The 144,179-nt window shown below is 44.8% G+C and overlaps 2 protein-coding genes, 1 non-coding gene and 1 pseudogene across 3 annotated transcripts; 2 read left to right on the forward strand and 2 right to left on the reverse strand.

Annotated features, from left to right (window-relative positions):
- Positions 1 to 1,629: 1,629 nt before the first annotated feature.
- Positions 1,630 to 83,699, forward strand: TTC23 (tetratricopeptide repeat domain 23). Its single transcript, XM_047086525.1, has 10 exons — positions 1,630 to 1,809; positions 8,251 to 8,374; positions 11,006 to 11,156; positions 11,348 to 11,473; positions 31,876 to 32,053; positions 49,506 to 49,611; positions 61,952 to 62,079; positions 66,550 to 66,699; positions 82,663 to 82,745; positions 83,600 to 83,699. Exons 1-10 carry the CDS (start codon positions 1,630 to 1,632, stop codon positions 83,697 to 83,699), a joined length of 1,326 nt encoding a protein of 441 aa, XP_046942481.1.
- Positions 83,700 to 89,162: 5,463 nt separating this feature from the next.
- SYNM (synemin) lies at positions 89,163 to 114,710 on the reverse strand. The gene is made up of 5 exons (XM_047086558.1): positions 113,901 to 114,710; positions 106,578 to 106,702; positions 96,268 to 96,338; positions 90,418 to 92,870; positions 89,163 to 89,501 (listed from the first exon to the last, which is right to left on the reverse strand). The coding sequence occupies exons 1-5, from the start codon at positions 114,708 to 114,710 to the stop codon at positions 89,163 to 89,165; spliced, it is 3,798 nt and encodes a 1,265-aa protein (XP_046942514.1).
- An 8,818-nt stretch (positions 114,711 to 123,528) lies between these two features.
- Positions 123,529 to 123,635, reverse strand: LOC124517498 (U6 spliceosomal RNA). The gene has a single exon (XR_006963497.1). It is a non-coding gene; the product is annotated as a U6 spliceosomal RNA (small nuclear RNA).
- Positions 123,636 to 131,775: 8,140 nt separating this feature from the next.
- Positions 131,776 to 136,848, forward strand: LOC124517432 (keratin, type I cytoskeletal 19-like; annotated as a pseudogene).
- Positions 136,849 to 144,179: the final 7,331 nt, after the last annotated feature.

The following is a 144,179-nucleotide window of genomic DNA, read 5'->3' on the forward strand; positions in this document are numbered from 1 at the left end:
TTCCCTGTCTCTACTTAACTGTTTAAACATGTAAAATACAATTAATTATAAAAACTGTTCTTCTCTACTACTTTAACATCTGTGTCAGTTCTGGGTTTTGATTGATTATTCTTCTCATTATGGCCAATGTTTTCCTGACCCTTCACATACCTAGTAATCTTTAATTGGGTGTCAGACTTTGTGAATTTTACCTTGTTGCATGCTACCTGTTTTTGTATTCCTATACATCCTTTAGTTTTGTCTTCTGGTACAATTAAGTTACTCAGAAACAGATTGATCCTTTTAGATCTTATTTTTATGCTTTATTAGGTGGGTCTAAGCAGTGCTCAGTCTAGGGGTTTTACTGAAGCAAAACTCTTCTGAGTGCTTTACCCAATGCATCATGAATTATGAGTTTTCCAGGTTGGTTGGTGGGAGCAGGCACTGCCAGCCCCGTGTGAATGCCAGACCCTGTTCCTTTCAATATTTCTACAGGATTCTTTCTCCAGATTCAAGTATTTTTCTTATACACATGCTGATCATTATTCTCTCCCCATATTTGTAAGGATCCCTCTGTTAATCTCCAGGATCCTCTCTCTGTGCATCTCTATCCTCTCCGGTAATCTCTCCTTTGAACTCTAGCTCCCTCGTTCTCCCCAGATCCTCAGCTCTATTTCCTCAACTGAGAGTCCACCAGGTTACTTCTGGGTTTCCGCTCCCTGCATGTCCTGGAAACTTTCTCAAAGCAATAAGCTGGGGCAATCATGGGCCTCACTTTGTTTCTTTTTCCCATTGATCAGATCTGATATCCTGTCTCTTGGAAATGATTATTCCATAGCTTTTTTTTTGGTCTGTGTGGGTTTTTTTGTTTGTTTTTTGTTTTTGTGTGTTTGTTGGTTGGCTGGTTATTTCAGGCAAGAGAATAAATCTGATCCCTATAACTCCATTTTGGCCAGAAGTGAAAGTTTAATAAATCATTTTTTTCCTCCTTCAAGGTCAGCTGGTGTTCAGGTGATCTAATCTGCGTTCTGAGTTGTTTGGGCTTGGCTGATTTCCTTTGTCTATACTTATATATATAATATATATGTTGTGTTTATATTCATTCAGTTAAAGCTACTTTCAAATTTCTTTTTTGATTTCTTCTTTGAACCACAGTTGGGTTCAATATATATACATACGTGCATGTGTATATATATATACACATGCACGTATGTATATATATGTGCACATATGTATATACATGCGTGTATGTATATACACGCACGTATGTATAGATACATACATGTATGTATATGTGTGTGTATCTATACATACGTGCATGTATGATACATATGTATGTATCTATACATATACATATATGTATGTATCTATATCATTTATATACATATATATAAATGAATGAGGAATGTTTGGTTTAGCTTAAAGTGTGGAAATCAGCCTGAAAGTTTTACAGAGAAGTTAGTAGTAGCTATTGAGATCATTTTGGATGAAATGCTACTAATTTCAAAGAAGTCATGGGTAAAGTGTTGAAATTTTCTTAGACCTAGCATCAATTTCTGGGGAAAATGTGTATTTATAAAGGTAACTATAATTATCATTTAACACCTTTGTTTTCTTATTTAAAAATTAGAGGACAATGTATATAAAAATATGCAAGAATCAAAGGAAACCCACATATCCAATCACCTGGATGAAATTGTTGCTGCTGTCAGCATTACACCTAGAAAGAAGATCCAAAACAAGCTGCCTCAGACAGCACTATTCCAGCCTCCTCGACAGAAACTCCACCTCTGTGAAGAGAAAGCGAAGTCTTATTCTAGCAGTCACGAAGTAAGGATCCTTCATTTTCTACACCTGTGCTCTGATAATGACTGAGCGTCTAGGCTCTATTTCTACCCTCTTTGGTACAAGAGAGTATATAGGGGATGAGTGGGTGTAGCCCCTCGGGGCTCCAAGCACATCACTTGGTACAGTCAACATTGTATTTGCTGAATGAATGCACAAATGAACAAACAAGTCTGTCCTGACCTCTGGCAAGTGTGTACTAGACCACTGGGTTGTAGGTTTGATCTACTGCCATCTTTTTCCATCAATGAATAAACATTTATTGAGCTCCCCCTAGTGCCAGGTCTAGGCACGGGAATATAACAAAGCAGACAAAGCTTCTCCTCTTGATCTTGTTTTCTGAAAGTTTTACTCATTCACTTGCTTATTCCATATGCATTTTTCTGCCACCACTTAGGTGTTGGGCCCTGTTTGTCCATCCATTTATTTCACAGATATCTATTGTATACCTAATATATGCCAGGTGCTGTGCAGGTGCTGGGGGCACGGATGGGAAAGCTAGCCTTTGCCTTAGAGGGACTCGTGGTTTGATTGGGATGATAGGCAGGGGGACAGACAATGGTAGTCAGTGTGATAAGTTCTGTGATGGACTCAAGTTTGGGTGAAATAGATGCAAAACGTAGAGGAAGGGGGAGGCAGTGGGCACGGAGGTGGTGAAAGGAGATCAGTTAAGGCATGCTTCTTGGGATGGGAGTGACTTGGCCTGCACTGATAACAGTGCTTAGGAGTTGGCCAGGTAAGAGCGAAGACAATAGTGTTCTGGGCAGGGGTAGCAGATATAGAATAGTATTATTCTGTATAGTATAGTATTATTAGCTATAGTCATAATGTTGTATGTTATATCCCCAGGACTTATTTATTTTATAACTAAAAGTTCGTACTTTTTGACTGCCTTCACCCTTTTTACACACCCCCCAACCCCGTAACAACCACCTGTCTGTTCTCTATATCTATGAAGCTTTTCGTTGTTGTTTTTTAAGATTCCACATATAAGTAAGATCATACAGTGTTTGTTTTTCTCTGATTTATTTCCTTAGCATAATGCCTCGAGTCTATCCATGTTGTCACAAATGGCAGAACTCCCTTACTTTTTACAGTTGAATAATATTCCATTATATATATGTATCATATTTTCTTTATTTATTCACCCATCCATGGACACTTAAGTTGCTTCCATAGGATTCAGGCTTTAGTGACATAGCGCAGGAAATGAGGTTGGATTATGGAAGGAGCTGGGGCCCAGAGGGTGTTCAATGCCCAGAGAAGGAGTTTAGATTTCCTCCTAAAGGTATTAGAAACTCTCCTAGGATGATACGTAGGAGTGTCACAAGCAGATTTGAGCGTCTGGAATGATCACTCACATAGCTGAGTGGAGGAAGGGTGAGAAGGGAGCAAAATTGGAGGAGGAGGCCCAGTTCAGAAGATATTTGTAATTATACCAGCAAGGAATTAGAAGAGCCTGAACTACATGTTGCAGGGTCAGTAAAGATGCTAAGATCTTCTGGCAGGAATTTGGAAATGTGACTCAGGAAGACCTGGTGACTGAGGGGATGTAGGGGTTGTAGAGGCAAGAGTGAATCAGAGTGGATGTATACAATTCATGACTTAGGTCTCAGCCAACTTGGGTGACTAGAGGCTTGCCAGACCCTTTGCCATTAAATGAATACAGGCGGAAGAGCAGGATTATGGAGAGGAGGCATGGATTTGGTCTTGAATGTGTACTTATTCATTATGCAACAGATCAGTATGCACTGTGTGCCAGGCAGTGTGCTAGGTAGGCACTGGGCTGGCAGCCTTTCTCAACCAGAGTCCTGCAAGAGAATGAAGCCTTAATGCCCTAAGGCATTCAATGTGTGTAAAGAATTAGCTTCTCTTCTGTGGGTCTAGGATGGCACTAAATTATTTTCTGTGTTCTGCAGTTCAGTTGAGGCACCCCTGGATACCGTGGCGAACAACGCAGGCAGGTTGCATGGCCTCATGGAGCTGAGGGGCAGTCCGCATTGCAAATACTCTAGCAAGCCAGAGGCTATGTCAAGTGCTATTGAAGAAAGAGTGCTGTCTATGAACAGGTGACATAAGAGCTGAGACCTTAGGAAGTGAAGGAGCCAGCTTGGAGGAGTTAAGGGAAAAGAGTTCTAAGGAGAGGAAACAGCACATGTAAAATCTATGAGGTGGGCACAAGCGAGACATGTTTGAAGTGAGAAAGGAAGCTACAGACTGACGTGAAATGCAGTTGGAGAGGCAGGCAGTTCACTTAGGACCTTGCAGGTCTCCAGCTAAGTGCCGTGCGAGCCCTTAAAAGTGTTTTCTGGAAAGTATTAACATGATGTAATTTGCTTTTTAAAATAACCTTTTGTTGGCATTTTTTTACTTTAAAATACTTTCAGACTTACAGAAAAGTTACAAGACTCACCAGTTGCTAACATTTGCTTTATTTCTGTGTGTGTGTGTCATTATTTTTCTCAATTATCTCAGAGTAAATTACAGATATTATAGATTTACCCCTAACTATCTTAGAGGATACTCCTACATACCCACAGGATCATGATTAAAATCAAGAAACTGGAGGAGCACTGGGTGTTGAATAGAAACCAATTTGACAATAAATTTCATATTAAAAAAATAAAATAAAATTAAGAAACTAATATTGGTATAATATTATTATCTAATCTGCTAACCTTACCCATATTTCTTGAATTATCTCAATAGCGTCTTTGGCAGAAAAAAAAATCAGACAGATCCGTGCTCTGCTCTATTAATTCACATAGAATATTGTTGTGAAGTCTCTTTAGCCTTCTTTAATCTACTAGAATGATTCCTTGGCCTGCCTTTGTCTTTCATGATCTTGATATTTTTGAAAAACTTACTGTGTTAGTCTGCTCTGGCTGCCACAATACAACACCACAGACTTGGTGACTGAAGGAAGTTTAAGAGCAAGGTTCCAGCAGGGTCTGTGTCTGGTGAGAGCTCTCCCCTTGGGCTGTAGATGGCTGCCTTCTTGCTGTGTGCTCACATGACCTCTTTGTGTTGGGGGGCAATGGTAAAGAAGGGGGAGAGAAAGGTGACGCTTCTTATAAGGACAGTAATCCTGTTGGATCAGGGCCCCACCTTTATGACCTCATTTAACTTCAATTACTTCCTTAGAGGCCTGTCTCTAAATGCCACATTGGGGGTTAGAGCCTCAACATATGAATTTGGAGGGACACAAATATTCAGTCCTTCACAAGTACACTCCAATTATTTTGTACAGTATCTCTCAATTTGCTTTTTTCATGTGTGTCCTCATGATTAGATACAGGTTGTCCATTCTGGGCCAGAATTCCACATCAAGACCTAGGGGTCTTTTTTAGTGTATCACAGCAGGACGCATATGGTGTCCTCTTGTCTCCTTACCGTGATGCTAACTTTGATCACTTGGTCCAGGTGCTGTCTGGCAGGCTTCTTCTCTATGGAATTACTATTCTTCCCTTTGTAATTAATAAGTATCTTGTGGGAAGATTCAGCAAAACTGTGTGTGTGTCCTTTTCCTCATTAAAATGTCACCCCCTAGTTTTAGCGTCCATTAATGATTCTCACTTGAATCAGTTATTACTACGATGTTTGCCAAATGGCAAATTCTCTGACCTCAGCATTCTTTCAATATTTATTTGGCATTTCTATAAGGAAGAGTGTTCCTTCTTTACACTCTATTATTCACTCATTTATATAAGTTATGGGCTCAGGAAATTGCTTTTGAAATGTATTACCATCTATTATAATCGTCAAAACATGAATTGTTTCATATTTGCCGGTATTTGCCCCTTCACACTGGCTCCAACCTCCTCGATACATCCCCATTGATCTTTACTCATTTCAGACACAGCAAGATTTTTCAGAGTCATCTTATACTTTCCCTGCTCCAGCTGTGGATTCTTAGCAAAGAATAGTGTTTAGACACCAAGATTTGGGTATTAAAAACTCATTTTTATTTTTTTATTTAAAAAAAATCGTTTTTGAACATTTATTTATTTTTGAGAGAAAGAGACAAAGTGTGAGCAGAAGAGGGACAGAGAGAATGGGAGACACAGAATGAGAAGCAGGCTCCAGGCTCTGAGCTGTCAGCACAGAGCCTGACGCGGGGCTCGAACTCACGAGTGGTGAGACCATGACCTGAGCTGAAGTCGGATGCTTAACTGACTAAGCCACTCAGGCACCCCAAAAACTCATTATTAAATATATATATGGCCAGACCTACTGATCATCAGAGCTGCATATTTTAATGTTAAGGAGTTAAAGAAATTTCAGGTGGCCCAAGAATGGTTTTGTGAAAAGAGCTCTGGACTTGGCCTCAGGGAGCTGAATTCTAAGTCTCGACTCTACCATTTGGTGATAAATCCTTTCATCTCTCCAGATTTACATTTCTTCTTTAAATTAAAGGGATCAGATTATATTATTTCCAAGGCACATCCCAGTTATGAAATTGTCTGCCTACTTATACTTCTCTTCTGTCTGCCTCCTCCTCATGCCTGTTGGATGAAGCCACTGGAACTGGCAGAATAAAGATCAGAAAGCCAAAGGGATATTTGGAGTGTGCATTCTAGCAAGTAAAAAGGTTGAGGGAGGGCAGGCTGCTCTTCTGTACCCCAGTTGCAGGTAGTGAGGACCCAGGCTACGATTGAGGGGTCTGACTTTCAGTCTACATAGCCCTCTTCTTAGAAATCTGTGGTTGGGATAGATTCATTGTCAGATCAGGTCCTCTCTCTTTCTGCTAGACTGTCTGTCTAGACTCCCAAGTGTTTTCATCATTTCTTTCTTTTTTCTTCACTGTATTCACTTGCTATGTCTCCAAGGAAGCCATTCCCTAAACTCCCAGCTTTAGCTGGACTCTATCTACAAAGAGACAATCCACTGCCAAGATGGCTCCCTCCTCTGATTGACTAATTGGTGTCAGCTATTGGTACCTTTCTACAAGGGCCTCTCTTTAGGCTTCCTCATAGCATGGTGGTTAGGTTATCAGTTTCCTAGGGCTGCCGTAGCAGAATACCTCAGACGAGGTGGCTTAAACATCAGAAGTTTATTTTCTCCAAGTTCTGGAGGCTGCAAGTCCAAGATCAAAATGTTGGCAGGGTTGATGTCATTTGGAGGCTTAGCTTGAATATGGTGCCCTCTCCTCACGTCCTCACAATTTTTTTCTTTCTGCGTGCCCATCCCTGGTATTTCTTCCTCTTCTTATAAGGACATCAGTCATGTTGGGTTAGGGCTCTACCCTAACGGCCTCATTTTAACTTACCTCTTTAAAGACCTTCTTTCCATATACTGTCACATTTTAAAGTACTTGGGCCTCCAAAATTTGAGTTTAAGGTGCAGTGGGGACACAACTCAGCCCACAATTGTGTTCTGTTTCTAAGAAGAAACAGAAAACGGAAGCGGCCAGTTCCTTAAGACCTGGGCCCCCAAACTGGCACTGCATCATCCCATCCATATTCTATCAGCCAGTTATAAAGCCCAGATTCAAAGGGAAGGAGACAGAGATCCCCTATCTCTGGATGGAAAGAGTCAAAGGATTTTGGAGCTATATTTTAAAACTACCAGCCTTGGGGCGCCTGGGTGGCGCAGTCGGTTAAGCGTCCGACTTCAGCCAGGTCACGATCTCGCGGTCCGTGAGTTCGAGCCCCGCATCGGGCTCTGGGCTGATGGCTCGGAGCCTGGAGCCTGTTTCCGATTCTGTGTCTCCCTCTCTCTCTGCCCCTCCCCCGTTCATGCTCTGTCTCTCTCTGTCCCAAAAATAAATAAACGTTGACAAAAAAAAAATTAAAAAAAATAAATAAATAAAACTACCATCCTTGCTTTTGAGTGTATTGCTGCTCCGAGCTGACCTGAGCTGGACATACCAGCTCCCTGTTCTCTTGGTCCAGACACTGAACATAAATGGACTTCTCACTGCTTCAATGAAATCTGTTTGTCAGTTGCCAACCTCATTTGCTATGCTGATACCCTAGGCTGCTAAGAACGGTATTTGAATGGAGAACCAGAGAGCCTTATTTGAAAACTGGTACCACTTGCCCCCTGGTGCTTGAATGTGTAGTAGCTGTTCATAGATGGGCAGCGAAAGCCTAGGGAATGGTTAGATGTCTGCTCTACTTTTTCTATTTCTTCTTTATTTGTTATCTTTCTCATAAGGTACTAAAAGTTTAAATGTTTTATCCATTTAAATATACTATAAAGTTTATTCATTTCTGTCAGGTATTGTCTATTTCACCCTAATAGATGAACCGCCCACGGCCCAAAACAGATCTTTGTCTATTTTCTTCTCTGATGTATCCCTGGCACCTAGTAGGTACTCAGGAAATATACACTGAATGGACAAAAATGCTAGTTGACTTTGTGCTTTGTGACTCTGTGTTTTCAAGTCATCTAGCTCGTAAGCCCATTTTCTGTCCGTCACAGTATGAACAGGCTGTCCGCGAGCTTGTACGCTGCATGGCGCTGACAAGAATTTGCTATGGTGACTCACACTGGAAACTAGCAGAGGCACATGTTAATCTGGCCCAAGGCTACCTCCAGCTGAAAGGTGAGTTCATCTCCAATGATGGCGGGAGGGGGAGAGGTAACAATCCATGGGTTTCTGCTCTTTCGTACAAATGTGACTCACACATAACTAGAAGGATTCAGTTTTCTTGAATATTCTCCTCTCCACCCATTGAGTAGCCATCTCATTTCAGAAAGAGTGAATGAGATTTTTTTATATAATATATAAAAAAGAGAAGGAAGATTTTAGCCCTTTGGAGGGCTTTGGAGAGCCCTTTATTTATGATCTTAAAAGTAGGGTTCTTGGGAGAGAATTGTTAGCTTTGAAGGTATTGCAGAAGGGGCCCAAGGCATGGAGCATGGGCCTACAATGGGATCCATTCACATTTGTTTTGATGGAGAATTTCTTGCCTGTAAGCAACACCCCTCCCCCCCAAAAAAACATAAATAAGAGATGAAATCAAGCCAGCAGTAAACAAAAGTTCATGTATTGGCTCATACAACTTGAAAACGCATGGGTAAAACTTGCTGTAGACAACCAGGTGTCTACACAGGTTAAACCAGGTGTTCAACCAATGTCATCAGATTTGTGTTTCTCTCTTAATCTACCCCTTGGCTCTGTTTTTCTCTGCATGGACTTTGTTTTTACCCAGGCTTTGCCCATCTGGCAGCAGCAAGGCTTGCAGAAGTTTTATTTAGACTTCCTTCATCAGCATTCCCAGGGAGAAAAAAAAAAAAAGAATGTCTTTTCACCAAAATGTCAGGAGTTGGGGGTTCTATTGGGGCTGACTTGGATGGTAGGTCAAAGGCAAGGAATAGTCAGATGATAGATCTGCCTTTTGGCTCCACTAGATCCTGGAGGACAGGCTGACCTTGGCTAAATCACATGGATTGGGTGTACAGGGGCTGGGCATTCTCAGAAGAAAACGAAGGAAGGAGGAATGGATGCAGGGAAGGCAAAAAACAACAGGATATCATGTCTTCTCCTTCTCCTTCACCCAGGACGAGGTGTACAAGAGTACATCTCTGTACTCCTTTCTTCAAAGTGATGATAATGATGGTGGTACTAACTTCCCAGGATGGATCCAGTGAATAAATAAAATAACAAGAAGTGGAAAACACCACAGTGCTAAGCACAGAATTGCCACCCAATGAATTTGGTCAAATCTGATTATTAACTGGTCCCACTTGTTAGATCAAAGATTTTTAGAGCCAGAGGGGACCCTGGAGATCATCTAGTTCAAACCCCAGAACCCCCTCCTATATTTTTAGATCCAGAGGAGACAAATGAGATGAAACAACTTATCCAACTTATAATGTTAGTAGGGTTTTGGATGCCAGCACCAGTGACCTGGCATCTGGGATTTCAAATAATGCTTTTCTTCCATAGGCTGCTACCTTTTTGCATGATAGTCTTTCTTTCTCAAGTTAAAGTGAGAGCGGGTACCTGGGTGACTCAATTAAGTGTCTGACTCTTGATTTTGGCTCAGGTCGTGATCTCAAGGTCAGGAGAGCCAGCCCCTCATAGGACTCTGTGCTGAGCATGGAGAGTACTTAGGATTCTCTCTCTCCCTCTCTCTCTGCCTTTCTCCTGCTCATGTACTCTCTCTCAAAATAAATAAATAAAATTTTTAAGAAATACAATACACCACTAACTTTTGTAATATTGCATGTGTAATTGGCACTAAAAAATCACTGGTAGGTTGATTAAATATGTACTTTAAAAAAATTAGACAATCTATAAGAGTTCCCACATGAAGGACATACCTTGGAATTTCTCCATCAGAAAGTATATTCTTCCATTTTATAGACATCAGAACAGCATTAATTTTGTATTTTGGCAGCTTCTTAGAGATTCTGAGATACACTTTCATAAAAAAAAAAAAAAAAAAAAAAGTCCAGGGGTGTATAGATGTGGATAGAATGAAGGACGTCAATGTGGGGGAAAATGGTTGGGAGTATGGAGAAGTGAAAAGCCCTGAAACCTAACTGGCAACCCCCCTTGCCACCCTTACTACATATTAATAAGCCCATGGAAGAACACTGGAACGCAGTGGGGAATTCGTTCTTGGTAGAGATTATTTTCCTTGATGTTGTCCCATGTTGTCATATTAGCCAACAAATATATAGGAATAAGATTGTAGCACATTAGCCCATTCTGTCATTGGAATTGTATCTGTAAAGTGTTTTTAGATATCATTGTATTTTTATTATGTTAAAATAACCCTCTAAAGTTATGATTATAGATGGATAAGCAGAAGATTCAGAATTTTTAGTATTAAGATTGCTGTCACACAGCCAGAATGAAAATTCATGAATATCTTATTTCCTGCCCAGAATGCTATAGTCCTTGCATTCCGTTTGTTTTCTTATAATTATTTAGAATATATTTCATATCTGATATTGGTGAGGTTTCAAAGTTGTTCAATTCCCGCTCATGCTGTTTAATTTCTAGAAAGACCATTTGGGGGAGATTTATCTTGAGTACTAGGTGTAAGCCACTGCTTTGTTTTTTACAGTCAGGACAATATTTCATGCTGCCCTGATATATCTCTATGTGTCACTTGACAGTCTGTGGAGGAGACCTAATTTTATTTCCTGGCCATAGATCATTATGGTCATGTGCCCTGCTGACATGAAAGAGAAACTGAGACCTCTTTTCCTTTGTCCACAGGACTGTCCCTGCAAGCAAAACAACATGCAGAAAAAGCCAAAGAAATCCTCACCAACTCCATCGTGCCTCCCTATAACGACAATACAGAGGTTTTCAAGTGTTCGATTGAGCTATTCCATACCATGGGGAGAGCCTTACTCTCCCTTCAAAAGTATCCTTTTGCTTCTAATATTTACACGTAGAAATGCCATTCATAATGCCTATGTTTAATTTTTCAAGGCCAAATCAAAAGCTGACAGATGACTCGGAAAGGGTGATGGGAAGTTTAAGAGCCAAGGATGTCCCAAGAACTGGGGTCCCAGAATCTAGAACTATGTGTGACGTTTCCTGAACACAACTCAGGTTTAAAGAAGCTTCCGAGAATTTGACAAAGGCAGAGACACTTGCAAAGGAGCTGCTGCAATGTGGAAGGATTGTAAAGGAGGAATGGATAGAAATTCAAGCACGGATCAAATTGTCATTTGCACAGTAAGTTTCCGGTTTAGGGTGTTTTGAATACATGATGGCAGGAGGTTCTGGCAGAGAACCTGCCTGCTTTCAGGCAGAAGGAGCTTCTCCCATGATGCTGTGTCCATGGCTTCTCCATGGCCACTGTCCAGAAGCAAAAGAGGACCATGGTCATATCAGAGCATCCACAACCAAGGCACATACATCGTTGATGCAATTATATATATATATATATACATATACACACATGTAGATAGGTAGATAGATAGATAGATAGATAGATAGGTAGATAGTGCAATTACATACATGTGATGAAATTATACACTCACTCTTGGGTCCTAGAGTTCTGATGTCACTCCTTTGACTTTCTATTTCTTGCCTGCTCTCCTGAACCCCCTCCTCTGTATTTAAATCACCATATATTTCATACCACAGAGAGGAAGAAGATATTTGTCATACACATAACTGGCAAAGGCTTATATCTAGAATCTGTAAAAAAAAACTCCTATATATCAATAAAACAAAGACAGACAACAGAATAGAAAAGCAGGCAAGAGACTTCACACACACACACACACACACACACACACACACACACACACATACACATACACACACATGCCCGCATAGCTAATAAACATCCTAAATGTTCCATTTCATCAGTCATCAGGGAAATTAAAATTAAAATCAGAAGATACTACTACATCTCCACTAGAATGGCTAACTTTTTAAAAGGACTGATAATATCAAGTGTTGGTAAGGATGTCATGCTCTTATATGGTTTCTCATATGTTGTAGTTTAGAATGTATTTGGTATGACTACTTTAGAAAATGCTTTGGCTTCATCTTCTAAATTTGAATATTTGCCTACTCTGTGACACAGCAGTATCACTCCTAAATATAACACAAATGCACACATATGTTCATCAAAAGAAATGGCCAAGAATGTCCAAAGCTACATTATTTATAATAGCCAAGAATTGGAAACAACCCAACTGTTCATCAAAACTACTATAGATAAATGGGTGATGGGCATTGAGGAAGGCACTTGTTGGGATGAGCACTGGGTGTTGTATGTAAGCCAATTTGACAATAAATTATATATTTTTTAGAAAAGTACAATAGATAGGGGCGCCTGGGTGGCTCAGTTGGTTAAGTGTCCAACGTCAGCTCAGGTCACGATTTCACAGTTTGTGAGTTCGAGCCCCATGTCAGGCTCTATGCTGACAGCTCGAGCCTGGAGCCTGCTTCAGATTCTGGGTCTCCCTCTCTCTCCCCCTCTCCCACTCACACTCTGTCTCTCCTTCTCTTTCTCAAAAATAAATAAACATTAAAACAAAATTTTAAAAAAGTACAATAGATAAAATTGTGATCTGTTCATTCATACAAAGAAAATGATCAAACTGCTCCTTTGCCTAACATCACGGATGACTCTCACAAACATAATGCTTAATGAAAGAAACCAGACCCAAAAGAATTCATACTGTAGGATTCCATTTATGTAATGAGAAGAGGAAGGAAGTAATGACTGGGAGTGCCTGGTAGTCCAGAATTTCTTCCTGTCTAGAAGTAGATATTCTGTCTTGTATTGTAAGACAGGAAATAAGCAAGTCAAGGGTCGAATATCGGGCATTTATTGCATCTAATGTTACTAGAACTTAATGTCGAGTGGTGTTGCTACAAAAGAGGGTAAATTATCCTCCGCCAGAATCCGGTACCTCCTCTAAAAATTCTTTCCAAATCAGCAGTACTAAATCTTGCCGGCAGATGGCGCGCCTTGTACACATCTGTGCTGAATATCCAACAAGAATTAGAGTCCATGTTTCCAGCTGGCCTACAAAGTTACTTTGTGTTTAGCTGAGTTGTCTTAAACTTGCCACTTCTTTACGTCCAGGTTCTCCACAGTGACATAGTCACTGGAACTTGCATGTTTGAACTGTGTGGTTTTCATTGGATCACTGTGCTTTGTTTCCTCACTGGATCATGAATGCTTTGCCCAAACGGGTCTGCCCCAGAAATTTGCGTGGCTTTGCTTTCGTACATTTCCGTAGTTACATTCACAACCACAGAGGCCTTTTCTTTTACAAGGTCTTAGTGGTCGAAGGCCAGGATAATTTCTCAGACAGCTCTCGTGGGATTTATGTGCCTCTTAAAAGGGCATCTTTCATGTATCCTCTTCCTCCTTCTGCCTTGCCTTTTATGGTGCCCATCAGGCCAAGCCAGTTCTTTTCTCCTCGGGCTGACAGATAAATGCTGCCTGGTGACTCATGCTCTCTGCCTTCTCTCCCTCACTGTGGGCTGAAGCTTTCCCTTCTACCTGCCCTCCTCTGTGCCAGAACTACTCCATTCACTAACTTTTCATTAACTTTGGAGAGTGAATCCAAATCATGCTCCTCTGTGCAGATTTGTTTTTCTAAACGTGATACAGAAACCCAGTGGTGAACATGGGCGAACTCTTCCCCTGTGTTAAGAATTATTTTCTATTGCCGGTTACTGCTGCTCCAGAACGTGTGACCTGTCCAGGCTTTCCCTTGGACTGTGCGACATGCCATCTTTGGAGTCTTCTTTGGAGCACTTGGTCTGGCATTGCTGTGTTGAACTGGCTCTCAGGTGCACTGTGAAAACTAGAGTATCGACAGGACATTTCCTCTATCTCTAAGGAAGGTGACATGGTGTAGTCAACAGTTTGGGCTTTATTTTTTTAAGTTTTTTAAGTTTTTATCTATTTATTTTGAGAGAGACAGACAGCATGAGGTGGGGGGGGGAGGGGTCAGAGAGAGAGAGAGGGAAAGAGAGAATCCCAAGCAGGCTCCACTTTGTACTTTGGTGATAGCCCTTCCTTTCTTGCTTTTAGATCCTCCAGTGCTCAACTCAGTAATCTACAAATCTGTTGCTTTCAGAACTTAGCTTTTTTTTTTTTTCATTAATACATGACCTGGAGGTCCTTGGTGTCTAAGCTGTATGTCTTTAGATGTGTTTCTTTAAAGAAGTCCCTTCTCGGGGCACCTGGGTGACTCAGTGGGTTAAGCGTCCAACTTCAGCTCAGGTCATGATCTTAAGGCTCATGATTTTGAGCCCCGCGTTGGGCTCTGTGCTGACAGCTCTGAGCCCGGAGCCTGCTTCAGATTCTGTCTCCCTCTCTTTCTCTGCCCCTCCCCACTCTTTCTCTCTCTCTCTCTCTCTAGAAAATAAAATAATTGTTAAAAAAAATTTAAAAAAAGAATCACCTTCTGTACATTTATTTTCTGGATATAAAAGCTCTGACAAATGCTCGTGTATTCAGAGCCCTGCCTCTTCCTTTCCTCCTCCGGGAAATGCCCTGCTCTTCTCCAGAGGAGAGGTTTCTCCTGGCAGCTCCTTCCATGGGACACTATTTGCCTGGCATGCCTTATGCTTGTTTAACAAGAAAGAAATCATTTACTTTTTTTCTGATGCTCTTCTCCATCCTATGTTCCTTTGATTAAAGAAATGCTCTGAATTTACACAACATCTGATTTTTGAAAAGTCGGGGTTTCTTTTAATGCAGAGAAGCAGAAAACCACACAGAACACATTACTACCTTCATATACTTGATCTGCTTTCTGTTTCTTGAATCCCCTACAGCTTTACATTTCAGAGTACCATATTTTTGTCTTTCCATTTCTAACACTATATGCCTGTAATACACATTTCCTTAAACAACTACAAATAATACTGAGGATTTTAAACAACCACACCAGCTACTAACACTTGACCACCTTCCGTGCCAGGCTCTGGCAAAGTGCCGAAGTCCTGTGTGCTGGGCATGCTCGGTAGTCCCATTCTCAAATGAACCACATGGGGCTGAGAGAGGGGAGGTCATTTCCCAGGGTCACACAGCTGGGACTGGCAGAGGAGAGCCAGGTCTACCAAACTCTGGCGTCTGGGCTCCTCCCCGTGGCACAGATCACGTTCCCTAGTGCAAAAAGGAGACCTGAGAGTACACTCTGCAGAGCAAAACCTTTGTTGTGTGTGCCAGAGGGTAGAGAGGGAGAGTCTCATGAAAGCCTTTTCTCCCTGTGACTCTAGAAAATCCCACTTGGCCTCTTGCAAGATTGATTTGTCCTCAGATTTCGCTTATCAGCAATATTCCCACTGAGACTTACTGTTCACTGTTGCTCTGTATTCTTGCTAAATTTCAGAGATTTTTTTTTAAATGTTTATTTTGAGAAAGAGAGAGAGAGAGAGAACGCACTCGAGCAGGGGTGAGGCAGAGAGAGAATCCCAAGGAGGCTCTGTGCAATCAGCGCAGAACCCCATGCAGGGCTTGATCTCATAAACAGTGAATTATGACCACAGCCAAAATCAAGAGTCGGACTCTTAACCAACTGAGCCACCCAGGCGCCCCAAATTCCAGAGCTTTTAAAAGGAAACTCTCCATTGTCTTAGTAATACCAAAGAGATTGCATTTGTTTATTGCCTGCTACAACAAGTCTCCAACCCTAGGAGATCTTCTGAGGCTCATCTGAAACTCCTTACGTGCTCTGTAGAATTCCTGTGGATGTATTTTCATTCAATAAAATATGTTGTGGTTGGAGTTGTGGCCCTGCCAGATTAACATACTGCCACATTCTGTTGTTCAAAACTCTCTATCTTTTCATCTGTCTGGTGTTTCCTAAAGCTGCCTAAACATATTATGGGCACGCTAGACAATAAATCCTCAAAGCATTCCCTGCAGGCAGATAGAAACGGAAAAGAGAAAATGTTGCCATCCCAAACATTACACTTGAGCAAATGCAGACAGACAAGATTACTTGAAATTGATGCTTTCAGTGATTTGGCGATGGAGTTAAGGCTATCGTTTAGGTATTTCCTGGTATAGTACCCCTCCCTCCGCCCCTTTTTTGTTAAATATATTGTGAAGCCAAAGTAATTGTATTTTCTGGAGCTCAGTGAGCTCCAGAAGGCTCATCATCGTAGGGACATTAGCTTGATAAGCCTCCATTTGTGGTGGTTGTACGAACTCCAGGACCCCGAGTGCTGGCAGCAAAACTCCAAGGGGCGAGGCCTGGACCCTGCTCCATTCTTTGCAAGCACTAAACAAAAGCGGGTTGCATCTGTTCATCTTTTTAACAGGATAAAAGTATAGATATTGCTATGCAAATGCTTACATACACACTAACCAAGCTTAAAATAGGATGTTTCAGATACATGGAGTTCTTCTGTGTTCTTCCTAATCCTGTTTTCTTCCCCCCGCACTACAGGCAATTGTTGTGCTTGATTTAGTGTTTTTCATTCTGAAAGCATGTATAACCAGGAAAATATACAGTATGATTTCTCATTTTTATTTTTTAGTTTATTTTTTAAAATGTTTGTTTATTTACGGGGCGCCTGCGTGGCGCAGTCGGTTGAGCATCCGACTTCAGCCAGGTCACGATCTCGCGGTCCGTGAGTTCGAGCCCCGCGTCAGGCTCTGGGCTGATGGCTCGGAGCCTGGAGCCTGTTTCCGATTCTGTGTCTCCCTCTCTCTCTGCCCCTCCCCCGTTCATGCTCTGTCTCTCTCTGTCCCAAAAAAATAAATAAACGTTGAAAAAAAAATTAAAAAAAAAAATAAATAAAAAAAAATAAAATAAAATGTTTGTTTATTTTGAGAGAGAGAGACAGACAGAGAGAGAATGAGCAGAGAAAGGGGCAGAGAGAGGGAAAGAGAGACAATCCTAAGTAGTCTCTGCACTGTCATCGTGGAGCCTGATGGGGGGCGGATGGGAGGGGGGCTCAAATTCACAAACCGTGAGATCATGACCTGAGCTGAAACCAAGAGTCAGATGCTTAACCAACTGAGCCACCCAGGGGCCCCTCATTTTTAAAATTTTGTATGTATATTTCCTTCTGTAGCTTGCTTTTCCCCCATTACATTTGTACTTTTGTATTTTTGAGATGTACCCATGTCAGCTGATAGGTGTTTCTCTAGTCTCTTCATTTTAAACCCACGTATTGTGTTTTATCCGTCTGACTTTCCCCTAACTCAATCATCAGTGCTCGTGAGGGTGAACATGTAAATCGGTGGGATGAAATTCCAATTTTTCCACTGTGTAAATATGATTTGCCTCATCACTCATACATGTCTCTCTGGGCACACGTTCACGATTATCTCTGAGGTCTACGCCCAGGAGTGGAATTGCTTACTTGACAAATACCCATGTCCTCAACTTTACCAGGTTTGCCAAATGCCAACTTATTTTTTTTAAGTTTATTTATTTATTTTGAGAGAGAGAGAGCTAATGCACAAAGAGGAGGGGCAGAGAGAGAAAGAGAGAGGGGGAATCTCAAACAGGCTCTGAGCTGTCAGCCCCAACATGGGGCTTGACCTCATGAACCATGAAATCATGACCTGAGCCGAAATCAAGAGTCAGAGTCGGACGCTTAATCAACTGAGCCACCCAGGCACACACACCCCCCCCCCCGCCCCCCGCAAATGCCAACCTATATTCTCACCAGTAGGACATGGAAATTCCCATTACTCCACATCCTTGCCAACACTTGATACAAACTTTTTATATGTGTCAATCATATGGTTTCTTTAATTGCATTTCCTTAATAGTGAGGTTGACCATCTTTTCACATGTATACTAGACATTTGGAATTCCTATTCTGTGAATTGTCTATTCATGTCTTTTGCTCATTTTTAAATTGGGCTGTTTGGGTTTTTTTAATTAATTTTTAGACATTCTTCATATTTCTGACAACCAATTATTTGCTACTTACGTATATTGTGTGTTCTCCCAGTGTGTATTTCAGGCTTTTCACTTTCTTTAATGTTGACTTTTGATACGCAGGAGTTTTTATTTGTAAGATGACTAAATTTACCCATGTTTTCTGTTCTAATTTATATTTGTTGTCTTGTTTAAAAAAATCCCTCCTTACAGGGGCACCTGGATGGCTCAGTCAGTTGAGCGTCCGGCTCTTGGTTTCAGCTCAGGTCTTGATCTATGGGTCATGAGTTCAAGCCCCACATTGGACTCCACACTGGGTGTGAAGCTTAGTTTAAAAAAAAAATCCTTCCCTACCCAAAATCGTGGAATTACTTTTTCTTATATATTTTTTAAACATATCAAAGTTTTGCTTTTTGAATTTAGGCCTTAATCCACCTAGAACTTTTGTGTTCATTGTATGAGGGATCTAATTTTTCCCCCTGTGGATGACCTAAGTGAGGAGGTAAGTCATTTTAGCTACAAGAGAAAGAAGGACTCAGGGTCTAAAGAATTCAGTAGTTTGAAATTTGAAGCCAATAATAGGCTGACAAAAATCTTTTCAATTTAGAGCGTTCAGAAATGGCAACAGGTCGCCTTCAAGAATGGATCCTCATGTGTGACTGTGGCCCTTCAGGGCGGGCACCCTGCTAAGTGCAGCTTGCTGGTTGTCATGGGATTCGTGGGCTGTGCTTTCATTTGGACGTTCTTGTATCAAAGGCAAAACCATGGCCAGTGAAAGTCATGTGTTTGTTCCTGCTGAATTTGCCTGCTTCCGGGTCTCCTTCTCAGCAGATACTCAAATTTCCAGGCAGGGAGGTAATAGACAGTCAGATTTGGGCACAGTGTGATTAAAAAAAAAAAAAAAATGGTGCTCCCATATCTAAGTAGCCACTCTGGGTAAGTATACGTATACCCAGTGTTCTTGTATTAGGGGTCTAAGGGAAGGAAAACCTCCAGGCCTAGAGTTGGCCAGTAAGGGTTCCATATTGGTTTGCAAGGGCTACCATAACAAAGTACCACCCACTAGGTGACGTGAACCACAGTAAGCTCTTCTCTCACAGTGCTGGAGGCTGGAAGTCTGAGATAAAAGTATTGGCCGTGCAGGTTCCTTCTGGGGGCTGTGAGGGAGAATCTGGTCTGGGCCTCTCTCCCAGCTTCTGGTGGGTTCCTGGCAATCTCTGGTGTTCCTTGGCTTATAGATGCATCACCCCAATCTTGCCTTCATCTTCACATGGACTGCCCCCTCTATGTGTCTTTGTGTTCAAATTCCTCCTTTTTGTAAGGATACGAGTCACATTGGATTAGGGGGTCTACCTACTCTAGTATGACATCTTTTTTAAAAAAATTTTTTTAATGTTCATTTTTGAGAAAGAGAGAGTGTGAGTGGGGGAGGGGCAGAGAGAGAGGGAGACACAGAATCCAAAGCAGGCTCCAGGCTCCCAGCTGTCAGCACAGAGCCTGATGGGGGGCTTGAACTCACTCACGAGCCATGAAATCATGACTCGAGCTGAAATTGGACGCTTAACTGACTGAGCCACCCAGGCGCCCCTAGAATGACATCTTAATTTAACTAATTACATCTGCAACAACCTTAGTCCCAAGTAAAGTCACTGGAGGTGAGGACTCGGATGTAGGAATCTGGGTGGGAGGAAACAGTTCAGGCCCTAATAGGTTTTTACAAGGTTCCTTTTATTCCACCTTTTATAAAATTTCAACAACTTGCTCCACCCTTAATTAGATCAATAGTGTACAATATTTTGGCTACCAAGTCAATATGAAAACATGTTCTCTTTTTGAAGATTTTTTTCACTAAAATTTATTCTGGAAGCCATGAAAATTAAGGTATGAACTATAGCCTCAGAGTCTTCTAAGCTAATGGATTTGTATTTGTAGGTTGTTCTTCCCTCCCTCCCTCCCTCTGCAGCTTATCCTTCCGCCTTCTATCAGGCAGCACTTTATGTTTGCTCTCCCATGGAAGCCCCGCCCAGCCTGCCACCATCTTGGTCACCTCACACTACTAAGGCAAACCTTCCCCTCAGAATGACCTTGGACTTCCTGGGGATCATATGGCTACTGTCAGACACTGTGCAAGGTGCTGGGATGCCAAGATGAATGAGGCGGGCTTGGACCCTGCCTTCACAGATCCCAGCGGCTGAGTTGCCAGGCAGTTATAATAGAACCTGAGAGATGTTTCCCCAGCAGGGAAGGTTCACAGTTCCGTGGGAGCACAGTCAGGTATTCACTGAGGCACCCAACCCAGCCTGGGGTGTCAGGGAACAGAGCAGGGCTTAAGATGAGAAAGCCAGGTGCCCAAGCCACACCATTTAAGGAGGCACTCACTCTTGGGTGCCCACCCTGCACTTGCCTGCCCCAATAGAGTGAGTGTCACCTTAAATGGTGTGTCAGGGAAGGCTTCCTAAAGGAGGAGACTGTTAAGCTAAAACTAAAAGAGGAATAGTAGTTAGAAAGATGAATGGAAGTTTGCCAGGCAGAGATGGAAGAAAGAAGAGAACATTCCAGATAGAATGGCCCAGCGAACACCCAGAGTTGAAAGGTACACTTGACACAAAGGAGGATGGCATCAGGGAAGCTAGGTGGGAAGGTTTAGATGATGCTCAAGGGTAATCTGAACTCATCAAGTCCTGAGAAACTCAGGTCCCAGGAGAGCCACCGTCACCTCTGTGCCACCTTTGTGCAGTTAGGTGAGTGGACAGAGCCTTTGTGAGAATTGGGAAAGGTGCCCTTTCTTCCAGGCAAACATAGCTCTGTGTCCAAGCACAACAGCTCATCCAGCAGAGCGTGGGCTGGACTGAAACTCCCAATGGCCACCTCGAGCAGGTGTCTATCAGAACGTGGGCGCAGAGAGAAGGAGCAGGAGTCTGTGGGTGCAGAGCCAGGCCCTGCTGGCAGCAGTTTGGGCTCCTTTGTGTGGGACCAGGGCCCAAACCCATGCCCCGGACGGCTGGCCCCAGACGGCTGGGCGGGCGGGGGGGGGGGGGGGGAGGCAGCACTCAGCTAGGGGATTGGCCTTTCTATTCTCACCCATCTTTGACACACTCTGAATTCTGCACATCCGGGTAACTTAGGGAGCTGTATAGAACTTATCCTGCTTCTAGAACTCACCAGCACTCAAGCTAATTTCCTCGACCACAGCTTATTGGCTTGAAACAATCAGCCAAAGGAAAAAGATTTTGGGTTTATCACCAATTTCTTGATTCTTCCATGTCTGCATACTTGCAGACATCATAACAGGAAATACATTAACATATTTAAACTTACAAAGTGAGGTGCCTGGGTGGCTGAGTCGGTTAACCGTCCAACTTTGGCCCAGGTCATGATCTCGCGGTTCGTGAGTTTGAGCCCCACATTGGGCTCTCTGCTGTCAGCACAGAGCCTACTTCGGATCCTCTGTCTCCTGCTCTCTCTCTCTCTCTCTCTCTCTCTCTCTCTCTCTCTCAAAATAAATAAACTTAAAAAAAAATAAACTTACAGAGTAATTGATTTACCAGAATATCCCATTAAGAATAATTTTATGTGGCTTTTCTCTCCATGAATTTCCTGCTTCCTCATTAGGATTATAATTTTCATAGACCAAGGCATTCCCCCAGAAGACCCAGGCATTAGAGCTCATCAGGAAACAAGCTTACAGCTCTGAAAGAATAGAGAGTGAGGCCAATAGCTCAGTGTCCCAAGTCCAATTTATGGCCTCCCCTGGGGGACGCCCATTGCTGAGGGATCAGGTGCAGGAGGACCCACAACATTCTCTGCTCTCCTAATCCTTCAGCCCTAAAAACAGTTGGGTAGGATCGCCTAATCACGCGGGACCAATTTAAAGCCAAAGCACACATCCTTTTCTGACCTGGTTTGTGCTGGTTCAAAATGGCTCAAAGACAATATTAAGAGAAAAGTATTTTGGTTTTTGTTTAACATTATTACAATTATTTTAAATGAAAATTACTAATTTTATGGGTACCACTAAACCTTATCTGTATTTAGTTTTGCTTTGAAATGTTCACAAACTTTTAAATTTTTTTTTTAAGTTTATTTATTTATTTTGAGAGAGACAGAGATGGTGTGAGCAGGGGAGGGGCAGAGAGAGAGGAAGAGAGAATCCCATGCAGGCTCTGTGTGGCCTGCACAGAGCCAGACTCGGGGCTCCACTCATGAAACTGAGATTATGACCTGAGCTGAAACCTAGGGTCAGACGCTTAACCAACTGAGCCACTCAGGTGCCCCACACAAACTTTTTTAAATAACAGATTTAGTGAGCCATAACTAACATACCATAAAACTCACCCAACTGAAATACACAGTTCAGTGGTTTTTAGTATATTAACAAACCATAATGGTTTTGACTTTTTCATCCCATTAGCAGTCTCTATTACCATGTTCCCCCAGCCCCTGAAAACTACTAATCTACTTTCTCTCTGTGGATTTGCCTGTTTGGGACATTTCATATACATGGGATCATACAATGTGTGGCCTTTTGTGACATGCTTTTTTTTCCCCTTTTTTTTTCTTTGCCTTTTTAAAAAGTGTTTTATTAGTTTCAGGTGTACAATATAGTGATTCAATACTTCCATATGTCACCTGGTGCTCATCATAATAAGTGCACTTCTAAATCCCCATCACCTATTTCACCCATCACCCACCACCTCCCCTCTGGTAAGCATTGGTTTGTTCTAATTAAAAGTCTTTTTTTTTTAATTGAAAAAATGTTTTTAAGGCTTTTTAAAGTAATCTCTACACCCACCTTGGGGTTCGAACTTACAACCTCGAAACCAAGAATCACGTGTTCTACTTACTGAACCAGACAGGCACCCCAAGAGTCTGTTTCCTGATTTTTCTCTCCCTCTCTCTCTTTTTCCCCTTTGCTCATTTGTTTTGTTTCTTAAATTTTACATATGAGTTAAGTCCTATTTTGATATTTGTCTTTGACTTAGTTTGCTTAGCATTTTCATTATATTCTCTAGCTCCATCCATGTCATTGCAAATGGCCAGATTTCATTCTTTTTTATAGTTGAATAATATTCCATTGTACATATATACCACATTCATCAATCAGTGCACACGGGTTGCTTCCATAATTTGGCTATTGTAATTAATGCTACCATAAACATAGGGGTGCATGTATCTCTTTGAATTAGTGTTTTGTATTCTTTGGGTAAATACAGTAGTGTGATTGCTGGATAGTAGGGTACTTCTATTTTTAACTTTTTGAGGAACCTCCATACTGTTTTCCAGAGTGGCTGCACCAGTTTGCATTCCCACCAACAGTGCACGAGGGTTTCTTTTTCTTCACATTCTCACCAAACACCTGTTGTTCCTTGTGTTGTTGAGTGTAGCCATTCTGACAGGTGTGAAGTCATAGCTCATTGTAGTTTTGATGTGTATTTCCCTGATGGTGAGTGATGATGAACATCTTTTTACATGTCTGTTGTCTATCTGTGTGTTTTCTTTGGAGAAATGTCTGTTTATATCTTCTGCCCATTTTGTAACTGGCGGGGTGTTGACTTTTATAAGTTCTTTATATATTTTGGATACTAACCCTTTATTGGATATGTCATTTGCAAATATCTTCTCTCATTCTGTAAGTTGCCCTTTAGTTTTGTTGATTATTTTCTTCACTATGCAGAAGCTTTTTATTTTAATGCAGTCCCAATAGTTTATTTTTGCTTTTGTTTCCCTTGCCTCAGGAGACATCTCTAGAAAGAAGTTGCTTTGACTAATATCAAAGTAGTTACTGCCTATGTTATCCTCTAGGATTTTTATGGTTTCAGATCTCACATACAGATCTTTAAACCATTTTTGAATTTATTTTTATGTATGGTGTAAGAAAGTGGTCCAGTTTCATTCTTTTGCATGTTGTGGTCCAGTTTCCCAACAACATTGGCTGAAGGGATGATCTTGTTTTCCATTGGATATTCTTTCTCATTTTGTTGAAGATTATTTGACCATGTAGTTGTGGGTTTATTTCTGGGTTTTCTATTCTGCTCCACTGATCTATGGTGTCTATTTTTGTGCCATTACCATACTGTTTTGGTTACTACAGCTTTGTAATGTACATTTAAGTCTGGAATTGTGATGCCTCCAGCTTTGCTTTGCTTTTTCAAGATTGCTTTGGCTATTTGGGGTCTTTTGTGGTTTTAAACAAATTTTAGGATAGTTTGTTCTAGTTCTGTGAAACATGCTCTTGGTATTTTGATGGGGACTGCATTAAATACATAGATTGCTTTGGGTAGTATAGACATTTTAGCAATATTTGTTCTTCCAATCCATGAACATGGGATGTCTTTCCATTTCTTTGTGTTGTCTTCAATTTCTTTCATCAGTATTTTATAGTTTTCAGAGCACAAGTCTTTCACCTCTTTGGTGAGGTTTATTCCTAGTATCTTATTCTCTTTGGTGCAGTCATGAATGGGACTGTTTTCTTAATTTCTCTTTCTGCTGCTTCATTATTGGTGTATAGAAATACAACAGATTTCTGGACATTGATTTTGTATCCTGCGACTTTACTGAATTCACTTGGCAGTTCTAATGGGTTTTTTTTTTGGTGGAGTCTTTTGGTTTTCTGTATATTGTATCATGTCACCTGCAGATAGTGAAAGTGTTACTTCTTCCTTACTGATTTGGATCCCTTTTATTTCTTTTTGTTGTCTGATTACTGTGGCTAGGACTTCCAGTGCTGTGTTGAGTAAAAAAGTGGTGATAGTGGACATCCTTGTCTTTTTCCTGACCTTAGCAAGAAAACTCTCAGTTTTTCTCCATTAAGGATAATGTTAGCTGTGGGGTTTTCATATATGGCCTTTATTATGTTGAGATATGCTCCCTCTAAACCTATTTTGTTGATGGTTTTTATTAGGAGTAGATGTTGTACTTTGTCAAATGCATTTTTGGCATCTATTGAAATGTTCATATGGTTCTTATCCTTCCTCCTATTGATAGGTTGTACAGTGTTGATTGATTTGCAAATATTGAACCACCTTGCAGCCCAGGAATAAATCCCACTTCATCATGGTAAATGATTTTTTAAATGTATTGTTGGATTTGGTTTGCTAGTATTTTGTTGAGGATTTTTGCATCTATGTTAGTCGGGAATATTGGCGTGATTCTCTTTTTTAATAGTGTCTTTATCTGGTTTTGGTATCGGGGTAATACTAGCCTCATAGAATAAATTTGGAAGTTTTCCTTCCTTTTCTGTTTTTGGGAATAGTTTGAGAAGAATACGTATTAACTCTTTTTAATTTTTTTTTATTTTTTATTTTTTTTAATTAAAAAAATCTTTATTTATTTTTGAGAGAGAGAGAGAGACAGAGTGCTAGTGGAGGAGGAACAGAGAGAGGGAGACAAAGAATCCGAAGCAGGCTGCACAGAGCCTGATGTGGGGCTTGAACTCACAAACTGTGAGATCATGACCTGAGCCAAAGTCAGATGCTTAAACTACTGAAACACCCAGGCGCCCCTTAACTCTTTTTTCAACGTTTGGTAGACTGGGGCGCCTAGGTAGCTCAGTCAATTAAACATCTGACTCTTGGTTTCAGCTTAGCTCACAATCTCACGCACAATTCCTGAGTTCCAGTCCCACATCCAGCTCTGTGCTGACAGCACAGATCCTGCTTGGGATTCTGTCTCTCCCTCTTTTTCTGCCTCTACCCTGCTCATACACATTCATTCTCTCTCTCTCTCTCTCTCTCTCTCTCTCTCTCTCAACAAATAAAACTTTAAAAAATGAATAAGTGTTGGGTAGAATTCACCTGTGAAGCCATCTGATCCTTGGACTTTTGTTTTTGGGAGTTTTTTGATTACTAATTAAACTTATTTGCTGGTTATTGGTCTGTTCAAATGTTCTATTTCTTCCTGTTTCAGTTTTGGTAGTTTATATGTATCTAGGAATTTATCCATTTCTTCCAGGTTGTCCAGTTTGTGGGCATATAGTTTTGCATAATATTCTCTTAGAATTGTTAGTATTTCTGTGGCATTGGTGATTATTTCTCCTTTCTCAATTGTGATTTTATTTATTTGAGTCCTTTCTCTTTTTTTCTTGGTAAGTCTGACTAGAGGTTTATCAATTTTATTGATTTTTCTCAAAGAACAAGTTCTTAGTTTCATCGATTAGTTCTGTTGTGTTTTTTTAGTTTCTATATCATTTATTTCTGTTCTAATCTTTATTATGTCCTGCCTTCTGCTGGTTTTAAGTTTTGCTTGTGGTTCTTTTTCTAGCTCCTTTAGGCATAAGGTTAGGTTATTTCTAGCTGCCCTTTTTCACTTGATGATTGGAACCCTTACATACTGCTGATGGGAATATAAAATGGTTTCTGGAAAATAAAAAATGGTTTCTGGAATATAAAAATGGTTTCTGGAAAATTTTTACAAATCATATTTCTGGTGAGGGACCTGCATCCAGAATAAATAAACAACTCCTACAACAATAATAACAAGACAACCCAATTTAAAGACAAGCAAAGTTTCCAAATAGCCATTTCTCCAAGGAAGATATACAAATGGTCAATAAGCACATAAAGAGATGTTCATCGTCATTAATCATCAAGGAAATGCATATCAAAACTACAGTGAGATACCACTTCACACTCACTAGGATAGAGGCTATAATAATAATAAAGATAGTAACAAGTGCTAGCAAGGATGTGGAAAAATTGGAACCCCTACATACTGCTGGTGGAAATATAAAATGGTGCAGCTACTTTGGAAAATAGCGTCAGTTTCTCAAAAGTTTCCATATAGAATTACAATATGATGCAATAATTTCAATCCTAGGTAAATACCCAAAGGAAATGAAAATACACATCCACATAAAAACTTGTACACAATGTTCATAACAGTCAAAAGGCATAAACCACCCAAATGTCCTCCAAGGAATGTCTGTGCTGAGCAATGAGTAAATAAAGTGGCCAGTGAACTGTATGACACCACTCTACCATCAGAATGAGGCTAGAACATTCATTGCCACATTTTGATATGTGATTAAGTGAAAGAAACAGGTTATAAAACATTATGATTCTTTTAAAAAATATGTGTGGAAAATATCCGGAAAGGTGTGTATCAAGGTGTACAGTACTCATCTTTGGATGTCGTGATTGTATAGTTTTTATTTTTATTTTTCTATCTCTTTTTTTTAAATGACGGATACGTATTATTCTTATAATAAAATATCCTCAACATTTTTAAAAGCTTAGCTGGATAAGAAAATGCCTTCCACACTGGCACATGAGTTTGACTGATTATCCTTATTATTTGGACTTTCCAAAATCTTCTGCGGGTGGGAGTGAGACCACAGTTGAGCCTGTTTCAACAGGAGAACAGCCCGAGGCCGTGGCACTCAGTTCCGTATAGACTACCGGTGGGGAGGGGAAGGAGTGAAAGGTATGACGATGTATAGGCATTTAATGCCAATCTATACAACTTGCTTCAGTTTGCAGAGCATTTTAGACATCTTCTTGGGTTCTCACAACAACCCTATTGGACACCAGTGTTGAGATGAGGAAACCAAGGTTCAGAGATGTTTTGTTCTTGCCCAGGGTTGTGTGGCCTCATCACCAAGAATGCTCAAACTATGGTTGGGGTTTTCTACTCCTGCTGCAGCACTTGTAACTGACTGTCCTGCCTCTCATCTTGAGTCCCTCTTTTTTTTTTTAATATTTTTAATGTTTATTTATTTTTGAGAGAGAGAGAGAGAGTGTGTGTGTGTGTGTGTGTGTGTGAGCAGGAGAGGGGCAGAGAGAGAGGGAGACACAGAGTCTGAAGCAAGCTCCAGGCTCCATGCTGTCAGCACAGAGCCCAATGTGGGGCTTGAACCCCCAAACCGTGAGATCATGACCTGAGCCAAAGTGAGACACTTAACTGACTGAGCCACCTAGGCAGTCCCTGTGTCCCTCTTTTTATAAAATTTTCTCCAAGAGTCTGGTATTTGAAAGATCACTTTCTGATACCTGAAAAAGTGATGTGGTGTTAACCTGGGGTGATAGGCTGTGCTTTTGGCTAAGAGAGTAGTAGGTTAATGGTAAAAAGGAAGAGCAAATTGTCCCTGTTCTCCACCATTACAAACTCTCAAATACTTTTCTTTAGTGTTCTATCTTGGGAAAGGAAAAATTGTTATTGTATGAATTCACTTATGCCTTGTTATTGTTTACTTTTCTATATATTTTTTTGCATTTGTAAGCTTGATTACTAAGCTTTGAATTTTGCTTTCCTTTAAAACTTTTGCTCAAACGAAATCATCTTGTATTACAAACATTTTGTATTTGCTTCATTACCCTTCCATGATTTTTACAGCAGCCTTGGAAACAAAAAATCCATTCTTTATTTCCTTGGCACATGTTTCATCACCTATGAACATGAGAAAGGAAGAAGGTGATTTTTTTCCCCCTTTGCTCAAATATCTGTGGCATTGTTGGAGTTCTCAAGGTTAAATTAGATGGAAAAAATTTGAAGTCATTTTGGAAGTATGTAGCTTTCTCTGGATTCTAGACCTGACTTTGGCAAACTTCTTCTGTAAAGGCCCACACAGTAAATATTTCAGGCTTTTTGGTATCCACTGCATTGCAGCTACTCAGCTCCACCATTATAGTGCTACAGCAGCCATGGGCAATGTGTAAACAAGTGGGTGTGGCTGTGTGCCAATAAAACTTTATTTACAAAAAAAGACAGTGAGCAGATTTGGTGCACAGGCCACAGTTTGCTGCCTCCTGTTTTCAGTTGTCTACCAGGAATCTCATTTTTGGGCTAAGTGATTTGTTATCAGCCATATGTTTCAAAGCCTTGTTCTGTCACCAAAGATGCAAGTGGGCTTTCTCTTCAAAAACAAAATATGATACTTACAATGCTAATTATTGCTCACTACATCCAAAGTTCAGTAAGAGTCAGAAGACAAGCCCAGTATTACTAGGTCGCCTACTAATCTCTTCCTTTCTAAGATTAAGAGTTGCTGCAAGCTGGAACCTGGACCCGACTTGGTCCAGGAACATATCCCTGACCATCTCCTGTGTTTCAACTTCTTCCCATTTGTAGAACACATCCAAGTTCATAAGCTATTCCATCAGCATTTTATTTCACTGTTGCCATCGGAAGCGTAGATCTGAGCAGCATCTTCTATCAATCAATTTCTTTGAAATTTATTACAGAGCAAAAATAGTTGTGCAAAATGTCCAGTAACTGAGTTAAAAACAAGACCTATATATTTGTGTGTGTGTGTGTGTGTGTGTGTGTGTGTGCACGCGCGCGCGCGTGTGTGTGTGTGGTTTCCTAGTCACGTGCTCATATTATGTCTCAGTTTACCCATGGGCAGCTGGGAATTATAAGGCCTTTTTGTAGTAAAGATGCTAGGGTAAGGGTAATGTAGAAAGGGTTGGTGCCTTTCATATGAATCTTATATGTAAAATTTTTCCATGCATGAAGAAAGTGTCTATTTCTTAGCAAATATTTTAGAGAAGGTTGTTTTTAAATGCCTACTATTGTGTTTGCTAAACAAAATAGACAGATATATATTTTTTACGTGACAGTTTTATCCCAAGAAGCTAAAGAATCTTTTCCCAACACCACCTTTACTTACAATTTTTTGGTTAACATTTTTCTGATGTAAGTACAATATAATTCTGATGTAAATACAATAAATGTAAATACAATAAAATTCTGATGTAACACAATTTAAATTTTTTTAATGTTTCATTTACTTTTAAGACAGACAGAGACAGAGCATGAGTGGGGGTGGGGCAGAGAGAGAGGGGGACACAGAACCTGAAGTAAGCTCCAGGCTCCAAGCTGTGAGCACAGAGCCCGATGCAGGGCTCGAACTCAGGAACCGTGAGATCATGACCTGAGCCGAAGTTGAGATCATGACCTGAGCCAAAGTTGGACACTTAACCAACTGAGCCACCCAGGCGCCCCACAATTTAAAAAATTTTTAATGTTTATTTATTCTTGAGAGAGAGAAAGAGAGACAGACAGACAGATCATGAGCAGGGGAGGGTAGAGAGAGAGATACACACATAGAATCTGAAGCAAGCTCCAGGCTCTGAGCTATTAGCCCAGAGCCCAACGCAGGGCTCGAACTCATGAGCCTCAAGATCATGACCTGAGCCTAAGTCAGACACTGAACTAAGTCATCCAGGCACCCCAGTAATACAATTTTATAGAAGATAATTTGGGAAATTTAGAAAGCATAAGCAAGACAGGTAAAATCACTCACAACCAACTCCTTCCAGATAACTATTGAATGGTAACATTTTAGTGTCCATTTAGATATCTCTTTATGCATATATGTACATATAGATTAGATATAACATTTTCACCTGCATAGGATATTATAGAAAGCATTTTTTGTATTCTGCCTTTTATACTTTTATACTTCTATGTTGGTAAATATGGATCAACATTAACTTTAATGGCTATGTGGCATTCTACAGTATAGATATGCTTACTGTAATCTGCTTGAATGATCTCCTATTGGTGTATTTTAAGTGCTTTGTACTTTTCCACTATTACAAAGAGTGCTTAGGTAAACATTCTTATACATATCTTCTTGCCCTGCCAGAGTATCTCTTCAAGATAAACTACTAAAAGTGCAATTAGCAGAAATATGTGTGTGCTTTTATATACATACATATATATATATAATTTTGATATAGAGATGTTTATGCTCAAATTATATTCTTTCTAACAGTTAAAGAGAGTGCTTTATACCCTCACCAATACTGGAAAATTTCTGTAATTTCTCAACAGATCAGTTATCAGCATCTTGGCATCCTTTATGGTTGTTATTATTGTTTTGTTAAATATTTTATGATTTTATAGCCAAGTCCTGGAAAGAGCCCAAATGTCCGTCAACTGATGAATGGATAAAGAAAGTGTGATTTGTATATACAATGGAATACTGCTTGGCAATGAGAAAGAATGAAATCCTGTCATCGCAGTGATGTAGATGGAACTGGAGGGTATTATGCTAAGTGAAATTAGTCACTCAGAGAAAGACAGATATCAAATGTTTTCACTTATATGTGGAATTTGAGAAACTTAACAGAAGACCATTAGGGGAAGAGAAGGGGAAAAAATAGTTTCAAACAGAGAAGGAGTCAAACCATAAGAGACTCTTAAATGCAGAGAACAAACTGAGGGTTGATGGTGAGGTACAGGAAAGAGGGAAAAATGGGAGATGGGCATTGAGGAGGGCACTTGTTGGGATGAGCCCTGAGTGTTGTATGTAAGCGATGAATCATGGGAATCTACTCCTGAAGCCAAGAGCACACTGTATACGCTGTATGTTAGCTAACTTGACAACAAATTTTTTTTTAAGTATTTTATGTTTTTTAAACCAATACCTGCATGGCACCTACTATATGTCAGCGACCATTCTGGGCATTTTTGTGAGTGTTGACTAATTTAATCTTCATTATAGCCCAGTAAAGGAAGCATTGTTATTATTCTTAACTTAGAGATGAGGAAGAGGTAAAGCAACTGGAAATTCACACATCTAATAGGTAGTAGAGCCAGGATCTGAAACTTCTTGGTTATTCTGAAGTCCATCCTCCTGACCACTATGCCCTGCGGGCTCCTGGGAAAAACAGAAACTTAGCTGGCTAGGAAATGAACCTGACAACAGGGGTCAGAGAGCCAAATCCTAACCACCAGATCGCCTATTTTTCCCACCTATGTGTCTTCTATTTCATTATTTAAAAAATAATATCTCTGATGATTTTTTAGGATGTATCAAAGTCAGAAAAAATCAAAAGAAGCCCTGCCCCACTATCAAGAGGCTTTAGAATACACTGAGATCAGTCGAGGTGAAAAAAGTCTTGAATGTGTACCGATATTGAAGGAATTGGCAGGTGTAGAGCGAGCCCTGGGAGTTCACGACGCATCCATCAACCATTTTCTACAGGTAAGCCGGAACATACTGTCCCCCAAAGCTCTTCTGGACTCAGTGCTTCTCATAGACACAAGTGGAACAGCAGCTCTGAGAATGCCTGGTTTTGTTATTTGCTCTGGATATGTAGAACACTTGTCCTGGAGTAAATGTTCAACAAACATCTTCATATAGATGACCAAGTGGATGAGTGTGGGACAGTGGTCCACTGTTACCAGGTACATGGTCCTCAAACAGCCTGAGACTCCCTGAAGATGGCTTTTCTCGTATTAGGGGCATAAGTCAAGTCTTATTTCCTGAAGTTCTTTATCCTTTCATGTTTATCTATTTAGAGCTTATGTTATCAAGCTGATGAGGGTTTTTTTCTACTGTACTCTAAAATATTCACCTGAAGCTGCTTGGAGTTGTCATTTATTAGCTGCTGATATACTTTGTCATCATAGGATTCCTGTGTGAGTGTGTCAATCGGGGTTCTACAGAGAAACAGAACCAATAGAATACATACATAGAAAGAAATAAAGAAATTGATTTTAGAGAATTGGCTGACACAATTGTGGGGGATGACAAGTCCAAAATCCATAAGGTAGGCAGGCTGACTGAAAACTCAGGCAGGATCTCTATGTTATAGTCTTGAGGCAGAATTCCTTCTTCTCTATCACTTATATGTGGAATTTAAGAAACAAAACAGATGAACATATTGGGGGGGTGGAAAGAAAAGAGAGGGAAATAAACCATAAAAGACTTTTTTAATTTTTATTTTTTGAGAGAAAGAGAGAGAGCACACATGCACCCATGTGAGCAAACGGGGGGAGGGCAGAGAGAGAGAGAGAGAGAGAGAGACAGAATCTTAATTTTTTTTTCAACATTTATTTATTTTTTTTTTTGGGACAGAGAGAGACAGAGCATGAACGGGGGAGGGGCAGAGAGAGAGGGAGACACAGAATCGGAAACAGGCTCCAGGCTCTGAGCCATCAGCCCAGAGCCTGACGCGGGGCTCGAACTCACGGACCGCGAGATCGTGACCTGGCTGAAGTCGGACGCTTAACCGACTGCGCCACCCAGGCGCCCCGAGAAAGACAGAATCTTAAACAGACTCCATGCCCAGCACAGAGCCCAGAGTGGGGCTCAATCTCATGACCATGAGATCATGACCTAAGCCGAAATCAAGAGTTGGAGGCTAAACTTATTGAGTCACCCAGACAACTGAAAGAGACTCTTAAAGAGATTTCAGAACAAACTGAAGGTTGATGGAGGGAGGTGGATGGGAGATGCGCTTGATGGGTGATGGGCATTAAAGAGGGCACTAGTTATGATGAGCACTGGGTGTTATATGTAAGTGATGAATCACTGAATTCTACTCCTGAAACCAATATTGCAGTGTATGTTAATTAAGTAGAATTTAAATAAAAATTTGAAAAGAAAAATAGAAGAATTCCTTCATCTCCAGGAAACCCCAGCATTTTGCTCTTTAGGCATTCTACTGATTGTATAAGGCCCATTCACATCGTTGAGGGCAATCTCCTTTACTCCAAGTCCAATGTAAATGTTAAAAATACATTCACAGCAACATCTAGACTGGTGTTTGACTTAAAAACTGGGCACCATGGTCTAGCCAAGTTGACTCATAAAATTAACCATCACAATGACTTTGATGTTTTTATATTCATCATCTGCTAAAAGCCCATGTTAAATTGTTTTCCCAGAATTTTTCCCTATTAAAGTTTTAAAATATAGACCGAACTCATTCTTGTTATCTCAAATGAGATGCAACAATCTGGGACTAAGAGTTCCATATTGTTATTTCCTTTTTAAGTTTGACCATTTATAGCCCATCCACAGTTTATTAGAATGTCCCATTCTGTCACTCTATCTGGATTTTCTCTCTTAATTACTGTCACCCTGTGACATATTTTTATTTCTCATTTATAGATAAGGAAGTCAAGAATTAGAAAGGTTGAGGGATATGCCTAGGCATACCCTCCGTGCCTATAAATGGCATAACCCAGATTCAAACCCAGTATTTTTTAGAAAGATTGTTCTGGCTGGTATGTAGGAGAATGGATCAAGGAAGATGTGCCAAGAACATAAGTAGATCAGTTAGGAGACTATCAAAGTAGCAAAGGCGGAAGTTGATGGCACCTTGGACACGGACGATGATAGTAAGGATGCAGAGAAGCAGATGGTTTGACAAAGATGTAGGAGACCTAATTGATGAGATATGGAGATTGATTGGATGTGGAGAAAAGAAGGAATAGGGAAGAATCAATGATGACTCCTGAGTTTCCAGTCTGAACAACTGTGTGGATGTTTGTGCCAGTTACAGTGGGGGAGCAGGAGTGACAGGTGATGGAGAGATGGTGAGCTTAGGTTTCAATGGCGAGTCTGAGGTGCCCGTGAGGCATATAGGTGGAAATGCCATCTAGTCAATTAGATAATCAGCACTAGAGCTCAGAAAATGGGTCAGGAATTCATCTACTTGTATGCAGTAATTGCCTTGGGAAAGGATGAGATCACCCTGGGAGTGAGGGGGTTATTGAGTGAGAAGAGACAAGGACATGACAGAGCCTTGAGTAACTTCAGTGTTCATTGGTCAAGTCAAGAAAGATAACCTGGCAAAGAAAGCAAAGACGAATTTGGCAGAAAAAAACATGAGGAAAAGTGAAAGCTGTATTTTCTGTGTCCTTTAATACCATGTGCTATTGTGAAGGACACAGAGCTGTTGGGAGAATAAATGAGTTAATATTCATAAAGTGCTTAGCACAGTGCCTGATATATAGTGCTACACAAGATTTTTAACATTTCTCTCTTTTCTTTCCTTTCCTTTGTTATCTTTTTCTTTCTCTGATGACTTTGTCGAGGGAAACAGGGCAATGATGAGGCAGAAATCAGATTGTATGGTGAGTGAGATGTGAGGCAGCAAAGGTAATAAACATAGGTACCTGTTTCCCAAAGTACTGAGAGGTGAGGAAGGCCGGCCCAGGCAGAGGGAAGAGTGTGTGCAAAGGTCTGAAGGTGAGACGTAGCTTGACGTTCAGGGAACTACAAGAAATCCCCTCTGCCTGGGCAGTGGGAATGGTGAAGGTGGTCAATGGGTGTCTTCAAGCAGGATGTTGAAAGTCATGCTGAGGAATTTGAGCTTCACCCTAAAGGCAGTTCAGTGTTTCCAAGCAGATAGATTGACATCATGAGATTATCATTCTAGAAGGGTCACTATGTGGTATGCAGAGTGGACTGGATGGGAGAGAGAGAAGCAGGGAGGTCACTCAGGAGATGGCAGCAGCAGGCTAGGTAGGGGATGATGACACCTCAACTCAGGTAGTGACATGGAAATAAAGAACGTGGACAGACTTCAGAGATGCTTGGAGAGTAGAAACAATGGGTGTGGGAGTGGGGGAGTGAAGGAGGTGGAGCAGTCTAGTGTTATGCCGGGTTTCTAGCTAAGGTCACTGTGCTGCTGGTGGGCCCATTTACTGAGTGCAGGAACACTCAACGGGCATGCCATTTTTTGTTGGTAACAATAATCCTGAATATTCTTTTTTGTCGTTGTTGTTAATTTATTTTGAGAGGGAGAGCTTGAGCAGGGGAGGGGCAGAGAGAAAGGGAGAGAGAGAGAATCCCAAGCAGGCTCCGCACTGTCAACGCAGAGTCAACTTGGGGCTTGAACCCATGAACCTTGAGATCATGACCTAAGCCCAAACCAAGAATTGGATGCTGGACTGACTGAGCCACCCAGGTGCCCCTATTCTGAATATTCTTAGACAAAAGGTTTTTTTCTTTGATTATTTGCTGGTATAAAGTTCCAGAAATGAAACCACTAGGAGAAAAGATGTGAATATTTTATAGTTCTTGCTTCAGATTGACATTCTGAGGTTATGTTGATTTATCTCACCACCAAAAGTGGGTTTTGCTTTGTTCTTTGTTGAACCAGTTTCACAGCAACCTTGCCAACTCTTTTACACTATTCTACTCCCACATTGTAGAATAGAGGCTCAAATTTAATTTAAAATGTTTTTCTTAATTCAGTTTTCCTAAATGTTTCCTGATTATATCCAGATCTGCCCTTAAAATCTCATTGCAATCTTTGCTATACCAGCTTCTAAAGTTCAAAGACATCAAGTAATAATAGGCTCAGAGTCCCCCAGCAAGGGTCATTACCAGTAACAAAATTCACTGGAATGAAAGATAGGTGGCTTCTAAGACCTAACAGTATTCAATGCCAAAAACTTGAGTTTGGTTTAGAAAAGCATTTTCCAAACTGTGTTCCATAGGATACTAGCACCTCACAAGAATTCACAGAAATTCATAGGTCTTCCTAGAAAAGATGTCTGTGGTTAAATAAATTTGAGAACTATTAAGTTAAAATTAAACAGATGTCCCTAAGACATGGTTTTACATACAGTGCATTAAAAATCTTAATGTGGATTGTGAATGCAAATGAGGGTCAAATACATCTGTGACACACTAGTGTTGCCTGGGCCATAGTTTAGGAAACACTGGCTGAAAGAAATTGGAATTTCTAAAGGCAGGGATCATCAAAGGGATTCAAATGTAAGTGCTACTTTCCAGTGTATTAGGTCTTCCCACTCCTAGGAACCCTTAGTACTATGTGAAGGGAAAATGGGTTAGGTAATGCCTCTTGTCTGTAGGGCCCAGATTCACCATTTTAAAGTACTTTGTCATATTCATTCTATCTATTTATATAGACATACACACACACAGACACGTACATATATGCACAGAGTGGTAACTATTTACATTTTGTAATCATCTGAAAGTATTTGAATATACCATGTCCTTTTATCCCTGAGTACTTAACAAGGGTATTCTCTTATGTAATCGCAGTACAGTTATCAAATTCAGGAATGTTCATGTTGGTACAGGCCATATTCTATTTTGTCAGTTGTCCCAATACGGCCCCTTATGTTTTTGTATTCATTTAGTTGTTATGCGTCTGGTCTTTAATCTAGAATGGTTTCTCAGCTTGTCTTTGTCTCCTTTGACATTGAAATTTTTGAAGACCATAGGCCAGTCATTTGTACCTTAGTTTGGGTTCATCTGATATTTTCTTGTGACTAAATTTGACAATGCATGCCCTGCTAGGATACTACAAAAGGATATTGTATTTCTTAGGGTATTGCCTCAGGAGGCACATGTCTACCTGTCCTTCATTAGTGACATTAAATTCATCACCTTATCACAGTGATTCTTCCCTGTATAATAACTATTTTTCTCCTTGCAGCCAATAAGCATTCTGCAGAGAGGCATTTTTAAGACCATGTAAATATCCCACTCCTTTTCAAATTTTCTGTACACTTAGCATTGATGAATCTTTCCCAAACCAGTCTTTACTGTGGTGGTTGCAGATTCATGACTTTCCATTCTGCCATTCCATCCACGTTTATCAGTTGACATTCTCCTGTTACGAATGTCCCTTCCTCCTCCCACCAAGTTATTTACTTGTTGCGTGTGTGTTCGCTTTTTTCACTTAACACCGTATCTTGGAAATCACTTTATAGCAGTTCATTCATTTGTGCAAAAATATAATATCCCGTTTTAGGCACCTAGTGTGTTTTGCTCAAATAGTTTTCTGTTTGGGCATTTAGATAGGTTCCTATATTTTGTAATTATAAGTAATGTTGTAATGAATAATCTTACACACACATATTTTTATATTGTTGCAGTCGTATCTTCAGGGTAAATTCCTAGAAGTGGGACTGCTCAGTCAGAGGGAGCAAACATGTGTTGATAGTTTTACGGGATATTGCCTTTCATTGGGCTTCTACTATTTCTGCTCCTGCCAGCAATGTCTGAGTGCGTTTGTTTCCTGACAGCCTCTTCCAAAGGAGAGTATTGTCAAGACTTTGAATTACTTCCTATCAAGTAGGTGAGAAGGGACATCTCAGTATAGGTTTAATCTGCAAAATGGAATTAAATATCATTTCATAGGTTCAGTGGATCTTCTTAATACATTTTTTGTGAATTTTCTTTTCATACCATTTGTCTACTTTTTAATAGAATTTTTATTCTAGTTTATTTTATTCAGTTTCCCTTAACTGTTAAAAGTCTTGGGGCGCCTGGGTGGCGCAGTCGGTTAAGCGTCCGACTTCGGCCAGGTCACGATCTCGCGGTCTGGGAGTTCGAGCCCCGCATCAGGCTCTGGGCTGATGGCTCAGAGCCTGGAGCCTGTTTCCGATTCTGTGTCTGCCTCTCTCTCTGCCCCTCCCCCGTTCATGCTCTGTCTCTCTCTGTCCCAAAAATAAATAAACGTTGAAAAAAAAAAAGTCTTTACATACCCCACGTATCGCCCTTTAATCTGTGACATATATTAGCAGTCTTTTCACCCAATTTGTCACTCGTATTTTATTTTATTCATAGTGTTTCTATTGAGATGTCATATACCATGAAGGTCACCCTTTTAAGGTGCGCAATTTAGTGGTTTTATTATATTCATAGAGTTGTGTAAGCATTACCGCTAATTGCAGAACATTTCTTTTTTTTTTTTTTAAGTTTGTTTATTTATTTTGAGAGAGAGAAAGAGAGAGAGCACAAGTGGGGAAAGGGCAGAGAGAAGGAGAGACAGAATCCCAAGCTGGCTCTGCATCATCAGCGCAGAGCCCAAGGCAGGGCTTGAACTCAGGAACCACGAGATCATGACCTGAGCTGAGATCAAGAGTCAGACACTTAACCGACTGTGCCACCCAGACACCGCAGCAGAATATTTTGATCACCTCAAAAGAAACCTGCATTCATTGGGAGTTACTCTCCTTATTTCTTCTGTCCCTCATCCCCTGGCAACAACCAATCTCCATTGTATCTCTATGGATTAGGCTATTATAGACATTTCCTATAAATAGAATCCTATAATATATGGCCTTTTGTGTCTGACTTCTTTAATCTGATGTCGCTTTCAAAGTTCATCCGTGCTTAGCAGATATGAGTAGTTCATTCCCTTTTAATGGCTGAATAGTATTTTGTTATACAGGTAACCACATTTGTTTATCTCTTCATCAGCTGATGGATGTTTGGGTTGTTTCCACTCTATGGAGGTAATGAACAATGCTTCTATGAACATTCATATGCAAGTTTTTATATGGATATATGTTTTCAGTTCTCTTGGCTATAAGACTAGGAGTGGAATTTCTGGGTTCTATGGTACCCAATATTTAACTTTCCAAGGAACCACCAAGCTGTTTTCCAAAGCAGCCTCAGCCTCTTGCTATTCCCACTAGCAATGCATGAGGATTTTATTTTCTTCACATCCTCACCAACACTCGTTATTATGTCTTTTTTATTTCAACCATCTTGGTAACTGTGGAGTAATATCTCACCATGCTTTTGATTTGAATTTCTCTGATGACTCATGATATTCTGCATCTGTTTATAGGTATGTGGCTATTTGTACTTCTTCTCTGGAGAAATGTCTATTCAAATCCTTTGCCCATTTTTTATAGGGTTATTTGTCTTTTTATTGTTGACTTACAAGAGTCCTTCATACTGGATACTAGATATCAGATGCATGATGTGTAAATATTTTCTCCTGTTCTGTGTGTTGTCTTGTCACTTTCTTGATTGCATCCTCTGAAGCACAAAGATTTTTAGTTTCAGTGAAGTCCGATTTATCCTTTTTTTCTTTTGGTCTCACGTCTAAGAAACCATTCCCTAGTCCAAGTTCATGAAGGCTTGTATCTGTTTCCTTTTAAGAGTTTTATAGTTTTAGTTTTTACATTTAGGTCTTTGATCCATTTTGAGTTAATTTTTTATAGGATATAAAATAGGGCTCTGTCTTCATTCTTTTGCATGTGAATATCTAGTTGTCCTAGTACCATTTATTAAAAGGGTCATCTTGTCACCATTCAATTATCTTGGTACCCATGTCAAACTCAATTGATCATAAATGTAAAGGTTTATTTCTGGATTTTTTTTTCTATTCTATTGACCTCTATGTCTATCCTTATGGTAGCACCACACTCCCAATTACTGTTGTTTTGTAGTAAGCTTGTGGATACTATGAATAATGCAACTATGCACATTCATCTACAAGTTTTATGGTAAGTTTTGAAATCCATAAGTATGACATCTCCAACTCTTACATTTTTCCAAGATTGTTTTGACTATTCTGGCTTCCTTACATTTGTATATGAATTTTAGGATAAGTTTATCAATTTCTGGAAAAAAAAAACAGATGGTATTTTGATAGAGAGAGCACTGAATCTGTATTTCAAGTGGGAAGTGTTGACATCTTCACAATATTAAGGCTTTCAATACGTGAACATAGGATATCTCTATTTACTTAGTTCTTTCCTAGTTTCTTTCAACCATATTTTGCAGTATAAGTTTTATAATTCTTTTGGGAGCTTTATTCCCAAGTATTTTGTTCATTTTGATGCTCTTAGAAACAGAAGTGTTTTCTAAATTTCCTTTCCCTACTGTTCATTGCTAGCATGTAGAAATACAAATAGGATGTTGACTTTGCATGGTACGGCCGTGCTGATCTCATTTATTAGCTCTAATATATTTTTGTAGATTCATAATGCTTTTTTTGCCATGCAAAAGCTTTCTTAATGCTTTAACGTTTTCAACCTTTCCTTTCATTACATTTGGATTTTGAATCTAAATTAGAAGGAGTGCTCTGTATTGGAGTTCTAGAGTACTTCACTCATTTTTATAATACTCGTAAAGTTTAATAGGTGACTTTTATTGTTGTTTATTCTTGAGGTTAATAAAGATTAGAGAGTGTTTAAATAAATACTTACCAATCATTATTAAAGAGATAGCTTTGTGAAGTTGAAACAGCACTGGATGTGAAGTCAGAAAATCTGAGTGGGAGTCCCAATTCTTCTGTTTGCCAGCTGTTTGATTATACAAGTCATTTAACCTCTCAAAAAAAGAAAGAAAAAACCCAATCCTACAAAAGATCCTATCCACTTCACAGAACTGCTCAAAGGTTCAAAATAGAAAGTGCTTTGTGAACCATTAGGCATGATGCCAGTGTAAGCTACTTTTATTTATTAATGGTAATTATCAAACATTTATCAAGGCTCCTCATTTCTTTAAGAGCTTTACCTAGACACAGAAAGGTACAGTGTGGCTGCAGCTCTCCAGGGGAGCCCTGGCCTAAAAGCCATTTATTATGTACACAAAGAAAAGGGATTTTGTTATTTTCCCTCTAGTTTTTCACTGTTCATTCCTTTGGAGTGAGAGAAACGCCCAGAAAGAAAAGACCTTTTATTTTCTGTAGAGTGTCGACAAGTTCCAAAGTATTTTAGGAACTAACCCATTAGAGTGGAGAAAATTAGCAAGCCTCACAGAGCCACCACACTGGGAAGGCAGTGGTCCCAGGGACTGGCGAACTAGCCGTTCTAGGCACCCTGCCTCAGGGGTCTGTGAGAAACCATGCTGGCGTGATTGTTTCTGAAACTACTCATGGCAGATTTTGGCAATAGACCCTGTTTTCTTACCCAAAAGAAAAATGGCAGGATTTCATTTCAGTGAGAATGTTTGTGGGTGTGTGTTTTCAAGGGACATAAATTAACACCACTAGCTTCAGTTTTGTTTTCCATCTCTGACAGTTGAATTGCCTTTCTTTTCAAATTTCAGGGCAGCTCTGCCACTCAGTCAGTAGCCCCCAAATTTGGGGGGAAGCTCGATTTACAAAGTATAATGAACTAATTTATCAGTCCCTCTCCCAAAAACTTTGAGGTCAGAAAATCTGGCTTCAGGTTCCTCTGGGCAAGTTATCAGCCTTGGCCAGGCTGATGTGATGGCTTGTAGGTGCTCGCAGAGGTCTCCGACCGGGTTCAGACAACACAGCAAATGGCAACGCTTCCGATCGGTTCTGGTTAACTGCTGTGTATTTGCTATAATGCACTATTTGTAATTTTCAAAATCTCTGAAAATACTAGCCTTTCATGTTTAAAATTAGAAAAGATGCAGAATGCGATTATGATTCTATGCATCATAAAAGTTTTCTAAGAGTGACATAAATCCAGGAGTTGTACTCTTTCTTTTTAAGTCACTATTTTTTATGACTGGGTGGCTCAGTCGGTCGAGCGTGTATGACACTCTTGAATCGGCTCAGGTCATGATCCCAGGGTCGTGAGATTGAGCCCTGAGTTGGGCTCTGCACTGAGCATGGAGCCTGCTTAAGATTCTCTCTCTCCCCCTCTGCCCCTCTCCCCCACTTGTGCTCTCTCTCTCACAAATAAAATAAAATAAAATAAAATAAAATAAAATAAAATACTCTTTATATTCTAAAAAATCAAGCCATGTAGACAAATACGAAGAAACGAGTTACAAGTTATCCAGGCCTCCCCTCCCAGAAGGAGTTGGTGTTGACATTTGTAGCATCTTCCCTCTGCATATGTACATGTGGGTATAGATAGAGAGACAGGAAGACAAGAAAGAAAAAAGAAACAAAAATTGATGAATTTGACAGCAAAAAAAAAAAACTTCTCTGTGACAAAATATCACAGTCAAAAAATAAATAGCAAAGAGAGGAGATATAGAAAGAATTCTTATAAAATGTAGATGAAAAAGTCAATTCAATAGAAATAAGGGCAAAAGATAGGAATGGTCAGCTTACAGAAGAGAAAATACAAATGGCCAATAACAATACAAAAATGATCTTCAGCATCCTTTGTTATTAAAGAAATGCACTTTCACTCAGGAGATGCCATTTTTCACCTAGCTGTGAGCAAAATAAAAAAAGTTTGATGATACCCCATGATGGCAAAGGTACTGGAAACCAGTCATCCTCATACACCGCTAGAAGGAGTGGGGATTGGCACCACTTTGGGGGAAACCATTTGATATTCCCTCCCCAATTTTATAGGGTAATAGCAAGCCCTTAGAAATTAGAAATGCTCTTAACATCCATCAATAGGAGACCAGTTAGGAGGTTGTGGTGTATCCACGTGATGGAACACCATAGAACCACAGAAAGAATGAGATCAATGTGTATATTCTGACATTAAAGATGCCAAAAGTGCATTATTATTTTTTAAATGGAAGATGTGGATCAGAATGTTTCTTCAGTTGACAACCGGCTAGACCCTACAATGTGCCAGGCACAGTGGTTGGCCCTGGGACGGTGATGGAGGAGCAGCCTAGAGAGTGACAGAGACCTTAGCTGAATAGTCCCACAGATGAATGTAAAATGGCGACCGTGATGTGCACACAGGGAGCAGGACTGGGTGCTGTGAGAGCTCCCAACGGAGCAGCCCGAGGACTGATAGTGAGACACCCCGAAGACTGAGGAGAGGGCAGAGGAGCCATCATGGCAGAGCCCAGAAGGGTGGTGGCAGATGAAGCTGGGCTGGGGGAGGGAAGCAGGGCAGCGTCAGGTTACAATTGCACGTGCGTGTCTATGCATGGGTGTGTTTAAGAACATGCCCCTATAGGGGTACCTGGGTGGCTCAGTAGGTTAAGACTTTTGATCTCAACTCAAGTCTTGGTCTCAGGGTTGTGAGTTCAAGCCCCACATTAGGCTCCACGCTAGGTATGGAGCCTACTTAAAAAACAAAAACAAAAACATGGGCCTATATGTGTGTATGTTTGTATAAGCATATCAATATCTCTGGGATACACAGGGAACTTGATAGTGATAACTCCAAGGAGTCAGACGGGATCGGGAGAAGAGGGTGAGGCTTATAGACAGAAGGGAGAGAGGCATTTTAACTTACCACTTAGGATTTTTCAAAATTATATACCGATATTACTCTTACAATCTAAAAATCTAGTTACGTTTTAAGAAAACACACACTTCCAACCAAGAGAGGATGAAAATCGAAGTTCCCAACATATCTATTTTGGTGCTGACCCTTACAGAGAGTAGGGCCTTTTCTCCCCAGCCCTTCGGAGGAGCTAAAATTGACGACTGGAGAGCTGCCACCGAGGACTCTCTCTGACTATTAAAAGAAACTAGCTTAGTCTGGGGCCCTCAGAACTAGGTTTTGGAATGCCCTCGGCACCCAGGGACTTCCCTTTCATCTACGCCCCCCAGAGAGTCCCAGCAACATCTTTCTCTTAGCCAAGGCCCTCCAGCTGCCCCAGGCCCCTGTGGTGTGGGTGGCCTTGAGAGGCTTCCTTCCTGGCCAGAGACTGGAGAGGAAAGGAAGCGGCAACCCTGGGCTGCAATATGACCCTGTCTTGTACAAGGGCATCAGCCCAAAGCTGAAGATTGCATGGTCTGCTCTGGCAAGGCCAAGAGGCAGAGCTACGTAGCCGCACAGCTGGTCAGTTATAAGAGAAACACAGCAAACTCACACCTCACAGTGACAAGAGGACTTGAGCTTCTGTTGAATTAAAGCACTAATTTGAACCAAAGCAGAAAAACACAGACCCTCGGTAGAAGGCACCTTAACATCTTGCTCCATCCATCAGCCACTGCCCGACTCCCCACTCTGGTGTCCCCGTACAGTTCGTTTTCAGAAGCTGCTTTGAGACCCACATATCAGTGGCTCACCCTCCACCTAGCCAGCCCATTCAACCTCTGGGCCGAATCTACTACTTAGCAACTATTTCTCTGACTCTTAAATAATACTTCATTACGCTGATTAGAAGATCCTCTTTCTGTTACTTCTACTTTCTTAAAAAACCAGATGTTAGACTAGAGCAGGATGCAATTTGGAATCACAGGCCTTAGTCTGAATCCCTGTCCTGCCATTGAGCCCTCTATATGACCTTCGGTCAGTTGCTTTATCTCCTGAGGGCTTCATTTCCCCATCTATAAATTGGGGTGTTAACATCACCCTCACCAGTGATTCTGAGATTAAGCGAGCTGGTGTATGTAATCTGCATAGCACCACGTCTGGCCAGAGTAGGTGCTTACTCAAGGTTAGTTCCCACCCTCCCAGTGTCCCTCTCTAGTGCTAGCCCTCAAGTACAAAGATCCTGGCGGCTGCTGAGCCGCAGGTTTACATTGCCTTCCCCACGAATGTTTTTGTCTCCAGGGTAAATAGACTCACTTTAGGTCCACGAATGCACCTTTAGCTCTTTGTGGACTCTCCACTTTGCTGCAGAAGAAGAGATTTCCCTCTGAGTCAGTGATCCTCCTAGTTATTTACCAAATGGGGGAAAAAAAAATCTATCCCTCTCTCCTGTGAAGAGCTTGGGGCCTGCAGTCAGAGCATTGCATGTCTTAAGTTGAGTATTCACATGATGGGGTCTGCCTGCATAAATAGAAACATCCTTCTTACTAGTCATCAAGTTTTCTGTTCAAGAACTATTACACATTTCACAAATCCAAGGGGACAGCCTCAGTCAGATAAGAGTCTGCCAGCTGTAGCTCTGGCTGTGTCTATTGACAGCTGGATTGGCGCTGTGGACTCAGTGGTTTCCCCCGGAAATGCTCAGGAGGGCCCAAGCGCAGCCTTCTGCTCTGGACCTTGGCAGGGCTTGAGGGTGGTTGATCTTATGACTGAGGTTTTTCAGTTAATGACCTTGCTCAGTATGAGATATTAAAGGTTGCGTTTTTGTTTTTGTTTTTAACCCAGTACCACATGTTAACGGCTCAAGAGATTTAGGAATATTAAACACTCCCTCTCAGCTCCAAGATGACAACTGATAAATATATAACCGTAAGATACTGAAAACAACAAAGAACGGGAGGAGAAATCTGAGCCCTGGGAGATTAATAAATAATAAGGAGTGAATGCAGTCAAGCACAGATCCCCAGCGGGGCCCATTACTTGGGCTCCTGCATAAAGCCAGGAGAGGCAAGCATGGCTCCTATAATTCTGTTAACACTAACAACTAGTCCTTAAATGCTCTCAGATGCATATAACAGGGGTATTTATATTCTCTTAGCAAGCAGAGTGTTGTTCCAGAATTGTGAACAGTGGTTTAATTTGGAAAATTGGGTAATCTAATCACTAGCTTTTCAACTGCCTTTATACCTACTCCCTAAGGCAGCCTCCTATACCGTGCGGATCTGTGGTTCTCGATCTGCATCACCCTGAGCCCTCATGTTCCGTGGAGGGTCTTTTGGAGGAAGCTGGGTGGGCACAGCTGAGTGAGCTTCTAGACCCTCTCCATCTGCTTCAGTAAGACAGTATGCAAAACAATCTGGAACAAAAGGATTTTTTTGTTGTTGTTTTTTGTGTTGTTTTTGTTTTTGTTTTTTTGCTTCAAAAGAGAAACTTGAAACTCACTGGTCCCATGATGTTTACATCCTCTTATAAATTACTTTTCCACTCACTGGTATGTTTCTGAAATGTTACTTTGTTAATGTACTAGGTAGAGTTCAGTCATTGTATGAATAAACCACAATATATTCATTCTGCTTCTGGTGGTTATTTAGATGATTCCCCCTTTTTCACCATTTCAAATAATGCTTCAGTGAAGTTGAGGGCATTTTTGGTATCAACAGTGATAGATGGTGAACTCCAAGTTGGTCAAGAAGGGAAGGGACAGCAGGAAGGGCCGACTGGATAGTGAGAATGGGGAGAGTGGATAGAGGGCTAGAAATTGCTTGGACGTGATGAAGGCAGGACCAGATAAGCTATGATAAGGCCCCGAGTCTGATGAGGGACACAATGTGGCATGTAAAAAGCATTTAAAAATTAAGGTAAATTGAATAGGACTGAATTAAATTAAACTAAATTTAATTTTACTGAATCAAGGAGATGCTAACCTTGCACATTTTTAACATCATGGTTCCCTTTTCCTTCCCTCACCCCAATGTTAAACCAGCATATGGTTTTTAGAAGTTTCATGAACATCAAATATAAATTAGACCAAGGATTGAGTTTCTGAAGTGAATAATGAATAATAAATGGTTGCTTATATTAGTATCTCACACAGAAAAATGTTGAGGTTACGAAGATTTTTGTGAAATTCGGATCCCCTTAAGCTCTCAGGATCCATTTTCTTGATATTGTGAGCATTTTTGCTCTCAGAAAATTTTGCTTCCTGTCTCCAAAGGCAAAAGGCAACATACAGAACTTTCAGAACATGTAATTATTCATATGAATTGAAAATAATTTTGATAGGGGTGTCTGGGTGGTTCAGTCCATTGAGCGTCTGGCTCTTGATTTCGGCTCAGGTCATGATCTCCTGGTTCGTGGAATCGAGCCCCTTGTTAGGCTCTGTGCTGACAGCATGGAGCCTGCTTAGGATTCTCTCTCAAGCTCTCTATCTGCCCCTCCCCCACTCATGTTCCATCTCTCTCTCTCTCAAAATAAATAAATAAACATTAAAAAAAAGAAAAAGAAAAAGGGGTGCCTGGTGGCTCAGTTGGTTGAGCATCTGACTTTGACTCGGGTCTTGATCTCACAGTTGGTGAGTTTGAGCCCTGCATCAGGGTCTGCGCTGGCAGCTCGGAGCCTGTTTGGGATTCTCTCTCTTCCTCTCTCTCTCTCTCTGCCTCTCTCTCTCTCCCCCCTCCCCAAATAAATAATTAAATAAGTAAAAAGAAAAGGAATCATTTTGATAGATGTATATCTTTTACATTGCCTTATATTATAATATTGAGTGGAAACAAAATATGAAATCTTTTTGAATTTGAATTTGAATAAATCTAAAGTACTGTGAGTTAAAAGTCTTTGTAACAATATGAGTTAAATCTTTTCTAGCATCACAGGGTGCTCTCCTCGATGGTGGATCCTAAAGATCGTTAAGCAGGAGAAAACACAAAGTAAACATGATTCAGTTTGCAATTGGGATGGGCAGATTTTCCTCTCTCTTCCTCTCTTCAAATTCCTGAACATGTGATGCTTTGACTGTCCCTGTGGCTCCAATGGCTCCAATTGTCTTTACTTTCTGGAGTGTGCATTATTGGAAAGCATTTCAAGCCAGATCTTCGGGCCAAATTGAGGATAATGACTAATTGGGGTGTTGCCAAAACTACTTGTTCCATTTATTTACATCCTGTAATAAGGAAAGTAGTTTTAAAACAAAGGATATTGTTCGCATTTACAAATATGAAATTCTGATTGTTTTAACACAACAATAAAAGTTATTGCTAGCAATCTTGGTTTGGAATAGCCCCTATCATAAAAAGTCTAGAGCTAATAACTCAGCTGATTTTAACATACGATAAATGAGATAAGAGTCTAGAATCCACCCTGATTACCAACTGACAAATGCATTCAGCTGGTCATCAGAGGACCAAGTCCCTATGGCTTTGCTGCCTCACTACTTGGTCTGGACTAGGAAGTTCTGATGGTGTGGCTTTATCTCCTAGCCAGCTCCCACGGATTAGTCATAGCTCCTGGAGGCTGAATGAATCGGCGCCTCTGGGGAGTGTGCAGGCATCAGTTAGTGATGTCTGCCAACAAGCACCAGGGCAGGGAGGAAGGGCAGCGTTCTCGCCCTGGGAGGGAGTCCGAGTATCAAAGTCAGAATCTTATCTCCATTTTCTCTCAGCCATGAGGTATCTTGGGCAAGATATCACCTGCTCCTCAACCTCAGCTCTCTCGTCTACAAAACGCGGGCAACAAAAATTGTTAAGAAAATTAAAATTGATACTACACCTGAGAAAGAAATCTTAACTGCTGTTAATATGTCTTGGCCTATCCCAGTCTGGTGTTTCTCCTTTTAACTCATGGTATTTTAGTATTTCTGTCACCCTTTTGGCAATTAATTGCAAACCACCTGCCACCTGGTGTTAGTGCACTGTAGGACATCAGGTTCAATTCCTGTCCCTTTCGGTACTGCCCACCCTTTCTGGTCCTGGCCTCTCCTGTCATAGGTGATCTGTAAGGGTCTATTTACTGAATGAATGTGAACCTGTTACTAATAGCATTTTTAAAAACTTTAAATGTTGACGGATGAGTAGTAACTTTATTTTCTCTTTTATTCTTTATGTTATATCTTTTTTATTTGGAGAGATGTGTTTTGTATTTTATTTTGGGAGGATTGTTACTATTTATATTCATAGGATCATAGGTTTTTTTTCTCTCTCTCTCAAAGAATTTTCAATTGGGCTTTATTTTTAAGGAACTGAGCTCTTTTCTGTGTTCAGGCAGCCCCATGGGCCAGTTGAAGAAGGCGCAGGGAGATGGGCTTGGTAGATCAGGCACTGGGGAGGCTACTGACATCTCGGCAAGGGCCCCCTTTGGGCTGAGCTGGGGCAGGGGGCTGGGCTCGCCCACTTCCTGTGCAGAGCACTGGCACTTTTTAACCCATCTCCTTCCTTCTTGAAACCCTCCTCCGCTCGCCCACCCCCCCGCCCATCCTCAGCTGACACTGCACTCACAGCAGCATAGACTTAAATGATTTACTTAGTGATCCGCCCTGGCCACAGCTTCGAGCCATCCGGACTCAGCCTTCAGGGCTTTCTCTGTCCACAACCCAATGCTTTTAAAATCTAGGTCTCCTGAGAATTGACTGTGCTTCCACACAAATCATATTGTCTAGCTTGCTAGAAAGTTCCTTGGCTTTCTGCTTATCACTTCAAGAACACTTAGTTCCCTATTGCTGCCGCCAAGCGTGTAAACAATCCTGTTTCTTCTTTCCCGGGTGACAGGCGCATCACATCGTGCTGAGCAGAAACCCCTCTCAAGAAGAGGCAGCAGTCTCTGCACATTTGGTCGCCCGCGCTGCCGTCGCTTCTGGGGGGATCGAACACCACGGTGAGCTCAAACCTTCTGTGGGCGGCGCACCTTGCCTGCTCCCTTGCCCGTCCCGCACACGGGTCTGTGAACCAGCTGCCTTTAGGATGGGTGAACAGGTGGATGGACCTGTGACACAGGCCCCCCTGGAGAGCTTTGGCGGCTTTATGTGGTGGTCCTGAGCTGTGCCCCTGTGTTACTTTCACCAGAGTTCTCTGCTTTCTGTCCTGTTTAGCTTTTCTCTAACCTTTTACGTTCAAACACGGCGAATCTTCATCCAAGCAGAGCTGCGAAGAGCCCCCAGAGAATCCACACTGGGCTTACAGGGAAATCTGCTCTACTTTCAGAGGTGATCTATTTTTAAAGATTGTTGTGGAGCTACTGTGGCAACAGATAGATCAGGCCTGTTGGAACACCAGCCTACAGACTTTCACAGGACAGAGCTTTCAATCAGGATGAACTTTACATGGTTTCAGGAGTCCAAGAGGAAGTTGCCATTTATGAGTCATATGGTTTTTCTTAGCCCCATGTGATAGGTAGAGCGGTGAGCTTGGGGAGTTCTTTAATCCGCCTTTCCAGACTCAGAGCATACAGTATGCCTCTAGTGATGGGGAACATGCATTCTGGTGGCTTATTTTTGGCCAGAATATTCAGAAACAGAGTATAACTCATAAAGGAGACCTAGGGGTATATTGCAAAATATCAGATAAAAAATAATGATGTACTATAGTAAAATAAGGTCCAACGTGCCAGCAAGCCTAAAATGGAGATCCGGAATAGTTGGGATTCAGGGGGCAGAGCTGGGCTAGAAGGCAGAGGCTTCTAGCTGGAGGGTAGGCGGAGATGAAGGGAATACCAAAATGAGCAGCCTGGTGTGTAGAGATTTCTGGGCCAGGCAGGGGCTCCAGTCAGGGAGGAACTGGTGAAGGGGATATCAGGATTTATCCATCTGTCCATCCCACCTTACAGACCCCTCATTCTGGCTTCCTGGAGCTTTGAGCACCTTTTTGGAGCTGGAGCAGCATATCTACGGATAGAGAAGGCAGGCAAACTTTCTGATCCTCTCTTTTTGGAACACGCCATGTATAACAATCGGCTTCAAAACCTTCAAAAGGTCAACTGTTTTTTGACCACCTTTCTGGTGCTTAACATTTTTTTTTTTTCAAAATTTGTATGTTGTTGTTGTTGTTTTTTTTTCCTCTGAGAGACAGAGGGAGAGCAAGCACAAGTATGGGAGGGGCAAAGAGGGGAAACATGGAATCATAGCAGGCTCCAGGCTCTGAGCTGTCAGCACAGAGTCCAACACGGGGCTCAAACTCACAACCATGAGATCATGACCTGAGCCAAAGTCCAGCGCTCAACCAACTGAGCCATCCAGGCACCCCAACATTCCTTTAATAGGGGAAGAGAATCTTCCATTCCCAACTATTAAGACAGTTAAGATGCAAACACACATTTGCTGGAAATTCCTATGCTAGCAGGAGCCACAAATCTAAGTGTCTATAGGAACCACACAAGCAGTGTGAGCGAAATAGATAGCTATTACGATACAGTAGGAGCAGCAAGCCTAATCAGAAATGGCAGTTACTGTTGGTTGTAATACGAGAGAGACAACACAAAATGTGAGGACTGTGGCAAACTGGAGAATCCCATGCCCTATTGAAAGTGAGCAGCTGTTACAGCTCCAGCCCATTACTGTCATGTAGAAGGCAGGCTTGAGGGCAGATCTGTTTTTCAAGAGAAGGCAGAAATCTAGGTTTTTCTGTGTAATTGTTGGTAACCAACTCAAACATGTTTCAGGCTCTGATCAGGCAAAGCAAGTGTGAGGGCAAAACACATGTAACTTCTGACCTGGAGAGCGTGCATATAATGAATGGTTGTCAGAACCTTCCTGTTTTCCTCAGGCTCATGGGTTAAGACAACTGGAGGGTTCTGAGCATTTAAACTGATGAGGTGGGGGTGGCGGGAGTCTATTCCCTAGAGAATACCAAACAGCTAGAGGAAACTAAGGCCCAGAGAAAAGAGGAAGAGTTTCCAGCCCAGGAAACTAAGGCCTCTTTGCCTAGAGGGATTCTGGTTCACCAGCATCTCAGCTAGTTAATAAATGTATGGATTGGGTGAGGACCATAGAAATTGTGTCCTGAAATGGTTTTTTTCCTGTAGCTGCAAAGTTAGGCCACTCTGTTTTGCATGGTTTACAGAATCAGAGAATCCAAATACACACACACACACACACACACACACACACACACACACATATATATATTACATTTTTTAGTCTAAATATAGCATGGGTACTATAAATTGAGAATGACAATAATACCTACTTGATACATATAATAAGATCTGTGAGACTTAGATGACCTCACACAGTAATAATAGTAATAATAGCTAATGCTTACACAGTGCATACTGGCATGGTTCTAATCAGTTACACTTTTTTTAAAAAATTTATTTATTTATTTTGCAAAACAGGGAGAGAGCATGAGTCGGGGAAGGGCAGAGAGAGAGAGGGAGAGAGAATCCCAAGCAGGCTCCATGCGGCCAGCACAGAGCTGGACTTGGGGCTCGATCCCATAAACCATGAGATCATGACCCAAGCCGAAACCAAGAGTCAGATGCTTAACCGACTGAGCCACCCAGGCACCCCTAACCAGTTACATTTATTAACTCAATTAAACCTCACAACATTGTGAGGTTGATGTAAGTGTTTCCAGTTTCTGATGGAGAAACGGAGAGACTAAGTAATTGCCCCAAGAGCACATATCCAGGGAGTAGCAGATTTGAACCTAGGCTCTTGACCTCCATGTTACATTGTAAGGACGGACACTGCACATGCTCCCTTTTCTTCCTTGCCCCTCCCCACTTAGGCCTACGGAAGACCTATGGCATTTGGGACAGAGGACATGGGAAGAGTGGAGGCACCCAGAAAGATGGGTTTGGAGAGCCAGTGGGAAGGGGCCAGTCCAGGAGTACGCACAGGCTTTTAGAGCCTCCCCTCTGCCTCTGGTGGCCCTGAACCCCACAAACTGACTTGCCGGTCAGAATTTGAAATATAGGAAGAGTGTAAAGATGGAAGAAAAGTTCCCCCCAGGAGCAGGGAGATACAATTGAAGATGCAATACAGATTAGGGAAGGGGGTTACTTCTATTTGAGCTTTAGGGGATTGGTTGCTAGAAACATAGGGCGCAGAGCCTCAGGAGCTCAGAGGCGGCAGGAATCATGGTAAGAGTAATGTTAGTGACAACAGTAGTGGGAATTGAGCTTGCCTTGTGTGCAGGTGCTGGAACTCTCATACACGTGCTCATTTAATCCTTTTAATAAGCCTGAAGGCGGGATGTGACCTCCCATTCTGCAAATGAGCTAACACAGCCAGCTCTCCATACCTGCAAATTCCATCAGTCTCTATTCTCTGAACTCATTGCTCTACCCAGAAAGACCACAGCCCCTATCACTCTGTGGGGTGCTCCTAGACACGCCCTTCTCTAATCAGAGGAGACTTGAAATCACCTTGATGCCTTTAGGAAGAAAGTTTACCGCAGCCTTAAAGGGGAGTCAGTGCTAAGTGGGGTTGGCAGTGGAACTGCAGGATCAGAACAGCTGCTTGTCAGGCAACACCATGAAGCCCTAGGACAGGTGCAGAGATGAGCACCCGCCCTGGTCTCTAAGGCCTCAAAAGACCATCTAAATGGGCACATCAGGAATGAATACAAGCACGGAGAAACCCCAAGCTATTCCTAATGTGTTAACCTGTTTGAAAACTGCTGTCAGAATCCTTGTTCTCTCGGTGGCAAAACGTGCAAAAGGCCGTGGAGAGTGAACTGACCATTCGGCATTTTGAGACACAGAGTTTGTTCTGGCTTTTACCCACGGTGCCTAAGTGCGGTGTGGGCCGAGGGGGCCCATGTTACATGAATGGAACCAGCTTCCCTTTGGAAGCAGGAGTGAACTGGTCCCCACCCAGCCAGGAGCCACAGTCCCACTGTCTTTCAGGGTGCCTGGTTCTCATGTCATCTCTGTTACCCCCTCTCAGTCCAGTCCCCCCACAGTGGGAAAGAAGGGAACCCACCCAGGGCTGGGGGTTCTCCAGGCCTCTGCTGCCTCTAGCAAGAAGAAAGGAAAGGGGAGCATTTGGTACTCATCTTGTCTGACAAGTAAGGGGATACCAATCCCCCCCAAACACACACACACACACACACACACACACACACTGGCTGGCTTTCACCCAGGGTGGCAGGACTGTGACCTGGACATTAGTCACTTTTAGTTCCGAAATCCCAGCCAGATCCCCTGGGAGCAAACCCACATGGTCTACCAAATGCTAAAGAAATCCACATGCATGGGGACCACAGCTCTGCTTTCCTGTGCTTAAACCTGTCTGTGCAGAGCACACTTTTTTTGTTGTTTTTTTTTTTAAAGAATCATTAATGAGAAACATTTCTCATCTGGGGATTCTCCGTAGCCTGCTTGCTAAATGCCCATGGAAGGCATTGCCCTCTGACAAACGAAACGCCACTGGCCAAGAAGCTAGCGTGTTTCAGGCTCCATGCTCCAGCTAATCCCTTTGCTCTGTGCCTTTCCTGCATTCCTTATGCAGACAAAACTGCCCTAGAAGTCACGAAGGATTGCGATTGCATAAGGACTTCCAATTCAGGCTCCTGGAATGTCACTAACCTGAGCCTGGCCCGCTTCCCGGAGCAGCCATAGACAAACTTGGTATTAACAGCTCTCCCAACCCTGCGAAGTGTTCAGGGCATTGGCCTTGTGTTTATAACTCTTCTCCTAAAGGATATTAAAATGAAATGGGCAGAAGCCAAGTACATTTCGGTGTAAACCTTTGAGAGGCAGAGCCTGCTGAGCACAGGCGGCCTTGTTTGGAAGTGGCTCCGTCTGCAGCCTGGGCTCTGTAGGGTCCGGACACAGCACAGTGGAAGGGGTTCTGTCCCACTAGAGTCTCAGGGGCAGGGGGTGGGATTCCTGGCCATATGAATCAGACTCATGAGCATGGGGTGCATTCCCAAGATACAATTCCCCATGCGCAAATATGTCCATCTTCCTGCTGCCCCCTTGTGCTAGGCTCTCCCCACATTTGCACAGTAGACATAAAATATACAAGTGTCTGAAGCTGGGCACTGTATCTTGATGCAGTCTCCTGTTGTATCCACCTACCTGATCCTCCCTTTTCTCGACTCTTCCTCCTGTGGCCCACCTTGTCAGCCTGCCCCTCTGCTGGGTCCCACCCCACCTGCAGCCCACTCCCTGCCCCGCATTCCTGGGTTATGGATGCCCCTTGGGCCCTGTGTGTCCTGCAGAGACAAGAAGTCAGACAGGCTCTGGAATACACATATGCCCAGTGCCAGTGGACTCCTGATAGGTAACATGGCCACCCGAGAGTAGCCACAGTCAGGTGTCCTTCATCTTCCCGTGGCCCCCCTCGGCAGCCCCTGCTGTCGCCCTTGCCTCACCTCCAACCAGAGGCCTCCAAAGTGGGGTTTGGGATGCAGCTCTGCTGATGGAAATGGGTGTAAACCACAGCTGGCCACACCCACCCACTCTCTCCCATCCTCCTCAGCCTCCCTAGTCGCCCTCAAGCCCCGTGTGCTCCGACAGACCCTTCGTCAGTCCTATGCAGAGTCCATTTCTTGTTACAAAATGCGCAGCCAGCCTGATCCTGGCCTGCCTTGAGCTCCATAAGCAGGTATCAGCATCCACGCCTGCTGTGTGCTCTAAAGGAAGGGGAAGCTGCAGAAAGCAAGTGGTGGGTAAGGACAGAGAAGAACCCTTACCCTGTTTCCCACCATCATTAGTAGGGCCCTTTCTCAGAAACCTCTGGAAGGCACCTCAGAGCACATGCCATCCAAAGGACTGAGGTCCAGGACATGTCCAGACTCATTCTGCAAGCTAGAGACAAAGCAAGGCTTAGACAGAGGCCTATTTAACCACGGCCCCAGAACTGGAGACTGAGTGGCATTGTCCCCAGAGGTCCGGGAAGCCCAGAGGACGGACAGGTGGGGGCTGCAGGGTTGGCAGAGGATCAGAAGAGATGGCCTCTTCCTCTCTCCAATTCCGTGCTGTTGGTCCCTCTTCCCAAAGAGACAACCTTGTGCACACTGAAACCTCATCAAGCTTTGCTTACAAACTGCCTTCCATCTTTGTGTCTGAGAACAAAGTCTATGGTGTCATTCCTCTGCTAGGAAAGATGAAGTACGTGCCTCTGTGATATACAGTTTTTCACTCCTATACTGGCTAATAATTTGTGTGCAGAACTTCTCAGAAATGCCTATGTTTTTAATACCCTGACTTGGCTTCAAAAAGGGTTTTTAGGGCAGCTTATGGAAAATATATATTTCAACCAAGACAAGTAACTGGGGCTAGAAGCTGCTGGATACCTGACCACTACTGGGTGGGACAGTGAGTGGTGGGGAGGTAGAGATTGGGTCAGCTTCCTGGTGGTAAGGATATTGGAGGCAGGCAGATCCCCATGGTGACGGAGCCCTTTACTGGGCCCATAGGTGCCTGGCACTGTGCAGGCACTTCATGTTTGCTCTCCCACTGAAGCCCCGCCCAGCCTGCCGCCATCTTGGTCACCTCACACTACTAAGGCAAACCTTCCCCTCAGAATGACCTTGGACTTCCTGGGGATCATACAGCTACTGAGCAGCAGGTCTGCTGCTCCCAGAAGCCATGTCCGGGGCCTGTGGAAGTGTTCTTCCAAGAGAGGGTCTTGAAGGGTCTTCCCTTCAAGGTTCTTCCAAGGGTCCACAGAAGACCTTGAAGGTGAGGAGAGAGCCTGACTTGGGCTTCATGTGTCCTCAGGCCACCCTTCCCACCTCCCACCCCTCAGGGCTGGGAGGTGGCCTCAGGGCAGCTGCCTGTGCAGAGTCCAAGGCAGCCCCAACAGCCCCAACAGGACCCCAAATGGGTCCAGTCTGTTTGTTTGCTGAGTGATGGAGCTCCTCTGGGTTAACACCAGGCTACATTCCCTGCGGTCCTTAATACTTTTGCAGTTAGTACAGAGTACAGACTATTTTCCAAGACTGTTACAAAAGATAATTGTCACATTGTACATGCAGGCCTCCCTCTTAATGAAAGCTGTCCTCACTGTTCAGCTCTTGCCTTAGGACAGCCTCAAGAAAATGAGCCCAGGGTGACTGGAATTTGTTTTAATTAAAAGCCTCCTAACCTCCAGCGTGTCAAACTGTAACCCCGCATTCCTCTTGCTCTTTGAATGAAGCCTGGTTTTCTTTTGCCTGTATAAGAACACAGAGACAGAACAGAGTCTGACAGGGCCTCTGGGAGACATTGAGTCCCCCTGCCCAGCAGGAAGGCCACACTTCCTCCCTCGCTCTAACCCACAGACAGCCTGAACATTGTGTTGGGGTGGAAACGGGAGAAGACTCGTGGCCTTGGAACACCTGTGCCACCAGGGCTCAGATTTACAAGTTAAGTCATGCTTCTGTGCTTTAGAAAATGACCTCATCTTCTGCCAAGGCCACCGGCATCAGGTTGCAGATGATTCTAGAAGAGGTTTTTAAAATTGGGGGCGGCCACTGTAAGAGAGCTGCAAATCGCTGGCTTTCTGAAAATCCGGCTTCAGGGCACGAGGCCCACGCTGGGACATGGCATCTCCCCACCCTGCTCGATCTTCGATCTCTCTGGAAATCCTGCTGTCACTCGTCCCCCAGAAGAAGAAACTCTGCTCATCAGGGAGTCACTCCTTAGCTGTAGTGACAGGATGGATTTGCTCTCCTCTCAAAGACAGATCATGCGGTTCACAGTTCAGAAAGCTAACGTGGGGGTCGGAGGGGTGAGAGAAATACATCAGGATCTTGTAGTAAAGGGAGTTTTCCTATATCCCAGGTAAATATAAAAGTAGTTTCAAATTTATAGACTGGGAAGGCACCCATAGTGGATGCCCTACCTACCCCTTCGTCTGTTCCTAAGTTGCAAGGCTGTTGTGATCTACAAGGCCACTGACATGATGCCTGATGTGTGACAACTTCTCTGTGACAATGGCAGTTGGGGAACCCTTCCCCCCCCCCTCCCCTTGGACTAGAGGCCTTGCAGGAACAGAAATGGGAAAAGCCTGGACCTTTAGAGAAGCTGAGGACTCCGAAATACAGGAAGGGCAGCAGCAACCTCAGAGGGCAGATTTGCAGGCAGAGTCCGCCTCTGACATCCCCAGCTGAACACCTCGCTTTCGTTCGCTAGTAACCACACTGCCTTCATTTCAGTAATACGTTCCTTCTCCCTCCACCCCTCCCTTCCTTCTTCTCTCACTTTCACCCCCTCTTCCAGAGACCTATATGTGCTAACAAGCATCCTCTTTGGGGAAATATGAATACATCTCCCTGAGGTAGAGGTTGAGCCATTTATGCACTAGTTTGCGTTAGACCAGGCAGCTCCCTCTCTCCCAGCATCTCTGTGAGATCAACTACACTGAGGGAAAGGAGCATGTGGCATTCAGGTCTAGGAAGCCAGCTGAAAACGGGGTATTTTAGGGGACGCAGTCGGTCAGCATGTGACTGCTGGGGGAAGGGATACTGAGAGGTGGGAGGACATTACAGGAAAGGGGCCAGAAAGGAATCAAGCACAGCTGTGTCCTCCTATGTCCAGTTCCTTACCAGGAAGGGGAGGGAAATGTTTCCCATCCCTTTTGCCTCCTCCTGTATCTGAGCATGGTACCACTTCTGCCAAAGCCCAGGCTCTGAAACTCAGTCCCTCCTTGTTCAGCCCCAACTCCTTCCTACGCTCTTTATATCTGCCAGTCTTCATAGTAAGAGCTCATCTCAGGAGAACAAGGCTGAGACTCAGAAAGATCTTTACCTTTTTTTTTTTTTTTACTTTTTTTTAGTTTATTATTTTGAGAGGAGCGCATGTGAGCAGGGGAGGGGCAGAGAGAGAGGGAGAAAGGGAATCCCAAGCGGGCTCAATGCAGAGCCAGACATGGGTCTCAATCTCATGAACCACGAGATCATGACCTGAGCTCAAATCAAGAGTCGATGCTTAACCAACTAAGCTACCCAGGCGCCCCAAAAAAGAACTCTTAAAGGCTCAGTTACATTCTTTGGTTAATTCCCAATTAGACAGAAAATTAAAATATCAGGAGTACTCTGCTCCGGAATATCGTTGTTAATTTTTAGACATGGAATGTTCATCTCTGTTATGCTTTTAAAATCAACAAAATAAATGCCACATCATCCTCACTAATTTGCTGTCATCAGATTATCAAAGTAGCCAAAATTAATGCTTAGTTTGAGCATTAAATCTGTAATGCTTTCTCCCATGAGTCAGCTACTAGTAAAGAGATTTTCTGCTTGGTAGAATTTTCGCCTACCAAGAGAAAATTCTGAATAAATACTCTAGAAATCATCCCCCTGCTGGTCTAGCAGACCCTCACTGAAAGAAAGGAACAGGGGGCTCCAGTTCAATTAACTTCTGTCTATAGCTACAAACTCTGGGGGCAGCTAGGACTGAAATCAGAGGCATCACCTCACAGCAGAATTCCTGCTTCGGTCCGGCAACCACCTAGGCTCCAAGCAAAGTAAATCTTGCAGATAAATGAAACTTACTTGTTCTCAGACCTATCTTTTCCTTACGTTGACAGGGTTCGGTAGACTACATTTCGCAAGGGTTGGCTTCTCTCCTTTCTAAAACATATCACATGGAGTATACTTGAATCATTTCTTGAGACCCCCAACATTCTCAGCATGAACTTCGGGTGTTCCCAGAGCTCTCGTGGTGTGCAGGGCCACACATCCGGTGCACATGAGATGAGCCCAGTATTCTACACCTGTGACCACTTTCATAGTGCTCCCGTCCTTTTAATAAGCCCACCTGTGCTTCCGGTGTGCCTGCTGGTCACCCTAGCATGGGCAGCAGAGGTCCATAACCACGACCCTCAAAGCTGTCCCTAAGTTAAAATGATTACCATTTATTGAGCACTGACTAGGTGTTAGGCGTGTCTTCAGTTGTTTGTATGCATTAACTCATTTACTCCTGACAATAACCCTATAAAGGAGGCACTAGCGTTATGTTCCCCTTTTTCAGATGAGGAGACTGAGGTCAACCATGTGAGGCACCCAGCTAGAAGGGAGAAGAGCCAGGCAACCTCTGACCTCTGGAGCCTGCCCTCTTTGCCACTCGCTGTGCTGACTCAGGAACAACCACCCTCTCTGCACAGGCGACCCAGTTATCGCTCCTCTGTGAGTTCTGGAGTGCTGTCCTCATAGAGGCCTCTTTGGAAGCACCTGGCACTCACATCACAGTATGAGAAAAGTGAATTCAAGGGCTGATTCTTTGGAAAAGGTATTAAAATAGATGAAATCCTAGCTGGTCTAATCAAGAAAATAGGGAGGTAGCACAAATACAAAATTAGAGGTGATAACCAAATATGGAGGAAAAGTAAAGAAGTAAAGGGTTATGTTTTATCTTTTCACTCGTAGGTCTTTGCACCACACAATACACATGAGATTTCCAAGTGGAAATATCAAGTAGACCACTGTATACGTGGGTCATAGTCTATTCTGGCAAAAATGTGCTTGTCATGTGTCACCATGAGGTCATCTCCAGCAGGCACTTCACTGGGAGTCCCATGTTCCTGGAAGAGGAAGATATCACTTTTCCCTCTGCTAGAGCAGGGGTCAGTAGTCCAAATCCAGCTTGTCCCCTTGTATTTGTAAATAAAGTTTTCTTGGCACACAGCCATGCTCATTCATTTATGTATTGTCTGTGGAAGCTTTTGTGCCTCAACAGCAGAGTTGAATAGCAGAGATAGCAACCATATGGCTCTGAAAGCCTAAAATATTTACCATCTTGTCCTTTACAGAATGAGTTTGCTGACCCCTATGCTGGAACCCTATGATTTCTCCAGTTACAGACTAGTTTCTAGTTAATTTCTTGGTTCAGAATTTCCAGACCAAGTAGGTGATGCAGATTCAGGCCTCACCCATGTGGATGCCCCCTGTACTGTGTCTCAGTTTCAGATGCCATTTCTGCAGCCATGGATGGCCTCTGGACCATTGCGATTGCTCTTCACTCCATTGTAGGGATTCCTGACCGTATTAGTTTTCTTTTGCTGCATAACAAATTTTGATTGCTTAAACCCATTTATCAATTCGGTTCTGTCGCTCAGAAGTCTAGCACAGTAAGGCTGGCTTCTCTGCTCAAGCTAAAATCAAGCTGTCGGCCTGCTGCATTCTCATCTGGGGCATGGGGATACTTTTCCAAACTCATTTCTGTCATTAGCAGAATTCAGTTCCTTGCGGTTTTAGGACTGAAGTCCCCATTTTCTTGCTGGCTATTGGCCAGGGGCCTCTCTTGGCTCCCACAGGCCACTCTTGGGTCCTTACACCATAGTTCCTTCCATCTCACCAATGGAGGACCTCCATGTCAAATCCCCCTTATGTTCTGAATGTCTCTGGCTGCCTTTTCTGCTACCAACTAAAGAAAACTCTGCTTTTCAAGGCCTTGGGTGATTAGGTTAAACCCAAGGGATAATCTCACTTTCTTAAAGTCAACTGTGGTATATCACATAACCTCATCAAAGGAATAATATCTCCTCATATCTGCAAGTTCCACCCATGTCACAGGGGAGAGATTAGACAGAGTTGTCCTCCTAGATTCTGCCTATCACAGAAGAATTTGGCTTTTGGTAGCAAGCTTCATTCCATCTTCCTACCATACACAGTCCTCAGGCCTCATCACCAGTCCTCAGGCTTATAAAACTTTAGTCCTTACAGACTATACCTTTTTTTTTCTAATACCCTCACGGTCCACTCAGCTTCAATGCCCACTCACCGTTCTGGCTTCTGGTTCCTTCTTCATTTATCATACCTGAGGTTTTCCCTTTCTTGCTTTCAAGATTGGCAAATATTTAAAAATATCTTCCTTGTATTATAACCAGTATGTTTATGTGTTTGGAATGGTTAAGTTTCTTTCTTTAGCAGCGTGTCACCCATATTTTGCAGAATTTTAATGTTGTAAAATTATGTTCTAAGATAACAGAGTCCATTAAAATAAGTGGACCCTCGGAGCCCTAACCTCAGTGAGCAGCAACCAGAGTTAGAGGAAGAATTAACGGTTAACCTGAAAACTCACCAGTGTGTTCAAGTCTGGGGAATATTTTCCCCATCTGTACTGTATGGCTGGGAGAGCTAAAATGTATGAAAACCAAGGAAAGTAAATTGCTGTATCCTGCTGAGACCTAAATCTTTTCTGAAAAACAGTCCAATTAACTAGGTCCTCTTGTCTAAATACTTATTTTTTTCAAATAGCTCACCACCACTAAAAGGGTACTTATTCTGTTTCCATTTCAAATCTGCAAGCAATCTTCAAATGTTGTTACGATGCTTTTCTTCAGATGTGGCCAAGCAGTATTTTCAAGAGAGCATGGCTAATCTTAAGGATGCTGAAGGGATGGGAAAAGCCAAATTTCTTTCAATTCAAGATGATTATTGCCATTTTCTACAAGTCACCGGACAAAAAGAGGTAAATGCATTTGGACCCAAGTTTGACTAGTTATTTGCATGAGTTGACATCCAGAGGGCTACTCCTTCACTCTACAAGCATCCATCAAGCATCTACTATGGGCAAGGTATGTACCCGGCTCCCATAGGGACAGGGATAAATAATGCCAGGTGGCCACTCTTGGGCAGCTCCCAGATACTCATTCTTGGAAAATGAAAACTATTTGTGGGAACGTAGATGCCGTGTTCCCCCAACTCCCCACAAAGGATCCTAAAGGACGAGAAACCTAAAACCCAGTGGGCAGACCCTGCTTATCACAGCCTGCAGTTCTGGCTGGGATAGAGGGTGCCGGTGAGTGTGCCTAATTCCTCTCTCCTAATTTTGGGTTATGGATGGAATTTACATATCTAACGAGAGCTACACAGCACAGAAGTTACAGCCCACGGTCCATTGAACCATACAGGCATGCTTTTTTATGGCTTGTAAAAATAGAACAAGCCCCAGAGTTTATATTCACTGGTAATTAAACCCTTGGGAACTTATTCCATGCAAAGCCTAACAGCTACCAGAAAGCTACTTGCTGTTGCCTTTATGTATATAGATGTATTTATGTATAGATATATTTTTTTCAACTTCAACCTATCAAGGCAAATCCTTGGGATGAAAAGCTTTTATTTTCTATGCTGTTCTGTACACTTCCCCCCACAGCTCTGTCCTAAACTCCCCTCTCAATTGATGGGAGCTTAAGGAACACAGGTTTTTAATCTAGATGCTCCCATGTTCCTCAGACCAAAGTAGGACTACAGTAACCATAACATGTGGAGTTTCCATATTTTTCTGGATCCCCCAACTAGAAAAGGGCCTTCCACAGGCCTCAGATTCTAGAATATCTGTAGAAGTTCTAGGGAGGGTGCTCAGGTCAGAAGTCTAGAGGCAGGATGTAGTCTACCCCCATCATGACTTACCCCTTCCAGGTCATCAGTCATTGTTACCTCTAAAATGTATTGGTTGCTATGTCCACCTCTGCCAATCATCACCTCCTGTCTGGACCACTCTGACAGACTCTGGTCCCCCAGCTGCTTTCTCCACTCTTGACTTTTTCTCATCCATTCTGAATAAGGAAGCTATGGTGATCTTTTCAAAAAGCAGATCTGACCAGTGAAACCCCCATTTGTAAAATACTCCAACGGCTTCTCAGTGCCCTTAAAATAAATCAGAATCCTGTGTGTCTCACAATACCTTCAAGGATCTGGATTCTGCTGACATTTCCAGTCTTATTTTTGCCCCCTCCCCCAATCTGTGTTCTGGCCACATTGGCCTTTTCTAATCCTCACTTCCAGAAAGTGCCAGCTTTTAGTTCCTACTCTTGGGGGTCTCTTCCTCATTGATCTCCTAAATAACGCAGGGTCTATCTTTCAGGACTCATCAGTTTGCCTGATTCCTTTCCCCAGTCCTCATTAGATTCTTCCCGTTATTGTTCATCATAGAATCCTGTCTGATAGAATAATATGATGAACACAGCACAGGAGTAATAGAACAAGATCATAAGAATAGTAAATATATGTGTGGATGTGTACTGTCTCTCCCCTGCCTGGACTGATTTCCATGTAGCCAGAGACCCTCTTGCTCATGGTGGTGGAGGCTTGGCTATGGGCCGCCTGACTGCTCTAGCCACCACAGGGCACCCATCATCTCCCCTATTCCTGTCTGGCTTCCCGCCCTGGTGTCTGTCACTGATGCCACACCTCACTGCCCTTGCCCCAGTCACCCAAATCGGTGGTATTGATCCAAAGATGCACCTCGCTCCCCTCAGCCGCCCTCGGAGATTTTGGCAAACTGGCTCTTTTCATTCTACCAGCCAGCCCTCCGGTGCCCTTGTAAGAATAGAAAAAGCTGCCTCTTCCTCGGGGGGATGCAGCCCGTGCCAGCACACATTGCTTGGAGAGCAGAACACAGGCTAGATTTCAGCTGCCCTCGTTCTCCTGCCCTTGTGCGTGATGCAACCCGTCCGCCCAAGCGTGGCAACCTTGCATGAGTCACAGCCCTCTCCCTGTGGGCTCTAGCTGGAGCTGGCTGACAAGGCTCAGCCCGAGGACAGTCCCAGACATGAGCATGGGGCTGTGCTCAGACCACCCCAGATGTGTTCACAGCTGATACATTGGACTAGAACCCTGCACCAACAGGAAGGTGGTCTTTGGGAAGGAAAATGTCTTTTAAGGTAAAATGTAGGTGAAGGTCACTCTGCCACAGATTAAAATACTCTGTGTGGGTTTATCTTCTAGTTGTGCTACTTTTCTGCTCAAGAACCTTCTCCAGGTTTGGGGTGCCTGGGTGGCGCAGTCGGTTAAGCGTCCGACTTCAGCCAGGTCACGATCTCACGGTCCGTGAGTTCGAGCCCCGCGTCAGGCTCTGGGCTGATGGCTCAGAGCCTGGAGCCTGTTTCCGATTCTGTGTCTCCCTCTCTCTCTGCCCCTCCCCCGTTCATGCTGTGTCTCTCTCTGTCCCAAAAATAAATAAACGTTGAAAAAAAAAAAATTTAAAAAAAAGAACCTTCTCCAGGTTCTTACTCCCCATAAGAAAATCCAGACTCCCAAACCTGGCGCAAAGGCCCCCCACCAACCCTCAGCCCGGCCTGTCTCCCCACTCTCCCCTTCCCACTCTCTGTGCTGCAGTCAGATTAGCCCACTGCCTGGCTCTGCCCTTTGCCCTCCTCACACCTGGGCTCCCAGTTTCCCACGCCCTCTCCTCCTCCCACCCAGGTCCTATTTTTTCTTCACTCCTCTCCCTTAAGTTTTTCTACCTCTCACAGACTGACACAGTCTCTGTTTCCTCCAAACCCATGTCGCATCTCGTCCATCACCATCGTGACCTGCCGTTCAAGTTCATGCAGATCTCTCTCTAGTTTCCCCAGTCAGGCTATAAATGGCATTGAAAGCTTCATTTATGAAAAAGAGTCCGGCTCTTCTTTCCATCATGGGCTCCTCCAAACCTGACAACCAATTGACAAGAATAAGTTGCCGAGCCCAACACCTGCCCCACGCTAAATCCTTGCTCACAGGGGTTGGGAGGGGATGTGATACAAAAGGACGTGATGCACTTTAGCATCAAGCAAGGTACCCACGTACCAGGGTAGGCCACACACTTCACAGTTTCCAGTTTCTCTGGTGATTTCATCTTTCCACCTAAGAAATTGTTTCTGCCTCATCACTGCCTTCTCTGTGGTTGGTTCCACACCCCAACCCTAGCACCTAACCCATATTACTGCCAATAAAACGAGTAAAGCTTTGCCAGCTCCTTCCATCTGTGGAGTGCTATCAGGACACCTCCAGGGCCAGTTGGTGGGGACACCCTTTAATCGGTTCTGGCCTTATTTGAGTCTCAAATTCAGCATTTGTATCCTGCAACCATAATCCTGCTTTCGTGTACAAGACCACGGAAGAATTTCAGGAGAAATGTGGGCGGTGGAGACAGGGCTTTCCCTCTGTATGTCTTAGTGTCTGACTCAAGAGATTAATGTCAGAAGATACTGGTTTCTGACCAAGCCATGTTTTTTATTCCACGTTGGTATAAATAAACCCAAGAAACCAAACAAAATGTCAAATATATTTAATTTTTCACCATGTTGGAATGTTTGCTTTTGGTTTCCTAAGCTATTTCTTATGAGAAATAGAAAACCCTGGAATATGTTCTGGATGTTTTGTAAGTACATACATTGCCAGGAAACTCTAATTTTCACTTAATGTAAGAACGTCCCTGGGCACATAGGCAGAAGAGCCTGCAACTGAAAAGGATTCAAATTACTGGCCGGATTCAGATCCTAGGTCTGCCACTGGGGAGCTGTCTGTCTGATCCTGAGCTAGTTTCTTTTTCTTTTCCTTTTTTTTTTTTTTTTTTTAAATGTTTGTTGCTTTAGAGAGCCTGAGCAGGGGAGGAGCAGAGAGAGAGAAAGAGGGAGAGAGAGGGGGATGGTGGCTAGAGAATGCCAATTGGGACCTGACTCCCCAACCACAAGATTACAACCTGAGCCGACATCAAGAGTCAGACCTGAGCAAGTTTCTTGACTGCTCTGTACCTCAGTTTCCTCCTCTGTTCAGTGAGGATTAAAACTGTACTTACCTATAGGAGACAGAATTACATGAGCTCACACATGCAAACTGTTTAGTACAGGTCTTGGCACATAAAGGACACAAAACATGTTAGCTTTTGCTCTTACTGCTTGACTGAAATGAATTCCTGCACTGTCTGAAGTGGCTTTGCTCTCCAGGTGTCCTTTATGCATTGTGTCTCCATGGTGAGCACCTCTCCGCTCACATGTATGCTACTTCCTGTCCCCTGTTTAAAGGGGAGAGTAGGCTTAGCTCAGGAGACACCACCCAAACCCATTCCCCTGAAAAGTGGAAATACACATCAGTCACACCATTTTCTTAAGAGGCATGGATTTTATCAGCCTTTGAGCTTTTAACCAGACTTTAACTTTTGTTCCCTTCACAGAGAGCAATCTCCATCCTGAGAGAGTCCCTGGAAGCCAAAGTGGCAGTGTTTGGTGACCTCAGCCCGGAGGTGGCAGAGACATACCGGCTCTTAGGTGGGGCCGACCTGGCACAGGGGAACCAGAGTGGGGCCCACAAGAAACTAAAGAAGGTAAAGCTGGAGCCAGTACTAATGCAGAGAAAACTCTCCCCACGGGTCACTTTCTCTCCCTCCACCATGCTGTTTGTAAATGAAACTTTATCAGTGGCTTATTTAGGTAAGGTGACATCACTTTCGCAGTTGATCCAAGCCAACACTTTTTGGGTAAGCTATATAGTAATCCTTTTATACACATATGTTTTTAAATGAATTATCAATTATTTTTTTACCATGCAAATGTTTTAAATTTTTTACATAGTGTGATTTATCAATTTTCTTGTACTCTTTCGGTACACTCAGTTCATAGAGGAATTCTTGAATTCTTGTATGTGTTCTTCTAGTACTTGTATGTCTGTTTCTTTTTAAATTTGGGGTTTGTTTGTGTGGAAGGTGTGAGGTAAGGAGCCAATGTTATCTTTTTTCAAACGGCTTCCCAGTTGTCCAGTGCCATTTTATTAAAGAGCCCATCTATGCTCCAGTGATTTGAGGTGACGCCTTCATCATGTACTACACTTGTGTATATATTTAAGTCTATTTCTAGATTCCTATTCTCTTCTGTTTGTGTTTTTGGTTACTAAATTCCAGTGCCTAATTGTCTTTATTATGGAGATTTCATAGCATGATTTAATAGCAGGTAGGACTAGACTCCCCTCATGGTTTTTTATCTCCCTAGACTATTGTGTTTTGTAGACATTTTTCCATATTTATTTTTCCACCTGAACTTTAGTATCAACTTGTCTAGCTCCATAAGAAGTTTGATGGTATTTTTTTTGAGGAGCATGTTATTTATAAATGAACTTCAGGAGGACTGACATCTTCATGATGTAGAGTCATTCTACCCAAGAACAAGGGATGTCTTTATATTTGTTCACATCCACTTATGTATCATTCAGGCACATTTTAAAGTGTTCCTTATACAAGTTTTGCACATTTCTTATTAAGTCGATTGCTAAGCATTTTCTCTCCCTTAATGCTATTATAAATGGAGTTTTATCCAGTATTATATTTTTTAACTGTTTGTGTATGTGCATGCAAACTATTGGTTTCTCTATGTTATTTTATATTCTGCTAGCTTAATTCTTTTCTTGCTTGAGTTAATTTGAACATTGGTTCTTTCAGGTTTTTCAGGTGTACCATTACATCATCTGCAAATAGTTTTACTTTCTGTTTTCCAATTCTTATGTTTCTTATTGATTTCTCTTATCTGATTGCATTGGCTTGTACCTACAATACAATAATAAGTAAGAGTAGAGATATAGGCATCCTTGTCTTGTTCCTGATGTTAGTGCAAATGCCTCTAGTGATTCTTGATATGGTACATGCTGGCTTTGGACTAAGGTTTATATATTTTACCATGGTAAAGAAGTGTATCCATCAATTTCTATTTTCATGAGTATTTTTTTATTAGAAAAAAGTGCTGCATTTTGTCAAAGCATCAGTGGAATTAAATAATCATATGATTCTTGTTAGATTACTTAATATGGTATATTTTATTATCATATCAAACCAACCTTGCATTCCTGGAATAAATCCCCTTAGTCATATTAAACTATTTTCTCAGTGCAATGTTGATTCTGTTTGCTAACATTTATTTTAGGATGTTTTGCCCTTATTGGTAAGTGATACTTGTTTAAGTAACAATGTAACAATGTCATATTTGCTTCATAAAAATAATTTGGAAGTTTACTTTTATTTTCTAAACCTACAGGAATTTATGCAGCACTAAAACAAGACTTTGAAGGTTTGTACTTCTTGTGAAATTCTTTAGGCCTGGTGCTTTTTTGGGGTAGCAGGGAATTCTTTGACAGTCTTCTCTATTTCTCTGTAAAGTTTGCTCTGTTGAAGCTTTCTGGCTCCAATGAAGTCATTTTGGTAAACCATATTTATCTATTTCACTGTCATTTTCAGATAGATTTGCATAGAGATTTGCAAAGTAATCTCATGAATTTTTTAAATTTCTACTTTTTTAGTAGTTATCTTCTTATTGTCATTTCTTAGTTTTATATTTGGATCTCCTCCCTTGTTTGTTGGCTGAGTTAGTTAGTGGTTTGTCTATTTTGATAGTTTTTCAAACTCCATAGGTCAGTGGCCTTCCTATTCTGTTTCACTGATTTCTGATTTTATCCTTATTATTTATTTTCTTGTAACTTATTTTGTTTTACTTGGTTGGAGTTTTTCCTGTCTTTTTGAATAGGGAATTGAATTTATTTGTTTCCATTTTTTTATATAGTATTTTATGCTATGAATTTTCCTTATTACTTTAAGTGTACCTCTGAAGTCTTGTCATGTTGTGTTTTCATTACATTAATTAGTTTTAAAATGGTGAAACCTGGGAACCTCCAAGTAATGTAACTGACCAAACCAAAAGAATTAACTTTAGTTTTGAGTAGGCTACCCTGTACATTGAGCCTTTATCTCTTCTTATGACTTTTCTGAATCCGTTGCAGAAGGCAACATGTATGGTGTATATTTTTTAACAAGATGATACATATATCTATTATCATTTAGTCAACACTAGTTACTGGTCACCTTCTAGAGGCCAGTAGCTGTGCTAGGCAGACCTGGGGTAAAACAGTGACCAAGACAGATATGCTTCTTGTCTTGTGAGACTTTCCAGTCTAACCAGGAAGATGTATTAATCATTTCAGATAATTTAAACATTATACATATGCCAAAGACATTATTGAGGGAAGAGTTATAAGGGTGCTAAGAGTGGCAGTTGCCCTGGGTTTCTCCATCCCCTACTTCTAATTTAATGCTTATTGACTGATTGTTCTATCCCTGACACTGTGTTAAACGATTTACATATATTAACTTACTTAAGCCCTATAGCAGCCTGAAGAGTTGGATACCTCTGCTCTGTTTTTTGTTTTTTGTTCGTTTTTTGTTTGTTTTGTTTGTTTTGTTTTGTTTAAAAAGCAGGAAACTGAGGCTAAAGGAGTATCTCAGCATTGATTTCAAAGTCAGGAGTTGTCAGAGTGGGGCTTTATTAGACTGGACCGTGTGGTCTATCCTACATTACAGCCATTTCACATGCCGGGCTTCTCAGTAAGATTCTGTTTGAACTAGAGCTTCCTATGCTTAAAAACGTTTGGGAATCAGTGGCTAGTAGGGAGAATGCCAAGATCAGGAATCTTTGGATTGCCAAGATCAAGGAATCTTTGGATCGCCACCGACAGAAAATGGTCAAACCAGCTCAGGTGTCTTGTGGTTTCCAAGGAAGGGCCACTAGGCAGATGATTAGCACAGCAGGATGCAGCTGAGGCTCAGGAGAATGTTCCAAGGTTCTCTCTGCCCAGGACTCCTGTCTGCTTCTCTCTGCACATCCTCTTCCTCCACCTCTGTCATGGTAGTGTCTCCCCTCAAGATGGAGATCATGGCTGCCGGCCCTCCAGGGTTTTACTCCCTACACTGTGCCATTTCTCAGTCACAGCTCGAAAGATCTCAAGAAAGGGCTATAGGCCTGACTTGAATCCAGTGTTCACCCTGGATCAGTCAGTTGAGGCCAGGAGCGTGCTAGGGTGTAAGAATATGGTGCTCTCAAGGCAGCTGGGTGGTCCCCACTGGAGATGGTGCAGGAAACAGAAGACCTGGGATGCAGTCCCTATTTTTGAAGCATGTGCAGTGAGTACAGTAGGTAGGCAGTAGCTTCCTCCCTCGAAAGCATCCCAGGCCAGTGAGGGAGTTACGGATTGTAAAGGCCCAACTGTGATATTATGTGCTAAGTTCTCCAAGTCCACACTGGGATCTATGGGAGGGAAGGGCTTAGGGAAGGTGTCCAGGTAAGTAGTCCTGAAAGAGAGTATAGCCAAGCGGAGACAGGAAGTCCCAGGTTGGAAATGGGCTGGAAGAAAAAGCTCAGGGATAAGAGAGCGAAGCCTGTTTAAGAAGCAAAAAGTTGGGGCCAACTGTGTTGGGAGAGTTTCTGGGATAGACGTGAGGGCAGGTCCCTGCAGCCGTGTTTGTACGTTAAGGAGCTGAGACTTGATCTTTTAAGCAGGGGTCTAGGGGCAGCTCAGTCTGTTAAGCGTCCGACTTCGGCTTGGGTCATGATCTCACAGTTTGTGAATTCGAGCCCCACATTGGGCTCTGTGTTGACAGCTCAGAACATGCTTCAGATTCTGTGTCCCCGTCTCTCAGCCCTCCTCTCTCTCTCTCTGTCTCCCTCTCCCTCTCTCTCTCTCTCTCAAAAGTAAATAAATATTTTTTTAAAAAGAAGGGGTCCCAAACAATGACCAGTTCACTGCCTGTGTTTTATTTCATTATAGTTAAGGACATAGACCAAGTTAAAAATGGTTTTTGCAGTTAGTCGTTAAACCTGTAATCATTTTACAGGTGATCATAAATTGATCAGATGGTAGGAGAACACTACCTGAACCCCAACTAAGTGAAATTTTATCGGCACCAAAAAGGAAATCTGTTCTTCTCATTAGCAAAACTAGATTACAAAGAAACCTCCTCATAATTTCACTGATAAAACAAATTTGAGGAAGATTGCACTCCCTCCTGTTACCTAAGTGCCTACACGGTAGCCTCAATTTTTGTCTCTTGGCCTGCAAGGCCTATAATATTTACCATCTGGCCCTTTGCAGAAAGTTTTCTGAACCTTGCTCTAAGCAGCTGGGAGCCATTAAGGGAATTTTAAGCAGGGCACCATAGGTCTCTATTTGTACTTAGGATTTTGGGGCGCCTGGGTGGCTCAGTGGTTAAGTGTCTGACTTCGACTCAGGTCACAGTCTCATGGTTCGTGGGTTCGAGCCCGGTGTTGGGCTCTGTGCTGACAGCTCAGAGCCAGGAGCCTACTTCAGATTCTGTGTCGCCCTCTCTCACTGCCCCTCCCCTGCTTGTGCTCTGTGTCTCTCTCAAAAATATATAAACAACAACAAAAAAAAATCAGGGGCACCTGGCTGGCTCATTTGGTGGAGTATGCAACTCTTGATCTCAGGGTTGTAAGTTCAAGCCCCACACTGGGTGTGGAGATTGCTTAAAGAATAAAATCTTTAAAAGCAATTTAAAAAAAATAAAAAGAGGGGGGCACCTGGGTGGCTCAGTCGGTTTAGCTTCCGACTTCGGCTCAGGTCATGATCTCACCGTCCGTGAGTTCGAGGAGCCTGCTTTGGATTCTATGTCTCCCTCTCTCTCTGACCCTCCCCCATTCATGCTCTCTCTCTGTCTCAAAAATTTTTTAAATTAAAAAAAATTTTTTTAAATAAAAAGAAACGAAAAGAAAAAAATCATGTGAGGATAGTGTTGAGAATGGAATGGACCAAGAATCGAGGCAAGAGGCCGAAGTTTTCTCATCTGTAAAGTGGAGGTGACAGCAACGCCGAGGCTTCTTTTGTCCCATGTTATTCCGGGGATGGAGTGAGGGGAGGAAAGGTAGGCTGCTTTGCGAGCAGCAGGGTCTGGCGGAGTTCCGGGTCCTGAAGAGTACCAGAAGGAGGAGAGGGCAGGGCTTTCCTGGCTGAGGCACTGCCTGCCCCTGGGAATCTCCACTGTGATTCCCCTTCCTTGTTTCTCCTCTGAGGAGTGTCCATGAAATAGGGAAAGCCTAGCCACTCAACTCCAGGCTGGGGAGGGACCCCAGGAATGGGGGAAACTGGCAAATGGTAGCAGATGCTCAAGAAACTTGAGCAGGGGCCACACGAACCTGTATGAAGCCCCGCTGTCCCCGGCGGGGCTGGGCAGGTACCACCGCTGACCGCAGGCTGGGGGCCAGGCTTCCTGCTGCCCAGCGCTCAGACGTCATTCCTGATCCTCACAGCCCAGACTTCAGTAGCCCTGTTTTACAGGCCAAGAGGACGGAGGCTCCTGGAAGTAAATAAATTGCCTCTGGGCAGGCTACTCTATAGTAAAGCCCACATGCCTTCCTTATTGCCAGTGGTTCACCAAGCATGGGAGCTTAAAGCCCTGCATCGGGGTGACCTTCTGAATCTGAGTCTGGGGCAGGGGTCTAGGGGCCCAGGGATCTGCATTCTAGCTTCTGGGGGAAGGTCGAGATCACTGCTCTGGGCCTCGTGCCCACCCACAGGGCTTAAAAGCAGCTCAGCTTCAACAAACTGTCAGGTTTCATCACTCCCCAAGCCTGCAGTGGAAGTTAGTGAAATGTTTTCACTTTAGTTTGGCCTCATTAACCATCAGTCCTGAACACAATGGCTTTGGCATTTTGAAGCTCTCTGGCCATTTGCCAGAACGCAGGGAGACAGGGTTGAAACCTGCATGTCTATTGGGTGTGCGTGCTGCAGTACGTGCGGTCCTCGTTGTCCCTCCTCCACATGTGCCCATCTGAGGACAGGACTGGCCACACTGTGGGCATAGGACACACACAGGACTTGCGCGTCGGCTGTTGAGCCACACTTTCTTAGTCAGCCCTTAGGTAGCTCCCTAAAGCTACCAGCCGAGCGTTTCTCGCATATTTATCACAACAGCTGTGTCCCCCAAGTTTTCAACCCTGGAACAGGAATCCAAGGAACACCAGCTTTTCCAGATGTGCCCTCCTGTGCTGCATGGCCCGGCCATGGTCCCGTGGGCATGAAAAACAGGAAGTCACGAGAGACAAAGCAGACAGCCGGATTAAATTACTGCAAGGAAAACCATATTATTGATCTATCTTTCAAAGGCGTCTGCCTGCAGGAGTAAATTGGAGAAATCTGTTGGCTCCAGATGGAAATTTCCACAGCACAACCTCCGCTATGTTTTTGCGACATAGAGACCTGGTTTGATTCTAGGATGGACATCACTGTCAGCATTTCCATCCAGGTGAAAGGTGGCAAAAAAGAATTCCTAAAGACTGTTTCCTGGGGCGCCTGGGTGGCTCAGTCAGTTAAGCGTCTGTCTTCAGCTCATGTCATGATCTCACGGTTCATGGGTTCAAGCCCCGCATGGGGCTCTGCGCTGACAATGCAGAGCCTGCCTGGGATTCTCTCTCTCTCCCTCCCCCGCCTCTGAACATACATACATTTGGGGGGGGGGGGGGAGGGGGCGGGGAATAGACTGTTTCCCAGGTCAGTAGCCTCTCTGGATTAATCCTGGGCCCAGTGACAGGGTGAAGCCGGGTTTGGGCCCCTCCTTCATCCAGCCTTCGTATTAAGGGTTCAGTCCACTACTTGAGTGCTTTATAATGGCAGACATTAAACATCTCCATAAAAGAATAACATAATTTTATGTGACCTTTCTCCAAGAAATCCAAAGCCCACTGTAATGAATCAGTTGAAGAAGGGTAAAGGAAAATGGTTTTTACTCATAGATTGTAGATGAGAAAGCCACCCCTGGAAGGATCTCATGTGGCCATGGGTCGAGACCCTAGAACAGCCATTCCTGTGACCGGCCAAGCACACAGAGCCTCCTGGTTGACAGCTGTATTTTATACATAATTCACGCACTGCCATTCTATCAGCGGACCACTTCGTTTTACTTTCCCTTTAGCCTGTGTGGTGTTTTCCTCGTTGCCCTGGATACCAGGAGATCCAGATCGAGCTTGGAGTCCCCACAGAGCCCCATGTTAGCTCACACTGTTTTCATGTGTAGTCCCATTTGTCCTTGATCCTGATTTTCCTAATCATCACTGACTAACCCATTGTTGGGCTGCCACAGCCCACCTCAGATCCTTTTAGAAAGAGAGTAAGGTCATGACGACATTAATTTCTTATTAAAAAAAAAAATCCTGTTCTTGAGTTGAGAAGCAGGCTTAAAGGCGTTGCAAGCACTCCTCACTTAAAGCTGTTTGTAAATCGGTTGATAAGAGTATCACAATAGGAGCTGATGGTTAGAGGGATCAAGGTCATCCTTTTTTGACCTTCCATGGAGAAAATGTGGAGCCTCCTTTGTGCCTGCTCTAGGCTAGGTGGGAATGAGAATTCCAGCTCTGCTGGCCATAGGCTGCCCAGAAGAGTCCCTATCCTCGGGGTCAGGCCCCCCAACCACAGCAGCCCACACAAAGCACCCCTCTGCCTTTGCTGTCCCTTAGAAAACACAGATGGGCAGCGTGCCCAGACTGCCCCCGACACAAGGCTACATTGGAAAGTTCCTCAACCATCGGAGCTCTCGCTGCTGCTTGTTGAGTCCTCAGTGCCTTAGACGCTCCTAAATTGGCATCGGAGTCTGGAGGGCGCAGAACCGTGGTCTGAGCAGACTGTCCTGGCCTGACACTGGCGTTTTGCCAGAGCCTCACTAGAGGCAGGACAACCATGAGTTTATGGGTGGAGGGCTGGCAAAGGAGGGGAAGCCCAAACCTACCACATAAATGCAGCGTGACCATGAACAGGTGGAAAGAGCGATGGTCAGGAATGGTTGGCGAGACTGCACTGGCTCAGGAAGTACCCGACGAGGTGGCTGTGTTGCACAGCCACGGAAAGGGCCATGAAAAGGCAGCTCAAAAGGCTTAGCTTTTCAAAGGGTCTGGATCTCTTGCTCTGTCCAACTCTGAAATAGGCGAGTCCAGCTTTTGTACAAAGAGCTGGCTGTCCGCTTTAGAGAAGGAAGCCGTGACCCATACGTGGGTGCACAGCAGGATTCCCCACACCAGCACGTCCTGCTGATGTGTTTGTTCTCTAAATATTTGTGTTGCAGTTGTCCTGGAGAAAGATGGTGGTAGCTTGCTCCAAGACAGTGGCCAGGGGCTGGAGCAAGGTCGTGGGGGAGTCGAGGGATGCCGATAAGGATGTAGAGCCCACGGCACGCGGCAACTCAGAGGTGAGGAGTGAGGGAGACGAGGATGACACCCACACTTTCAAGGCTGGCCCTCCGCAGACACTTGGGGAGAACTTTGCAAACAGGGTCTCTCTCCAGAGTCCCCGGGCCCTCTTTCTTCCTCATCTCACACGTCCCTCATCCTGGGACCCCTGGTCCCACCTTATCGGTCCCTTTGTCGTGGGAGGCGTCCCTCCCACCCATGCAGCAATCCTGGGGATTCAGTATTAGTGGTCTTCCAGGTAAGGGAGTTGCAGGGGTGCAAGTGTGCGAGCGTGCACGTGAGAGGGAGGAAGAGAGAGCAAGAGTGAGAGAGAAGGGGGATCATAGTGTGCTCCCTCAAACACCTCCCAGTCCTCCTGCCTGGGACCCCAGCACCAGCACCCCCTTCCCCGGGCCTGTGCCCACATGGCCGACTCCCCATCCTGCTGTTCTCAACTCACATGTCACCTCACAGGGGCCTTCACTGACCAAGTGCCCTCTCCCACCACTGACCACCCCCCACTTTTCTTCCTCCGTCGCCCCATCTTCTTTTCTCTTCCACAGCTCTTATCATCAGTTGTTATCACACGTTCATTTACAAAAATCTCTCAATGTCTGGCTCCCCCACTACACTGGAGGCCCCTGAGGGCAAGACCCAGGCCTGGCCACTCTGCTCTGTCCCTGAGGTGGACACAGGTCGGCATATCGCCAGTGCTCTGCAAACAGCTGCTGCGGGAATGAGTAGATATGAAGGACTCGGGCCTAGTGAGGACAAGGCTGGTGCCCGAGTGGCTTGGGGAACGCCCACCCACACGTGCCCCTGTTTCCGTAGGAAAATGCTCCCTGATGAAATGTGTTTCGATTTGTCCTTTCAGTTCCGCCAAGGTCATCATTTAAGTAAATCACTTCTGCCTGCCTTGTAAAGATGCGTCCGTGAAGGCGCATTTGTGTTTTTTCTAAACGTTGAAGGCATCTTTCCTGACATCTTTTTTTTCTTGGCGCCAGCCTTGAGAATTGACGTGTAAACAGAGCCACAGTTCATGAGCATCAGGGTAGCTTCTCCGCCACGGACATGCTGTCGCATCAGATAATGTGCAAAAGAAGAGTAGTAGTTTTAGGTTGTGAGAATTAGAGTCGTTGTTAAAAATCTTACCTTTCTGTGGCTTTGTTTTTCATTCCCCATAAAGACAAAATACTTGGACTAGCACGACGAGCTTGGCATGACCCTTACCAGGCATGAAAGTCTGTCTTTGTCAGTTTTCCATCATCGAGCCCTGTGGCCTTGCCACTGAGGTGGCTCTTTAGAGACAGGCCTTTGCCACATGGCCTCTGTGAATAAGTAGGATTTATCCCGTCAGCACATCCATTGTCTGAAATTCCCTGATAGGAATTATGGTCCAATTCCAGGACTGAAGGCTGGGGGGCTGGGGGTTGATGGGTGAAGGGAGGGCTAAGGCACCCCAATCCAGTTCTTCAGAGGTACCGGCCATGCAAATAAATGGCCTTGAGTAATGACTGCAGGTTTTCAGAGATTCCTGCCCAAACCGGAAAATATGCTTCTTTTTGGGGATATAGCTGTCATGGTTTTCTTTCTTTCTTTCTTTCTTTCTTTCTTTCTTTCTTTCTTTCTTTCTTTCTTTAATGTTTTATTTATTTTTTGAGAGGGGTGGGGAGAGAGAGAGAATCCCAAGCTAATAGCACAGAGCCTGACACGAGGCTCAAACTTACAAACTGTGAGATCATGACCTGAGCTAAAATCCAGAGTCAGAAACTTAGCTGACCAAGCCACCCAGGTACCCCTATCGTGGTTTTCTAAAGCCAGAGTACACGGAGTCAGTGAACCTCTACCCCGCAGCTGTCCCCGGGCCACCCCTGCAGCCACACTGGGAAGGGTGTGAGTTCTTGGGCACATGGGTAGGCCAGAGCTAGGAAGACACCAACTGGTGGCTCCTGTCCCAGCTGCCTTGCCTCCCAGGCCCCTCAGAAACCTAGCTTGCAAAACTCAGTCATGTCAAAAATAAGTTTTCAGTTTCACATCAGGTGCTTACAGTCGTGTCGTAACTTGCCCTGGCTTTAGGAATGACTGCTAAGAGAAGCAGTGCACAGCGAGCAGCACTCCTGCGGCTACCGAACCTGCCTGGATTTTGAGGGCGAGGCTTCGTGACACGGCACCCGCCACGAAGCGTCCTTACCAGAGGTGTCAGTTGCTGACAGATCCCTGGAGCCCTGTGGTCCAACCGTGTCTTCAGGCTCCGTATAAGAACTTCCTCAGTTGAACTGTCTGTCCTCTTGTTTGATCGTTCATTCATCTAGCAAATATCGCCCCTACTCACGTGCCAGGGAATGTTCCGGAACCTGGGGCACGAAGGCGAGCAACACCAATGTGGCCCCCCTGGGGACAGCTTGCAGGCCAGTGTGGAAGCGGGTGCTACCTCTTGTCTTTCTGCAGGGGGTAGAAAGCTTCTTGTTTGGTATTTAAGTAATAATAGAAACACAAATGACTTCTCCCAACGCCTGCAGATAAAATCAAAGAGCGTAACAGCAATATAACAGTTCCCCAAAATTCATCTGGGTCCTGGAAATTCCAGGGTTTTTGCCCACTTAGAGAAAAATGAGAAGCACCCTGTACAGGCTGATTTCAAATAGGAGTGCACTGGCCTTGGAAGAAGAATTTAGAGAGCACAAAATACCTTTTATTTATGCTATAGAATATTCCACCACCGGGATTTGGGATTCTTCACTTAGTTCAGAGAGTTGTTTAAAATGCCGGGCTCCCAGTAGGTTCAAATAACATTTATTGACTTTGTCTCTGACAGTGTCCATATTTTTAACAAAAGAATCGAAATAACCTGTTTCACACAAAAATGCTTAAGCAAATTTAGCTAAGAGCAGCAGAGCACTGAAAAATTCAATTTATGTTTCTTAGGTAAATACACAGCTATGTAAAACATTTCCTAGTAAGGTCAGTAAGGGGGTTATTTCACTATTTAAAATTTTCTGAATCAGGCTCCTGGCTCTGAACTGTCAGCACAGAGCTGACGCCAGGCTCGAACCCACAAACTGCGAGATCATGACCTGAGCTGAAGTCGAAAGCTTAACTGACTGAGGCACCCGGGCGCCCCTCACTATTTTAAAAAGGTAGCTCTTGAAAACTGTTCCAGCTAGTAGGTGAACCATTCTTTCCTGATGTGGTGCCTGGTATGGTGTCCCTGGGCACTGTCATCTAAAGGAGATTAGGTAGGGGCTGAGGACCCATTTCCCTCTCCTAGTTGGCATCCCTTTACATCTCTTCTCGCTTCAGCTAGAACTGGGGGCAAATCTCCTTAAGGAGGATAAGTAGCCTTAAAAAAAAAACAAAATCTATTAATGCCAGGAAGAGAAGAATCTTGACTGCCAGGGTCTAGGGAGTAGGGACGGGGATGGGCTGACCTCTCTCTGGGCTTGATTATTGATTATGACCTTCTCTCCTACCTCCAGTCTCCCTACACACATTTTCCCCAGGGACAATGACCAGCACACAAGGTCTGGAATGGAAGTGGTTAGTAGAACCAGTGAGCATTGGTATAAGCACCGTCAATTGCCCTGTCCTTGTACCTAGAAATCTGAAAAAGTTAGCTAATAGTATGTTTTTCCCTAGAGAATGAGGGGCCAGAGAGAAGCTTCAGTAACCCAAAGGGTAGGATGGATATCCCTCCTGAGTTCTGGATTTCGGAGGCCCTCTGTTAAGGCAGGGTAAACCGAGACCTCAGACCATCTCAAATAATGATTATAATGTCAGTAAAATGCTAATGTCTCAGTGAATGAACTAACACCGAGACATCAGCTCATCTCAAAATGAGCTGCAAGGGAGGTACTCGTAGATATGTAAACAGAGAAGGCAGATGAGTTTAAAATGAGACCTGATCTTTCACACGGAGTTAAGGTATTTCTGGCCATGTAGGGGAAAATGAAGTCTGTCCTGGCAAGAACGTTAGCCCTGGATAGCGGCCTCTAACTGCCAAGCATGAATGAGGGGAAAGCCTGCTTGCTTCCTGTTTTCTGTCCCTGCCTGAGCACCTCCCTTGCTGGACCCTGCCTGGAGCCGCCCCCAGGCTTCCAGCAGCTGGGAGCCACGTGGGAGAGGAGGGCGGGAAGAGTTTACATCAAGTGTCCTGGGTGTTGGAAACCTGTCCCCAAAAGCAACACAGAACTTTCTCAGAGTTCCTTAAGTTTCCCAAGTTCACAGCAGTTTATCCGTGGATTAAAGTAGAGCTGGCCCAAACCCATGGAAAGAGCAACAGGCCAGGCCAGGGCCCCCAGTGCGGATTCTGAAAGCCTGTGGCTTATTTGGGTGGAAGGGGTGGGATTTTGGAGCATTTGGATTATATGCTAAATGGAATGACAGAACAAGTTTGCTACTTCCTTGGTGTTACATAATTCAACAAAGAGTGAAGGTCTGTTGTTTCAAAACAAAAACAAAAAACAACAAAAAAACCCCAAAACCCCGTCCTATCTTCATCTAATAATACCTCTTTCCTCCAGAAGACAACCACATTCTCAGATTCCAGAACCACATTTTCAATTCCTCAGATTGAACCAAACATTCAGTCGGTTTTGATATTTTCCACATCTTTTAAAGACAAAGCATGTTGGCTGCTTGCATTTTAATTTTCCTGAAGACCTAAAAATGGTTGGCAGATCAGAATGAATAAACAGTCTTCAGTACAAAGTCCCCAAAGCCTCAGACTTTTTTTGACTCAAGCTGTTACCGTGTAGAACAACCAATTCAATATTATAAAAATGCAAAGTATTTCCGATATGCAGAAAAGCATGAAGAATGTAACCAACACCTTTGAGTTCACTGTTCAATATAAGCAATAAAACATGTATGGGTCTATACAGTTGAAGTCCCCACTACTAGCCTTCCCCACCCCACCTCTGGATAACTGCTATCCTGAATTTGGTATCATTCCCACGTTGTCGTAATTATTTTACTATGTCTTTACTATTTTACTATTTACTAAATTAATTTACTAAAATTATTTTGCAATCTTGTTATACATGCTTCTATAAATTATATGTAATATGTATTTTAATAATATGTAATATATAATAATATATATAATGCATTCAACTGCAATTTGTTTTTTCCTCTCTATAATCATGAGATTCATCTATGTGGCTATATGCACATCAAAAATTTGTGTATCGTACATGTACCTATCCATTACTAAATATTGCCAAATTGTTCTAAAAGTGGTACCAATTTCAACATCCGCTATCAATATATAAAAGAGTACTTGTTGCTTAACACCTGTGACAAAGCTTGGTATTATCATTATCAGACTATAATTTTTGCAATTTAAGACCAAAGGAACAACGCCCTTGAAGTTTTAGTTTGCATTTCTGATTACTAGTGAACTTAGGTGTGTTTATCAGCCCCTTAGTTTTCAACTTCTTTGAATAATATCTTTTGATTATTTTCTATTGGTAGTTTGTTCTTTATGCGTCCTTAGTTCTAATCCCCTCTCGGTATTGTGCAAATATTTTCCCTCATTGTACTTTATACTTTCCCTCCTTGTACTTTATTTAAGGTGAATTTTGGTGCATAGATGTTTTGAATTTTAATACAGTTAAATCATATCAGTCTTTTACTTTTGATTTGCCTGGATCTTGTCTAAGAAATACTTCCCTATTGCAAACTGATAAAGGTAAACCTCTGCTATTTTCATCTAAAAGTTCCAAGTTTTCGTTTCACATTTAGTTCCTCCGTCAGTCTAGGATTGATTTTTGTGTTTGGTATGGGATAGGGACCCATTTTCTCCCATTTGGAAAGCCCGTGACCCCAGTTCCATTTACCGACTAGTTCAGCTCTTTCCCCTAGACCCTTCAGGGCCACTTCTGTCATCTATCAAGTAGTGGACTCTCTGCCATGTTCTACTGACCTCTTTCTTTATTCCTGGATGAAAACCCCACTGTCCTAATTACTACAGTTTTAAAAAAGGTACTGATATACAGTAAAGCAAGTGCCTCCACCTCATTCTATTTTAAGAATCATTTTGGCCATTTGGGGGCACAACTTGCATCTTTATTCTTTCCTTGAGTTTACCCTGGTCTGGTACAAGTAACCAAATGGTCGCTCAGTAAGCAGAAGGGAGAAATCAAGCCAAAGCTAGCCCTGGATAATACATAAGCTCAATATTGAAGTCCTAAGTAAATTAATTCCTAAGAAGTTACTGTGTAGTAATGAATATAGAAAGCCCATATAAGATAGAGCATGTTTTTACCAAAAAACAAAATAAAACAAAAAGCAAACAAAAAAATTTAAAAACCTTCCTGAGCAAGGCTCATTTAAAAACCGAAACTAGAGGGGCGCCTGGGTGGCGCAGTCGGTTAAGCGTCCGACTTCAGCCAGGTCACGATCTCGCGGTCTGTGAGTTCGAGCCCTGCGTCGGGCTCTGGGCTGATGGCTCAGAGCCTGGAGCCTGTTTCCGATTCTGTGTCTCCCTCTCTCTCTGACCCTCCCCCGTTCATGCTCTGTCTCTCTCTGTCCCAAAAATAAATAAAAACGTGGAAAAAAAAATTAAAAAAAAAAAAACCGAAACTAGAGACCATCCCTGGTCAATACCAATGTTCTTGCCTTTATTTTCTAAAAATACTACTTCTTAAGAAATTTTTAAACCTGCCTACCCAAAAGGGGAGAGTCAGGGATTTTTTTTTTAATTTTTTAAATGTTTACTGATATTTAAGAGAGAGAGAGAGAGTGTGAGCAGGGTGGGGGGGAGGTAGGGGCAGAGAGAGACAGAGACAGAATCCAAAACAAGCTCCAGGCTCTGAGCTGTCAGCACAGAGCCTGACACATGGCTCGAACTCTAGAGCCATGAGATCATGACCTGAGCCGAAGTAGGACGCTTGATAGACTGAGCCACCTAGGTGCCTGCCCCTTAATGTTTATTTATTTTGAGAGAGAAAGATGCGGGGCTCGAGCTCATGAACCGGGAGATCACGACCTGAGCTGGGATCAAGAGTTGGATGCTCCGCCGACTGAGCCACCCAGGCGCCCCTATGCTTATAGTTTGCATATAGCTCATCCTAGGGAGTTGTGTAAAATAGTGTTAAAACTTTGCATTTGTTTCCTGGATCCCTCAGAGCATCCAAATTGAAGGCCAGTCTGTCCCTGAGAAACACTGAGAATGCACCAGTTCTGTCAAGCATGGGCCTGTGGATGAAGTATGCTTTATTTCATTCAAGGGAGACTTCATTTTCCTGAGAAATGCTCTCAGTGACATTTTTATAACCTCATGATTACTACTTGGTGTTCTGCAGTGTCTTCAGATTCAGACCCTCTTATATGGAGCACAGGACAAGAGGACTCTGGCCACCCAGCAGACAGTGGACGTCCTGTCCAAGTGAGTTGGCTTCCCCTTGCACTGTTTCCTTTGCCATTCAGATCTCAGAGGAAGCTGGTTCTGTAAGGTTCTGTGGAACTTTCCATGGAAAGTTTTACTAACTGACTTCCCATAACTCATAAACTATGCAACACCAGTGACTCCTTTGAAAGCCCAGCTGTCAAATATCCCCCTTGCCCAGATACTAAGAAAAGATTGGCTCTTGAATAATGGCAGAAACACACTGGGACTCTCCCTCCTGCAGACCAGGGCCTGCGGGTCACCTCCCCTGCTGGCAGGCGAGGGCACAGTGCCCTGGCGTGGCCTGCTGGAGGCATGCCTTTGGCTTCCCTTTGCTTTCAGCGTGCCTGTCAGGACGGCGGCCTGAGAGCCCTCTGACTTCACCTTGAAGGCTGGCCCCAGGTCTTTCCACTCCCTGCTGTGGAGAAGCCGCCCCTCACAGAGCCAGTGTGGCCCAGAGCCTGTGGGCTGACCGCCAAGGAAGGATCATGGAAGCACCGAAGGCGAGGAGACAGCCGGCAGGGGGCGCTCTCTCAGAGCCGCCGGCCCGAGCCGGAGGCAACGTTGAACCCTGAGCCCGCCAGGGCCTCCAGCCCAACCTTTGTGCTTGTGCTCTGCTCGCTGAGCCAGCTAAGGGTTGACCCTCTCAGCTCAGGGAGAAAATGGTCACAAGGAATTAGAACACGGGAGAAAAAAACCTTGGGATTTAGGTTGCTGTGCCAGGATTCTCTTCTCCTCGGCCTTCCCTCCCCAGACTCCTTCGCCAGCTGTTAGCTCAGCAGCCCCTGGGCTTCTCTTCAGAGCAACAGTGGTCCCGGGGCAGCACGCTCACCCCACTTTCTGCTTGTTTGCAGGGCCCCCGAGGTGGCCGCGAAGACCCGGCAGGCCCCGAAAGCCAAACCGGCCTTCTGCACCGGCGTGCCGGGGAAGGTGCAGCCCAGCGCAGCGGACTGAGAGCCCCACCCCTCCCCCAAAGAAAGCTTGGGTCGGGCCCGGGTGCTGACATTTGGGGTGCAGTATAAACCTCTCCGACTAGAAGATGGGATTCGACAGATTTTTCCGGGCTGTTTGCTCCAGCATGCAACAGAGATGTCGCGTTTTGACGGCGGATGCCCTCCAGGGTGATCTGGTGCTTCTGTAAAGCAGATTTCTTTTTCACCGTCCAAGTGGTTTCCCTTGCAACAAAACTTTCTACCCAGCAGCACGACTGTGGCTGAAAGGCTTCTCTTCAAAAGTTTCAAACTTCCTGTGTATGGAAGTGGACCCAACATCTGGCCGTACCTATGTATGCCCCTCGCATAGATCTGGAGTCTGAGAGCAAATGCTGGCCAAAGCCCTTTCTTTCTTGTAGGAAGATAATAGGGATGCAGAATAAAATGCTAAGAAGAATCTTGGAGGTGCTGGGGCTGGTATGTTTTTCAAATGCAGGCTGCCTCAGAGTTCCTGGAGCCTAGAGAGGGATGCGAGGAAGCTTCTCTTTACTCCTACAGCCACTGAACGTGGCTGAGCACCCTGCGTGCACCAGGCCAGTGCTACGAACTGGGGACCTGACAGTAAACAGGACACACTGTCCCCATCCTCTCAGACCTTGCCAGCCAACATGGATGCTAATTACTAAACATAAAGTGGCAGAACGAGTTGGTAACAGAGGGAAAGAGCCCAGTACAGCAGGGCAGGGAGTAATGGGAGTAAACGGGCTGGAGGTCAGGGGAGGCGGGTGTAAGGGAATGAAGACAGAGGAGTAGGGGTGAGGCCAGCGGGGAAGGGCTGCAGGAGAGGGCGGCTGACTCCTGGGGCCTCTACTCCAGGCAGGAGAAACATGGCTGCCCTCTGGAGGTTCTTTTTGGAGTCGGCACAGCCCTTGGCCCCCTGCTCTCTCAGCTATTTCCCCGGGTTCAGCATGTGAGGTAGGGAGGGTGGAGTGGACGAGCACTCACATCCACAGTGGTCTTCGGTCTCCCGCGGGGGAGGCCATTGCCCCTCGAGAAGGGAAGAGCAGAGTGGGAAGTTTTGAGCACCTTTCTCCATGGTGTCCACAGGAGACTGGGTGCTGGAAGGAGGGAGAGTGCACAGTGGGCGGGATGGGCTGTGGGCAGCATTGTTCCTTCTCCTTCCCACCCTCATCCCATGGACCGAGGCCCAGCAAGGCTGTAGGCTGGTGCTAAGATGCCAGCAGGATGCAGCACGGGCCCCTTCTACTCCAGTGCCCAGTTGGAAACTCAAGGCTGCTCTGGTTCCATTTGTGCAGGGTGGAGAGAGAGAGGCAAGGTCCCTTGTCCCCCTTGGAAGCTATGGCAGCTGACCACACAGGCCACCCCCACTCGTACCCACTCATCCCAGGTGGGATGAAGGCCATGTGCAAGCTGGAGGCATGAGACACAGTCACTACTCACCGGGTATCCCATCTAGTCGGAAGACACAGGTTCCGACGTGGATAGAAAAAGTATTTTAAATATTTACCACGTTGGAGTCTGCCAGGGACTGAATGTGTGTGTACCTCCAAAATTCACGAAGCCCTAATCCCCAGTGTGAATGTATTAGGAGGTGGGGCCTCTGGGAGACGGGAGCCCCGTGAATGGGATTAGTGCCCTGATTAGAAGAGACACGAGACAGAAGATCGCTCTCTCCACCACGTTAGGTCGCGGCAAGAAGACCGTCTGCAAACCAGGCAGAGAGCCGCAACCGGGCGTCGAATCTACCAGCATCTGGATCGTTCACTTCCAGCCTCCAGAACTGGGAGAGAGAAATGTCCGTGGTTAAAGCCTCCCAGGCTGCAGTACGCTGTCATAGCAGCCTGAGCAGACAGCCCATGCTAGGCTTTGGGGGAAAAAAGTGAATTCTGAGGTTACTTCTTCCTCTCTGTCTTTCTTGGAGGATAATATCTTGCAATCACAGAAACTAAAATATATTTTAAAAAATTTAGACCCCACCCCAAGGAAAGAATGAATATAGGAATGTCCCACCCAAATGTCTCCCATCTATTAAATGTGTGAACTTCAACACGAGAGGAAGACGAAGACTATAGATATGCATGGGGAGGGGGTGGTAAAAAGTTAGACAGGTAAGGGTACCTAATAACTATTCCTTTGTCTCATTCTACCGCAAGTTTTTCAAGCACCTAAGAAACAGCCAGGATTAACTAACCACTCCGATTTGCACTCAAAGTAACCATTTTGGTGTGCCGAGGACGGTCCTGGTTTTAGCACTGAAACCGTGTCCCGGGGGACCCCTCCATCCCAGGCAAAACAGGATGGCTGGTCACCCTACTGACACTAGCCTTCCAGGCTGTGATGACCACATTCTTACCACAAACTGTCCAGTCTATATTTGAATATGAGCCAGCTGGTTTTTGCTCTGTCTGCTACGCTTTGTAGTTTTGTGTTAACAGTATCAAGTTCTGATTTGGGTAAAGAGCCAGAACTTTCCATACATATTCTCCCCAGTGATTCCATGCCACCATTAAAAAAAAAAATCATGCATGTAAAACACATAGATGCTTTAATTAGAGCTTAAATAGAAACCACAAAAACACCTACTGGAAAACATTCATTCTCTTTAGGAACAATGTGGAGGTTTTTTTTTTTTTTCTTAGATTTTTATTTTTATACATTCTTGTGACATTTCCCTTCGTAGGGAACAGGAGCTTAGAAAGATGAGCTTTGTAAGTGATTCCATTCTAAATATACATTTGAAACAAATGATATCAAAACAACCAGTGGGAAGGTGAAAAACATTCCATTAATACTGTTTTGTCTATACAACAGCAAAAATTGGTTCTGTCCCAACCCACAAAGTTGATTTCTATGGTCTCCAGAGCAACTGGTTTTAAAGGACACAGAACTTTCAGGCGACCTTCACAGTGTGGAGGGCACCCCTGCTCCTGGGTGATCCAGAGACTGAGTAACCAAAGACAGCTCAGGAGTCCATATTGGTAAGTACTCTTGGCAGGATGCTTCTTGAAGACATGTGTTCTAACATGGAAATATAAATTAAGACCTAAGATATTTTCCAAAGAGAGGTGGGTCATGATATCAATAATCTGTCCCCGTTAGCACTCATTTACAAGATCACAAGGCCGGAGAGGGACATTAAAGTAAGCCCACTCAGACTCACATAACAGACTCCCCATCCTCAGTCTGTGTCGCCATCAAAACAGTAGGCTGTCACCTTGACCAATAAATCACTTCTACAAATACCATTACCAATTACAGCTAACATAAAATCGGCCATCTTTGACTATATGAGAAACAAGAAGGCTTTGTTTGCCAAGCCATCACCTCTGTACCAGTCTGTGACAATTACTAGTTCATTTGGAAGATAACAAAGGTTTAAACTTGCAGTTCAACTTTTTCTATACCCCGATTCACAGTGTTTGTAAAATGGATCATCCTGAAAGCTTGGCTGCATTTCTCCTCCACTTATTAAGAAAATGCACTCTCCCTAAACTACCTGCTGTAGCCATTTCTAGGAGCTGAGGGCCACTGTGTGACATCCCCCCCTCCCCCCACCGAGGGAAGACCCTCATGCCATAACCACCACCCCCAACATCATAACCCACTAGAGGATGGCATTACCTCCAATCACTATTCCTCAGTGTCCTACTGGCAGCTCTAGGATTCTTTGTTACTGGAAGTACAGTTTAAACAATGTTATGTGCAAGCAACTAGTTTGGATTAAAATAATACTGTGGTGCTGGAGAGGTCATTTCTGTGTGCTGCTACCTTTAAAGACGAAGCCTTAAAAGCAATACCCTTACGTAAGATAAAACAAACCCAGTAAAGCACACTCACTCTTTCTAGTACCTTCAACTTCACGGTGTGTACCTGCACGTCAGCATCCCATGGCCCACGAGGGTAGGGCCTTTGCCTTCCTCCAGGGCCCCTCCTGGGTGCTGGGCAGCAGGAGAGGCACCCAGTCCCTCCCACAAAACATCTTATCCTATGTAACATTAGTATTCTCTTCCCTGGGCAAAATACCCCAGCTGTAATGATTTCTGTTGAAAATGCAAAAACGGGGGCGCCTGGGTGGCTTGGTCGGTTAAGCGTCCGACTTCGGCTCAGGTCATGATCTCACGGTCCGTGAGTTCGAGCCCCGTGTCGGGCTCTGTGCTGACCGCTTGGAGCCTGGAGCCTGGAGCCTGTTTCAGATTCTGTGTCTCCCTCTCTCTCTGCCCCTCCCCTGTTCATGCTCTGTCTCTCTCTGTCTCAAAAATAAATAAACGTTAAAAAAAAAAAATGCAAAAACGTCCTCGAGGTTGGTTGTCATTTTGCATCACCCAGACTTCGGTCCCTTTAGCGGTGCGTTGCAAGGCCTTCTCTGGGAGGCACAGTCCACCCTGTGCTTCCAATGTCACGGCACAGGATCATCTGGCAAGCCAGGCTCTAGCTTGAGCATCATCAGCATTCTCTTTACTGTCTTCGGGGTCTGCCTCCCGCCAGTAAAATTAAATGTGTAGACAGGGCTAAGGGTTAAGGTGTGGAGAAGCTTAACACTCTGGCGGGAGCTGGCTACTCCAGAACTTAGGTTGTAACAAACAAGAATACTTAGACTGTATGCTATTTAACAACCCAGTGCTGTGAGAAAGGAAATACGATAACCCATTCCCAACAGTCACTTTCCCTACACACAAGCCCAGGGTGGGCTTCTAAGAACTTACACGAACATAGCAAGCGTGTGGACTTGGAATATCAAATGGGCTGAAGCTGGCCTCTCCATAAACAAAAATACTATATATTTTTTGGAGTTCTGCACATAGAAAGCAATTCATTCAAGTCTCAAAGTGAACTTAACTTTTTCCTAAATTTAGAACCATTTAGGTTTTTTTTTTTTTCACTTTTATCTTTTATGGAAGCAATCTGCTTCTTTCCTAGGATTTCTTTTTGAGAAGACTTGGAAAAGTGACAAATGTACGCATTTTTCCTTTTAAATGTTAGTTGATTATTTCATATTAGCACATGCAAATAAAATTTACTCTTAAATATATTACTTTAATCTTGTTATCATATAGGCATCTTACTATATTGTTACCGTTTAGGCATTTTCCCTATAGAGAGTTGATTATAACTTCAAACAGATGTGAGGCATTTCCGTGACCAGGAGCAAAATTGGTCGAAACTGTCTCAAGCAGTGGAGAGAAAACTCCAGAAAAAGGAACTTTTAAGACTAAAAAGATAAAAAATATTTGTGTCAAAGTTCCAACTCAAAAGTAAAATCCAAATGCCTTCGAAGGCATGAATTAATTTGACACCTTTACAGATGATAAAGTAAAGTGACATCGCCCAGAGCGCTCTTTGGAGAAGGTAAGAAAAGTGGGGAGGTCTTCATAAAGACTGAGCCTCCCTCCTTCAAAGAAGTAAAGGCCTCTGTGTGTTATTGTGTTACCAGATAAGACACCACTGAAAACAAAATACTTGCTTATCAAAACCAGTGGCCCTCATTGTCCTCCTCCTGATTGTCTAGATAGAGGAGGGCAACTTTCTTTTCATCCGAAATCACCGACCTTTGGTCTACCATCCTCTGTAGCTGCACCGTCCTGTCAAACTCAGCCTGCGCCTTGCCCTTTTCCCCGGGGACCTGGTGTCCGTCCCCGGAAGAGCCCTGAAAGCTCACGCTGGCCACCCAGGCATTCCCACTGCCCCCGTCTCTCCAGGCACCACGGTCAGGGGCACCACGAGCCGCCGCTTCCGTCCCTGCGGGGAAGAAGACCGTGGTGTCTTGCGTCCAGCGGGGGCTCGCCTCCACGTGACTTACGTCCATCTGAAAGGTAAACGGAGAGTCTTTGGGGCCCCGTGCCACGTGCCTGAGCACCCCGCTGCCGTCTGCCAACTCGCCTAGCTCAGGGGAGCCCGCTGAACCGGCAGGTGCAAGCGATTTGGAAACGGGCTCGTGGAAGACAACCCGTTCAGAGGCTGTGGTCTCTGCGGGACCCAGACAAATGTGCCTAAAGGCTCTGCTCATGCCCGGTGTCTCCTCTGCCCCTCGTGCATCTCCCACACTGGCCTCCTGAGGCCACTGGGAACTGGCACTTTGGAAGGTGCTCTTTCCGGTCATCAGGATCCTCCCACCCACAGCGGAACTACGCGCAGCCTGGCTCACGTCTGCCGAGCCCTCTCCATGGGCACTGCTTTCTGAGTGGCTGAATTCCCGAGGCCGGGGAACTATGTGCTCAGGGGTCTGATGCTGCTGACCCGGACTGTGACCTGCCTGACGGATGTGCCATCCCCTGACCACTCTTCAGTGCTCACGGAAGCTTCCCTGATACTCAACACCCTTCTGTCTGAAAGGGGGGCTCTGAGCTGGATCTGCTCCCCGCACCCCTCCCTGGGGCCCACCTGAAGGTCCTTTACAGAAGTCTGGGTACTGACTCTTCTGTTTGAAAATAATCGCCAACCTTCCCCGACCCAGAAATGGGGCCCTGAAAAGTAATTTCCCTTTTAGCGTGAAATTGTTCGGAGCCAAACACACTGTGCCTCCCCGCTGTGTCCATATCTGTGGACAGCTCTATCGGGCCAGGCTCTTCTGTGCCCCCTGCCTCCCCAAAGGCAGGGACACACCTTTGGAAGACTTCCTGGGACACTTGACTTTGATCAGGACTCAGGGTGAAGTGCCTCACAGACCACCAGGTGGCTCCTGGCGAGCTCAGGGCCGGACTCAGGTCCCCTTCCCCACTTACCTCCACCACTTGTGCAGTGGGTCCTTCTCGTGAGACTTGCTCAGTCCTCCAAATCCCAGTGGGGTCTACTTTAACACGCCTGACAGACCGGCTTACGTCCTCTACCACATGTGACTGGGCAAAGCCCCTCGGGCTGGTGACCTCTACCGTGGCTGACACCGGACCCGGGGAAGCGACCTGCTCTGTGCCCTGAGAGGCCCGGCTGGCATCGCCCTCCTCACCGCCGGGGCGGTACAGTTCCTGGGTGGCCCAGCGCTTGAAGCGAAAGCCGGCAGCCGGGGGCTCCTCTGCGGTCTCCCCGTCTGGGCTTCCAGGCGCCGGGCTGTGCCGCCTGGCCAAACTGTCTCGTACCACTGACTCCACGGTTTTCTCGATTTCACTGGCTTCGTCTTTGCTCAGCTCCTCCAGGTCTAACTGATCGGCATCCACGGTTCTCGAGAGGTTGACTTCGGCAACCAAGGTCACAGACCTACCCCCGGAGGTGTGGACTTTCTTTACGTCGACCGAAACGTTCTCGGGCCCGCCCTGACCCTCTCTGGTGAGAGCGGACAGCTCTTCCTTCATGCGCTCCGGAAGGCTCTCTTCCAGCTGCCCGATAACCTCCACCAGCTGGTGTCTGGGCTCCTTGAAGGATCCCTTAATGGACGTGTGGAACTCAGGTGGTATCTTAATCTCCTTCTCGATGACTGTGGGCTCAGCATGAAATTCACCACTCCTAGCTTGTTCCTTCCAGTGAGTATAACCCACCTCCTCCTCCACAGAAGGTTCTGCGATGTCCAACGGCTTCACCACCTTCTCCCCCAGCCCATCGTCCGTCTTTATTCTTCTCCGAGTCCCTGGCACGATTTCATCTTGCCAAGAGTACCTGATGGTGGACTCTTCTTCAATGTGGATCTGCCCATACACCGAGCCCTCGTCTCTGTCCTGCCCCGCAGGGTGCTCATCTGGGGTCGACACAAAATAACTCTGCTCTCCCTCTGAGTCACCCGCCTCCATCACTTCTTCAACATGAGTTACATTCTCTTGGGGCCGCTTGGTCTTTTTATGCTGATTGCCTGAGAACGTGACGTCTGTTTCTCCATAACCTTCTTCCTCCTCAGCCAGCCCCTTGGAGCCCGGAGACACATCATCAACCTCCTCCACTTCGAAGGGGGTAGAAAACTCATCCGCCTTCTCACCAGCAACATAGCTCACGGGCTCCTCAATGATCTCCACGTTGACCACCCTTGCCCTCCCCTCTCTTCCTTTCAGACCAAGGTTGATTATGTCTCCTATCATCCGCTCAGCCGATTTTCCTTTCAGGTCCACCTCCTTAACATCCTTGCTCAGAAGATAGTCCAGGCCAGCCTCGTCTGAAATATCCACCTCTTCGGTCAGTTTCGACTCCACGACTATCTCAGTCTTTGTTTTCCTGTCGCCGGGAAGCTCCTTCCTGTCCATGTAAGTGACCTTCGTGTCCGGAAAAGAATTAGCAGATGTCTCTGTATCAGGAGACTGGGTAAACTGCTTCAGGATACTGGAGACGATGTTTTCGGCTATGGTTTCGGTCGTGGAGTCGCCCTTCGGGGAGCTGGTGGTGTCGCCGTGGTCCAGCCTGAACCTGGCCTCCCTCTTTTCCATGCCTCTGCCTGCACCGTCACGAGCATCCCCCTGGAGGGGAGTCTGCAAACCTTTCGGGGCCACCCCTGGTGTGCTATCCTGGGAGACTTCTAGACTGATCGGTACCTCTCTTTCTCGAACACTCTTCTCCTTCGCCGACTCCTTCCCTCTCTCCTTTTCCCTCATTTGCTGGCTTTCTCTTTTTCTTGCTTCTTTATCTAACTTTGTCAGCTCTTCCCACCTTAGATTCCTCTCCTCTGAAGCCTTCTCTTTGGAATCAAACACCTTCTCTTCCCACTTTGTTTGGATGGCACCTGGCCTGTTTCTCTCCTGCTCTCTCGTGACGTTAGCCCCTGTCTTCTTTTCCACAAGGACGGTTCTCTCACTTGACCACGTGCTTTTGGAAGCACCTGCCGACACATTGTCCCGATAGGGCTTTTGGGCAAGGGCGGGCTCTTTGGCTACATTAGCAGAGGCGGCCTTTGTACCCGCGGTTCTCGGTCTTTCGGGGAATGTTTTCGCTGGAGCCTCAGTATCCCTTAAAAGACCGGGCACTGGAGAGAAAGTTCTGACGCTGGCTTGGCTGTTGGCAGGTTTTTCCTGAGAGTCGGCAGTTTTGCCGTCAGTTTTCTCCCACCGGGTAGTGGTTAGGGAAGAATATCCCGAGCCTAGGAAGCCACTGCCCGCAGCACCTGGGACGGCGGGCCGAGCTCCGGGCTTTGCCGACAGGTGAGAGCGCTGCGCCAGGCTGTGGCTGAAGCTGGCCAGAGGTGCTTTCCGCCTGGGAAACAGATTTCGTTCATTTTCCCTCTGCAGCACCGTGCTGGCATACTGATAGGATGTTTTTCTGAACTCTGCAGAAAACGACAGTCATCATTACCTCTCTCATCTTAAAAGCATCACTACAGGTCAAATCCCATCCCATCATCATAAATACAAACTATTATGGCAGGAAGGGCATTTACAAATGAGCTATTTTCCACCCCCAAATCATTGATTTTGGTAGTTTAAAAAAAAAAAACCCGTTACAATAAAATGTAGCGCTATGCATGCCACAGCACAACACTTTGCTCTCGTTGCTGATCTTCAAATATCATCCACCTTCACAAACATCAGCAAACGTGAGCTCACGCAGCTCGGCGTGTGCATTCGAGAGGCTGGGTGCTAGCCTCTGTGGATTAAATTTCACAGTACCATGATAGTTTGGAAACATGCATTGCTGCTTTGTTGACAGCCTGAGTTTATTTTACTTATTTCCGTGCAGAAGACAGCTTCATAATTACAAAGTACGAGATCACTCCACGCTAACTGGCATTCTCTCTCCCCCATTTAATATGCCCTGATTTGTCACTGGTTTCCATGTTGGGCCAACAAGTATTGACGAGGTTCACTTTTTCTAAAGCTCCCTCCCTGGCTTCTTCTATTTTTATACTTCTATTTTTTTTCTTTACAAACTGTCCATTTGAAAGGGAGCCAGAGCAGGGAGCTGACCAGTCACCAACACTACGGTCTGTTTTAATGTCCTGATCCTGGGCTTCTTGCTTTGCTCCGGATGGTCCACAGAGGGTGCTTACCCTCGGGGATGTCCAAACTCCGGGTGGGTACCTGCTCTCAGGCAGAGCAGCTGGTGGGTTAGAATGTGGTCAAGAGCACCGTCCACCCTGAGAGCGCCCCCTTGTGCCCACCACACCCCATCCGGCTGAGCCTAGCAAAGCCCACTCTCCACCCTTGATCTCCCTGTCACATCAGCCAAAGCCAGGGGCCTCTTTAGGACAGAGCTCAGGGTACAAGAGAAAGACCAGGCCAGGACATTTTCTCCAAGATTCCTCCTTTCAGGTCAATATACTGATCTTAAACAGAGAAGCCCCAGAAGATGAATCCCTGGGAAACTGCAAGAACCATCTGGTCTTTAATTAAGGTTCACCAAGAAATATGGAAGATGACAGACTGGTTTTAGGCTGTCAACCGAGTGTGGGCAAGTGGCCAGAATTATTCTATACAATATTACAAAAGAAACATAAGTGTATTGATAAATTCACTATCTAAGAACACATCCGTACATTTATTCAGTGAACAGTTAACTGCATGTATATCACACAGGACACACAACTATCTGGAAACTCAAAGCCTATTAAAAGAGTTCACAATTGGTCCTCTTTATTCTAATGCTACTTTCTTTTAGCCTAATCCATAACTGCTAAAATAGATTTAGTTTACAAATACTGTCTCTGTATCCTTTAACAAGCCAGATGAAACAATCAGTGAATGAAACAAGTTAACAGAGGCCCCAGTAACCCTCCTGCTGAGTTCTCCCTAGGCTCCAAGAACTCAGCTAGTCAAAGATTAGCAAGCCCTGGCCCTCAACTGGTGGTTCTCCTCGAAGTGTGGCCCCAGCCCTTTTCTCCTCTCTCCCTTCTAAGTGATGTGATGGACTTTCAGACTTAAATAGCCTCACGTAAAAAATCTAAGTGACTGAAGTAAACCTTGAAATCTGGTGAATAACATCTTTCCTTTTTTTCAACCTTACTCTCAAAATCAATAAGTAAACTTACTGGATATTGTCTAAGACCCAATTCCTACCAGTCACAGACACCTGAAACCAAAATTATTGTTCTGAATCAGTGACTTTTCAAATCTGTGAATTGCCTGCTGTTTTTGAAAAATAAAGATGGAAACTATTGTTTTTTTTTTTTAATATGCCATCTATCCAGACTGGCAGTTAACTAAATATTCTCCTGACAGATGTACCAAATATATGCATTCCCAATTTGCCATGATTTTGAATATGGTAATACTCATGCAGACCGAAACTCTGCTGAATAAGGTATATACTAAACATACTGTAAGTAATTTAATCTGCCTTGCTTAGCCAGAAAGCCCTTTAAGATTCTATACGGCTTTTAAGCTTTTTTTTTTTTCCTTTTTAAAGTTATCCTGCAGGTTTCTTAGGGTCTTTCTAGTGAACACTAACCTGTTCATTGGTTCCGTAGCTACAGGAAATATGACCTTTATTCTGTAGCTTTTGGCCTCAATCAAGACAGACCTTAGGGCACCCAGTGACACCTGCTACCCATGTCAATCTGAGCTGCCCGGGCCAATGCAGGTCAGTAATACAAACGGTATAACCGTTCCCACCTCTGCCCCCATGGGCCAGCGAGTTCCAGAGAGCAGACTACTTGCCATACAAAGTAATACCTCCTGATACTTGTGTTAAAACTGTAAGATCTACCCTATGACCCAGCAATAGCACTGCTAGGAATTTCCCCAAGGGATACAGGAGTGCTGATGCATAGGGGCACTCGTACCCCAATGTTTATAGCAGCACTCTCAATAATAGCCAAATTATGGAAAGAGCCTAAATGTCCATCAACTGATGAATGGATAAAGAAGATGTGGTTTATATACAGAATGGAATACTACGTGGCAATGAGAAAGAATGAAATATGGTTTTTTGTAGCAACGTGGATGGAACTGGAAAGTGTTATGCTAAGTGAAATAAGACAGGCAGAGAAAGACAGATACCATATGTTTTCACTCATACGTGGATCCTAAGAAACTTAACAGAAGACCGGGGGGAGGGGAAGGGGGGGAAAAAAAGTTACAGAGACGGAAGGAAGCAAACCATAAGAGACTCTTAAATACTGAGAACAAACTGAGGGTTGATGGGGGGGAGGGGGAGGGGTGGTGACGCGTTTTGAGGAGGGCACCTGTTGGGATGAGCACTGTGTGTTGTATGGAAACCAATTTGATGATAAATTTCATATTGAAAAAAAAATCAAAAAGTAAATAAAAAATAAAAAAAGATATATATCCAGAAGTGGTGGGGGGAAAAAAAACAACCTGTAAGTCTTTGGTCCGTAAAGGGTGTTCCTTCTGAAGGGTATGACAAACAAGTCCACGTCCACTGTCTCCTCACCCTTCACCCTTCCTGCCTCTCCATCAGCACCCCCCTCCTCCCCACTCACCACACTGGGTAGGAAACGCCCCCAAAGTATTGGCTAGATGAATAAATGAACTTACTAAACACTGTCCCATGCATTCACACTTACATTGCTATTTAAACCACAGCCTATCAAATAAAATCTGGCTGGTACTTGAGAGGCATGAATGACACTTACCTGAAAAAAAAAAAAAATCATACCTAATCCCAAATTCTTCTTGACAAATGATGCCTTACTATTTAACCATGGAATCAACCTGTTCATATAGAAAACACCCTACAATTAAATATTTAGCTTTTCTTATATTTACCTTGTGGCACGTTTTCGATGCGCTCAGTCAAGATCAGTATCTCTGGATTACTTTCTCCTTCTAGTAAGGCTCTGTAAAAATTAAAAAAAAAAAATCCATCAGGAAATAAAAGAGTGAGAAGTGCTGCTGTAAGCCATAGTATGTAGTATCTGGTCCATGACCACAGTGTCCCAGTGTCACAGGACTTGTGTCTGAAGATACTGCACCACAGGGATCGAAGCCCACCTCAGTGGGCCTGGCTGGATAGAGCAATGAACATAATGTGGGGTGAGGGCTACAGACATTCTAGAAAGCCCTTCCAAGCCCAGGACAAGGAAAAGGAGGAGAAGAGAGATGTGGGCCTAGGAATGGGGATCAGGGGTCTGGGAAGCGGGGACAGGCCCATGCACGGCAGATCTCCCCAGAGCTAAAGGGCCCCAGAATAATCATAACTCCCACAGGGGTCTTTCTGGAGTCACACGTTGGGGGTCGACTAAGAGCAGAGCAAGGACTGACACTGGTTTGTAAATAAGGCAGCCAGAATGTATTTATGGTTTTTACACTGGGAGAAAAGGGAAAACAAGAGATGGAAAGCGGGCAGGTAGAAGAGGAAAAGGACAGGCTGCAGACCACCTCTCCACCGTGTCATCCAGAGAAGCATCCTGGTCTCTCCTTTAATGAAACAGCAAAAGGCACTTGATCAGGTGATTCCTTTGGCCACATCCAGAAGCCTAAAACTGCAGTGTCTTCAGTAAGCTGTCATTCACGCACACAACTCAGAGCCCTGGGGGAGAATGGGGTGTCAGGCTCTGGGCCCGAAACACCCGGCATGCTGGGACAGGTCAGCACCAGGACGTCCGTCACTCAGAGAGACCCCGAGGACGCTGGCCGCTGCGGCCACAACAGTTGTCTTGGTTGCTAGAGCAATGTGTGAAGTCACTAACGTCAGTTCCAAGAAACACACTGTATATGGCAAAGGGCAACCAGAAGCTGGGCCCACTTGGAAATACTGATATTACCACTGGGAGCTGGGCACAAAAATGGAGGAGAGATGCCAGATCCGAGCAGGGACTCAGTGGTTCAGGCAAACCAGCGCCAAGTTCTATTTCCACCGATTCAAATGTGGTGATCCCCGTAAGTGCGAGAACCCCGTGGGCAGGTGGGGGATGGCCAAGGAAGAGGCCCCCCCCCTTCAGAGGAAAAAAGCAAAGACAAGGGCGAACGGGATCCCACTCAAGGTGTATGCGGCAGGGGAGGGGGTCTGCCACCGAAGCAGGGACTGAGGTACTCACTCAGGAAGATGAGGGGCCCAGTCCAGAGCCCCAGCCCGTCCACTCGGGGCAGAAGCCAGGAAACGGGACACCAACCCGTTAATCCCACATCCTCATGACCAAGCGTTTTAGGTTCCAGGAGGAGTCCGGGTCAGCAGAGAACTCAGTGACAAGGCAGGGCAGGGGGCTGGGGGTGTTCGGGATAAAGAAAATCCCCTGGGGGATAGAAATAGCTTCCCCCGTCCCTCAGAGAGAATGCTTTTGTTCCTCTCTCAGGAAATCCAACCGTCACCAAACTCTGACTGAGTTCAGGACCCTGAGGGGGAGGCTATGGTTACCGAGGAGCGGGCACCAGTCACCTGAGGGGGTCTGTGTGGTCACGTGCTGGTCACCGGCCCTGGCTAAGTCTGGGCACCCAGCGTGGCTCTGACCCTCATGAAGCCCTCCTAGCACCCCCGATCCCGCCCCACACAGGGCCAACAATAAGCATCCGGCTTAGAGGTAAGAGCACTGGAGTGCAGGCAGAGTGTCTTGTCCAAAGGCACACAGCTCACCAGTGGGGAGGGTCGATGGAGCCCAGGCGCCCATCATCCCTGCAAGCTGCTTAGACCTTCCTGCCACGCCTAACACATCAGGATTTCACACACATTTTCAAAAGAACAAATCCTGCAGACAGACCCTCCAGAACGTATCAATGAAAGCATATTCAACATCTTTTGGTGACTTCCATCAAAACGCCCCTCCAGGGCTCTCCCACAATGAAGCTTCTTCCGGGGAAGAACTCGGTCGTCCTCTCAATGGCTGGCTCCCGGAAGGCAAAGCGATGTGTCACCTTCTCCGCCCGAGTGTCCAGCGCAGAGTCTTACAGGCACAGTTGAGGGACTGTCATTTAATTCACACCTTAATTAACAGACACCTCTCCTGACATACACAGAGTCCTGCCCTGGGCCAACGCAGCTCACAGGACTCAAAGGACAGAGGCACAAACAAACTCTGCCGAGGAGACGCCAGAAATTTCCTCAAAAGCTCTAAAAAGAACATTTTTAGGGAACAGACTCCTACAACTTTAAGAAAAGGGTAGAGCGTTCTCTGGTTATTTCGAGAGCATTGGAGGAAAACGGCCGCCAAGCCGTGGTGACTGTGAGAAATGCCAACCCCCTGAATCACGAGCTATTAGTGAACATTTTATACAGCCCCGCAGGCTGGCAGCCTGTTAGAGCAGGAAAATAAGCAAACATGTGCAGGAAAACCAAGTCCCTGGCCTCATTAAGGAGTCCGAGACAAATCCATAGTGCGTAAGTGAGCTATAATGTGGCCTCTGGCCAGGCTCCAGGCCCTAATAGACCCCACTGGTCATCAGAGCCAGGCCCACAGTGGGGGCTCTCTGGCCGGGATAGATTATCCTAATGCAATTACAGGGCACGTCCGCTATGATTCCTCACTGGGGGCACAAGGCACGCCTCTGTCCGCAATAAGTGCGGACAAGAGTGAGGGAAGAGGGACAGCTGGAAGATGTTTCCAGAAGTGATGCCAGTGGAGCCTACTGGGATGGTTCACAAAGTGCTTCCTGGCTAAGTGCAGGGGCGGGGCGGTGAGGGGAGGCAAAGGGGACAGAGCCGGGGAAGGAGCCTCAGAACTGCCTCCCTGGCCTCTAAGATCCAGAGAGGGTAGGGGGCTGCCTGCCACCCTGACTGGACTCAGGGCTGGGTGCAGGAGAGGGAGGCGGAGACAGAGGACAATATGACCATCCACACTGGCAAGGCTCCGCCCCACACTACAGGTGTTTTGTGGAAGGTCACACTAGGGCCATGCTGCTTCTGGTCATTCCCTCTGTGCTCAGTGCTAAATCACGTATCAAAGGTCCATCCATCTGTTCTAGAGACTAGAAAAAAAAAATCAAATGATCGACAGAGGGGCCAAGATTACTAATAAAACAGAGAAAGGAAGGAAGCATAGGGAGTGGTTGATGGAGAAACTTCCAGAGTCGGGCTGTGTGGATTCAAATCCTGGGCCTGCCACTTCCTCATTCTGTGACCTTGGGCAAGCTACTCAAACCCTCTGTGACTCACTTTCCCCATTTCAGAAACAGGCAGCATTCACCAGTGTGTGGTGCCGGTAAACTGGAAAATTCTCACAACAACGGCGGTCACAGAACAGGTGCTCAGTAAATGTTCACAATCGTCATCATCTTCTACTGACCTTAGAAGAGAGCTAATTTGGGGCGCCTGGGTGGCGCAGTCGGTTGGGCGTCCGACTTCAGCCAGGTCACGATCTCGCGGTCCGGGAGTTCGAGCCCCGCGTCGGGCTCTGGGCTGATGGCTCAGAGCCTGGAGCCTGTTTCCGATTCTGTGTCTCCCTCTCTCTCTGCCCCTCCCCCGTTCATGCTCTGTCTCTCTCTGTCCCAAAAATAAATAAACGTTGAAAAAAAAAAATTTTAAAAAAAAAAGAAGAGAGCTAATTTTCAGTTAACTGAAGCAGTCCAAGAGGGGAAGAGTTTCTGGATAACCTACGATCCTGGTTAATGAAGGGTAACCCGTTTCTTCAGTGACATGGGGAAGGCTAGCAACCAAACATAGGGTCCATCCTTTCTGTCTCCTCTCCCCGAAACTACAAGACATCATGAACTTCAAAGATCTCACCTAATAACTGGCTAAGTCTCAGCCACGTGGTTGAGTTTTATGACACGTGGTTATAAGTTTTCAAAAGAGTAGGATTTAATTTAGAAAAACTAAATGTATTCCTCCAAGAGCTTGAGAAATTCCAAAGGACTGTTTTTCCTTTGAACTGGAGCACGCAAAGGGATAGGTAATCCTAAAAAAATAATACAGCAACCAAAAATATCATTACGACGATGAACTTGCCAATGGAAGGAATTATCTGTATTGCTTTATTAGCGGTCCAAACCCAGAGACTGAATATTTATTTCCCCCATTTGAAACACACTGTCTCTGCTGCCATTACAAAGAGGAAACAGGAAGCTCGCACGTCCCCGCTGCGCAGACATACAAAGAACATGTTTTGACTTTGACGTTGTTTCCAACCTAACCTTTTAAAAAGGACTTTGCCTGACATATCGCAGGCAGCAAATCTTTGCATTACATGTTCATACGTAAAGCAAGACTCCCTTCAGTATTTTTCTTTTGAAAAATCGTCTGGCCCTGCTTTCCATTTCTCCAAGCGACATTTAGAACAACTGTTATATATTTCACCCCCAAAACCTAAAACACAAAGCATCATTTTATATTTTGAGGGAGAAAGCATCACCTGACCCCGCAGATTAGAAAGCCAGGACGGGACTCTCGTGCACACGATTTTCATAGCCTGCAGTTTTGTGGTTTCTGGACTCCGTTTATCCCTGGGTGTTTTTGCATTTTTTTTGTTTCACCCCTAAGTGTTTTTTTTTTTTTTCATTCTATTTTCTAATCGCTTATTCCTGATGACTGGGTTCTGTTCTCTTTTTGTGTGTGGGGGGGGAGGGCAGGGCAAGGAGACTATTTTCTTTTTTTTTTTTTTTTTTTTTTAAATTTTTTTTTTTTTCAACGTTTATTTATTTTTGGGACAGAGAGAGACAGAGCATGAACAGGGGAGGGGCAGAGAGAGAGGCAGACACAGAATCGGAAACAGGCTCCAGGCTCTGGGCCATCAGCCCAGAGCCCGACGCGGGGCTCGAACTCACAGACCGCGAGATCGTGACCTGGCTGAAGTCGGACGCTTAACCGACTGTGCCACCCAGGCGCCCCAAGGAGACTATTTTCTAGCTGCGTTTATGCAAGCTCTCAATCTGAAGTTTTGGGACCAGGTCTTCGTGTCAGCAGTGCGGGGTGGGGGGGCTGGGGTGCCGAGGGCTCTGGACAGCATCACTGGCCCCTGGTTTTCACGGAGCCTGAACAAGCAGCTGCTTCACAGAGAAGGCTCGCTGCCAAGGTCTCGTCTGCAAGAGCACGTAATGAAGAGCGGCACCCTTCTCCCACGCTCCTGGGCTCCCCCCAGCCAGGCTCCGGCGCCTTGGTCAGCCTACGCAGAGGCTCCCTCGGCCACCCATGTCAGGTCCTCTCTACCTGAATCGCCAGTGACCGGAGACCTCCTGAGGCCTCCCTGCACCTACATCACCACCCATCCCCCCACCCCCCGCAACCTCGGCACGCAGTCGTCCTGCCCTTTAGCTGCCAGCGGCCACCTCCCTGCCCCCTGCTTGTGCAGATTCCACCTCAGTGGCCTCCAGTCGAGGCCCCTCCATCTGCCCTCTTCCCAGGCCTCTGCTCACTCACCTTGCATTCTCCTTCCTCCACCTGTTTTCTGATCAGACTCCTCCACCTTGGAGCTCCTTCCGGAGTCCTTCCTGTCAGCCCACTTCCTACTGCCGACTTTCCCAGCCCTCCAAGGCCAACTCAAATCTCACATCTCTTGAAAATCTCTCCTGCCAACCTCGGCTGGCAGCTCTCTGTCCCTCCTCTGAACCATCTTTATCTGACCCTGTTAGCTGGCAGTAAACGGTCTACAGTGTTTTCTTGGCATGTGTGCTCTTTTATCACCTTGTTTGGCTTTTCACCTAAGGGGATTGGTCCCTCCCCACATGCCACCCCCCACTTCCTGCCTCCCCTCTCTCCTTACATGTCTGATCGAATCTCCACCATCCTTCAAGATCCGATCAGTCTCACCTCCCTCCTGAAGCCCTCCCTGATTCTCAGAACTCCCTTCTGATCTCCAGATGCCTCGCAGTTGTGTGGCTTGTAGGGCGTTTCTTGTTTCCTACACAGTGCAGGGGGCGACCTACATCCACACAGCCTCATCCACCGCACGTGACCCTCAGCACCAAGCAACTGGCCATATGTCTGTGGCCCTGCCTGCCAGCGTCTCTGGAGCAGCCGGAAGGCAGACCCCACTCACAAAACATGGCCTCACAGGGGTGGCTCTTGCCCATCCATCACACACACAGCCCTCCATGCCAGGCCCCCAAAACCAAGCTGCCCAAATTCCCGGCACTGCCACAGATGCCACGCTAGCTCCGTCCTCAGATCCTCACCCAGGCTGGCCCTTCTGCACGGAAGCCCTTCCCACACGATCTTCCTGGAAGCCCGTGGCTGCGTGCTCATCCACGATGCCCCCATAGCACCCGGCAACCAGTACGCCTGCCCTTCATTTGCCTCATCCCTAGGCTACTGTGAGACAGGCTTAATGCTTTCAGGATGTCCCCAGGCCGCTCTGCAAGCAGTGATGTGCACACGAATCACCTGGGATCTCGTCATGAGGCCGACTTGGACCAGGAGGTCTGGAATGGGCCGGAGATTCTGCATTTCCCACAGGCTTGAGATGATGCCAACCCTGTTGGTCTGCACCCATGCTTCTCTACCCCAGCTGCACCTGACGGTTCTCCTCGGAGCTGTAAAACCACCAGACCTGGGCCCATCCTGGGCCAGGTTAACTGGAATATCTAGGACTGGGCCCAGGGGCCAAAGCTTCGTCAGGTTCTCCAGATGACCCCCAAGTACAGATGGAGCTGAGAACCACACCCTGTCCCGTTTGCGCATCTCCCCTCCAGCCGCTCAGCTGCCAGTGTAACAAACACACTCACAATCACGGATCTGGCAGACAAGCACCTCCAGCCCCAGACAACTTCACCGGTGACAGGTAGAGGAGAGTGAGCACGGGTCCCCGTGCCAGCCCGCCTTCTCCGGTGCTTGCCCTGGTCTTAGCATCGGCCAGTCCCACAGGAGGAGAGGGCTCATTCTCACACTCACCCACCAGGTGAGACACCACTACCTTCCCTGGCCACCAACTGGCCCACTAGGCTTGCTGAAATCCTCCAGCCTTAGACTCCGGGGTTTGCTTTGTTCTAATTTTATTATCTTATTAAATCTGTATCTTTATTTATAAACTCTAAGTCTACATTTAATTATAAATTACACAATTTTGTTATTAGTATTTCTTTTTCACAGTGAAGGGCCAGATATCTGGGTTCAGAAGTGTTGGTGACACTTGAGAGCCGGCCTCCGCGCAGCTGACAAATTCCAGCTGTACTGGGATGTGCTGCTGACTTTAAGGAGCCACACCCCTTCTCTTCCATATGAGATGCTTAGTCAGAATGGTGGCTATCAACTCTGGGCACTGCACGGAACACCTGGGGCAAATGTAGATGATCTCGGTCAGGAGAGGAAAGCAATGCCAGCCACACTGTCAGCCACCCTCGGCCCCTCCAGACAGGGCTGGTAAGAAGTCACACTGCAGGGGGCCTTAGGCCCTGGTCCCCAAGAGGCTGACAGTCTCTGCTGCACTCAGTGGGGCAGGGTGTGGAAGGAGGGTCAACTTCCTCAAAGACAGTGGGTCAAGACTTACAAAGATCAAACGGGCACTTGTGAAAGGGTCAGAAGAACAAAAGGGCACTAACGCAAATGTGAAGTCTGATACCTGGCCTAGAATTTGGGCAGCGAGGTAAAATCCTACAAGAGTCACATATGACAAGGGTTTTTCTGCAGGACACCCAGCAGCTATAATAATGCTAGAATTTTGGCTCATACAAAGAAAGGGATTATATTCAACTGCCTGTATGTCTTTTAGATCTGTGGGCACCTCCCAGACTAAATCCTGAGCCCTGGGAAGCAGGGAGGCCTGCAAGCAGTTCTCACCAGTGGTGTATCTGCAACCAGGCAAGGCCAGGCCCAGGCTCATCATTTTCCCCGTGCAAACTTGGACTTCAAAGAGACACACGGTGAAATCAATCACCTGCTTTTCGGATGTCCTGTTGCCACCTAAATTCCTAGGGGGTAGCCAAGTCAACCCTTAATTGGGTTAGAGAAATGCCAGCAACAGACAGAAGCAGTACACTGGGCCCCTGCCGACCGTCACACTGCTGGGACAACCCACACCTGTTCCGGTCAGTGCAAGTTCAGGGCACCTCCCTGCTATCTCAATCCGTGGGATTCAAGGGAGGGTGACCCCTTGTTCCAAGCCCCGGAGCACTTTGTCCCCCTGACCAGGGACAAACACGTGGCCCAAGAGAGCCAGAGAGCTGGGCCCAGGAGTTCTGGTGGGATGGATGTGAAAGAGCCCCTTCCTCTGACCTCCAGGTCAAAGCCTGGCACTGCCTGGGGCCCATCCTGCCGCAGCGTGGGCAGAGCCAAGAAGGAAGAGACCAGAGCAAGTGGCAGGGACAGTCACCATCAAACCTGACCAGGGCACTCGGACCTACTGTGCCTGAAACCAGGAACTTCTTCAGTTAAGCAAGTAATAAACACTGCTCTTGGCTTGAGCCAGTCTGAGAAGGCCTTCTGTCATTGTAAGTGAAGAAAATCCTGATTAATGCTTCCTTCCCCCTGAATAAAGCCCGTTTTGAAGTTTTCCTTATTAGTAAACCCAGATTCTCTCACGCAGCATTTGTTGGAACTCCCTACCAATTTAATTTTGCAATCGTTCATCCCAGGGGGTCTCCAAGGACAATGTGGGAGATGGAGTTTGAGAAGGGACAGGCTGGCAGTCGCCTCCTCCACCCTCTGTCCGCATCCAGACTACCAAGGCCTCTGCAGCGCTCAGCCACAGCACGGCTTTCAGAGGGAGGGGCGCAGCAAAGCCCCCACTGGCTTGCCCACCCTCCCATTCAGCTGCTGGGCCCTAGGCGGACCTCACCCCCTAGTGGCTGCCTTGGGCCCAGGCCAGGGGCTGCCCCACTGCCTGCTCCCTCTTCACTGATGGTACCGAGGGCCTTGATGAGAGGGTGGCTGAGGCGAGTCCTTCCAGACAGTACAGACAGTGAGGCTGGCCCGAGGCTGCATTAGGCTACTAATGTATATCAAAGCTACCCAGGCCATTTGGATATTCTGAGAGGAAAATCATGATCAGAAGACTGTGCAGGCAGCCCACAGGGAGTGCTGAACTAGGCCTGCCTCTGCCCTGGCTCTGTCTCTAATCAAGGGAGTGGACCCTGGTCCCCTCCTTTTCCTCTCCAGGTTGAACTCCCCCAATCTGTTAGCAGTGATGTTGTCAGAAGATGGCACTTATGACCATGTCTTCTACTCACTTGCCAAGGCAGATTTTCCAGAGCTCGTTCACACCCGCAATCAATTTATGTATGCTCCGACATATCCTGGAAGTGAAGCGGTGGGCGGGGGGGGGGGTGGGGGTGGGGGTGGCTACCAGGCCCCTCTCTCCTGCACCTGGGAAAGGGGTGAAGAATATCTAACCACCCAGAGAGGGAGACTGTGGAACAGTGAACAGCCACAAAGGAATTGCTCGATAATGTTGGTTGCTATTATCATCCTCACAAGCGGGGATCCAGGGTCTCCTAAAGTGCTTCCACTGTAAGTGTCTGAGATCTGGGCCCCTCTGTACCAGTCCTCATTGAGCATGAAAGCTGCAGGAAATATGGGGCACCACCCCAACCAAAGACTGCTTACCATGGGGAGCCGGAGGGGAAAGGAACGCCAAGGGAAGCATTGCTCTGCTGGCCCACGGGCAGTTCCAGGGGCCCCAGGCTATGTTCTCTGCCCACCCAGCATCCAGCCCCTTGGAGGGCTTTGAGACCTTTTAATCTGGGTTGCTCACCCCCGATTCAAGTCAACATCTCCACAAACAAAGCCAAGTGCCTAAAGTAGCATGCTCATCTGCTGGCAGAAATGCAGTTCCTCAAGGCCAAAGCTGTGGGGAGTAGAATCAGAGCCCTGAGATTTGAACAGTGCAACAGGCACGTGGACTTGGGAGTTTCTGGGTCTGAGTCCTGACCCCCCACATTCTAGCTCCATAACTTCCCTGAGTGAAGTTTGTCCCTCTGTAAACGCAGGAGCTAATTCCTAGGATTTAAGGAGCTGACACATGTAAAACTCTTCCCTGGGGCCCAGGACACGCAGACGCCAGGCAAGGGTATGAATTCCACCATTCCCATCACTGGGCGGGGGGGGGGATTGGCTTGGTGATCTAAGTGAGGCCCCGCTCTTCCTCCTCTCTAGCCCTGGACTCCAGGGCTGGCCACACCAGGATTCGTCCTCTGATTATCATGGAGCCTCAGGGACTCTGGAGGCTACGGGGGATCTCCAGCTTCGCCAAGGCAACCTCTTTGCACAGCATCCTTACCGATATGTTGCCACCTCCCGGCTGAGGCCAGTCTTCACCTGCACAAGCTCCTGATAGTCCCGCAACCGGTCGGCCATGGCCAAGGTGAGGGCCGCCTTCTCATCCTCCAGGCAGGTAATCACTCTCTAAAGAGAACAAAGGGCTTTTAGATCACAGGACTAGAGCTTTGCTTGGTCAAACTGAAGGTACCAACAGTTCAAGACACACACACACACACACACACACACACAACCACCTCTAGGCTTCTTAAAGATGCAGTCATTGTCAGGGCATTTTTATATTTTGACTTTTAAATACAGTATTTCTTCCACATTAAAGTTTTTTTAAATTTTTTTTAATGTTTATTTTTGAGAGAGAGAGGGAGAGTACGCGCGAGTGAGCAGGGGAAGGGCAGAGAGAGGGGGAGACACAGAATCTGAAGAGGCTCCAGGTTCTGAGCTGTCAGCACAGAGCCTGATGCAGGACTTGAACTCACGAGGTGTGAGATCATGACCTGAGCTGAAGTTAGATGCTTCACCGACTGAGCCACCCAGGCACCCCCACATGAAAGTTGTTTTGTATTGCACATGGACGATTTTGATAGGACACTGGCTCCTCTGCTCCTACTTTCTAATAATAATGAATGCTTAGGAGTCTCTTAAAGAATCTCTGCTTAGGAAACTCAGCATATCAAACCAGTCTACAAAGATGCTATTGAAAGTAAGCCCAGACCAGAGAGCAGAGGGTTTACAACATCAAAAACAGAAGTCACTCAGATGTGAAACAGAATTTTCTCCGTACTCATGATTTCCCCAACGATAAGCAGGTACACTGACAGAGCTCTGTGTTTCACCTAGAAAAGCTACTTTACAATCATCTGGGGAGAAAGCTACATTGATGAGACAGAAATATCTTCTAGGCATAAATGTCAATTCAGAACGGGATATAAATCTTCTGACTGTACTTGTAGCACAGAGTCGTAAGCACTCTCTCTGCACATGCTCACATCATCCTCACAGCCCCTATGCTGGTTCCACTCACACCTGGTAATTACATCTATCCTTCTCTCCCCCTGGCTGGGAGACACTGACGGGCTTGGTCTGCCACGTTGGGCATCCCCCTCCTCTAGAAAAATGCCCACTCCCTCTACATCGCACAGTACACAACTGGTGAGTTGGACTGGAAATGATCAAGATAATAGTACCTCCTCAAGATGTGGTTTTAGTTGTTGTTTTTTTTTTTAATGTTTATTTATTTTTGAGAGACAGAGCACAAGAAGAGAGGGGCAGAGAGAAAGAGGGAGACACAGAATCCGAAGCAGGCTCCAGGCTCTGAGCTGTCAGCACAGAGCCCAATGCAGGGCTTGAACTCACAAACCGTGAGATCACGACCTGAGCTGAAGTCAGATGCTTAACCAACTGAGCTCCCCCCCGCACCGGGCACCCCAAGTTGTGCTATTTTAAATCGACAATACCTTTTAGTTAATAAATACAATGGCTCCATCAGTGCCATTTTATAGCTTTGCATTACTCTGAATTATAGTTTTTGCATAATATTTTATAGTTGTTCTGAGGAATAATTAACTGAGCACATATTTAAACACTGGAATGAGTCCATATACTTTAACTTCCGGTTTGTAATGGAAAACAGCATTATTTCTGAATACAGTTCACTAAACTGGCTACATTTTTAGATATTTATCTTTGTGAAATTCAAAAACTGTAACGCCAGAAGGAGAGGGGATCTATTTCCATTCCCCATGTAATCCCTCCAGCAAAGGCACCTGGTGATATGCTAAAGGTCCACAATTAATATGTAAATAAAACCAAAGAATGAACTAAGATCTCACACTGGAGCTACCATTTTAAACAATGCACAATCTTCAGGAAAATAATTCTGCCTCCCAAAGAGTTCTAGCTCAGCGAATGATTGTTAGATTCTCCTGGTATATAAAGGGTGCTTAAAAACAAAAAACTGAAACTATTTAGCTTTTAAAGCAAAGAAGTAAATTTAAGAACTAGCAAGTATCCCACAGTAGATCTCTGTTAATCTCCTGGAAAACTGGCATGTAAGTAGATAAAGACCTTCACCTAAGCAGACCATTGGCCAGTCTGGATTTAAGTGACAAGGTTGCCAGAATTTAGCCAGGATATTCCTCCATCTATAGTTAAGTCTTGGTGTTAAAATCCTCTGTTCTCCCCTGTTAGAGGGAGTATAATCCCAGGTATAAGTTAGAGTTAAAACATGCTATAAACATACAGCCATTACTCCTTCCTACTACATGAAATTCAACCTAAATCTCACAACTTGAGAATCTGTAGTAATGTATTCTTTATAGAGAACTTCAATTATTGTGAACTCGCTTAGAAAAAAAATATCACGTGCGCTCGATTCTCCAACCACAAACGTCCTGAGGAGGTCAGGACCCCCCAGCCAGGCCAAAGAGGTATGCCCAAAGATTCTCTCTCTCCCCAGAGGGCACTCTAGAATGGTTCTGCACCCCCACAAAATACGAGGAAGAAAATCAAACTGGGTGTAAGTTAAAAAATATAGTTCCCACCGTATTTCCATGTGATTCAACCCTTCCTAAACTGTCAAAGGAAAATTACTTGACTTTTGGAAGCAGGAACGTTAAGACTTATTATTGGCTCCTAACAGTCTCCACAGAAATTGTAACCGATCCTACTGCTTGAAGAAAGCTTCAGACCTGGTTTCTACCTTGCCAGAGGTTTTCAAACCGTGGGCCAGGCCAGGCCAGAGGCAGTGGAGTATGAGATACAGCACGCTGATCCTAAGTAACCAAGCGAAAGCATATCCGCCTAATGTTATAAAAGCTGGGGAGAGAGGTCACCTTTTTTAGTTACTATTTAGGGAACTTTTGGATGGCATCACAACAGATGATGAAATGTAGCTCTGCATCAGGGAAAGCGTGCTGCTGACAGTGTCCAGAGAAATCGTTCTCTTACCCACAGCAAAGCCGCTCTTTGCTGAGCAAGTCACACAAACAAAATAGGAAGAGCTTGCAAATGTCACAGTCACTCAGGATCTTGAGTGTTAGAGCTGGAGGGATTTAAATACCACGATAACCTGTTTTAGACCCCAAACCTGCATGTATTCATAATAACAAGCGTTAATTGAATCCTAAGTGTTTATAGCTCTAGTCCAGACAATACCCTCAACTCCAGGCGCATAATTTTATGCTACAATACCAGGTGGGTATCTAAGAGGCATCCAGAGTGAACTCTGATCTCCCACCCAGATCTGCCAAATCACCTGCCCCAACCCCCTCTAGCAAAGAGGGCTCCCTTTTTTCGGTTATTCAGGCCACGAGCACTGGCATCAACTGGGATTTCTGGCCCTCTCTTCCACTGCCATCCAATCCATCCGCAAACCCTGTCTGCTTCAACTCTGGAGGGCAGCTCCCTCTCAGCACCCCACCCCTGCCTCTGGTCCAAGCACCCAGTGCCTCCGGCCTTGATTATTACTGCAGTCTCCTAAAAAGTCTGCTCTGCTCCCACTCTTGCCCCACACGGTCTACGTTCTACACAGCAGCCAGAGCAGTTCCACTCAGACACAGTCAGACCACCACTCCCCTCTGCTCAGAGCCATCCAGTGGCTCCTCATGCAGCTCAGGGCAAAAGCCCAAGTCCTACACAGGCCACGCTCCCCTTGCTTCCTCTGCCCCAGCCAGGCCCGCCTCCTGAACACTGAGCAGCTTCCACCTCAAGACCTGTGAAGTCAAGGGACTTTCTCTGTTTTGTTCACTGCTATATCCCTGGTACTTAAGAACCAAGCTTGCTTGGCACATTATGTGCTCAATAGCCCTCGGATGAATGAGTGAATTGGATTTTATGATCCCTTTTTTACAAATGGGGAAACGGACACACAGTTAGTGGTAGAGCCAGAATTCAGTCCCAGGCAGGGTGGCTAACCCATTCCTATTCTAATCAAAAGAAAGGTCTCATTCAGTCACGTTCTGGGGACTTGCCTTTTATAGTTAGCCCCAAAGGTGAAGAGCTCAGTTTTGCAAGCAAAAAATGTCAGTCTTTATAGGGTAAGGCTGGCATAAACCACAAATGTCTTAAGTTTTTGTCCAAAGCTCCTTCCTGCAAACTGGGAGACAGGGTGTATTACTCAGGCTTTAAGTGAGTACAAAATGCTGGGGACTTGGATGTCTAGTTCAGCAAACTTCTCTCTGGCAACTCTGACGGAGAGGCCTAACAGAGAGAAGGCCTAATATGTAGGCCTTAGGGGAAAAACCACTTTTCCCAGAAAGAGAGTCCTGGCTAGCATCTCGTTCTCCTGGGCTGCACAGGAGGCCCAGAGCCAGGAAGACTCTCTGGGCGCTGAGCAGGAGCTCCTGCCTCCAGGAGGGGTAGGGGAGGGGCCCCATTAAACCACATGGAACACAAAAGCCAAATGAAACATATTTGACAGGAGGAGTATACTAACAACAGCCAGCTGGAAGGGTCAGAAAGGATTTTAGGAGTTTCAGATTAACTGGGCACCACTGGGCTAGCCCTGAGTTAGAGAATACCGGTTAAATGTTTTATCTTGGATGGGAACAAAGATGCAGCTTAGTGGTTAGTTGCTCAGATACTGGCACCTGAATAGAACCCTGGCTTAGCCACTTACAAACTAGGTGGACCTAATTCATCATCTGTGCCTCAGTTCATCATCTGTAAAATGGGGCTGATTTTAGTATCCACCTCATAAGATCGGGGTGAGGACTAAGAGTGAATTTGTGGGAAAAGCCCGATCCCTGTGGTACCTGACACAAAAGAAGCGCTTGATAAAGGCTAACTCTTAGTGATGAAACATGTACTACACTATATTAGCTAAATCGGGTTTTAATTGCATTTTCAGGGTCCCCAGAGCATCTATAGAATCTGAAGATATCAAGGGCTTGGGCTTAAATCACTGATACTTACTCTTTAACAAATGCCTGGTATCTTTACACTTTAAAAAAAAAAATACTCTAATGGTTGGTGTTGAATCTTTGGAAATGCAGTTTGAAATCTGGCTGCTTTAAGCTAACAGGGGAAAGATTCGGTATAGGGATAGGGAAGGAATGAAATCTACACACATTGGAAGTGAAAACAATCCAAGCCCCATTGACATTCCTTGCTCTCTACTTTTAGGGCAAAGAAGTAAACTCCAACGAGAGAGGTATCACCCGGACAGATTGAGGGTGGGGTCCTAGCCCCCCCCAGGTGTGACCCCAGGGAAGGCACATCCTCTCTGGGCCCCGGTCTCTGCATGGAAGAGCGGGACAGTGATTCCAACTGTGCATCCCAAGTCCCCACTTCTGCACAGTCAGAAGAGCTCTGTTTTTATCTGCTCCTATCTGAGGCTGCACTAAGATTTATTTACGGGGAAAAGGGTCCTGGGCTAAAAAAGAACCCTGTAACCAGAGCTTCAATGTCCAGAATGGGCCAAGTGAGCTACGACTACAGTAAATGGTGAGGATTTGGCCCACACGATACATCTCAAAGAAGCAGTTTCTAAAAGTGCCAGTGCAGCCCGGGCCCTTGAGGTGGGAGCAGAGATTCCCTGAAAAGGGGCTCAGTGGACAGGAAGTTTGGCTGGCACTTCCTTTTGGTTAAAAGCTCCATGAAAGCCTACTAAGATACTTTTAACTTACACGCAACGCAGTGCATGGGGCCCTGTGGAACTAGCATCTCTGGCTGTCATCACTGGAGAGGGAAGCACTCTGGAGTCTAGAGAAAGCTCTGGAAATCAGCACACACTTCAGCCAGTCCCTATCTTTGCTCCACCTACAACTCCAGGAGAATGCTTTTGACAATTATGAGGCGGAGGCTCAACCAGACCCACATCCTAAAAGATTAAGTTCTGGGCGATTTAGGGGCGTCTGGGTGGCTCAGTCAGTTAAGCGGCCGACTTCGGCTCAGGATCAGGTCATGATCTCATGGTTTGTGAGTTCAAGCCCCAGCTCAGACTCTCTGCTGTCAACGTGGAGCCTGTTTTGGATCCTCTGTCTCCCTCTCCCTCTGACCCTCCCCAGCCAGCTCTCTCTCTCTCAAAAATAAATAAACATTTTTAAAAATACTATAAATTCCAAACAATTTAGTACTGTATTGCTTTACAGGATTTCCCATCTAGGCTCCAGCTCTTTGAATACTGAAACCCCACCGCAGTGCTGAGGACCTAGGAGCGAGCAGCCAATAGATATTTGCTGACTGTGGACACCTGTCACATCACCATGGTCCTCTATGCCACAACCATCATGTTTCACTTACTTTTAACTTTAAAAAAAGGGGGGCACAAAATCACTCTACCCAAATCTTCAACCCCAAATTATCCCCTTAAAATATTTCTGAATTTCTGTGGATGTTATTGTCAACTGCCGTCCTGAGAACTAAGGATAATACGATTTGGGAGTATTTTCAATTCTGGCCTAGACGAGGCAGGACCAGGGCCAAACCCAGTGCTGGACTGGATGGACACACAATAATCAGTCACAGGTGTCACCCGATCAGTGTCAGAGGTTTGGGCTTTGCCTCTCCGAAATAGTAACTGTTTATATTACCCTGCACTTGTAATAACATCCTGCCACAGGGACCAGCACGTTTCCACAACCCTTACACTACCCAGCGATCTGATGGCCCGCTTGTGCTGTGGGAAAAACATCTCTGATTTAAGCTCCTTTCTGCATGGAGGTTCCTGCCCCTCCCAAGAACAAACAGGGCGAGTGGCCCAGAGAGCCAAACCAGCTGCCTCCTCCAGGGAAATCACTCTGGCAAAACGGAAGCCGTTTTAGGAACAATTTAAGTTTTCCCCCAAGGGTGCCCCTACGGCTAAGGGGCTGTCATTTTGAATGGCGCCCGGTAGGGGCTTGACTGTGCCTAAGAAACCTCCCGGCGCTGAGACCTATCCGAGAAGGAATGAGCTGTCACCTCTGCGGTCACTTGTGGAAGTCAGAGGGAGGGGTTTCTTGGCTCACTTTTGTGTAAATCAGGTGCACGAAGCACAGGAAATCGAAAGAGAACCTGGAGCTGACTGGGTCTTTTGTCGGGATGCCCCCTCTCATGTCAAGAGCTAAAGAAACTGACAACCTATCTAGACGGCACGGACGGCCCCGCCACATTAGCACTAGCCGGCTGTCCCACACACCGCCCTCCTCTCCTGCGGCTGGTGAGACGCCGGGACCCCCGAGGTCCCCCTTCCGCGCCCAGCTCCCGGGGCCGTTGGGGCACCTCCAGACCGGCCCCACCCGTCGGCGACGCCACGCCCAGGGCGCACGCAGCGGGTCCGGGGAGCCCCGCCGCTCCCCTTCCCTCACCACCCACAGAGTCCGGGGTGGGGCGGTCCCGGCGCACGGACCTGCCGCTCCTCCGCCTGCAGCTCGTACGCCTCCCGCAGCCGCAGCAGCTCTTCCTCCAGCAGCGCGCGCAGCTGCTCCAACTCGAGCGCCTCGCGCCGCAGCGCCTCCGCCTCCTGCGCGCACTGCCGCGTCTCCTCCTCGGCCTCGCGCCGGCTCTCCTGGCCGCGCCGCAGCGCCTCTTCCAGCTCGCGCACCTCGTCCTCGTACAGCTGCACGGTCTCCCGCCACGACTCGGCCACCAGCAGCGCGTAGCTGTCGTGCACCTCCCGCAGGCGCGGCGGGGACGCGGCGGGGCCGGCGGCGCGGGCGCGGTAGCTCATGGTCAGGCGGGCGGCGCGCTCGCGCAGCTCCCGCACGTCGCGCTCGTGGGCCGCTTCCAGGCCCCGGCGCTCGGCCTGCAGCCGGCCCAGCAGCGCCTCGAGGGCGGCGCGCGCGCCCAGAGCCTCCTGCAGCTCGCGCCGCTGCGCGCCCAGCTCGGCGTCCAGGCGGCCGCGGGCGGCGCGCTCCTCCTCGCCCAGCCGCTGCAGCTCCCACAGCTCGCGCCGCAGCGCGTCGCGCTCGCCCTCGGCCAGAGTCGTGGCCCAGCTCAGCTCGTCCAGCTGATGCCGCAAGCCGCGCGCCTCCTCGGCGAAGCGGGCCTGCCCCTCGGCCCACAGGCCCTCCTGCCCGAGCCGGCCGCGCAGCTCCTCCTCCAGGAGCAGGTTTTCGCGCTCCAGCTCCCGCACGCGGCACACATAGTCGTAGAGCCGGGCGTTGAGCTCTTGCAGCTCGGCCTTCTCGGGGCCCGTGTGAAGCCGCCAAGACAGCATCTTGCTGGGCGTACGGGGCTCTGCCGGCCGGTTCCCTCCTGCCCTGGTCTTGTCCCCTCCTCCGCGCCGCTCCGGCCCCGCCGCTGCCCGGGAGGCCCGCAGACTGGGGCCGGAGCCGGCGCGCCCGGGCACTTAGCGGACGGGGCGGGCGGGAGCGGGCGCGGACCACGGCCACCAGCCAATCAGAGCACGGCCCGGCGAGACCACTGCGGCCAGATGGCGCCCCCTGCCGGAATAACAGCGGCGCCACGCGGCCGCCCGGCCCAGGGACCGGGTGGCCAGGAGTCCTCGTCGTCCACAGTCACTTAAAAGCGGGCGGTGGCTCGCTCGCCGGGCAGGGATCGGAGAAGGGATGCCGGAGAGAGGTCCCTGTCGCTGCCCCGACACGCGCACCTAGAGCACCCGAGGGTCCTGGAGTCCATGGAAGGATATAGAAGTCTCCACTAAGTGAGCTAGAACTGGTCGCTTACAGGAGACTTCTCATCCCCAGTACTGGAAATCGGAGCCTTTCTATTTTTCTATGTAAAAAAAAAAAAAAAAAAAAAAAAAAATTATTGTAAAACATTTAATAAAATTTAAATATAATAAAATAAATTTAATAAAAATTAAATATACCAAAATTTAAAGCATATACCTCTATAAATCTAATATATGCACATTAACTTACACATACATAGATGTGCATTAAATATTCTATTTTAACTTGAACATAAATGCATATTCATTTGCCAGTGTTTCGATGTACATACAGCCAAAACTTTTCTTTTGATATGGGCTGACTAGAGTTTCACATTCTCCTTATACAAATTACCCACAAAGGACATAGTCTCCGCTTTCTGATATCATTTTCATTCTTTTGGAGTGAGACCTTAAAGAGATTTTGAAGTTCTCCGAGTGCAGAATTTTCCTAGACACTTCCTATCTTCCCAAACTTTATACAGTTGTCACCGCTACGCCTAATGTGACAGCTGCCTTTTTTCTAACCTCACACCTCAATTTGTCACCGAAACCACAGCTCTCTTTTGCACACTTGTGTGTCATTAGCTTTCATGACACTTATTCAAGTTACAAATGACAATAGCCAGTACAAGTGGTTTTGAGGGGCACGGGAACAAACACAGCTGGCCTTTGGTTGGAGCAGCCCTCGACTGGTGGGGACAGAAGTGCTTAGGGGAGGCCTGGAGAGTCATCCACTGGCTGGATATATTTTGCAGATGACATGGAAAGGTGGGTTAGTCAGCACATTGGTCCAGGGACAGTCCCTTGAGACACCTTCCAGGGCTCTCCTTGTGACAGGCATGAGTCTCCACAAATGGGGCTGAAGTGGCTCTTTGCTTTTCTGGAGCACCCATATCACAGACCCCCTTCCCCAGGTAGAAGTGAATATCTTTCAATTTAGAATCCCCCCCGCTTTCTGCCAAGGCTAAGTTGAGGGAGAAGGGAGGGCCAAGACATGGGGCAGGGACTCTGGACCCATGCTATCATTGTTCATCCTTCTCTCTTTCACCCAGGTGCACATCACACTTCTCCTTTGCTTGTCAGGCCACACAGCTGCTATGATGTCATTGCCCAGACCTGTCTGGGGATCTCATCAGTATGAGCATCTTTCCTGGACCACACTGGGACACGAGGGCACTGCGGGGTGGCTCGCACAGTTGCCTGAACTCAGCAGACAGCCATATATTTTCAATTCTTCAACTTGCCAGGATACCAGGGGTTCTGCTGGCCCACCTCTCCTGGCCAGGCAGGGTAGGAGACCTTCTCAGGGACTGGTGGGCCTTGATGTTTTCCTCTTTACTCATTAGGTTTTCCTTGCCCCGATGCCCTTCAGGGTCTTACATTTTGAAAGTCAAAACTTTCTCCCTACTTCTGCTCTAAATCCTGTCCTTGAGAAACGGCTGCTATTGGGTACAGCAGCCCAGTTTGGGAAGGAGTCATAGGGCACCAGGAAATAGCAAGAGAAAAGAAAAAGTACCACTGGTTAATCTCTCAAAATAATGTCCTGATGCATCACACTTAATTCTCACAAAACTGTAGCTCAGAGAAGTTGAGAGACTTGCCTGAGGACACACAGTTCCTAAATTTGGGAACAGAAGTATCAGAAGTTGTGACCGCAGGAGCAGACCTGAGCAGGCAAGGTCCGGCCAGGAAACAGAGGAGCATATTCAAAGGGAAGGGAGTGGCTAATGGGATGTAATGAGACTACAAAGGGGTGGATGGGATGCAGAAGTATCAGAATTAGCAAGAGCTAGAAGCCAAGAAGCCCTTAGCGCCCAAGGGACAGAAGGAGGGGAAAGTGTTGGCTGAGCCTGGAGGAGCCTGGAGCTCCGGAAGGGGGCCCCCTAGAGGAGCAGGAGCTGAATGCATCCCAGGAGGGAGCAGGTCAAGAAAAACCCAAACCTCTCTTCCTGCGTTCCCATTTCCTGCTGGTGCCTCCCATTGCGGAACCTGGAGTCACCGGGGCTTGGCAGTGGTGTGCTGGGGACAGCTCCTACCCGCTTGTGAGAGCCAATTGTTAAATTTTCAGGAATTTTGTGAGCCAGTTGTTAAACACAGCCATTGTGAAAAATAAGATTCTGGGGCGCCTGAGTGGCCCAGTTGGTTGAGCGCTGGACTCTTGATCCTGGCTCAGGTCATGATCTCGGCAGTTTGTGAGTTTGAGCCCCGCATGGAGCTGTGCACTGATGGCGTGGAGCCTGCTTAGGATTCTGTCTCTCCCTCTCTCTGCCCTCCCTCGCTTGCTCTCTCTCTCTCTCTCTCTCAATAAACAAGCAAACAAACTTTAAAAAAGAAAAGAAAAAACAAAATTCTAGTTCCCAGAGCGCCTTCAAGGAGAACGGGAATTTTCCCAGACTCCCGATAGGGGGCGCTGCGTGAGGATGGAGAACTCAGAAAGCGGCTTCAGGACCCCTTCAGGCAAAGGTCCCCTCCTCCAGTCTCCGTGAGAGGTGCTGTGGACGAGAAGCAGAGCGCAGAGTTTCATGGAGAGCCTTAGAAACAGGGGGGCTTGCATAGGGCTTGGGGAATGGGAACAGCAGGTCTTTTCTCTACTTGGAGGACATGGAACAGTATGCCCCAGGACCCATGGGCCTCCCAAGCTTGGGGGGACAATTGGGGAAGGGACATTAATGAATTTCCCTCAAATGGTTCGTCCCACCCCCACTCCATTGCTTGAGGGGAGGCAGAAAGCCAAAACAGAAATGTTTTCATGGCACGTTTTATTTTTTTAAGTTTTTTTTTTTAAGTTTATTTATTTTATTTTGAGAGAGAGAAAGTGACCTTGCAAGAGTAGGGGAGGGGCAGAGAGACAGACGGAGAGAGAGAATCCCAAGCAGGCTCTACACTGGCAAGGCTTGAACCCATGAATGTGAGATCATGACCTGAGCCGAAACCAAGAGTGGGACCCTTAACCAACTGAGCCACCGAGGTGCCCTTTCCTGGCAAGTTTTAAAGGCTTGAAGAAGACACCTGACTAGGTAAAAACCAGGGAGGAAATCCTGAGATGGAAGAGGAGGATGCTGAGGAAAGTTGGGGTTCCCAGGGGACAAGAAAAGATCCCTTAAGGCGAGGATGGGGAGGAGAGATGGAGGGGAGTCAGGAAAGCACAGTAATTTCTAGAGAGCTTCTACAGAGGGGAGCCTTGTACCCCTTCTGGGCAGCGTCCCAGGGAGACAGCAAAATCCCAGCTATATTGTGAGCTCCAAGAGCAGGGGCCTTGTGCCCAACTCCCCAGGTGCACCCTTGCTGGGGATGGCAGGCCTGAGGGGACAGGCTGCAGCCATGACCCGGAAAGCCTTTCACAGGAGCCCACCCCCCACGTGAGTGAGGCCAGGAGCCAGAGCACCACCCGGAAGTGGCAGAGGACCTGAGGGAGCCATTGAGACAGAGAGGGGATGACTCCAGCAGAGCCCCCACCAGCTTGAAGACGCCTTTTGTAAACATTAGAAGAAGGTAGATGAGGGGCGCCTGGGCGGCTAAGTTGGTTAAGCATCTGACCTCAGCCCAGTTCGTGATCTCATGGTTCATGAATTCGAGCCCCATGTTGGGCTCTGTGCTGACGGCTCAGATCCTGGATCCTGCTTTGGATTCTGTGTTTCCCTCTCTCTCTACCCCTTCGCCACTCACACTCTGTGTCTCTGTCTCTCAAAAATGAATAAATGTTTTTAAATTTTTTTAATAAAAAAGAAAAAAGATGAAAAAGCCAGAGGTACATGGCCTGGCCAGTCGGTAGTTCCTCGGTGCAAAGAAAAAGGTATCCCTTTCTCAGGATGGAAGTGGTCCTGCACCTACACCCACAGCCCAGCAAGCACACCACAGGCTGGATTTCAATCCTACTTATCCCATCATCCAGGTATGTTTATGCAGTGGACAACCTGCTCAACTGTCCATGGTGGCCCACTGTCCCAGCCTCTGCCTATGTGGATGAAGACCAAAGGCTCTATGGGATGGAGTGGAAAGCTGGTGGCTGCCAGCACAGACAGGTGACACAAGGTCAGACAGCCCCCACCTCAGTGCCTTGGCATTGTATAAGTCCTCAACAATTCTAGTGTGGCCCCAAGGAAGGATAGAACCTTGAACTGATAGAGATTGAGTTTTCATCACCCCGACGGAAATTGGAGCCCTAAATAGAAATCAGGTTGTGATCTTTAAAAAAAGCAAATCTGTTGTTATTTCCTACACACCCCAGTCTGGTCTGGGAGGCATACCAGCCCCCTGCAGGTCTGGCTAGGTAGCAAATGAACCACATGGGGCAAGGGAAATGCAGTGGATCTGAGCTGGGCACAGTGGTATAGACTAGACGGAGCTGCTTCGCGTCCTGGCCCTTACTGTCAGCACGACCTTGGGCACAACCACCTCTCTGAGCCCATTTGCTTATCCAGGTAGCAATGCAGACAAAATAACACATGGAGAGCCTCCGGGTTGGACAAGCACAGCCCTTACCATATGCCAGGTATGGTTCTGAGGGCTTTATGCAGATTAACTCACATCATCAGCACAGCAACCTATAAAGTAGGTACGAGCAACTCTATTCTAATGATGAAGACACTGAGCCACAGAGCATTCAACTTCCCCAAAGCCACACAAGTAAAAAGTAGCAGGATTAGAGCCCTCCCTACTCCTCCTACCCAACCCCCTAGACTGCCTCTTATACTGTGTGAAGCTTGTCTCACTCTGCTTGGTGCACACCCAGAAAATATGGGTCATCCTCCTGGGTCATCCTCATTGGTCATCCCCATTCCAGGAATCACACAGAAGTTTCTGTGTCAGGAAGGCCAGGGAGACATGCCCAGGACCCAGAGGGTCAAGGCAGATGACAGCTCAGCAGAGTCCACAGCTGAATGGGGCTAAGGGGCAGGTGAGCAGGGTTGGACTATCCTTGAACCTTCCAGACTCCGTCTCTTCATTTGGATGGTGAGGATAACTCCTCTCTCACAGGACTGCTACAAGGACTAAATAAGAGCATATAAAGTCATTCAGGACACAGCGTCTTTATGCCCTACTTCACTTAAAAAAAAACTATTTGACAGGGAGCCTGGGTGGCTCAGTTGGTTGAGTGTCCGACTTTGACTCAGGTCATGATCTCGGGGTCTGTGAGTTCGAGCCCTGCATCAGGCTCTGTGCTGACAGCTCAGAGCCTGGAGCCTGCTTCAGATTCTGTGTCTCCTTCTCTCTCTGCCTCTCCCCGCTCATGCTCTGTCTCTCTCTCTGTCAAAAATAAATAAGCATTTTAAAAAATTAAAAAAATAAAACTATTTGAATCCAGCCGCTCCTCTTGGAGCCCAGAGTGTTCCCCACTCTGTCTCGGCTCTCTGGCTATTTCAAGAAGGCTGATTATTTGTTTCTCACTGTTTCATAGGAGCAAGGCAGGTGTTTATTGGGGTATAGGCTGCCTTTTTAAAAGATGCAAAAATAGCATTTGGCATATGAAAAAAATGTGCAGTAACTTAACCTGCATCACCTCCCTCTCTTAATTTGGAAAGTCATGTCATTTACACTACAAATGAACTTGGGAAGGGCCCCACATGGCAGCAAGACCTCCCCTGGTTAATCTTCCCAAGAGAAACAAGACTCACATTTCATCCTAAGAACTAAAAAAAGAAGTATCTCCCATCAAAGAGGAACAGCACGTTTGCTATTACTGCCCTTAAAAACACATTTTCCACGGAGTTCATTAGTGGTGGCCAAGATCAGATTATTCAGAAGCTAGTTGTGGAGCCCCTTTTCTGTGTTGGAGGCCGGGCTGGGCCCAGGGGACACTTTGCAGAGGGAGACACAGCCCGTTTCCTCATGGACTCGGGGTCTGGGGAGTGCAGAGGCTTTGGGAAGGCTGCTGTCTCTCCTCAGTGCCCCTGCGTATGCCTCCTGTCTTTGTTGGCAACAACCAATCACTCGGCAAGACTTCTCTTTGTCTCCAATCCAGTCTTGTGGCTTTAAATACCAACAACATGTCAATGACCCTCAAATGTATGACTCCATCCCAGATTGTTCTTCTGAGCCTGTTGTGTCTTGATTCAGGCCTCTGTTTATGACATGACCACCGTATGTCCCTACTCTAACAGGAGAGCCATGAGGGTGCTTTGGGTCCCTGAATATCAATGGTAATTTGGAGCTGGGTACTCAGCCACTTTGGAAAGAAGTGGTGTTCCCCTTTCTCCAGTACGAATGGCTGTCATCCCTTGGGGGGAGACCCAATGGAACACAACTGTATTTGGTTGCCATGGAGTTTGCTAGGTACATTCTTCACTGGATGGGTTCTGGGTCTGAGAACTGACTCAGGCCTGGAAATTAGGCCATGACTTATCATAAGAAGATTGGGTGATGACTTAGTGTAGGGGTGGTTTTGATTAGGTATTTATTAGTGATGTTCTTGTCAGCAGCCCCATTTATCTTTCCCCTAGGAACACTGTGTTCTATGAATCATCTCTGTAGATCCCTTAGGTCATCTCCCCTACCCCAGCTTGCCATTCCAACATTGCGGCTCACTATGTAATTGTACTCAACATGCTTCTGAAACTTACAAGGCTGCCACCTGCCCTCCGCTCGGCCTGTATCCACGGTATGTCAGTGGTGCCTGGATTAGCACTAGCAGCATCACCTAGGAACTTTCTAGAAATGTACATTCTCTAGCCCCAAACCCAGACATCCTGACTCAAATTCTCTGTATTCTGACAAGCACTCCGGTTGATTTTAATGCATGGTAAAGGTTGAGCACTACTGCTCATCCCCACCAGAGAAGCCAGTTCTAAATCCTCTCCTAATGTTTGTCCATCCTTCTACAGAAGACAGCCAACGATGCCTTGTCCCTCACCCATGTGTGCTTTGTCACTTTGGTAGATGGAATGTGTGGGGAAATAAATTCAAGAATTCTTTTACTTACATAAATCGGTTAGAAAAAAGCTTAGGACTGAAAGCCACCACCACGGGGCAAAAACGCCCAAGGTTAGTTAGTAAGATATTGTAACGGGATCATGAGAAACTTGTTATATCACCTGCAGGAAATTACTTTTCATCTGGCACCAATGTACCGTGATCACAAACACCACTTGCCCCCCAGAGCCTTTGCTTCTTACTCACACAAGTTAATGATTACTATCTGATTGTCTTCTTCACATTCACCACATGTATAAGATCTTGTTTTCTTCATGTTCACCACGTGTGTAAGATCTTGAGTGCTTAATAAATACAGAGACGAGGGGCGCCTGGGTGGCGCAGTCGGTTAAGCGTCCGACTTCAGCCAGGTCACGATCTCGCGGTCCACGAGTTCGAGCCCCGCGTCAGGCTCTGGGCTGATGGCTCAGAGCCTGGAGCCTGCTTCCGATTCTGTGTCTCCCTCTCTCTCTGCCCCTCGCCCATTCATGCTCTGTCTCTCTCTGTCCCAAAAATAAATAAACGTTGAAAAAAAAATAAATAAATAAATACAGAGACGAAACCCGTGCTCGGGACTCTTGTCTCCTCCCAGACATTAGCCTCTCTCATATTCAATTCTGCATCCACTTTCTTGCTGGACAAGAGAGAACTCCAGATTCATAGTCTGGGACAGGAATGTCCACATGGCCTCCAAGTAACGTGGCCAGTCTGGTGAGTTTCTAGTGTAAGCCCACTTTTGCTATTTTGTTCCCTTCCCCCAAGCTGCCCCCATCCTCCTGACATCTCTACTTTATTTAATGTGGGCCAGCCCAGCAGCATACTGGCACAGACACCCAGGGCTCTTGCCACAGAAGAGTGCCCCTACACCAATAGACTTCCCCTGACCCAGCTTTCCAGCTGGTCCTGACCCAGCACCCAGCTTGTCCCTGCTGGCAGCCAGGACCTGTAACACCTTTGGGGTAGAACTCCTCACCTTCCTATGCAGGCCCATCAGGTTTGCTCAGATTTCTCCCTAGTATAGATCTGGGGGCCAAGAAGAAGGTGGCGGTCAACCCTAAAGAGCAAGCATTGTTCTGGCAGGCACCTGCCTCATATGTGCCCTCTGCATCGTCTTCTTACAGGAGGCAAGAGGGGGCTCTATATTCCAGCAGTGGGAATGGGTCACTTCTGCAGGTGTGGGGTAAGGTGGAGGCCCAAGCTTCTTACCTGCAGTACCCAGGTACCCCCATCCCAAAGCTCTGAGTCCCACTCCTTCCCCATCAGGGCCCTTACTTCAACATAGGAGACGTGCCTGGAATGAGAACCCAGGGTTCCCAGAAGGAATGCCTCCTTTAAGCTCATGTACTCTGCCTCATCTTCCCTTCTATCTGCCTTCTGCCTGCAGGAGAACAACGAACTAGGTGCTCTAACCCTCACACTTTACTTTATTTATTTATTTATTATTATTTTTTTAAATATGGAACGCTTCACGAATTTGCATGTCCTCCTTGCTCAGGGGCCATACTAATCTTCTCTGTATCGTTCCAATTTTAGTGTATGTGCTGCCGAAGCGAGCACACACTTTACTTTAAATCATTGAGCAGTAGTGATTGCTCAATGGCCATCACTGAAATGGCAATACTCAGATGGAATTTTTCTCTCTTATTCACTCAGTGGCACTTAGCAAATCACTGGTTTCCAGTCTTTCTAGTTACCATTTTCTCCAGACCTCTCCCAAAAGCCTCCCTTCTGCCTGTACCCTGTCCCAGTTCATTAAGGTCTTAGGAATCATACCCTGACAGCATGCCAGGAACTATCAATACTTTTACCTACTAGCAGAGAACAATCCAAAAATGATGTTAAGAAAACAATTCCAGAGGTGACAGGGCGGCTTAGTCGGTTAAGCGTTTGACTCTTGGTTTCAGCACAGGTTATGATCTCAGGGTTTATAAGATTGAGCACTGCATCAAGCCCTGTGCTGACATTGTGGAACCTGCTTGGGATTCTCTCTCTCCCTCTCTCTCTGCCCCTGCTCAGCTCACATACTCTAAATAAATAAATGAATAAATAACACTTCCATTTCCAATGACACACACAAAGAAACTTAGGGATAAAGTTAACTAAAGAATGTAAAGTTTGAACCCCGGAAATTGCAAAACGTTATTGAAGTAAGCTAAAGAAGACTTAAGTAAATGGAAAGACATCCCATGTTCATGGATTGGAAGATTTCATATTGTTAAAATGCCAAAACACACACACACACACACACACACACACACAACCTATGTGTACATACATACCTATATTATTTTTCTATCTATCATCTAGCTAGCTAGCTATCCAGAAACATGAGTGCATACTGATGCTTCCAATTCCAACCCACCTGGCTCATTAGAGCCTTCCTTCCCTCTTTGCTTATTTGTAACTTCCTCCTCTAACAGTGAGAAGCCTAGCTCTCATTATCTACAATATATTAACCTATTTGTTCAACCCTAGTGTACATGTAGTTTCTATGCAGTCTCTTTAAAACCTAAGTCAGATTGGGGCGCCTGGGTGGCGCAGTCGGTTAAAGCGTCCGACTTCAGCCAGGTCACGATCTCGCGGTCCGTGAGTTCGAGCCCTGCGTCGGGCTCTGGGCTGACGGCTCAGAGCCTGGAGCCTGTTTCCGATTCTGTGTCTCCCTCTCTCTCTCTGCCCCTCCCCTGTTCATGCTCTGTCTCTCTCTGTCCCAAAAATAAATTAAAAAAACGTTGAAAAAAAAAATTTAAAACCTAAGTCAGATTACTCCTCTGCTCAAAATCCTCCCATACCTCCTCATTTCACTCAGACTAAATCCAAAATTCTTGACCTCCTATGGCCCAAGGCCTTACAAGACATAGATCGCTAATACATATTGATCTGCTCTCCCTTGTGCTTTTGCTCTAGATACTTCGGCTTCCTTACTGCATCCCAGAAGCTGAGGTACTAGAAGGGGGTTTGACTGAAAAGAGGGAAATAAGAGAACTTCTCAGGGGTAGCAGAACTATTTCCTGCTTTGACTTTGGTGGTGGTAACACCACTGCATACGTTTGTCAAAATTCCTTGAACTACATACTTAAAATGAAAACCTCTTATTGTATATCAAGTACACCTCAATAAAGTTGATTTTTTAAAAAAAATATAGTGTTTATTTTTTGAGAGAGAGAGAGAGAGTGAGTGAAGGAAGGGGCAGAGAGAGTGGGAGACACAGAATCAGAAGCAGGCTCCAGCCTCCGAGCTGTCAGCACAGAGCCTGACACAGGACTCGAACTCATGAACTGTGAAATCATGATCTGGGCCAAAGTCAGAAGCTTAACCGGCTGAGCCATCCAGGTGCTCCAATAAAGTCGATTTTTTAAAAAATACATTTATATGGAGCATTATCATTCATTTGAAATGTCAGTTATATGTTTCTAAAATATTTTTAAATAAACATAGAACAGGTAAGATTTTCCATGTTTGCATCCACTTCTGCCTTTTCACCGTGATATGTTTTCTGTAGTGAACTCTGTTGGGTTTTAGCAGAGAATCCAACATGATTGGTTGGAGTTGGCCTTCTCTCTCTTCTCACAGTGATCAAGGAATGTTTATTCCTTTTCCCTATGATATTTAAACTTTTTTCAATGTTGGTTTGGGTCTACAAATTTAATATTATGACTCATTAATGAGGTCTTAACGATAACTTCAGAACTCCTCATCTAAATGATGCCATCTACAATTTTAATCAACATTGACCTGGCAGCTGTCAACATCTGTGGGTTTTCTAAATGTGATGGCTAATGGGTCAGGTATGAAACATTCTGTAATTGACCTCTTCTACTCATCCCTTTGCCCCCACTTTTCTGAAGGTTCTTGGCCTGTCTCAGGAAAATGCAGCCCCAAACCTTAGCCCATACTTCTAACCTCTTAGCACCTGCTCAGGAGTAAATCTCAAAGACCAACTCACGGGCAGGTAAATCAGTGGGCAAAGGTGATTCTCCAAAATGAACAGACATTGACTCACCAACTGGACTTAAAATTTTCTCCGCTGATTTTAGGGATTGTTTGATGACATAGACAGCCATGGTCAGGCAGCTGCGTTAATTTCTTGATCAGAGTATGAGCTCCACCAGTAAAAACAGCAATGGCAGCTAAAAACAGCAATGGCAGCTAAGGCAAGTGGCACTCTCAGAAAAGCCACCAGAGTCCTCCTTCCAAACATCCTCAAATTCTAATCATCAGTAGCCAAGAAAGTGATTCAGAGCTTGGGCCTGTGACTAATAGCCTCATAGAGGTAGATTTGGAGACATCAGAGTCAAATCATGGACTCTCCGTCCAGCCCCATCCCATTTGTCCCTGTTGGTCTAAATCCATCCATACTTCCAGGCCCAACTCAATGTCACTATTTCCACAAATCCTTCACCAATGGCGCCTGTGACTACAGGTCTTCCTTTGAACTCTATGGTCTTCAGTTGTAACCCCGGGGAAATGTTCTCCATTCTCCCGGGTAATCTCATTCAGTGTATTCTGTTCCTTACCACTCCTCTGACCTCATGGGCAGGGATTGTGATTATATTCTTCACCCTAAATCTCCACACCTTGTTTCTGATAATCTCTGAATAAGTAAGATGAGTAGTTGCTAAATTGAAAAGTCCTAAAATATGGGAAGTTCAGGTTCAAGTCCTGGTTTGGGTATTCAACAATGGTATGGTCTTGGCCAACTCACTCCATGTCTCTGGGTTGCAGCTTCCTTGGCTGTAACTGACAGAACTAAACTATGTTATCTCAAAGGTTCTGTGGTATCCAGCCCCCACAATGGCTCCCAGTGATCCTACTTTCTGTTATTCAGTCCTTCATTGTTCTAAGGAGAGTGGGCATCACACTTGAGTTTGGGTTATAAAAGGTACTGGCTTTATTCTTTGTCACTCTTTCTCTCCTTTGGATCACCTACTCTGGGAAGGGTCAAATGCCATGTCATAAGGCCTAGGAAACAGCCTTCAAGAAATGAAAGACTGCCAACAGAATAGGAGTGAGCTTGGAAATGGATTCGCCAGTCCCAGTCAATCCTTAAGATGACAGTAACCTGTTCCACAGCTTGACTGCAGCCCCATGAAAGAACCCAACCCAGAACAACCCCACTAAGCCACTCTCCTGGACTCCTGAGCCTCAAAAACTGGGAGATAAGAAATACTTGTTGATTTGAGATCATCTGTTATACAGCAAGAGACAACAAATATGAACTGTTTCAGGCTCTAAAACCCCATAAGCCTAAAGTCGGTGTTTTGAAGTATAGCTATTACATTCAGGAAAAAGCCTGATTTATAACAATTGTCAATCTTTCCCCTCCCACCCCAGCCAGAATCCATAAAGAGAGAATACAAAACATGTCAAAATATATTTTCAAGGAACAATATTTATTTTATCTATGTCTGTAAGAGTTCCCAAAGCTATGTTGATTTTGCTTCACCGACTCCTTTATTTCACAGATGAGGGTGAAAATACAGATAAATTAGGTGATGGCAATAATGCAAATGTTCTTCATTTTTGCAATATTTGCATTTCTTCTGTGGTGAATAAAAACAAGGTACAGGCTTTGCCTTGTTTCTCTCCAGGTTAATCTTGAGAAATCTGTCCTGAGCAGTGGTATTGCTTATGCACGTCTAGCTGTGTGGCCATGAGCCCAGGAAAATCCCAGGGCAGCCCAGGAAAAAGGACAGTGTATGAAGTCACCTTCAGAAAAATAGCTGAAGGCTGGAGAGGGACAGCTTGGCAAAGGGGCCACCATGTCAGTCTGGATTAAGAAAAGACTTTTGAGGGGCGCCTGGGTGGCTCAGTCTGTTGGGCGTTGGACTTCGGCTCAGGTCATGATCTCACAGCTTGTGGGTTTGAGCCCCACATCAAGCTCTGTGCTGACAGCTCAGAGCCTGGAGCCTGCCTTGGATTCTGTGTGTGTCTCTCTCTCTGCCCCTCCCCTGCTCACTCTCTCTCTCTCTCTCTCTCTCAAAAAAAATAAATAAATAAACATTAAAATTTTTTTTTAAAAAAAAAAAGAGAAAAGAAAAGACTTTTTAGGGGCGCCTGGCTGGGTCAGTCAGTAGAGCGTACAACTCTTGATCTTGGGGTTATAAGTTTGAGATATCTACATTGGGTATAGAGATTACTTAAAAAATAAAATAAAAACCTTAAAAAAATAGAAAAGAAAAGCGTTTTGACATTACAAAAAGTGGTAAGACTGAAAAAAAAAAACCCAAATATCACATGATTTCACTTATATGTGAAATCTAAAAGACAAACAAACAAATAGAAACAGACTCATGAATACAAAGAACAAACTGGTAGTTGCCAGAGGGGAGGGGGGTGGAAGGATGAGCAAAATGGGTAAAGGAGATTAAGAGGTACAAACTTCCAGTTATGAAATAAATAAGTCAGGGCACCTGGGTGACTCAGTCAGTTGAGATTCTGTCTCTTGATCTCAGATCAGGTCTTGGTCTCAGGGTCGTGAGTTCAAGTTCCACATTGGCTCTGTGCTGGGCATGAAGCCTACTTAAAAAATAATATAAGATAAAATATGTAAGTCATAGAGATGGAAAGTACAGCATGAGGAATACAGTCTATAATAGTGTAATAATGTTGTGTGGTGACGGATGGTAACTACACTTACCTTGGTGAGCATTGTGTTACACAATAGAATTGTCAAATCACTGGGGCGCCTGGATGGCTCAGTCAGTTGAGTGTCCGACTTCCAATCAGGTCATGATGTCACGGTTTGCGAGCTCAAGCCCCGCATCAGGCTCTGTGCTGACAGCTCGGAGCCTGGAGCCTGCTTTGGATTCTGTGTCTCCCTCTCTCCCTGCCCTTCCCCCACTCATGCTCTATCTCTCTCTGTCTCAAAAATAAATACACATTTTAAAAAATTAAAAAAAAAAAAGAATTGCCAAATCACTGTGTCATATACCCAGAACTAATACATTGTATTGTAGAGCAACTATACTTCAATTTTTAAAAATCAATGAGAAAAAAAAAAAAAACAATAAATGGCAAGAAGTGATTTTCTGTTTAAAATGAGCCCACAGTCCCATGAGAGACAGGGGGGCGGGGTGGGCAGGAAATTAACAGCATGGTCAGTAAAGGAGGTGCGTGGACCCTGGCTGTGGGCATGAGCAGGAGTAGTTCCCCAAGTGAAAGCAAACAGCTGATGGCTTTAGGAATCTGGGTGGGAAAGAAGTGAAGTAATGTTTGGAGGAGTGGAAAAAGGGGCTAGGAGACAAAGGAGAACGTCTGAAACTAGTAAATCACATTAGGAGGTCTATTTGACTCATTCACATATGCCTGGATTGGACGCCTCCTGAAGGACGTCAGCAGTCTATTGAAAGGATGGAAGTGAATGTGAAAAGGAAATTAGGAAATGAGGCATGGGGGGTGGGGGATGAGTCTGGGAGATTAAAAGTGTATTCCTCTGAAAGCATCTGCTTCATCGAACAGGGTGCTATTGCAATATTTTCTTATATAAGTAATACTGATAATTAGAGAAGCCTCATCAGGTTTTGGTATTTCTACTGAATAAAGGAGGAGGCTGGGCAAAAAAATAAAAGGTGAGAGGGCAGAGGGCTGAGGGAGGAGCTGACGGGACGCCCAGCCTTTTGGTCAAGACTTACAGGAGACTCAAGACCAGAGGGTGATTTGGTTTGGCTGCAAACCTATGGATTCCAGCAAATCTGGCTACTTCACCAAGAGGGCTGAGGCAGAGCCCTTGCTCTTCCTAAGAGGTCCTTTTCCAAATCAGTCCACACACAGCTGAACACACTCTTGCTCCTTTTTACGGGTGTTTCCTTTGTTAATGGAATAAAGATACGTTTGAGGAATGAATAGCAGAAAAATCCAGTCAAAATGGAAATACAGTAAAACCTTGGATTGCGAGCAACTTGTTCTGCAAGTGTTCCACAAGAGGAGCAAACATTTCTAATAAATTTTGACTTCATAAACGAGCTATGTCTTGCAATGAGAGTAGTATGGGATGCCAAAAGTCACATGATCGCAAGTGAGCCAATGGCTCTTGAAACTCGCCTTGAGGGGCGCCTGGGTGGCGCAGTCGGTTAAGCGTCCGACTTCAGCCAGGTCACGATCTCGCGGTCTGTGAGTTCGAGCCCCGCGTCAGGCTCTGGGCAGATGGCTCAGAGCCTGGAGCCTGTTTCCGATTCTGTGTCTCCCTCTCTCTCTGCCCCTCCCCAATTCATGCTCTGTCTCTCTCTGTCCCAAAAATAAATAAAAACGTTGAAAAAAAATTAAAAAAAAAAAAAAAAGAAACTCGCCTTGATATACAAGTGCTTTGGATGACAAGCATGTTTCTGGAATGAATTATGCTCACAAACCAAGCTTTTACTGTACTAGGGGATGGAGTTTTGGAAGATATGCAAAGGTGGGCATTTTTTAGCACTTTAAAGAGCAGTTTCTCCCCCTTATATTTGTACAGCACAGGAGGATTATTTTTTCTGAAGCTGAGTCTCGGGATGGTTGTGATAATAATTGTGAAAGTATCTTAACTATTCTTTTACTGGGGACGGAAACACATATCTCACTTATTCTACCAACGTAACTGTCGAGAAGAAAGGAAGCAAATGTCACTGACATTTTGCAGCAACAAAACGAAGCCCCAGAGTTTTTTTAACACCTTGTTCAGTGTGACAGGATGGGTCAGAGTGACTCATGGGGTAACAAGTTCCAAGAGATGTCTTGGGTCCTAGGTATGCTTTTTCACTGGGACCATGTTTGGGGTCCCCACAGAGATCTCAGTGATAAGCAGCAGATCCAAAACAGTTAGGTCTTCGCCCGCCTGCTGAGTTAGTGAAAGTACCTGGTGCAAAGATAACCTAAGGTAACACATAAACCCCAAAACAAGTTTTGTTGAACTTTGTAAAGCAAGACACCATGTTAGGATGCCTGAGAAGACGTGATTATAGAGTCAGGTGGAGATTAGGTCATTATCTGGGGTTAGATTGCACATGAGGCATGACAGACACAGGGCTGATCCTGGGGGTGAGAGAGGATAACGGTGGAAGTAACAGCTGAACCCCTTCCCCATTCCATCAGCAAAGTTTTCCCTCATGCTCAGGGAAGGGATGACTCGGCAGAAAGAAAGAAAAAGGAAAGATTCAAGCACTGGCCTTGGCTTTTCGGTTGGTTGTGGGAGTTACAGAAGGAGCCGTGGCATATGCAACAGATCCAGGAAAACTCTACTTGAGGAAAAATGTATGTTTTGCTCTCTACCCTTGGTCCCTAGACTAGAAAAGATTTCCCACACTTGAAGAGTTGCTGAGGACACCAGGAGTAGAGTGGTGGTTTCCAAGGAAGGGCTTCTGTGCCCTGATCCTTTGGGCCCTGCCCCAGGCAGAGGAACCCCAGGAAGGTTGGGGCATCCCAAAGGACAGGGGATTGGTTGGGGAAAGTGACAAGATTCCAGAGGAAATTTCTGACTGTCACAGTGAATCTAAACAGAAAGGCTTTGGACGAGAGGAGCTAATATTGTTAAGCTGTGGGTCTGTCCATCCCAGATATTTAGCTATTGGACACAAAGCAGTCCAAAATGGCTTCTGATGCCTGAGGTAGACACTGCCAGCATGACAGGATGTACTGGGTGTCATCTTCTTGGTGCCCCGATGGGAGTGGGGAGGAAGGGAGTAAGTCCACAAGTGGTCAGGGATCATTATAGACAGAACTGGGGAAGATGAACAGGTAGGGAGAGATGTAGGGTGCCTTCAAGGAACTGGAACCCATTTGGGAAATTAAAATATTGTAGGGTCATAAAAACTATGTACACCCCCACTAGAGATGTGTGAGACTTGGTTGTGTTATGAAATATCAATTTAATTCATATTTTTAAATATCAATTTGCAAGCAATTATCTCCTTTTCCAAAAGGCACTGAGTTTAGAAAGACTCATATAGGACAATGTGATAAAAATCAGTGCATGTGTCAGGTTTCCAGCCCACTGCTTAAAAAATATTCTAATAAATGAAAATACATAATGTGTAACTAACACCCTGGTTATCAGAGAACCAAGTGGAGATGTGGACAGAGAAAAGTCCACGTGTAAAGCCATTAGCTTTTCTGATATGTTCCACCAATGTCATTGTTCAGGCCCTGTTGAAATAATACTGGCATGTGGCTTTTCTTTCTGATTTACTTAGCAATTTATAATGGGAACAAATATCTTTGTATGTCACATGAAAGAATTGGGGGCAATTGATGAATGCTTTTCTTATCATCTCGCTCCATTGTCCATCATAGCTAATAATTTATTTACTTACAGTAAAGGAAGTCATCCAAGAATGAATGAATTCTACTGTCATTCATACTATCAACTCCTAGTACTTCTAGTCAAGGATGGAAAAGCCACCGCCAACAAATTTGAGGGTATGGTGAAGATCCAAGGGAGTACTGTATATAGCTGGTGAATCAAGGAAACATAGGATACCCAGGAACTAAAACCAAAAGGCATGGTAGCCTAGCAGGAAAACTCAAGCCTATAAATACCCAAGACAAACACCCCTGGGGTTGGCCTCTGTCTGGAGGAACTCCAGCTCTTCTGTCTTTATAAAGTGGCTTTAGTAGCTTGTGGGTAGCAAAAGAAATATACTGCTCTGTTCGGTCCCAAAGGTGTTTTGAGTTTTTGAAGTATGTTTTTTTTTTTAATTTTTAATATGAAATTTATTGTCAAATTGGTTTCCATGCGACACCCAGTGCTCATCCCAAAAGGTGCCCTCCTCAATGCCCATCACCCACCCTCCCCTCCCTCCCACCCCCCATCAACCCTCAGTTTATTCTCCCTCCCTCTCTAACCTTTTTTTTTCTTCCCCTCCCCCTCTAACCTTTTTTTTTTCTTCCCCTCCCCGATGGACTTCTGTTAAGTTTCTCAGGATCCACATAATATGGCATCTGTCTTTCTCTGTATGACTTATTTCACTCTCCAGTTCCATCCACGTTGCTACAAAAGGCCAGATTTCATTCTTTCTCATTGCCACGTAGTATTCCATTGTGTATATAAGCTACAATTTCTTCATCAGTCCATCAGTTGATGGACATTTAGGCTCTTTCCATACTTTGGCTATTGTTGAAAGTGCTGCTATAAACATGGGGGTACAAGTGCCCCTACGCATCAGCACTCCTGGATCCCTTGGGTCAATTCCTAGCAGTGCTATTGCTGGGTCATAGGGTAGATCTATTTTTAATTTTTTGAGGAACCTCCACACTGTTTTCCAGAGCGGCTGCACCAGTTTGCATTCCCACCAACAGTGCAAGAGGGTTCCCGTTTCTCCACATCCTCTCCAGCATCTATAGTCTTCTGATTTGTTCATTTTAGCCACTCTGACCGGCATGAGGTGATATCTCAGTGTGGTTTTGATTTGTATTTCCGTGATGAGGAGCGACGTTGAGCATCTTTTCATGTGCCTGTTGGCCATCTGGATGTCTTCTTTAGACAAGTGTCTATTCATGTTTTCTGCCCATTTCTTCACTGGATTATTTGTTTTTTGGGTATGGAGTCTGGTGAGTTCTTTGTAGATTTTGGATACTAGCCCTTTGTCTGATATGTCATTTGCAAGTATCTTTTCCCATTCCATTGGTTGCCTTTTAGTTTTGGTGATTGTTTCCTTTGCAGTGCAGAAGCTTTTTATCTTCATGAGGTCCCAATAGTTCATTTTTGCTTCTAATTCCCTTGCCTTTGGGGATGTGTCAAGTAAGAAATTGCTGCAGCTGAGGTCAGAGAGGTTTTTTCCTGCTTTCTCTTCTAGGGTTTTGATGGTTTCCTGTCTCGCATTCAGGTCCTTTATCCATTTTGAGTTTATTTTTGTGAATGGTGTTTTAAATGAAACATGAAAGAGCGCAAATCCTAACTGCACGCTACTCACATGAGCACACTGGGGACACACCCAGTTGCAGTATCAAGATCAGGAAACAGAAGATAGCCAGCATCCAGAAGCCTCCCTCATCTCCCCTCACAGGCACGACCCCCAGCCCCCACTCCCCCCTTTAAAACCATAGACTAGTATAGTCAGTATAATAGAACCACAGAGTATGCATTCTTACATATCTGACTTCTTTCATTCAACATAGCAGTGTTTGTATGTCACAGCCAAGAACTGGAAACAACCCAAATGCTCGGCAACAGAAATAATAAGTGAGTAAATCGCAATCTATTCATATGAAGTAATACAACACAGCAACCAAAATGAACAACCTGTTGCTACATGCAGCAGCATGGATTAGTTTCACAGACATAATGTTGAGCTAAAGAAGCCATATTCAAACAAATATGCAATTCAAAAACAAATAAAAGTAAGCTATGCGGTTAGAAGTCAGAGCTGTGGTTCCCCTTAGAGGTGATGAAAAGAGTAACGTCCCAGGAGTTTTTCCATATTTCCAATTGCAGTCATTAGAATGGGTGTATGAGAGTAAAGGTTTAAGTGTTGGATTGGCGGTTGTTTTAGACTTATGGTTTTACAAGGTCGTGATTGCTAGTGAGGTCGAATACTTTTTGGTTTATTGGCTACTCTTTCGTGACATGTTTGTTCACATCTTTTGCCCATTTTTCTGTAGGGTTTTGTGTGTTTTGCTCATTGATTTCTTTTTTTCTTTTTTACATTTTCTGGACGTAAGTCCTCTCATATCTATGGTTATACCTCCCTGGTTACATGTATTACAAATACCTTCTCCTGCTCTGGGACTTGCCTTTTCTCCTTCTTGACGGTGTCTCTTTAAAATTGAGATAAAATTCCCATCACCCATGTAACCCATCCCCCCACCTACCTCACCTCCAGCAAGCCTCAGTTTGTTCTCTATATTTAAGAGTCTCTTATGGTTTGCCTCCCTCTCTGCTTTTATCTTCTTTTTCCTTCCCTTCTCCCATGTTCATCTGTTGAGTTTCTCAAATTCCACATATGAGTGAAATCGTATGATATCTGTCTTTCTCTGACTGACTTATTCCATCCACGTTGTTGCAAATGGCAAGATTTTGTTGTTTTTCATCACCGAGTAGTATTCTATTGTATGTATATACCACAGCTTCTTTGTCCATTCATCAGTTGATGGACATTTGGGCTCCTTCCATACTTTGGCTATTGTTGATAGTGCAGCTATAAACATTGGGGTGCATGTGCCCCCTTCGAATCAGCACTTTTGTTTGGATAAATTCCTTGTAATGCAATTGCTGGGTCATAGGGTGGTTCTATTTTTAATTTGTTGAGGAACCTCCATACTGTTTTCCAGAGTGGCTGCACCAGTTTGCAATCCCACCAACAGTACCAAAGTGTTCCCCTTTCTCTGCAGCCTTGCCAACCTGAGTTGTTAATTTTAGTCATCCTGACCATTGGGAGGTGGTAGCTCAATGTGGTTTTGATTTGTATTTCCCTGATGATGGGCATTAAGGAAGGCACTTTTCAGGATGAGCCCTGGGTGTCATAGGTAAGAGATGCATCACTGGGTTCTACTCCCGAAGCCAAGACTACATTGTATGTTAACTAACTTGAATTTGAATAAATAGAAAATGAATTAAAAATAAAGAGATAAGCAAAAAATTAAAAACAAGTTGAAATGATATTTTAGACATACTGGATCAAATAAAATATATCATTAAAATAAAAAAATTGAGATAAAATTCACATGCCATAAAATACACCTATTTGAAGTATACATTTCAGGCTCCTCCCTCTGACCACTGCTCCTCGAACCGGTGTGGCCTGCATCCTCCTTCTCTATTACTTCCTACAGCTCTCCAGTTATCCTCCAATTGGCCCTCCGGAACTGGGGCGGTGACTCCCTGTGCTTTGGGACTGGAGGTGCCTTCTGCATGCCCAGCACCTACTGGGGCTCAGGCAGCCGCGCTGTGTCCAGGTCCTCTGCCCAATTTGCATCCTTATCTTCCTGGAGGGGCTACAGCAGCAGCTTGGCAGACAGCCTGGCCGGGTCCGACAGGCTGCGGGCGGGCAATGAGAAACTCACCATACGGAACTTCAATGGGCTTCTGGCTTCTACCTGGAGAAGGTGCACGCCCTAGAGGAGGTCGAGGGAGATCTGGAGGTGGGATCTGAGACTGGTACCAGAAGCCGGTTGCAGGCCTGCCCACAACTACAGCCCCTACTTCAAGACCATCAAGGAGCTGCAGGACAAGATTCTTGTGGCCACCATTAAGCACTCCAAGATTGTCCTGCAGATTGACAATGCCTGTCTGGCTGCAGATGACTTTCCAACAAGGTCTGGGCTAGGAGGCCGACATAATGGCCTGCGCGGGGTGCTGGATGAGCTGACCCCAGCCAGGACCAACCTGGAGATGCAGATCGAAGGCCTGAGGGAGGAGCTGGCCGACCTGCAGGAGAACCAGCAGAGGAAATCAGTGCCCTGGGGGGCCAGGTGGGTGGCCAGGTCAGTGTGGAGGTGGATTCTGCTCTGGAGATCGACCTTGTCAGAATCCTGGGCGACACGAGAAGCCAATATGTAGAGAAGCAAGACAGAGGTCACTGACCAGTGGCACGGCAGGCTCAACTAAGCAGGAAAGTCCCCCCTGGAAGGCACGCTGGTGGAAACAGAGGCCCGCATTGGAGCTCCACTGGCCCAGATCCAGGCACTGGTCGGTGGTATTGAAGCCCAGCTGAGCGATGTGCCTGAGGACACCCAGCGGTAGAACCAGGAGCACCAGCAGTTCATGGGCATCAAGTCGTGGCTGGAGCGGGAGATTGCCACCTACCCCCGCCCAAAAGGCCAGGACATCCACTGCAACAATCTGCCCACTCCCAAGGCTCTCTGAGTCTGGCAGCCTCCTGGGCTTCCTGCTGTCCTGCAGAGGGGTTCCCCTGAGCAGGGGCATGGGTGGTGGGGGACCCCACCTTTAGATTTTCCCCTGACCTGGCAATAAAGCTTTATGGCTCAAGGGAAAAAATAACAAAGTGTACATTTCAGTCCACGCTCGTACATTCATCTCCACATCTAATTCCAGAACGTTTCGTCAGCCCAAAAGATACCCCATTCCCATTAGATGTCGCTTCTTATTCCATCTTCTTCCCATCCTCGGCAACCACTAATTCATTTCTTGTCCCTGTGGATTTGCCTATTCTAAACACTTCCTAGAAAGAGAATCGTACAATATGTCTTATTTTCTGTCTGGCTCCTATCACTTGACAAAATGGTTTCAAGGTTCATCCACATTACTGCATCTACCAGAACTTCATCCCTTTCTATGGCTGAATACTATTCCAGTGTATGGATATAACAGCTTATGGTCATCAGTTCATCAGTTGATGGAAATTTGGGTTGTTCTCACTTTTTGGCTGTTATGAATAATTCATGTACAAGTTTCTGCATGAACATACGTTTTTAATTCTCTTGGATTTAAAACTAGGAGTGGAATTTCTGGGTTATATGGGAACTTCATGTTTAACTTTTTAAGGAATGGCCAGACTGCTCAAAAATAGCCTCACCCTTTACATTCTCACTAGTAAGATACGAGGATTCCTGGGGTGCCCAGGTGGCTCAGTCAGTGAAGTGTAGACTCTTGATTTTGGCTCAGACTCATGACCCCAGCGTCATGGGATCGAGCTGGACATGGGCTTCATTATGGGCATGGAGCCTGCTTGAGGTTCTCTCTCCCAGGGCACCTGGGTGGCTCAGTCTGTTAAGTGTTCGACTTCTTGGTTTCGGCTCAGGTCATGATCTCACGGTTCATGAGATTAAGCCACATCGGGCTCTGCACTGACAGCATGGAGCCTGCTTAGGATTCTCTCTCCCTCTCTCTCTACCCCTCCCCTGCTGGTGCTTGCTCTCTCTCCCTCTCAAAAATAAACAAACAAACAAACATTTTTTTAATATGAACTTTATTGTCAAATTGGTTTCCATACAACACCCAGTGCTCATCCCAACAGGTGCCCTCCTCAATGCCCATCACCCACCCTCCCTTCCCTCCCACCCCCCATCAACCCTCAGTTTGTTCTCAGTTTTTAAGAGTCTCTTATGGTTTTGCTCCTCCCACTCTAACCTTTTTTTTTCCTTCCCCTCCCCCATGGTCTTCTGTTAAGTTTCTCAGCATCCACATTAAGAGTGAAAACATATGGTATCTGTCTTTCTCTGTATGACTTATTTCACTCTCCAGTTCCATCCACTTTGCTACAAAAGGCCAGATTTCATTCTTTCTCATTGCCACGTAGTATTCTATTATGTATATAAGCTATAATTTCTTTATCCATTCATCAGTTGATGGACATTTAGGCTCTTTCCATACTTTGGCTATTGTTGAAAGTGCTGCTATAAACATGGGGGTACAAGTGCCCCTATGCATCAGCACTCCTGGATCCCTTGGGTCAATTCCTAGCAGTGCTATTGCTGGGTCATAGGGTAGGTCTATTTTTAATTTTTTGAGGAACCTCCACACTGTTTTCCAGAGCGGCTGCACCAGTTTGCATTCCCACCAACAGTGCAAGAGGGTTCCCATTTCTCCACATCCTCTCCAGCATCTATAGTCTCCTGATTTGTTCATTTTAGCCACTCTGACTGGCGTAAGGTGATATCTCAGTGTGGTTTTGATTTGTATTTCCGTGATGAGGAGTGACGTTGAGCATCTTTTCATGTGTCTGTTTGTCAGCTGGATGTCTTCTTTAGACAAGTGTCTATTCATGTTTTCTGCCCATTTCTTCACTGGATTATTTGTTTTTCGGGTATGGAGTTTGGTGAGTTCTTTGTAGATTTTGGATACTAGCCCTTTGTCTGATATGTCATTTGCAAGTATCTTTTCCCATTCCATTGGTTGCCTTTTAGTTTTGGTGACTGTTTCCTTTGCAGTGCAGAAGCTTTTTATCTTCATGAGATCCCAATAGTTCATTTTTGCTTCTAATTCCCTTGCCTTTGGGGATGTGTCAAGTAAGAAATTGCTACAGCTGAGGTCTGAGAGGTCTTTTCCTGCTTTCTCCTCTAGGGTTTTGATGGTTTCCTGTCTCACATTCAGGTCCTTTATCCATTTTGACTTTATTTTTGTGAGTGGTGTAAGAAAGTGGTCTAGTTTCACCCTTCTGCATGTTGCTGTCCAGTTCTCCCAGCACCATTTGTTAAAGAGACTGTCTTTTTTCCATTGGACATTCTTTCCTGCTTTGTCAAAGACAGTTGGCCATACATTTGTGGGTCCAATTCTGGAGTCTCTATTCTATTCCATTTGTCTATGTGTCTGTTTTTATGCCAATACCATACTGTCTTGATGATTACAGCCTTGTAGTAGAGGCTAAAGTCTGGGATTTTTAAAAAAGGATTTTCTTTCTTTCTCCCTCTTAGCCCCTCCCCTGTTTGTGTGTGTTCTCTCTCTCAAAAAATAAATAAAGAAAATAAAATAAATTTTAAAAAAGATATGAGGATTTCCATTTCCCCACATTCTTGCTAACACTTGTTTATTGTCTGTCTCTTTGGTTATGCCATCCTGAAGGATGGGAAGTGGTATTTCATTGTGGTTTTGATTTGCATTCTCCTAATGACCAACGATGTTTAGCATCTTTTCATGTACCTTCTGGCCTTTTGTACATCTTCTTTGGAGAAATGTCTATTCAATTCCTTTGCCTATCTTTAAATTGGGTTGTTTTTTCATTATTGAGTAATAAGAGTTATTTATATTCTGGACACAAGTCCGTGTCACATATATAATTTGCAAATATTTTCTTCCATTCTGTGGGCTGTCTTCTCACTTTCTTGAGAGTGTCCTTTGAAGTACAAGATTGTTAATTTTGATGAAGTCTAATTTATCTATTGTTTTCTTTGGTTGCTTTTGATTTTGGTGTTATATCTAAGAAACCATTGCCAAATCCAAGTTCATTCAGGTTTATACCTATGTTTTTCTTCTAAGGTTTTGTAGTTTTGAGTTTTAGCTTTGGTCTATGATCCATTTGGAGTGAATTTTGGGTATGGTGTGAGGTAGAGGTCTGATTTCATTTCTTTGCATGTGGATATTCAGTTGTCCCAGCATTATTTGTTGAAAAGATTATTTATTCGCTTATTGAATTACCTTGGCATCCTTGTCAAAATCAAATTACCATAAATATAAGGGTTTATTTCTCAATTCTATTCCATTGATCTATATGACTATACTTATGCCGGTACCACACTGTCTTGATTGCTATAGCTTTGTAGTAAGTTTTAAAATTAGAAAGTATACATCTTCTTTTTTTTTTTCTAAAATTGTTCAGGCTATTCTGAGTCTCTTGAATTTCTGTATCAGCTTGTCAATTGCTCCAGAAAAGGCAGCTGGGATTTTGATATGAATTATGTTGAATCTGTTGATCAAATTGAGGAGTGTTCCCATCTTTACAACATTAAATGTCCCAATCCATAAACATGGGATGTCTTTCCATTTATTTAGGTCTTCTTTAATTTCTTTCAACAGTATTTTGTAGTTTTTAGTATGGAAATTTTGCATCTCTTTTGTTAAATTTATGCCTAAGTATGTTATTTCCTGTGATGCAATTGTAAATGGAATATTTTAAATTTTATTTCCAGATTAGTCATTGCTAGTATATAGAATACAACTGTTTTTTTTTTTATCTTTTGATCTTCTATCCTGCAACCTTGCTGAACTCATTATTATCTCTAGTGGATTTCTTAATATGTATTACTTAAAATTTTCTATATGTAAGATCATGCCATCTGCAAAAAGAGAGAGTTTTAATTCTTCCTTTTCAATCTGGATGCCTTTTATTTTACTTTCTTGCCTAATTGCCCTGATTAGAACCTCTAGAACAATGTTGAATAGAAGTGGTGGGAGTAAAAAACTCTACTTTGTTCCTGATTTTAGGAGAATGTTACGTCTTTCACCATTTCACCATTAGGTCTTTCTACCTTAAGTATAGTATTAGTTGTGGGGTTTTCACAGATGTCCTTTATCAAACTGAAGAAACTCCCTTCTATTTCTAGTTTGTTGAGTGTTTTTTTCAGGAAAGGGTATTGGATTTTGTCAAATGCTTTTTCTGTAGCTATTGAGATGATCATATTGTTTTTATTTTTTATTCTATTCTCTTTTGTTCTAATATGATATAATACATTATTTGATTTTCTTATGTTGAACCAACTGATGGTATCCTTTCATGAACAGAAGTACTTAATTTTAGTGTAGGTCAATTTATCTATCTTTTACTTCAGGTTTTATGTTTTTGTGTCTCATACAAGAAATCTTTGCCTATCCCAAGTTCATGAAGGTATTCTCCTATATTATCTTTTATATGCTTTCCTATTTTTACCTTTCACATTTAGATCTACAATCCATCTGGAATTGATTTTTGTGTAGAGTATTTATAGAGATCAACATAAATTTTGTCCATATTGATTTCCAGTTGACTCAGCACTATTTACTGAAAAGATCATCCTTTTCCATTGCTCTGATGGCAAAAATGTCACCTTTGTCATAAACTGAGCATGTATGTGTGCTTCTAGACTTTCTATTCTGGTCCACTGGGTATTTGTCTAATCTTGTTCCAGTGACACATTGTCTTAATGATTGAACTTCATAATAAGTCTTGACATCCTGTAGTGTAAGTCCTCTTATTTTGTTCTTTTTATTCAAGATCACTTGCCTGTTTTTGGAAAGTTCTATTACTGTATAAATTTTACAATCAACTTGTGAATTGACCACACAAATTCTGGAATTTTTATTGAGGTTACATTGAGTCTATAGATCAATTTTGAAGAGAATTGACATTTTTACAATATTGAGGATTCATGTGAGTTCATCAGTAGGGAGTTTTATAAGCTTTATCTTTTCTATAATTTTATTTAATGAGAATAAGTAAAGATAATAAAAATAAAACAACAGGGACGCCTGGGTGGCTCAGTTGGTTGAGTGTCCAGCTTTTAATTTTGGCTCAGGTCATGATCCCAGCATCGTGGAATTGAGCCCCACATCAGGCTCCACACTAAGATTCTCTCTCTCTCTGCTCCTCTCCCCAACTTGCACTCTCTCTCTCTCTCTCTCTCCCTCAAATTAAAAAAAAAAAGAGTAACAGCAACAATAATAGCTAACCTTAAAAAAATAGTTACTATATGCTTTCTGGGCATTACCTTATTTCATTATAAAAATTTGCCAAAAATTATGAGACCCCCCCCTTAAAGAAAGCTATAACATTTTGTTAAAGGCATAAAAACAATATTTGAACAAATGATGAGGCCAGCATATCCTTGGATGAGAAGAATTGATAATCATAAGAGTGTTAATGATTGCCAAATAAATATTTACCTTAAATTACTTCCAATCAGAATATCAATGTGTTTTCTTAGAGCTTTACAAAAAGCATTTGAACATTTCTATTGAAGAAATTCTAAATGTCTTAGAATTGACAACAAAAACCTTTAATTTCAAAAAAGAATAACAAGGTTGAATTGCTTTACCAGGTATTAAAATGTTCTACAGTGCTAATATAACCATTTTTAAAAACTGTATGATTTGGCTTATAAATAAGCTTACAGATCAGAAGACCAGCAAGTCTAAAAGATATGAGGATATATTTAATTTAACACATGATAACAATAGCATTTTTGTTCAGTGGGGAGAAGATAGCTTTTTTAATTGGTGTTATTGGCATAATTGCTTATTGATCTGCCAAAAAACGCCACCTCCAGCCACAAATAAAATCATAATGAAGGGATTAAAACTTGAAACAGAAAACATAAACCAAAAAGTAATGAAAGCATCTTAGGAGAAAATTTGCATAGCCTCAAGATTGGGAAGGCAAGAGAGACTTCTACAGTGCAGAAAATCTAGAATCCATCAGGAGAAAGACCAGCGAGTTCGACAATAAAAAGTTAAAATGCAAAAAAAAAAATGGGAAAAATATTTGAAACTTTTTTGACTGATGAGTTAATATCCTTATTATACAAGGAGCTCTTGCAACGGATTTAAAGAAAAAAAAAAAAACCCTCAACTCAATGAAACATGAACAAAGAGTATGACCAGGCAATACATGAAAGTAGAAATGAAAATAACTAATAAACATTTGAAAAGATCTCTTCACTCTCTTCTGGACAGGGAACTACAACTTACATCAGTATGATAGCATTTTTTTTTACCAATCATATTGTCAAGAATTAAAAGGCTGGTAGAGGAAACAGACTGTCTTATACAATGCTCGTGGGAGGGTGGATTCCTTCCTTTTTGGTAAAGGAAACTGGTTGGTAGCATCAATTAAAATGTCAAACCTTTATACCATTTACTCCAACATTTCCATTTGGTGGATGATATACTTGAAAGGACATATGTTCACAGATGGTTTTTTGCAGCTACTGAAGAATGAGTTAGATCTATTGTGGATATTATGAGATATCTGTAATAGATTTAAGTTGAAAAAGTAAGTTGCAAAGTAATGTTAATGACTCTTAATAGTATACATTTAAATAACATTTATTATGCAGTAGGGTCAGTTCTAAGGGATTCACAGGTATTTACTTACTCATGGAAACATGAAAACTGACTAATGAAGTTGGGCTCCCATCAGTCCTGGTTTGTTGATGGGAAGCTGTCACAGAGCAGATAAATGTTGAGATTGGAACCCAAGCGCTTGGATTCAAGTCTGTGTTCATAACCTCTCTGGTGTGCTGCATATTGACCCCGCTTTTTAAAATGATCCCATTTTAAAGCAGAAGAAAAGGAGAAAGAAAAAGAAGGAGAAGGAGGAGGAGAAAAAGAAGAAACCACTATTCGTGAAATATTTTTATGAAACGTTTAGCATGAAATACGCATAGGAAGTTTTTCTACATTTTAATGCATTGTTTTGTTTGCAAAGATCGCTGGTTCTTTCACTAGAATCATCTGAGGAGTTTTTAACATGTTGATGCCTGGGCTGCACTCCGGGAGATTATGATTTAATTGGTGTGGTTGCGGAGACTGGGCATCAGATTTTTACAAGCTCCCCTAGTGACTTTTATTGCGTAGCAAAGTCTGAGAACCACTGGCACAGATAACTTAGGTCTGAAATCCAGTTTTGGAATAGTTTGGCACGTGATCTGTGAAGGTATTTTTGCAATTCTCCTGTTCACCACTAGATGGAGTGTTGTCCACATGCCAGCAATTCAGCCACCCGTTTTTTGCAGAACTGTTTTTGGTAGAAGTAGGAAGCAAGGAAG

The sequence above is a fragment of the Lynx rufus genome, unplaced genomic scaffold (assembly GCF_022079265.1).
Source record: "Lynx rufus isolate CCGP_SWC_20201006 ecotype Redwood Valley unplaced genomic scaffold, mLynRuf1.p SCAF_21, whole genome shotgun sequence".
Classification (NCBI taxonomy): domain Eukaryota; kingdom Metazoa; phylum Chordata; class Mammalia; order Carnivora; family Felidae; genus Lynx; species Lynx rufus.

Bases quoted from the DNA above. Each gene is read 5' to 3' on its own strand.
- TTC23 (XM_047086525.1), top strand. From the start codon at position 1,630: ATGCAAGAATCAAAGGAAACCCACATATCCAATCACCTGGATGAAATT. The intron at 62,080-66,549 runs GTAAATGCATTT...TTCCCTTCACAG, and splicing joins AAGTCACCGGACAAAAAGAG to AGAGCAATCTCCATCCTGAG. The intron at 82,746-83,599 runs GTGAGTTGGCTT...GCTTGTTTGCAG, and splicing joins ACAGTGGACGTCCTGTCCAA to GGCCCCCGAGGTGGCCGCGA.
- SYNM (XM_047086558.1), bottom strand. From the start codon at position 114,710: ATGCTGTCTTGGCGGCTTCACACGGGCCCCGAGAAGGCCGAGCTGCAA. The intron at 92,871-96,267 runs GTAAATATAAGA...CGTTTTCTGCAG, and splicing joins CATCGAAAACGTGCCACAAG to AGTTCAGAAAAACATCCTAT. The intron at 89,502-90,417 runs GTAAGTGGGGAA...TTTACCTTTCAG, and splicing joins CCACTGCACAAGTGGTGGAG to ATGGACGTAAGTCACGTGGA.